A 144,179-nucleotide genomic window follows, 5' to 3' on the forward strand; every position below is an offset into this window, starting at 1 on the left:
TTGAGCTAAGTAATTTTGATAACAGTGGATCTTCGGTAAATAAAGTTGAATCTGCATTTAGTTCTTTTCATCTTGATGAATCTAATGATTTCAATGAAAGAAAGTATAAGTACTCTAAAGGAGATCACAGTGGAGCAAGTGAAAGATTTCATAAGAAAATGGAAGAAGTACACAAACTGTATGAGGAAATCATAAAGCAAGAAGAGTTTGAAGCACTACTAGCCAAAAGGTTACCGAGAGGCAAAGGTAAGTATAAAGGAAAACTACCTTTGAGATGTTTCAATTGTGATAAGATAGGACATATGGCTTCTAACTGTCCTGACAAAGATTTTACTGAAAAGAGAGATTACCGAGATGACAGATAGAAATATAATCATTACAGAGGACACCGAGACTTCAGAAGAAGAGATAGAAAGACATGTTTAATAGCTAATAAGGAATCTAATGATGATAAATCAGATGATATAGATACAAAGGAAATAGTTTATGTGGCTATCAAAGATGGATCAGATGAAGAAAGGTATGAAGAAAAAGCCCTAATATCTCACATAAACACTAATGATTCTTGGATTATAGATAGTGGATGCTCACATCATATGACAGGAGATAAACACAAGTTTGTTATATTAGAAGATTATGATGGAGGCTATGTTAGATTTGGTAATGATGCACCATGTCCGGTGAAAGGTAAAGGATCTATAACACTTCTTGACAATGCAAGATGCACTGATGTTTATTGGGTTGAAGGTTTGAAATACAATTTGTTGAGTGTAGCACAACTAAACAACACAGGTTACCGAATAGAATTTCAGAAAGGAATGATCAAAGTTCATGACAAGAATGGAAAGTTAGCTGCTACCAGGACACAAACAAAAGGTAACACATTTCACCTTGACTCAACTCGTAACAAGTGTTTGCATGCAAAGATAGATAATACCTGGTTATGGCATAAAAGGTTTTGTCATGTCAATTTTGATAATCTGATCAAAATAAGTAAGAAGCACCGAGTAAGAGGTCTACCGAGTCTTGAAAAACCTGAGAATGCTATGTGTCGAGAATGCCAGATGGGTAAGATGACAAGATCAAGCTTTACAAGTAAGTCTTATACTTCTAAGGGAATTTTAGATCTAGTGCACACTGATCTTTGTGGTCCTATGAAAGTTCAAAGTTATTATGGTGACAAATATTTCATATTATTTGTGGATGACTATTCAAGGATGATGTTAGTAATGTTTTTAAAAGAAAAATCAGAAGCTTTTCAAATGTTTAAATGGTACAAGGCAAGAGTTGAAAATGAAATAGGAAGACAACTGAAATGTCTTAGATCAGATAGAGGAGGAGAGTTTACATCTGATGAGTTCAACTTATTTTGCAATGATCATGGTATTAAAAGACAAGTCTCTGCACCGAGAACTCCACAGCAGAATGGAATAGCTGAGAGAAGAAACAGATCTATTGTGGATTGTGCTAGAACACTGATGATTGAAAAGAAGGTGCCACAAACATTTTGGAGAGAAGCAATAAGCACAACAGTTTGCACCTTGAACCGAGTACAATTGAAGAAAGGTACTTTGAAGACACCATATGAAATCTGGTATGATAAGAAACCCAATGTAAGTTATTTCAAAATCTTTGGAAGTAGATGCTATGTTCACAAAGATGATAGAAATGACAAGTTTGATCAGAAAAGTGAAGAAGGAACATTTCTAGGTTATTCTTCTAGAAGCAAAGCATTTAAATGTCTGATCAAATCATCTAACAAAATAGTAGAAAGTGCAAATGTGAAAATTGATGAATTTGCAGAAAGAAATGATGAAGGAAATTCCAAGGAACCAGAAGACTATGATGAATTTGTCTATGTTCAACCGAGAAGTCTTACCGAGAAGACTGTTGAAGAAAATGAAGAGAATATCCAGTTACCGAGTGATGAAGAAGATCATACAGAGCCTACCGAGCCTATATTAGCCAAGTATGTCAGAAGACATCATGCACCAAGTTAGATTATAGGAGATAAAGATGATCCAGTGATGACAAGGAACAAACTGAGATAGAACACATGTTTGATATCTAAATTTGAACCAAGAATAGTGAAAGAGGCATTTAACAGTGAAGATTGGATAAATGCTATGACAGAAGAGATTGATCGAATCAAGAAGAATGACACATGGACACTAATCCCAAGACCAAAGGACAAGAATGTAATCGGTACAAAGTGGATTTTCAGAAACAAGCTAAATGAAAAAGGAGAGGTCATTCGAAACAAAGCAAGACTGGTTTGCAAAGGTTATGCTCAAGAAGAAGGAATTGATTATGGTGAAACTTTTGCACCTGTTGCTAGACTAGAAGGAGTAAGAACATTGTTGGCCTATGTTGCTTTCAAAAACTTCAAGGTATATCAAATGGATGTCAAATCTGCATTTCTGAATGGAATATTAGAAGAAGAAGTTTTTATTGAACAACCTGAAGGATTTGTTGAAGACAATAATAAAGATCAGGTATGTAAATTGAACAAAGCTTTATATGGTTTGAAACAAGCACCTAGAGCATGGTATGAAAGATTGCACTCTTATTTGATTAAGATTGGTTTTATAAGGACAAGTGAGATCAACAATATGTACATGAGGAATGATGAAAATGGAATACTGATCTCAACCATATTTGTTGATGATATTATATTTTGTGGAAATGACTCTTTATGCAAGAACTTTGGAAATGAAATGAGCAAAGAATTTGAGATATCATTAATCAGTGAGATAAAGTATTTTATAGGTTTACAGATACTGCAAATGAAAAATGAGATTTTCATTACTCAATCCAAGTACATAAAGGAAATCTTCAAGAAATTTGGAATGGAGGATTCAAAACCAGTAAGTACTCCTATGACTACCAACTATAAATTATCAAAGAATGATGAATTTGCATATGTTGATGAGACACTTTACTGATCCATGATTGGAAAACTACAATATGTTGTTCACAACAGACTAGACATAGCACATGCAGTAGGTATAGTTGCAAGATTCTCTGCAGATCCTAAGGAAACACACATGACAACAATCAAAAGAATTTTTCGATACTTGAAAGGCACTGAGGATTATGGCTTAGTATATCAGAAAGGAAATGATTTTGATTTAAAAGTTTATACTGATGCTGATTGGGCAGACAACATTGATGACAGAAAAAGCACGAGTGGATGAACTTTCTTTTTAGGAGAAAGACTAGTGAGTTGGCTTAGCAAGAAACAAGGATGTGTTTCACAGTCAACAGCAAAAGCTGAATACGTTGTTGCAGCATTGAATTGTACCAACATTGCATGGATCAAAAAACTGTTGGAAGGTATAAATGAGAAAGTTACAGAGCCAGTAACTATATTCTGTGACAATACTAGTGCCATTAATATTTCAAAAAACCCTGTTATGCACTCTAAGACAAAGCACATATCTATCAAATATCATTATCTTAGAGAAGAAGCTCAAGAGAAGAAAGTGGTGTTGGAGTATGTTAGCACAAAGGAACAAATAGTAGATATCTTCACCAAGCCACTACCAAGGGACACTTTTGAATATCTCAGAAGTCAGTTAGGGGTCCTACCCCTATCTTCTACTCACTGACCGAGTTCGGTGAAAGCATCAATCCGATGACTCTATCGCATATCTTTTAGGAGTTGATGCTACATTACACACTTTAGGATGTTTTCTAAAGGTGTAAAGGGATTATTACAGGAAACAATACAGGGAACATGAATTGAAGACAAAATGCTCTGATCGAGACTCAGTTGATACACAATAGCAGGAAAATCACTTCATACAGAAAGAAATTATGTTTTAGTTCTTTACTTTTTGGCATTGTTGTCAAAGGGGGAGAAGACTAATATCAAAAGAGAAGAATATCAGGAGAGAAGACTAAGAGAAAACTGTGCAGACTACAGATTGGAAAGAAGACTGAAGAAAAGAGGAGAAGTCTAATGTATGGGGGAGAGCATGTTAGCATTTCAGAATCACAACAATCTGAATCTTTTTAAGGTCAAATCAATTGGTTTTGCCATCAATGCCAAAGGGGGAGATTGTTGGCAATATTGCATTATAACAGACAATGAAAGATTGTTGGCATTTCAATAAGGATATTGAGAAGGTTGTTGATGATTATGGATATAACTGATTAAAGATGTTTACTATCTTGATATTATTATTTTGTCATTGATGTCAAGAAATTGATTTTCTAATTCAGTATGATGTTGCCATATCTTGAGAAGTATGATTTGAAGAGTATAAAGATGTCGATAAAAGACACAGGAAAGAATATGATGAATAAGGGGATGAATTAAGGTATTCAATGGGCAACTACTACCGAGTCAGACAATGATGAGATCATGATGTTTTAGATTGTTTTAACATCATACATATGTTGTAAATTGTGAAGGTTAATACTATACTATGTTACCAAGCAAAGAACCTAGTCGGTAAACCCTAAGGAACCTAGTCGGTAAACCCTAAGGTTATCGCTATCGGTTAATGAAGACGGTATGTCTACCGAGTGAAGTTTAGTATTCATCGAGTTATAACCGAGTTATAACCGAGTTGTAACCGAGCTATAACAAAATGCATTAAATGTTTGGATGTGTTATTTAATGAAGGAAGTTGATGAGCTGGAGCTGATTAAATGATTGGTGAGCCGTGGATGAAGTTTGTTAATGAATCTAAGGCAATGAAAAGTCGACATGAATATCTAAAGCGCAAATTGAATGGCAATACCCTGGCACAAGTTCCAAGGCAGGGTAAAACATTTTCAGATTGAAAGATGCATTGAACCTTGACAAGATCAAAGATCTGATGGCCACGATTGATCATGAGAAATGTGATCAAGGAGATTAAGCGGTTACCTAATTGTTTATAAATAGGAAACTGTTGATAAACAATGTATGCGGGCAAGTGTATGCATAGGGATGCTACATAGTGATTACCGAGCACAGAAACTTGAAGACCTATTTGAATAACAGAGTATAGAAGCCCAGCAGATAGACAAGATTAGTTCTATGTCTAGATTGTATTGAACAAATAGGAATCTGCTTTAGCATTTTAGATGTGAAGTTGCAGATAGATTTTTATTATTGTTATTTTGTGAAAGTGACAGAAAATCTCTTAACCAAGTGGACTTAACAGTCTTATTTGTGAAACCCTCTAGCAAGGTGACATTCTGATTGAGTGTTTGAAATCCTTTAACAAGGTCACTTCTAACAAGGTGAAGATCCTAACAGATCTGAGGGAAATCCCTTAACCAGGTCACATCTAGCAATGTGTTTGTAATCTTTAACAGGATTTGCTTTTAACCGAGCATACTATAGAAGAGTATATTTCTTAGTGGGTCTGAAATCCCACAGTGGTTTTTCCCTATTTGGGTTTCCACGTTAAATCTGGTGTTATGAGGTTTATGATGTTTATATGCTTTTGAGTTTGCATGTTTGACAGTTTTGGTTATATTACTGATATATATGTTACCGAGGTTGAATCTGATGTTTTAATGGAAGATTAAGTTTGTATGATTCACCCCCCCCTCTCATCTTGTTGGCTATTGGATCTATACTTATATTAAGTATCAGAACTATCAACCAAAGTTGATAAAATTGAGGAGTTCCTGAAGAACATCGTTGAATAGAGCCTAAGTATCTTGAAGATCTCGGCCAAAAACACCCACACCCTCATCAACAAGATGGATGACGAAAAGGAAATCCAGGACTTAGAACTGGAAGCTGAAGGAACAGTGGAAGCTCAAGGTCCCAGAACCCGCACCAAAGGCAAGAGGAAGGAAAAGAAACCGAACAAGGATCTAGAAGACCTTAAAGCTGTCGAGGCCACCTATGACGAGCTGGTGACAAAGGCAGAGGATCTGCTAAAGAAAATCACTGTGTAGCGCCTTCCCTATTTCTTTGTTGTTTTTTTGTTAAGTTGTTCTTTCTGTTTGCTGGTCTTTTGGCCAGTCTTTATGTTTGCGGACTCTTTTGCACCGTTCTTCTTGGTGCTTTTTCTCTATCTATGCTGTAAAGGTTTCAGGTCCTGAAAACCTGTTTTTTAATTAATCAGAACAAGGCAAAGTCCAGATCCTTATGCTGGTTAAACATCCTTCTCACCACATATTTTCTATCGGGGGACTCCAACCCCCGGATATTCCAAGATAAGCACTTAATGGTAACCAGATAATTAATTACCATTCTTGTCAGCTTTAAAATTGCTAAAACACATAGGGAAGCTAGACTTCTGGTTGGACATTTTATGGAGTAGAGAGTGCTTATTATTAGAGCCTAATGACCTGCTTCTTTTCCTCCTAGTAATGGCTTCAGCCTCAGAAATCTTCTCATCTCGATTATCTTTGTCCCTATTCCCTTCACAACTAGTGACTGAAAAGTTGGATCTCAACTCAATCTCAATCTCAATCTCAGACTCTTGAATGTCTATTGAGGAAGATTCCTCAGAGGTATCACCCTCAGATAGACCTAACTCAGAAGGGGAATTAGGTTTAGTATTGTTAATCATTGGAGCAGTCAGGATAACCTCATAGAAGACATTGTCATCATCAACTAGGGAGTTAGATTTCATAGGGACAGAGCCTGAAGAGGCAATGGTTTGAGAGGGAGGGGGGAAATCTCCATCCCCCTGGGGATCCCTAGAACCAGTTTTCACTATGGCTGAGTCAGACAAATTAGACAAGACCTGGAATTGATTAGAGTTAGGAGAAGAAGGAGGATCACTGGGGGAGAGGAGGTTACATCCCTTCTTCTAAAATCATAGCTTCCTTGATCAATCCCTTCAAAAGTCTTAATAATATATTTAACATGAGAATCCTTATCAGAATCATTCATTAATAAGACCTTAGGCGGGGGCCTACTAGAATTGTCATCCATGGGGGCCTCAACAAAGCATGGCTTCTGCTACCCTCTAGCCCTAATTTTTTCCAATGCCAATTGGTGGGGATTTTCCCTCTTAGCCCTCTTATTCTTTCTAGAAAACACCTGGAAGCCAGAGCCATCGACTCCCTCCATTTGGGAGATGGCAACAGAAACAACCGAATTGGGGGGGGGGGGGTCGACATTAAAGGAGCCAAAGGTAGAGTCTTTTTCAATAACAGGGGGGTTCACAGGTTGTTCTTTCAGAAAGCTAGCCACAACACTATTAATGGCCTTTATGAGAGAATCCAATTTATCCAAAATAAGGGGGGTTCCTTTAGTCTTAGCGGCTGAATTGGGGGAGAAACATCACCCGTCTTACAAACGGTTCAGAAGGGTTTACACCATTTCTTTTCTTGGCCGAAAGGATAGGGCATAATCTTCTGATGTGGCCTTCTTGTCTACATAGAAAGCAAGAGTTTAGGGCTCCTAGGGTTTTGATAATACATGTGAATGTGTCGCCTTGGAGTTTTATCTCAATAAATCTTAGAATATCAATGCCAGGGTTAATGGAGACTAGGACTCTGACATCCAGGTGGGGGACAAGATTCGATGAGTGATCAACCCTAATCACTCTACCGATGGATTGCAGAATCTAGGGAATAAAGTTCCAAAAGATGGGAGGCAAATTCTTAATCAGGAGCCAGCGAGGGCAAGAGAGAGCCAAAATATCTTCATTAATCACATCAAAGGACCATTTAAGGGCCCTGAAAGTGGTTTTACCAACAACCCATAATTGTTTTTGGAGGACCTCTGCCTGTGACTTATTATCATTGAAAAAAATAATAAATAAACCTTTCTAAATCATTCTACAGAAGGAGAATTTAAACCCTAATATTTTATTCCAAACATTTTTCATCCAACCATCCAAAAACTTTCTATCCGGACATCTATCTAAATGAGTAACAACAAAGAAAATGGCGATATCTTGAAGCCTGAGATTTTCCAATTCAAGAGCCTTGGTCATAGAGTCATTAAGCAAAATAGAAAAGGTATAAAGAGGTGAGGAAGGGCCCTTACCTCATCCTGCATCTCTACCATCGTACCCAGAGGAAGAAGCACTTATCAGGTCGAACTTGGCTTCGAGGGGGACCTGCACAAAGTCTCCAACAATGGCATTTTTGAAAGACTTACCAATAAGACCTTCTTCCACCGACTTCGAGGTCATCGGTTGGGCCGAATTAATGCCCATCCCACTTGAGTCCTCTCCCATCGAGAATTCAATGCAGAGGCCTCCTTCACATGCCTACAATCAATCCGATCAAAGCAAAAGAGCCAAGCAGAGTAAATGCAGAAAGAAGGGGTCACAAAATCAAAAGGAGTAAGGCAAAAAAATGTTACCACTGTGTAGGAGGCCTTACCACCTCCTCCACATGCAGGAGAAGACCCCAACGCCCAACGCAGCTAGACGGTCCACATCAAACCCTAGGTTGCAGAGCCCACTCCTCTCAGGTTCTCCAATGTCCAATATCTTGATTTGTTTACTCCGTCTGTTTGCTTGTAAGTATGTAACCCAAAATGGTTTCAAATGCAACCCGATATGGAAGATTAAGGGTTTGCAACTCTAATGATGGAGATCTGAGACATATTATGACCCCAAAATGAGAGTAATGGTGCCCTCTTTGAACTTCTATGACCTACGTGTGATATTTCCAATGTAGTCGCTCAATGCCTCAATGAAAACACTGAAACCCTTTGCTAATGTAGGTCGTTTGATACAAATTGACCCAAATATGGTTAGGCTGAAGGCTGGACCAGGAGTCGTGGCTGAAACAAGACGTCTAGGGCTGTGTCCAGTTCATGGAATAGGCTGTGTGATGTACAGATTCTTTTTGCGCTCCATTTTAATGCATATCAGTGAAAATCGATCAAACTTTCCTTAAACTGAACAACAGACGATTGCCAAGCCAGAAGCCTCTAATGTCACTGTGTGGCGTTGCTTTCTCATTCTACGTGTCAAGATTCAAACTTGGAACCTGAAGCAGATCAGGGATTTCACTTCCAGAGTGAGGAATTCGTTACATCCACAACCTCCATGGGTAACAATTCAAAAAAAACATATCTGATTACTTATGCGTATGGATAACAATTAGAAAAAAACATATCTCGTTACTTATGAGGATGGGTAACAATTAGAAAAGGTGTATCTCATTACTTGGTACAATTTTTATTTCTATACAGGAACTGCAAAAGTGGATGCATGCATGACATAAATAGAAGTGGTTGGAAGTGTCTATATTAGGATATTCCCACTTATCCTCCTAACTGCACATTCTACATAAATAAATATATGTGCCTAAATTTTGTCACTTGACATATAAGTGTTGTTCTTGACATATAAGTGTATACACCTAAAAATAGTCTGAATATAGTCAATTAAATACACAGTTATTTAATTAATACCCCTTCCCAATTAATCTAATTCACAAGCAAATTTGATTAATTCCCTTATTCATCTACTAGTAAATAAATCTATATGATTTATTTATATAGTTCATTTCATATCCCCTTTTGATTAATTAATCTAAATTAATTAATCCTCCCCCCATTTAAATTCATTCTTCTAATCTCATAATTAGTTAAAACAAATCAAATCATGATTTGTTGAGATTAATTATCTTTTTCAAATATTTGAATTTCTAAATTCAAATTGAGCACATGGCTCCTAACTTTTAACCACCTAACCTAACCATCCCCTAACCTAACCCATTCTATCTAATCCTAGGGTCTAACTAACCCTATCCTCTTGCGCATCCTAACGTCTTTTATCCTAACCTCTTATCGGTTGGATATTCTCACCTTGAGACACATGGCACTTTTGCCACATGTCTCCTCCATTGGACACTTGCCCTCTCATGAGCAAGGCTCCTTGACACTTGTCACCACAGAGATGACAAGTGTCCCTTCCTCCAACCTCTTCTCCAATTTCCTCAAGCTTGACCCTTGATATCTTCAGATCAAATTTGGACCATTGATTCCTACCACCTCAACTTTGGCCTTGGAATTCCTATAAATACCCCTCATTTTGGAGCAATAAGGATCCATTGCATTCCTAGTTTTTGCATTGTTATTATAGGCATTTTACATCATATCATCTAGCATTAATTGTTAATTAGATTAATCATAGTTCATTTTCATATTAATCTAGTTTCATTTTATCAATCATGTAGCTTGAATAGATCATTATAGCTAAATCATTCATCAATCATCATGCATTGCATACAATTTACACAATCAATCATGAAGTAGCTACTCAACTCTTGAGTTGCCACTTTAGAGGTCATTGCTCCGCTTAGAGCCAACAATTCTTCAACCTTCAAGGTCCTCAAGAATAGAGGAAGATGGGACATCTCAAAGAAGTATTTGGTTTGCATTTGTTCAACTTTCTATTTGCTTCGTAATTTCATTATGTTGTCTCATCTATGTGTATGCTTGTTTCATTTAACCACATTTTTTAGCATCACAATAAGTGTTGTTCTTCTCTTGTCGTCCAACGATTCTTGTTCAATCTATAAATAGCATACAAATCAAATACACTATTCACTAGACAATTTTCTTTTGGGCAGTTGTAGAAAGAGGGGACAATGAAAGATTCCACATCCACTTTGAGGTACAAATCTTTATTTTTATGAAATAAGAATTTTTCAATGTATTTCTACTTCAAAAGACTTGACTTTGTGAAATATGGCTATATTATTTTGTAGGTAGACATCCTTAGCAAATTTCATTCTCCATACCTACATGGACTGACTTATGCATTTCTTTGTGCTATACAATTAGATTGAGAGAAACCTTTCCTACCCTTGCTACTTGAAAACATATCCTTTTTTCATTCTCATAGCTTGGTCTTTGGCATTGTGGCTTGAAGTCCACTTTAACCATACCTTTAATACTCTCTTTCAGTCCCTAAAAAAATCTTTGTTGATTATGATATACAATATTATCATTCATATTCCTCTTGATAATGCCCATTTAATGATCCCACGATCTCTATGATTGGTTACTATATTGTGCATAGATTTCATGTCATTTGATATCCAATGACACTTTTGAACTATCTTATAAAGTTGATTATATAATAAGATCTTAAGTTGTATTTTTCATATACTATTTTATGAAGTTTAGCTACAACTAATTATCACCATATTTTCTTTGGTCTTTCACTGTTATATTTTATATGATTCTCTTTTACAATTACTTTCAAATGTAGTAGACTATGTAAGGCCATTATTTCACAATCTTGCTCATTATTTCTTTTAATTATTGTTCACATGGGATAACATTAAATTTTGATTGCTCTTAATTATTGCCACTTTCATGATAATATCCTGCCCTTTTTTTATCTCAATTCTCTATCTTTGATTTGTTTCTCTTGTCATCATACCATTCCCAGAGAAATTGATGTTAGTCTCCAACTATCACGACCTTTAGAAACTTCACCTATCTCTTTTTAGATGTTTTTTCCTTTCATATTTATTTTTATCTTAGTCACCTTCTCATTGTCTATCACAGTTATCTTCTCATTGCCACATGCTAATCTCTTCTATCATGTCTAGCATCATAGTTCATCTTCTTGAAGACCATGGTTGTTTAGTTCTGCATGTCATGACTGCACTTTTTGATTCATCATGGTAGCAATACCACTTATCATCATTTCCTTTTAATTATCACAATTTCCATAGATTTCAACACACTTCTACGCATAACCTTTGAATCAACAAATGAGTTTTAAAAACATTTAAAAGGATGAAAGTGGATCTTATGGTAGGTATACAAATTTTTCATGGACTCCCAAGGTCACTTGGTGGAAAACACCTTAAGACTATGAGACCTAGATGAAACAAAAAGAAGATAAAGAATTTAGAAATGCATGATTGCATATCTATGAGGTTTGCATATCAACAAACAAATATAAATTAACATTTCATTTAGCTCCCATGGTTCTTAATTTCCCTTGGGGTATTTACCCTTTACCAAGGGTTTCAACAATGCACAAGGGTTTTCCTTTTCAAGGAAAAACATATATCAAATTTGAAAAAGGCACATTCAAAACTTGCTTAAGACTGTTAACTAACTCATGCCACTTTATTGAGATTGAAAGGAATCATACTATAAAGATCAAATGCCAAATAATGGCTTGTGAAAACATTATCATTATGGTTGTCATGTTTAAGGCTTGACTATTCATGAATGTAGTATTTATACCCACCATGTCTGTTGTCTACTCATATGACTCTTATTGTTGTCTTTTATGCTTAGATATGCATGAATTGTTCCTTCACTTTCAAATCCATTGTTTCTTCTTAACATTGTTTTTTAGTAGTTGACTATCCTTTATTTGATTGTTATGTTAACTATAGTCAGGCTTGTAGAAGTAGTCTTGTTCAATGGAACTATCCATTAATATGTAGATTGTCTCCATTCTTCTAGGAATACAAATGTTAAAGTTCTTCTTGCTACTTATTTCTACCTCAAACATTGTTTTCTCTTTCAAAAATTCATACTAATCAATAAATGTCTTATCATACTTTCAAGAGTATCACAACTTTCATATGCTCTTCACATTGTCATCTATTGGCTTCTACACGTCTATGAGATGTTAAGTTGTCATACCTTACCATGAATATGGTTGATAATATCACCTGTCACTGACCTCTCATCACTTCTAATGGTCTTACTACATATTTTCCTTATTATTTTACTTCTCACTAACTTCCTTAATAAAGGTATTCTTGCCTTCTAACATTCCATGCTATTGCATATGTATTTGATGAAATCTAATCGAAGGGATTATGGGCATTACCCTTCTTGACATTTTTTTTGATGCACAAGTTGGAAATAATTTTTGAAATACAATAATCACTAAGTGAAATCTTATACTCAATATTCTCCTAAAGATTTGGTTTTCCAAATTTAAGACTATTAAGCGACAATTGTTGATTTAGAATTTTGTTATGATCAAGACCAACTACGATGATCATGTGCAATCACTTTGATTATCATCCATTTCATATATGAAGTTGGCTCTTCCTGATCTTACAGATAGAGATAAGATTTTTGAAAGATTTTTTTTTTTTAATTTATTAATTTTTTGAATAAATTTATTTCATTTCACATTAATGGAAGTTGCAATAATTGCAACCATGTGTGTCCAAAAAAGGCAGATTATTGCCCTTTCATGAGAGATGCACAACAATCTCTCATCCCCTTGTCAAGTAGCATTGTACATTCGAAAAGCACCACCATTTTTTACTTCCTCCATTGGCATTCAACTTACACTTCTCTATTAGTCTAATTTAGTATTCAAAAGAAAGAGAGCACAAGGGGAAGAAATGAAATTAATTGAATTAATGCAATTGTTTCTATTCATCAACCATCTTTTCCAAATTTCCATTAATCCAATGTAACATAGCCTAGACTTGACATTGACGTTGTATATCTATAAAAATAGATATTTGTTTGCGCATTAGCATGGTAGTATCAACATTTAATGATTTTGTTTATATAAATCCACCAAAGAGCATGGAGAGCTTAACTGCCAGTTGTTGTCACACAAAGTTATATCTCTGTTGTCAATTTGTTTTATTTGGTAGGTAGTTACATCCTTACTTTATATAGATGCAATGAAATGATTATTAAAACCCCATGGTGTTTATTTTGGATTTTGAAAGATTGACATTGTTTTAATTTTATTTTAGAAATTCTATTAGCTTGAGTATATCTTTAATTTTTTTTAATAATATCTTGTATTCCTTGCTATTATTAGTTGTATTTAGTTAATTGATGTAGGTCCTTTTATTTTTTAAAAATACAACAATTAACAAAAAAATCAATTTATTTTAAATAAATTAAATTAATTTTATTTTGTTATTTATTTATCTGTAGTTAAATAGCATATATTATATATTTTCAATGATTGAAAGCATTTTTAAGATTAACTAATTTTTTAAATAAAGTAATTTAAAAACCCACAAAAAAATATTAAACATCACAAACAATCAAAACTTCTCTAACAACAACAATCAATAATACATTCTAAAATATGTTTTAAAATATAATAATTTCAAATCACAACATTTGAACATAACATTCAATCAAACAGACTTGTCAATAAATACTTTTTCAACTCATTTAAAACCTTTATAAGTTTCCTACCTTTGGACAACATGAAATCTATTGCACATAAATAGACATTGATAATGGTCCAAGGCAATTAGTATTTGCATCCAGCCAAATTTCACTTTTCATTATGATTAGATAAATATCTTAAACAAAAAAATTGATATTGCAAGACATTCGAAGATTCTAAGGCTGCCTTCTAAGCCTTGGGATAATGCATTGACAACCCCCTATAGGCTTTCCTCTCAATCTAGATCAAATCCATAGATTTCACCTCAACCATATTCAAATCAATTATGACATCTATCCCAACAACTATGTGCTAGCTTGGTCCAACACTATCTTTTTACTTTTGTGCACAATTGAAATGACAATAAGTACATTGGTGTGCACATACCTTGCAAACTTTAAATTAGATGTCTAATGTTATGTATGAAAAGGTTTTTTTTTTCCTATCAAACTTTAATTTATCAATAAATATCATCACACATAATAAAAAAAATGTATACAAATACATAAGATCAATCAATCATCAATTTATCAAAACTAATAATAAATAATTTCACAATCAATAATCAATAATTCTGCATTAATTGAACAATTTCACAAAGGAATCTATTAGTGATAGCATAAATCAAGCTCAACTGATATCAAACCAAATTATTGTCTCATCAACAATATTTGTGAAAGAACAAGACTTAAGTGCTCACAATTTAAACATATGAAAACATTGTCAAACTCACAATAGTAAACCGTACAAATGATGCAATGCTTTGATTATCACAACCACTCAAAATAAAAAATATAGTAATTATGTATGCATTAATGACCATTAAATTCTATTTTAAATTGCATTCAATTTGAAACTATCAAACATAACTTATATTTAAATCTTCTTATCTTAAGAACAATTGGGCTAGACTCATTTTTACTAGCATGAAGGCTTAATAGAAAATCATAATTTTGTGGAGCACAATCAAGGATCCAAGAACTTACGTATCTAAGCTGAAAGGAGCTTTAATTTTGAAAAACATAAGCAATAAACAAGATAAGTGCAAATAAATGCATTACTAATATCAATTAACTAGAAAATGCTTACAGATTTCATGTAGTTAGTTTCTTTCTAGTTGATAGATCTTGCAACAATCCATTTGAAATAGATTGCAAAGAATTCCGCTCCACCATTTACATAAACAAATCACACAACACCAACGTTACTCTTCCAACCTTTGACAACTACGTTGTTATGCGATCCTTGTTAAATATGATAGTGACACACTTGAAATCATATTTTTATTATTAAGATATGACTTTCCTACTCTATCTAAATCTATAAAGATTCTCCCAACTCTAATATAATTTGAAACATAAATTTACATTAGTACATAATAATAGTTCCATTTCTAATATATCTAAAAACAAAAGCATATAAATTATAATTAAATGTTATTATCAAAACTATAAATATTTATTTATCAATTACCAAAATTAATTAATTTTTTTATTTCTTTTCGTTCCAATATTTCAAATTCTACTGCATAAAAATAACTACAGATTAAATTAACTAAACTTTATTAATCATCATATTAAAAGAATTGAATAATAATAATTAACTAAACTTTTCGGATTACCATATTAAAAGAACCTAATCTGAATAATAATAGAACTATAAAAAAATGAAAAATAAAATCATCATTATTATACACTGAATTTGAATATAACTGTAATATAAAAAATATTAAAATCAATAAATAAATTAAAAGATCTAAAAAGATGTCAGGTTTGCCCTATTTATTAAACAACTATGTATATGTCCTTTAGACTTTTAGATGCTATCTTTGAGGATTGCAATTGTCACACCTTGATAAAAAACCAAATATTGGCGATGTAATCTTAGATATACAAAACTAAAACCAACGATAAAAGTGATTGTTCATGATGTATTCAATTCTCTTGCACATTTTTAACGCACTATTAGCCATTGATCCACACAGACAACTATTTTTTAAGAAACTGAAATTTTCACTTACTATAATTAATAATATGAAAGAAAAATTAGAATTTTTTTTTTTTTTTCTTGTCTAAATTAATTGAAAATTAAATTGAATGGATGAATAGTATCCTACCTCCCTATTCATTTTTTCTAAACCCCGTCTCGGACAAAAGGTTCATTACTTATAAATGCATAGGTATTTCAGGTGATGGAAATTTCTGATTTTGAAGCAGAGAGGAAAGGAAAGACTCAACGTTTCTGGGAAGAAGGAACGATTTTGTCTTCATCTCCGTTACTGTTAGGCATGCGATTGCAATGGATGATTGGAAACATGTTCAGGCGACCGCAGCACCATTTATTTTCGCGGTGATTTTCATTTTGAATGTTGTCAGCAACCGTTTTTTCCACATGAAAAAGGTACTTCTCTTTCCAACGGATACTTGATTCAGGTGCATGTCAAAATATAGAACTATAGAATTATTGAAATTGACATACAAAGTTGGCGGCAACAATCTGGAGTTTATTGATGCCCTGCTATACCTAATTGATTACTTAATGCGAGGAAAGTTTTCCACTTTTATGTCTAAGGATGTATGAATTTTATTTTTTAAGATGCATGTCTCCATTGAATTTGAATTTGGGTACAGATTAGGCTGAAACTAAATCGCACAATGGGATGAGTAAGTGACTAAAAGTTGCCTGCCTTTTGTTTTAATGCACGGCCCTGTTTGAGATCAGGTGATATTGCCACATACATGATGTATCAATAAGAGAGGGGCTGCCTCTTCCACGCTTAGCGATCGTAGCAAGTAATTGTTTGTTTCAATCCAATCCTTTCCATCAAGAACCGGCTCATTAAACATAATATCTATTTCTGCTTATACGGCATCTGGAAGTCCTCCTTTACTTGTTTATTTTACAAATAATATACAATAAGATAATTATCTGGAAGAAGTAAAATCCCATGAAATAAGCAAGTCCAAGAACACAGTGAGCAAAATGATAATGGGATTGCAAGCCGTGGGTTTGATTGTGGGGAAGATTCCATGTTTAGTCACACGAGCTGTTGTAGTACTGGGATGGGATGGGTGACCGCCAGTAATGTTCTGTTACTTCAGCCCTGTGAACATCACCTAGCTGCAATGAGTGCTTATGAGAAATGAGTTGGGTCAATGAAGATTGACTCAAAAATACACAGCTGAATTCATATAAATCTTCATGTACAATTTGATACACAGCAGCAATGTCACTTTAAGAAAATGAATGAGGTTGGGGGTACAACTCCCAAATGACAATTTCTTGTGCATTAGATATACCTCAAACCTGATGTCAAGTTAAAATAAAGTTTGTGCACACAAGAACGGCCTCCATTAGCTGAGGAAGTTCTCATATCCAAGTCCAAAATGCCTAGAATATTAAGATGAAGAGTTGAATAAATATCAAACACATTTAGTGTAGGCACTTTTAAGGTGTGGGGTAACATCTACCTTTTGATCACTTTCAGTGAAGGAAGACAATGGCAAGAGCTGAGCTTTTGGAGAAAACAAGAAGTTCAAAGCATTCAAACTCGTCAAACTCCATGATAAAGAAACATCAAACTCGTCAAACTCCATGATAAAGAAGAAAACAAGAAGTACAGAGCATTCAAACTTGTCAAACTCCATGGTAAAGAAACATCACAAAGTACACATTGTGGAAGCTGTTGTGTCCCAAGCACAAAGCATGGTCCTTTCTTGCTGAAGTTTTCATACCCTATAAGGGTTTTCTCCAGGCTTAGTCACATGTCTCTCATCGTGATACCTTTAACTATATTGTCGTTGACTTTTTAAACCATTTCTATCACAACATATATAATGAAAATGCTAGCTTGACATTATAACCTGATGATAAAATGTATATGTGCTGTTTAAAATAGCACAGGACATTGTTTTAACATTTTTACTGTAGTCACAAGAGTTCTGCCTTGCACACAGTTGAATTTTGTATAGAACTCGAGAAAATATCAGATTTTCATCAGTGTAGCCATGCTTGAAAGTCACGGGCCCTTTGGAATCAGCCACAAAGATGTAGACGACAGCACATAGAGTAGCAAGTAGATCATATGGGTCCTCTTTTGCTTCCTAGCTATCTCAATGAAAATTATTTGATGGGCACCAGAAGTACTCTCGTTAGTTGTTCTTTTTTCACCTTCATCTTTGTTTTTTTCAACTCCTGAATCCTTTCCAGCTGTCTCTTGTTGGAATTATGTGTTGCTGCGGTTGTCATTGATGTCAAACTTGTTGTTCCAGATTGGCATTGGTTTGAAATGTCTGTGGTACAAAGATATCTTGCTGTGTTGGTGTTGCAGGTGTTCATTGGATTGTTATGGAAGTGTTCAGGTTCGGAAAGTGTTGTTGATGTTGCTTATTATGGCTACCTTTGTTGGATATAGTTTTGGTATCATGGATATGATTGTTCTATGGTCTGGAAATATCTTTGTGCTCTCCGGATGTTGTAGCATTGTTCATTGTTGGTTGTGATATTCCATGGTTGACCTATCCTTAGGTCCGGATATGATTTGTGGGAGATTGTTTAATGTGATATTGGTCTCACCATAGCGTGTGGAGATCCGGATTCGAGTTATTTGCATTGGAGAGTATGTTTTGACCATTAATTACTTATATGGATGTGTAGCGTGTGGATATGTTGTTGGTTATGTTTTAGTGATTTCGGATCGGTGAATTGATCTTTGGAAGATGTGTTTTGGTCCTCTCTTTCTTTTGGAGTGGATCAACGTATGCATTTTTGGTCCGAAAGGTATATTTTGGTTCAGGCCGACTTAGTTCAAGCTTTTGGTAATCTATCTTGTATATAAGGATTGTGTATGATTGAGTTGAATAAGTAGAGCATGAGAAGAATGTGGTAGAGTGAATAAGTGAAGAAGTGTAGATGTGTGATGTGAAGATAATCAGTGAGGTTTGGTGAAGAGTAGAGAAGAAGAGTTGTGTTCGAATGATATGCAAGCTGTGCGGAGATTGTGACAGAGATATGAGACAGAGTGTTGGCAGTTAAGGTTTGAGTTGTGTGTGTGCTGATGTTGGTCGCTTGATGCAGAGTTCAAGGACAACTTCATGATCACAAGATCCTTCTTTTCATATCATTTTTGTATCTTGCCCTGTTGTAGTTAGCTTCAGGTTTTGCAAGTCCTCTTTTGTATCTTGCCCCATGAACAGTTAGCCTTGGTTTGGAAGTCCGGAGTAGTGAGCTCTTTTCTTTGTAATCTGATATACATAGTGGATATATTTTTGTGGGCAAGCACTAACTGTGGTTTTCCCCTGATTGGGTTTTCCATGGAGAAAATCTTGGTGTTCATGTGTTGGATGTGTGTTGATGTTTAATTGTTTGTGCTGCATTAATTTTTCTTTTGGATTGATTAAACCCCCCTCCCAATCCTGCCTTGGGTTCAACAATTGGTATCAGAGCAAGGTTCCTCTTGTGTTAGCTTAATCGCTTGAGGTAGATCCAGTATGGTGCAAGATGTACATTACAAAGTTCCGATCTTTGATGGTACAAACTTTCCATACTGGAAGGAGAGAATGGAGTTGCATTTGGAGACATTGCAAAATGGAATTTTGAGAAATCATTCAGATCGGATATACACCTACTAAGGGTGGTGCTTAGACTCCAAATGAGATAAAGTTGAAGGAGACTAATGTGAAGGCTATAGCTATAATTTTTAGTTGTATAAGTGATTCAGTGTTTGGAAGGGTAAAAGGATTGAAGGAAGCGAAAGCTGTATGGAACAAGCTGTGTTTGGCATATGAAGGAGATTCAAAGTCAAAGCAGGCTAGGCTGATGAATCTGAAGCAGAAGTATGAGTATCAGAGAATGTTGGAAGATGAAAGTGTTGAGAACTATATTCATAAAGTGACTGATCTTATTGATGGCATTAGAGCTGCTGGTGGACATTTAGAGAAATGTGATGTTGTTCACAACATCTTGCTGACTTTGCCTAAATCCTACAAGCCACAAAGATGTGCTATACAAGAGAGAAATGATTTTAGTAAGTATACCATTGATCAACCTATTGTCACTTTAGCAGCCTAAGAGATTTCAGAAATGGAGGAAGAGAAAAGAGAAAAGAAAGAAGCAGCATTTAATGTTTCAAGACATGATGATCTTGAATGCAGTGGAGATATAGATGAAGCTGAAGCAAATTTTGTGAGAAGATTGCAGCAAGGCATTGGAAAATACAAAGGTAAGTTACCTCTAAAATGTTTTTCTTATGGTAGAATTGGACATTATGCTTCTAATTGCACTTACATAGAAGACTATAAGACACCAGATGATGATGAGAAGAAAAACAAGTTTAAAAGACGCAACTTTAACAGAAGAGAGAAGGGCTTATGTTCTATTGAGGAGCATACATCTGAAGATGACATTGATGGTGATTCAAATGAAGAATCCCTGTTTCTGGCAATTGAAGATAAAAAGGATGCTTTGAAGAAACTAGAAGAAGAGAGAGTAGTTAAGACTGCATTGCATGCTAAGATAGAACCGAGTACGTGGATTATAGACTTCGGATGTTCAAATCATATGACCGGTGATAAAAACATGTTTATTAATCTCAATAAGTATGATGGAGGATCAATGAAGTTTGTCAGAGAAGATGGTGCAGCTATTCGAGGTATTGGAAGTATGTCTATTGATGACAAGTTTATGATGCTTATTATGTTGAAGGTTTAAGACATAGTTTGTTAAGTGTTAGGCAGATGTGAAGAAAAGGCTATGAAGTGTTGTTTAGTAGCACCAAATGTGTGATCAGAAAAGAGAAGACTGGTAAAAGAGTTTGCTAAAGAGATGCAGAAAGAATTTGAAATGTCAATGATTGGTGAGTTATCTTTCTTTCTTGGGTTGCAAGTTGTTCAATCAGAAAATGGAATTTTTATCTCTCAGAGCAAGTATGTGAAGGAAATGCTGAAGAAATTTGGTTTTGATGATTGCAAACTAGTTACAACTCCTTTAACCTTTGGATGCAAGATGAGCAAAGATGATGAGTCTCCAGAGGTTGAACAAAAGAAGTTATTAGAATAATTAATTCTTTTAGTCAGTTACCTTTTTAGTTGTTCTATTAATGGTCGTTTAGTTCGTCATTAAGATTTTTAGTTTGTTTAGTCTTTTAAGTGCAACTATTGCTTTTTTTATAAAAATGCATAGTTAGCTTTTTAGCGTCATGTTGAAGCTTTTTAGTTTAATGGTTCGTTCTTTTTAGAACATTGTCTTGTAATTCCTTTATATACGTCGTATATTCGTCATTAATTCATCTGATTATTTTATTCAATTATTTTTTATGGTATCAGAGCAGGTCGATGGGATTTTTTAGAGTTTGGCGAATTTTTTATGCCTCTACCTGGATATTATTTCTAGAAAATTTTTTAAGTGTATTTTTTATGAAAAAAATTCGTGGGATGTGCTGCTGTCTGAAATTTTCGAAGGTTTGTAGAAGATTTGCAGGTCTTTTTTAGGGTTTGCGTTTCAAGAATCATGGTTTTTTTTGCAAGAAAAAATCGCAGGGGTATCTAGAGCTAGCGTTTTCTGGAAGTTCGCTTTTTGGGCGCCATTTTCATGAGACAGAACGCGCTTTGTGTTTTTTGGCAATTGTGGAACTTGTTTTTAGTGGCACATTTGCTTTCGACAGATCGTTTTTTTCACGTCGAGGTGGTCGTTTTTTTTGTAGCCTTCCATTTTTCGTGCTCCTGTTCGTGGTGGCGATTTCCTTCCTTTTGCGATTTCCGGTTTTTTTGAGCATCAGGTTTTTATGATTTTTCCCTTTAAAAAAATTATTTTTGGGTTTTATTAATTTTTTCCACAAAATTTTTTTTTTGGGTTTTCTGTTTTTTTTGCCATAAAAAATCATGGGAGGGTTTTAATAATTTTTCCTCAAAAATTTTTTCTGGGGTTTACAATTTTTTGCCTTAAAAAATTATTCTAGGTTTTCATGATTTTTTCCTAAAAAATTGTTTGTGGGTTTTCATGATTTTTTCCTCAAAAATTGTTTGTGGGGTTTATAATTTTTTTCCCTTAAAAAAATATTATGTGGGTTTTCACATTTTTTCTTCGAAAATTGTTTGTTGGATTTTCATGAATTTTTCCTCAAAAATTGTCCATTGGTTTTTTCGTTTTTTTCCTCAAAAATCATTTGTAATTTGTGATGTTAGCATGGGATTTTGTTATCTGGGTTTTACTGTTTTTTCCACAAAAATGATGATTTGTAAATCCAGTTTTCAGGGTTTGACGGTTTTTTCCACAAAAATCGTGCTTTGTTGTAGTCTATTCTGGGTCGCACTTGGAGTTGCTAGGGCAAACATCGACAACCCTGGTATCTTGCAGTTTGTTTTGGGGTTGCTGGAGCAAACAATGTTCAGTGCTCTTTTGCAAAAGTTTTTGCGATTTTTGCTAAAATCGTGTTTGTTGCTCTTTGGAGGGTTTGTTGATTTTTCCTCAAAATCGTGGTCTCAAGTTTTTTCGCTTCTGTAATTTGTGTGTGACGGTTACATCAGTTGGACGGAATCAACTATTTTTGGTCATTAACACTTTGTAGATCTTGGGAGGGTCTTCGCAACAGTAGAGTGTTCTTGCATTTGTGATCAAAAGACCTGCAGTGTCTTCTGTCGGGTACTTAGTTGATACAATGACCATTAAGGGATAATTTTTTTAGTTAGTTACCTTTTTAGTTGTTCTATTAATGGTCGTTTAGTTTGTAATTTAGCTTTTTAGTTTATTTAGTCTTTTAATTGCAACTATTGCTTCTTTTATAAGAACGCATAATGAGCTTTTTAGTTTTTTAGCTTTTAGCTTTATTTAGCGTTTTAAATTTTTTAGCTTCATGTTGAAGCTTTAGTTTAACGGTTCGTTCTTTTTAGAACACCGTCTTGTAAATCCTTTATATATGTTTAATATTCGTAATTAATTCATCTGATTATTTTATTCAATTATTTTTTAGAAGTATAGGTTGATTATTGGTGGATTGGTGTATTTGATTGCGTCTAGACCAGATATCATGCAGGCTGTTTGTCTGGTAGTTAGATTTTAGGCAAATCCGAAGGTGACACATGAGCAAGCTATGAAGAGAATTTTTAGATATTTGAAAGGAACTGTGGATTATGGACTTTGGTACAAAAATGGTGAAGATTTCATGTTGAAAGCTTATATTGATACAGATTGTGTTGAAAGTGTTGATGACCGGAAGAGTACTAGTGGTGGTGCATTCTTTTTAGGGGACAAATTGGTGTCCTGGTTCAGTAAGAAACAAGATTCAGTTTCCCTATCTATTGCTGAAGCAGAATATACTGTAGTGGCATCTTGTTGTATTCAGGTAATGTGGATGAGATAGACTCTTAAGGATATCAAGGTAACATATGATGAAGCAATTCCTATTATGTGTGACAATACAAGTGCAATCAACATCTCGAAGAATCTAGTTATGCATTTAAGAACAAAGCATATTTCAATCAAATATCACTACTAAAGGGAGAAAGTTGTTGAGAAGGAAATTAGGTTGGAGTACATCTCTACAAAAGAGCAGGTTGTAGATATTTTCACAAAGGCATTGGCAAAGGATACATTTGAGTTTCTTCGGGAGAAGCTTGGGGTTATTGCCCCTCCTTCTAGCTAGGTGCATTATGGAGATGCATCTTTCCAGGGGGAGTTTTCATGCATATTTCATGTTTTGGATTGATGTTGTGGCTACTCTCAAGGGGAGCAATGGTGTGTGTAGTGTTGCTATGACTGTTGTCCTTGATGGCAAGGGGGGAGAGATTGAACAAATTTGATCTCGAGGAGAGATTGAGTAAGTTCAGGCAAAGGGGAGAGATTGAGTAGAGATTTTGAGATATTTTTGATATGGGGAGAGTTTGTGTAGATTTAGTTTGTGGAGAGATATTGAACAGTATTTGAGTTTGGTCAAGTGTTGTCAAGTGTTGCCATCAATGACAAAGGGGGAGATTGTTGGAAGTATGTGTTGCTGTGGTTGTCATTGATGTCAAACTTGTTCCAGATTGGCATTGGTCCGAAATGTCTGTAGTACAGAGATATCTTGTTGTGTTGGTGTTGCAGGTGTTCATTGGATTGTTCCAGAAGTGTTCGGGTTTGGAAAGTGTTCCATGGTCCGGAAATATCTTTGTGTTCTTCGAATGTTGTAGCATTGTTCATTGCTAGTTGTGATATTCTATGGTTAACTTATCCTTAGGTCCGACTATGATTTGTGGGAGATTGTTTTATATGTTATGGGTCTCATTGTAGCGTGTGGAGATCCGGATTTGAGTTATTTGCATTGGAGAGTATAATTTGATCGTTAATTATTTATATGGATGCATAACATGTGGATATGTTGTTGGTTATGTTCCGGTGATTGCGGATCGGTGAATTGATCTTTGGAAGATGTGTTTTGGTCCTCTCTTTCTCTTGGAGTGGATCAACATGTGCATTTTTGGTCCAGAAGGTATATATTGGTTCAGGCCGACTTGGTTCAATTTTTTGATGATCTATCTTGTATATAAGGATTGTGTATGATTGTGTTGAATAAGCAGAGCATGAGAAGAGTGTGGTAGAGTGAATAAGTGAAGAAGTGTAGATGTGTGATGTGAAGATAATCAGTGAGGTTCGGTGAAGAGCAGAGAAGAAGAGTTGTGTTCGAATGATATGCAAGTTGTGCTGAGATTGTGGCAGAGATATGAGACAGAGTGTTGGCAGTTAAGGTTTGAGTTGTGTGTGTGCTAATGCTAGTCACTTGATGCAAAGTTCAAGGACAACTTTATGATCAGGAGATCCTTCTTTTCATATCATTTTTGTATCTTGCCTTGTTGTAGTTAGTTGCCCCATGAGCAGTTAGCCTTGGTTTGGATGTCTGGAGTAGTGAGCTCTTTTCTTCGTAATCTGATATACATAGTGGATATATTTTTTGGGCAGGCGCTCACCGTGGTTTTCACCTGATTGGGTTTTGCATGTAGAAAATCTTGGTGTTCATGTGTTGGATGTGTGTTGATGTTTAATTGTTTATGTGCTGCATTAATTTTTTTTTTGGACTGATTCACCCCCCCTCTCAGTCCTGCCTTGGGTTCAACATCTCACTCTTTCTTTTATGGCTTCCCCATTTATTCTCTTCCACCTTTGCAACCTCTACTTCTTCTAGCTGCAAATTTTTGGTTTCCCCATTTTTTTGCCCATGTTCTTTCATTTTTGGCATCTTTGAATCAACAAATTGCTGCATACCTTAGTGTGAATATTCCTTATCCACACTAGCATGCTTCTCGAATGATTCTTCAGAAACCTTAGGGATTTGGCGGTCCCTCATAACTTTTCAGGACATGCACCAAGTGTTGAATAGATTGCATCTCTATTTCTTTACCAATAAATGTTGAGTTGTATTGAAAATAATTGAGATCTGCCCAAATTTGTGGCTAGGGTCATCAACCTCCTACTTTTGACATTTTCTACATCATATCAACAACTTATAAAAGTTTCTATGTATGTGTGTAGTAATTAGTGTTTTAATTTGGACCTTTCAGTGTAACAAAATGGAACAGATGTGCCTAAAATTTTGTCAAGCCCCTGCAATGGAGACTTAGACAAATTAATTGCAGCAGTATTAATAACTAAACCTGGGCATTGCTTTGCATAAATTAGGGCCGATTCAGGGCAGTAATATAAGGCAGATCGCAGCTTTAATAAGTAGGATTTAGACAATGAAATAAATGTGAAGGGCCAACCAACAACAAGTAGAATTAAAAGGTTCAGCAATTTAATAAAGGAAGCTGACCGGATAAAAATGAATTTGGTTCTATTAAGGATCTATTATTATTAATTAAAAGAATCATGGGCAGCGATTTCCAATGCATACAATTTAATTTAATGAAGACTAAAGCAGCCATTTGATTTGAAAGGTTGTAACTCTTGCAAGGGACATCATTATGAAGAAATGTGACTTCCTTACAATTAAAGATATAAAAAGGGAGTTATTTCATTGGAGAAATCATCGAATGAATGGAAATAAGCATTTGATCTATAATCAGAAAAACAGATCTGACTTGAATAATAAGGCAACAATCAGGAGACATGATCATTTAAATGGATGTCTTTTTCCAAGAGATCGGTCTCCTCAATGAGATATGAATTTATAAAGGGAATATGAAATTAACATGCAAGACATGGAATGAGAATAAGAACAGATCAGTACTTCAGATCATTAATAAATGATCAATCAAGAGGATTGTCCATTGAATCCGGAAAGTCTGAAAAGTAACCAGCAATATACATATACATGTATAATTCTAGCAAGTTTCTAAAGAATCCTTAAATAAGTTTATTCAAGGGATTGATTGCAAATCCATCAAGAAATATAGGATAAGTAATTGACTACCTAATTTCCATCAGCAATCATGTTTGGAATTAATGCCAAACGTGTGATAGGGAGATGCAAGAGTACGGTTCCCTCAATTAAGTAGTCCACCCATTGAGTTGGATTGCTTGTGGGCCAAGGAGTTGGGTTGACTTGGCTGGTTGTTCGGCACTCTTGGGCTTAGTTGTGGAGGACAGTCTCCCAGCACCCTATTGTGCTTTCCCCTCAAGTTTCTAATATGGGTGGGTTATTACTTATTAGGAATAAGCTATAGTGTGCATGTGTGCAATAGGAATATTCATTATCATTTTGTTTGATGTTAATTGATGATTTTCCTAAATTCAGTTGCTATTGTGTAATTGTGCAAGAATACACTTGTAAATAAATTGTATTATTGGATTTGTTATTTTTGGGCAAAAATCAGGTATATCCCAAATAAGGACATTACAATTGGTATCAGAGCATTAATCTTGCCAACCTGCAGGAAAAAACCTACTTTAATTGTCATTCAATTTGGGTTAAGTATTCAGACCTCTTCTTAAGTAAATCAAAAATAAAATCTTGTAGGCCAACGTAGCACTTCTGCATGTGTATGTCTTTCACATGTATGCTGCATATCTTACGCGTATTCATGTGCATGCTTTGTGTCTTATTGTATTTATGTGTATGCTTCGTGTCTTAAGTGTATTTATGTGCATGCTTCGTTTCTTATGTGTATTTATGCATACCTGATGTGTTTTTACCATGTTTACTCCCGGTGTGCTTTATTTGTATGCCTCTTACATGTATGCTTTGTGTTTTGCGTATGCTTTGTATCTTACATGTCTGATGCATTTTCAGCGTATTTACTCCATGCATGTCTCTCTCATGTATGCTTTGTGTCTTGTGTATGCTTCTCATCTTACGTGTATATGCTTTCAACATTTTTACTTCATGTACGCCTCTCTCATGTATGCTTTGGGTCTTGTGTATGCTTTGTATCCTATGTGTGTCTCTCTCATGTATGTCTTTTTCATGCTTCGTATCTTATGTGTATTTGCTTTTAGCGTGTTTATTCCATGTGTGTTTTACATGCATGCCTTTCTCATGTATGCTTGCGTCTTGTGTCTGATGCATGTTTATGAGTTTGCTTGTTTTTCAGCATGATTACACCATGTGTGTTTTATGATTACTTATGCTTAACAGTAATGAAAATGACACTTCGTGATAGCCACAATCTAGCATCTAAATTAAACTGAGGTAGATCTCACTATAATCTAGAAAGACACTCTTTAAACTTAATCATTTTCTCATCAGGGATATAAATCAAATACCCTATTTATATCCCAATAGTAGACTAAGGAAATCTCTAAAATACATTTCTCCGTTAACGGATCTCTGAACTCTTCTTTCCACTGCAGAAATTCATTTTAAATACATCTGAAGATGAATATGTTTCATTCATTTCTATACGGATGCCTGAATGCAAGTAAATTTTCACCAAATTTTTTGGGATTTAAATCCCCATCACTAATAAGAACATAAGGACGAGTAGAGCTCGTGGGACATATAGAATCCAAAAGATAGGAAAGGGCCAAGAAGTAATAAAAAGAGGATAACATGTTGTTCGCAGACCTGTTAGGATGGTGGTAGTGGGTATGCAAAGTTTAGGATGTGTTCCCTTATGAATACACCTCACAGATCCCACACATGTCAAGGAATTAGTATCAAATTACAGTGACAACCTTATGAAGGTACAAACAAATAACATATGATAAGTCTGATATTTACCATAAATGATAATGGCAAGACACTGGTAAAAATAATATAGGGATTGTTGAACATGACAATATGAAACATCTTCCACACACTCATAGTCATCATTGAAAGAAGAACCATCACAAAAGGACGGTCATGTAGCCTATAAACATTAAGCTTATAATAGTCATAATGCATAACAATACAAACTGCTGTAGTCAATAGAGGATAAGAAGATTACAATGCCATGAAAATCTATAGGGTGTATGCCAGAGGATAGGTCTACCATTCAATCAAATACCCAATGCTGGTGCAATCCAAATGAAACATTCACAATTGAACATAGCAACAATGAGCTTCAGGCTAACTTTGCACTACCATTCAATCAAATACCCAATGCTGGTGCAATCCAAATGAAACATTCACAATTGAACATAGCAACAATGAGCTTCAGGCTAACTTTGCACTGTAGCTTACAATCAGCAAACAACAAAAAATATGAACCAAGGAATTTATCATATATCATCGCGTTTCTCCATTAAGATCAATGAACTTTAACTAACTGAGAAGTAACAAGCAACCATGCAAAATGTTGAAATATCACACAAAATCCACCATATCTTCAATGAAAATAGTATGTTCATTTCATCAAGCCTTGGCAACAATCTTTGTCTTCCCTTCTACTCTACTCGTACTTAGCCAACTATTCTTCTACTACTGAACTATTAACTATTGTCTATTAACCTCTACAAATGAGGAGAGCAAGCCTTATATAGCTTCTCAATTACAAATGAATGGCTTCGATTGATTCGAGATCAATGGACGAGATTACAAGATGAAACCCTAATTAGGGTTAGTTATAACTAACTCCTCGTGACCAATGAAAAAATAGGAGTTGTTACATTGAAGTTTGTGCCTTCACATGTATAGTTGTCATCTTGGAATGAGTCAGGTTCAATGAATCTAGACGAGTTGATGTGGCATAACTTGATTGGGTTGATGATGATTGGATGCCAACTTAGCATGCACAACTTGTAGATCATCACAAAGAAGTGTCCCACCCTAAGCAATATCTCTTGATACTTAACATTATCAAGCCTGGTGTGATGATCATGGGACTTATATCCAAATTGCATCATCTTCCAGCTTTGATGAACTATTCTGAAACTATCTGCTCAAGAGATGCATTCCTTGCTATTCATCATTTGCACTTGCACTCCACTTTCATCTTTCTTGCCTTCATGATGTCAATGCTTGATCTTCGTGTGTGGTCATTGCAAGTGTAACCTCCATTTGCACGGTCTCTCCTTGTCACAAACTTGCAAACAATTCCCTCAATCCGGATTACTTCCTTGTCATACTAACCTTGATTCTTGGATTTGCGAAGGAAATTCAAGATTGTTGTGGCATCTCCCCCTTTGTAATGTTCCTCTTCACTTGCATAATTGAGATGTCGTACTTTGCACCATTTAAGTCCTTTGCATTGCTTGGGGTTTGATCAATCTTTCACATGTTGTTGTCTCTCTCTCCTCATGTTGTGATTGCAATGTTGAGTCTTCATTTGATTTTTCATGATGGTGATCTCTTTCATGTTGAAATTGTGATGCATCATCGAAGTAACCTCTATCATGATGTTGTGCAAGCCTTTCTTCCCCTTCATGTATTGATCTTGAATGCCTTGACCTTTACCTCCCTTTTGTTGTTGTTGGCGAGTCCTCTTCCATGCACCATTGCTTGTGAATCCTGAAAAAGAACACAACACTACGAATCAAGAAACTTGTGATATAAAATGAAAACAGCATTAATACTTCATCAAACAAGTCTAAAAACCCCCTTCCGAATCTGGAAATGGATATCCCTAGGTCTGGGAACGTATGTTAGGTGTGAAGATGCAAACTTTTAAGTCTGATTTTCCCCCTTTTAAGTCTGGAAATGACATTTTAAAACTTATGTAATGTCCCCTGTTTAATTTACCACTTATAATAAGAATTATAATTCTCAATCTGCTATATGAAGATATCTATTTCTCTGACTCGATGTAATTGACATCTGAAACAATATATATACTCTGCAACTTCTATTTGGTACAATGGACATGATGTTCAGAATTTGTATATACTATATATACATAATCCTTATTGAATTGATATGATGTAATATCTTTGCTTTGTTAGATACTATGATGGGAATTATGACATGACTGTATACTATGAAATACCCTTCTGCTATGACTGTATACTTATGCTGTCAGTCTTCTCCTTATCATCGATAATGATGATAATTAATTGCTGTGTCTGATCGTTCCTTTGAAGTATGCAGATAATGGTGCTGTGCCTGATTGTTACCTTCATTCTATACAGCTTGAAAGTGCCGAAGCCAGATGCTCCACTGGAGTAGATCCCAATAGGGATACCAGTAATAAACAAAACAATATTCGATGCCTTTCTGATTGATTATTATTCTTTATTAAATATCTTATAATATGGAGCAGTGGCATCTCTTCACCCAGAATAGACATGTCCTTCCTTGTTCGTGACCCTTCCTTAATGTTAATCACATCCCCTTCATATCATTAATAGATGAAGATTAGTTAAGGGATGTCGATAGGTTTTGCTTGCTGCCTTCATGATTATCGCTGCTTCACTAACCGTTGTCTTGTTACATAATCAATGTTGATTATGGTATCCGTCGATAACTTAGTTATCATGCCTTCTTATAACAAATGCTAACTAACTACCTGTAAGTCGTTGTTGATTGATTTCATACTCAGTTACATCCGATAACTATCAACGGTACATAATTGATCAGGCCCAGGTAGAATCGCACCAATTCTCAATACATAATAGATCTGGTCCTTGCGACAAATCTCTCCTCATAGAGTAACGATTAGTGGATTAATGGTATCCTTTATTGATGTTGTAATCGATAGTTTATCCTTCCTTAGTTATCGGTGTTTGCAATTGTTTAAACCATCATCTTCCCCACTAAATCGATATTGTATAATCACTAACAACCATTAATATTTAGCTGATATTTGTCCATGCTTTTGCGGATATTCATATTCGATTGTAGGCCTTGCCTGATCGATATCTTTGTCATGTATGAGAGCCATTACTCTTTTGTAGTCCATCTGTTTTCACCAATGTGTGAATGTCAACATTCTCTTGACATGAAACTAAAACATATGTAAGGTAGTTGAAGTCAGCATGCTTGAAATCATATTTGATGGAAGATCAACTGTGAATGCCTTGGATGCTTGCAAGTCTTTATGCCCCGCTGGAGGTTCATTTATCCATTCTTAATTTGTCCTCCATCCTAATAAACTTTTGGAATAGGGTGACGTTCTCCTCATAGTGATACTATGTACACTTATCATTTCTTAACTGCTTGAAAATGCTACCAAGGCTACCAGCCTTGATCCCACAATTGTTCATTGTTTGTTATCATTTTGGGTCAAAGATGGGGAACATGACAATTTATAACCCCTGCTTCAGATCTGGAAACACATGAAACTGTGAGGAAAATGCCTAATTTTTTGCTCAGATTTCCAAAATTACCTTCCTTCTGTTCTGATTTGCTGAATTGCCCGTTGTTTTGTTTAACACTTAATTCTGATTGGAATTCGCACCACCTTTTCTGCCCTTAAATTCATACTTGTATCTGCTTATTCAGTCTGCCTGAATTGTTCTTTATTGATTGACAAAAATGATTGCTTTCATCTTGCCAGGTCTATACTTTTATATGTTTTAAACTTGCTATCATGTTTTAAGTTGACCTCCTTAAATCCTCACACATTTCATCTCCTTGTTTTATTTCTCTCAATGCTTAGCTTGGCTCTATCAACCTCAAGCGCATACCTTTGCACTCTCTTACACTAGGTCGGCCCTTATGCATCTTACCCTTGCACAGCATATATATATACATGGCGGGGACTCATGATTCAAATGCAATTCAAATCCAATTCTGCTCTGCTCCTGATTTCGGGTATTTAGCATGATTGTGTATAATTGCGGGGTTTTCACTTCAGCATGTAAGATTTCGGAATTTTCACTAGGTTATGCCCAATCTCGGAATTCTAACCCTTGCATGTATAAATTTGGAATTTTCATCCCTCCATGTATAAAATCGGAAATTTAGCCTCATGTAAGATTTCAGAAATGTCACAACTTCATGTATAAAATCGGATTTTTGACCTGTTCATGTAGGAAATCAGGGTTTGCACAACTTCATGTATTGATTGTTGAATTTTGAACTTAGTCATTCCTTTGATCTGTTTTTGAAAATTTTAACCCTTCAACTCAATAATTTCTTGAAAACATAGAAGGCATTATCATAAGGGTTTTAGGGGGGTTTAGGCCACTCAAGCATGAAATCAGGTCTGGAAGCAAACTATGCAAGATTTCGGGATTTCACCATGCTTATGTAAGAAATCAGAGATGTGGCAGGCTCATGTAAGAAATCGGACTTTTGGCTTCTTCATCTAAGAAATCAGAGTTTGCAAGCTCTCATGTATGAAATCGAATTTGGAGACTCTGATGTACAAACTCAAAATTGGAAGTTCATTTCTCATGAAAGTCATTGATTCAATTGCACAAAACTTGCTTCAAGGTTAGCCAATGAATCACTTTGCAATTTGCCTCGCTTATCCATGGAAACTTGCTTCAAGGTAAACATTTGCTTGCCATAGAAAGGTTGATCTTGACGCCATCCCTCTCTCACCTTCCTTTATCCTTGCAATTTCGGAGGTGGCATCATCCCATGTAATATTTTGTGATTTCTCCTTACTCATGTAAGATTTCGAGATTTTGTAGTGCTCATGTATGGATGGCAGGCTTGTGCAATGCTCATGTGTAGATGGGGTTTTGTGCAGTGCTCATGCACACCTTTCATTACTTCACCATTTTTGACATCCGGGAGTTCAAGTTGATCTTGTATTGCAACTCAGGGATACAAAGGTTAAAGGCAATATTTGGGCTAACTAAAGCAAGATTGCAACCTCACCACTTGATACTTCACTTTCAATCCTGGGCTCACTCTTGAACTTGTCAAGATGAAACCCTCTCATTCTAAAGCTAAAGACTACAAAAAGTAGCCAGACTGAAACTTAAACAAACACTAACCTACCTAGCAGAAAAAGGGGTCCCCATATGCAGTGGGGTGATGTGTGAAAATGTCACAACACGTATTAGAAGCTAGTTACATCACAAAACTCCAAAGGTTGGTTTGGGACCCTCACATTTACAAAAGATTTTGTTAAAACCGTCTTTGTTTGAGGACAAGCAATTTTGGGAAGGGTGGACTGTCATGTCCCTACCATGGAGACTTAGACAAACTAATCATAGAAGTATTAATAACTAAACCTGGGCGATGCTTTGCATAAATTAGGGCTGACTCAGGGCAGTGATATAAGGCAGATTGCAGTTTTAATAAGTAGAATTTAGGCAATGATTAAATGCGAGGACCAACAATAAGTAAAATTAAAAGGTTCAGTGATTTAATTAAAGGAGCCGACCAGGATTAAAATGAAATTGATTCTATTAAGGATCCATTATTATTAATTAAAAGGATCATGGACAGCGATTTTCAAGGCATATAATTTAATTTAATTAGGAGGACCAAAGCAGCCATTTAATTTAGGTTGTAACTCTTGCTAGGGACATCATTATGAAGAGTTGTGACTTGCTTACAAGCTTGACCTCCTTTGCCATTCTAATATTGGAAAAGGAGGTCAAGATTGTAGAAGATTCATTGGAGCTTGTAAGGGATTTATGGGTTGTGGAGACCATAGTTTTTGATGAATAGGACACAAAATTGGGCCTTGTTCAATGTCATTGTAGTCCCTTGAAGAGGCAAAGTTGCTGAGAGTAATGAATTTTGAGGGGGAGGTGAAGGATGGTCAATTATTGCTAAAATCCTCATCACAATCATTGAGGAAGTGGGGCCTCATACTATATTGTTCAAGTCATAATCAATAATGCAAAGAATTGCAAAGTTGTTAGTTTGTTGGTTGAGGAACATTATTCACACATCTTTTGGATAGTTCCTACTTCAACTTTATACTACAAAAGATTGGTAACAAAATTGATTGGATCAAAAAGTTGTACGGTAAAGGGATCTAAATGTTTATCCCCAACCGCCACATGTCTTATGGCATATTTAGTTCATTTTCGAAATCGGAGTTGTTGAAAGTAAGTGAAGCAATATAAAATTTTATGTTTCACTTTAGTTTCTTAAGAGATTTTTTTTTTTTCAAACTTAATTTTTTTTTAAACTATTTAATTTTTATTTTTGAATGGGTTGTTGAAACCCATTTCACCTCCAACACAATCATCTTGAAATGCCTAATGAAGGTTCAAGAGGCACCTTCTAACATGGTTACCAGCCAAATTTAGTCCATATGAAGACAAGCCAATGTTGAGAGGAACCAAATATTAAGCGGATGATCCTAGATGACTTATGTGTGGAATATCTCATTAGTTTCACCAAGCCCATTTTCAGCATGATTCATTATATCAATATGGACAAGACTTGCTTTAGAGAGATATATGATGACATTGGCTCAGTGATTAGAAGAATATGACCATCATAAATGAGAGAGCAAGATCCTAAAGAAACCTTCTTCAAACGGATGCAAATATTACTAAAAAGAGATGAAACACAATAGTCACTCTACTACATCTTGCCTTCATGTTAAGTCCAAAATACTATAGTATTGAGGTTCTTTCTGTGCCAAGAAGGATTGCCCCATATGGATATTTTAAAGTCATTGAAGGGCACAAGGTAACATTTCGTAGACTCTTCCCTAATCTTGATTTGTAAGATGTAGTCACAAGTGAGTTTGTTGATTTTGTACACTTAAATTTGTCAAAATATTGGAACTCTTCGTGATAAGTTCAAGAAGGATGTTCATGTTGTCATTCATGACCCATAGATGCCCATTGATGATATCCAATTTGAGAAGCCTAGTTTGGGCCTTTCCTTAGGAATAAGCCCTGCTCATTCCTTAAACTCTAAGCTTGGATGGCAAAGTACTAAGTGATAAACCTTGAAAATCTTACGCCTTTTGCTTAAACCCTAGACCCTACCCGTTATATTTTAACGTTGACTTGGTAGTCTCGGTTGCCAATCACTTAAGTCACAACTTGAGGGGGTTGAAGTCATGTTTCACCGACCCTTCCTTGCTAGCAACCAACTCCCTCGATCATTCTTTATTTCTCTAAGTCTGGTGGCAAAATATTTCCTTGCCTTGCCTTTTGTCTTTTGTCTGCTAGATCAACAGTCATCGTGTGTCAATCTTGTGGGGCCGCGCAATATGTCCGATTAAGTTTGGGACCCGCTCATTCTTCATCCTGTCGACGCACTAAGCTTGCATTTGATCGGATTGTGTCCGCACATTGTTAGGGCTGTTAGAGTTAGGTTAGCTTTGCATTGTTGCATGATGATGACACATAGCTAGGCCCACTAGCCACCAATATAAAGAAAGGCTTATCGTGCATCCTCGCAGTGTTAGAGCTTACTCAGCCTTGTGAGGATGCGGTATGGTGACATGTGGATATAGGGGGATGTCCAACAATTGGGTCAATGCTTCTTCCGTCTGAATGTGCCAATCGTTGATGTAGATGATCAACGACCATTTTTTAAAGTTGCCTCTAAAGGGATTCCAAGCCATTCGATCATGTCCCATCTTTAGAGATTTTTTGGCTAGCATTTAAACGACAATGGCTAGGTGGTGGAGCTCAACACAGAGAACAAATTCAATGTTGCAAGCATCATATCAACTTTCTCCCTATGCCTGATGTGTAAAATGGTGCCATTACACCACCCCTTACCTTGCAGAAGCAAGATCAAGAACGTCATGCTTCTTACGACTTGCAAACGACTCATTCTTTGTGAAAGGACATCATATCAAATCTTAGAGCCACCTAGATTGTGCAGGCGTCTCTTCTCAGCCACAATTGCATTAAATTTAGCCCTATCATTCCCTTTCGAAGGATAAAATTCACATGCCAAAATTAGATCTTCAATCCTCCTAGTGGCTAACCCTAACGTAGTTAGGGTCAAAACTTAGAATGCTTATCTTAGCTATACGTGACCTATAAAGGCAGAATTTGAATTTTTTTAATGATATTAGTTTTCCACAATCCATGCTATAAATCCTTTTGATGCTTCTGGATTCTATTGTATGATGAAAAAATTTGCACACAATTGAATCCAGAAGCATCAAAAGATTGAATTTTGTTTTTTGATTAGTAATCGCTTTTGACTGGAGCTACGAACCAGTGGGGGTCACATTTGGGTACCCCCTCACCCTGGTTACATTTTTGTTCTGATGTATTAACACCTCCATAATTTGTTGCTTTTTTTGCGCTTGTTCAACCACCTACTCTATGGACAATTGAGCTCCTCCTTATCAGTAACTCCTTAACCCTCCATGGCTCCTTATCACTCCACTGCTTGTATCATCGAAGCACCTCCATAACAAGGCATCTGTCTGCTATCTTGCATCACGTGGTATCCATCGTGGAGGCCTTAACACCTCATACTTTGACCATCACAACCAACCACCACAGCATCTTTGACGGGCAAGGAACAAGTATAGTCGCCATCGCAAGGGAACGGATGAACCCTTACACCGTGGCATGTGGGGACGAGAGGGCACCGAAACCATTGGGCATCAACATCTTCGAAATGACCTGCACAAGACGCGAACACATGATACCGTATCAACACAACCTTGCAGCTTACCGCTGCATTGCAGGGTGAACTCGACAAAATTTGAAATATTATCTAGGTGGTTCTCCCTTCATTTTCTCTTGTAGAGATCTTTGTCTTGCAATTGTAAACTAGCCTTGGCTCAATATCAAATTATCAATAAAGTCACCATTTTCCCTTCTTCTCTAGTTCAGATATCTTGTGCAAATTCATCTTGCCTTTATGTTTGGATGCATTTCTGTTCTTGTTTCTAGATATGTATGTTGTTTTAATTATGTTTGTTGTTGCTGATTGTGAACATCTCTTTCCTTCAACATCTTATCAAACCCTAACCTTCATGTGTACCTCTAGGAATTAGCAGAACAAAGAGTTGTGTAAATCCTGTGGTCCTTTTCATTGATTATTTGTGCAGTTATAGGTAGGGAGAAACAAATTCTCATGTTGGTGCATTTTCTTCTCCCCTTTTTCCTTGGAAGTTAGTAGATTAAGCTTATGTAGGATTTTTAAGTGTTGGGTTGGTTCAATGCTCTGCACTTGGATCTGGAAGGAAATCGGCCTTCTCCAGAGATTCAACTCCATTACGCAAGGTCCCACACTTCGGGGTTGTTTCCATGTTTCACAAGGTTGTTGGGTTGATAGCTCAACAAGGGTGCAAACTTTTGTGACAATAGAAACTGGCATGGTCGGTGGGACTCTCTTCTTCATCAAGCTGAAGATGTGGTGTGTTTTTCAGTGTATTCAGCCTTAAAGAGGCATTCTTCAAGCACTTGGCGACTTTGTTCACAAATCTGGTCTCTCATTCAAGACCTATTGTTGATTTCATGCCCAGAATTAAAGCGATGGTATTTTCTAGAGGTATTTTCAGTATTCAGAATTCTCATTTTCAAATTCTAAAAGGAGAAGTAGGCTTTCATTATCACCAATTAGGGGAGTTGAAGCTGTAATCACTCCATCCCCTAGATCTCAATCTACTCCATTCAATAGGCCATCACAATCTAGGATTCATACTCATCTTAATAGACCATTATTTCACATGGCTGTCCCTAGAAATCAAGTTTTTGTAACTTTCAATGGAGGTAGCCTCTCATTTTGGCCTAGAGAAATGATATACTAGTGGCTGCATTGAAAAGTATACCCTATTTTACTAGTGAGACGACCACTACTCCTATTGAGCATATTCAAGATATTGCTAACATCTGCACTGTTCATAACACTGAGGATGATGATGCTGTTAGGCTCCTGGCCACATCATGAAAAGGAAAAGCTTTGTAGTGGTATAGGGGGTTATAGCCTCATTCAATCCATAATTGGGATGAGTTGGGGAAGAAGTTATGTGAGCAATTTGAAGACAAGAGTGATCATTGTCACTTGTTGAGCAATTAACAACAATCAAGAGGGCACCCCATGAATTCATGGTAGATTTCAATGTTAGATTCCAAAAGGTTTGGGATAGGATCCCTGCTCTAGTGAAGCCATCTCCCAATCATGCCTTATTGTATTAACTAAGAGCTCTCAACAACAATGCAGTTGTTATGATACAATCAATAGGTGGAGTTACTCTACCGAATGCATATGACATAAGGGCAGAAAATTGTCTAATACAGGCTGGGAAATTAGCCCCAAGGCCACCAATGCCTCTATTCCCAGAGATCCCTCAGCAGACCACTTTTGATCCTATCCTAGTTGCATCCACAAGTCAGCCACCTACATCTTATTCATCCTCAAATGAACTTCATGAGGTCAAGACCCTATTGCAGAACTTTGGCAATGAGTCGGTGACATTGAAGAGACAACAAGCTCAGAATAGTAAGTCCTATCAAACACAAAATCAGAATTATCAGCAGAACAAGTCACCTTTTCAAGGGCAAAATCAATGGAGTTATGTTAAGCCTTTGAATAGTGTGAATCCTACAACCACAAACAACTCAAAGGTACTTGTTCCAATGCAAAACAATCTTGCTTAGGAACATGATTGGTGTCATCCATGCAATCAGCCTCATAACCAGAATGCACATCAAAATAGATAGCTTGTTCAAGCTCTGGTAGTGCAAAGTGAGCCAACAATACAATCCAAACCAGACAAATGTTGGTAGTCAAAACTTACAAGGAGATTTTACTTTTGTCAATTGGTAGGAAGAATCTTGTGATATACATCAAACAAGCAATGATGTTGTGGCACAAAACACCAGATCGAAGAGAAAAGCTATGGAGAATGCCGTATCCTCTATGGTTTCCCAGGCTTCAACTTCACAAGCAGCTACATATACCACAGTCCTAGGCATAACGCACAAGGCTGCTGTCCAAAATCCAAATCAGAATCCAGTTCGGAGCAGCAAGAAGCAAGAGGAGCCTCAAGTTGCTCCATTATCAAAATCAGACCTTGTTGTTGCTAAGATTTCCTCAAAGGCAAGCGGTGTTCCTTTCAATATGGCAGACCAAATGAAGAAGGCCAACCTAGATGTTACCATGTGGGAGGCTCTTTCTATCCCATCTCAAAGGGATTTTCTTCAAGAAGCATTGAAGGACATTAACCAACCATATGATGCAGCAACAATCAACAAGAAGTTGGTCTCAACCAGCTTGGTACAACCCAAAGATGAGGAAAATTCAAGCAAAATCAGTAAGCCACCTCCTCTTTAATTATAGGAGATAACTTAGTTCACAATTGTATGATAGATTCAGCAGCTAGTAGCTTAGTCATGCCTAAAAAGGTAGCTGATCTTCTTGTTATAGAGTATGAACCCATGGCTAAGGGGGTTGTCTAACTAAATGGCATTTCTGTTAAGACTATATAAAAAATATAACAATTCACTTTATTTCCCTCACAAAGACCTTTTTGAAATAAGAATACCATCTCATGTGTAAAGGCACCTTTATCTAGGTGTCCAACTTCTAAAACACTTAATCACCTTTCTAGCAAGCTATTACACTAAGTTGCTCTTTTATTATTTCTCAAAATTAGTTAATATTAGTGAAATACTAAGTAATAACTCAATAACTTGCCCAAGTTGCAGTAAGCACTAAAACTACATTGGAAACAAACTTTGATCATACCAACATGATTCTGAAGACAGTTATGATGATTGGAGTTAAACGGTTGACTTACTAAAAATAGGCTACTCCTTCAAGAAGTTTGGAGAGCACACAAAAGGTCAGAAAACCGATTTTAAAAGCATCATTAGATTCACCAAGGCCAATTGAGCTCATTGCCATTAACCAAATTCACTGATGATCAATCCTGAGCACTCCAAGAAGTTTCAAGTTCTTCCCGACACACCAAGAAGCCTTTGGAAGAACTCAAAAATTGGCTAAAAAGTTCACAATTCAATATTACTAAAATTCAGCACATTACATATATAGGGAAACAAAAGGATTAATTGTGGTTGATGATTTATATCCACCTAGAGTTGACAATTCAAATGAATTGGCTTACTTATAAGCTGTGATGATATATGGACTATTCCACGATGAGTCAAACTTGCTGTGACATCTTGGTTTCGCTTTGCCTTATCCCATTTAAGCACATGATCACTACTCTTGAAGGTTTGTATTGTTACCCCCTTGTCAAATCATTGTTTGATAACCTTTTGATGCTTACTCATTTTATCATGGGAAATCTCTCACTATTCTTTTAATTGTAATAGCTTAGCCAATCTCACTATCATTGCATCATTTTCATCCATCTCTAGCTGGTGGATGATTTCAAGTGCTACTAGCTCAATTGAACGAGGCAACCTTGCTTCTTTGCCATATTCTATCTTCCCATAGAGCTTTCTTAACGTGCAAATGCCACTACATTGTGAAATTTTAACAAGTTCTTTTGATGATTCCTAATACATTATGATTGTTGACTCCATGAGCCCATTTCCTGGATTTTAAATATATTCCATATTTTAAGGCAAATCTAGTAATGCTTGCTCTTACAAATGCCTTAGCATTATTAGTGATTATGGTCTCCAGTATACCAAACCTGGCTATAGTTCCTTCAAAGAAATCAATGATGACTACCTCATTTGATTCTCTCAATGCTATAGTTTTAGTTAACTTGGTGAAGTAGTCAGTGGTCTTCAATTTGAACTTATGACTAGGGCTTGACTAGGGCTTGATGGTGGGCTGATTACTCTTATGACATCCAATTTCCACCGAGCAAAGGGCTGATACACAGAGATGGCCTTTAGAGGAAGCTTTGCTTTCCTCTTCTTTTTGATGTAGAATTGACAATTTTAGTAGTCCTTGCCCATTTATGGATATTTGAAAATATTGAAGGCCAAGAATGTCTAGCCGTCATGATGGTGGTTGCTGTAATTTGGGCTGAATAATGTTCAATTGAAAGACCTTGGAACTCTTTGAGAAGCAGGATTCTTTCCTCTTCTACACATCTTAGCAATATATGGGCAAAGGGCTGATCTGTGGAGATGGGCTTTAGGGGAAATGACACTTTCCTCTTCTAATTGGTGTAGAATTGGCAATATTGCTAGGTCACTACACATTTATGGGCGTTTAAAAGTATTTGAGGCCAATAATATCCAGCCATCATGATCTTGGTTGCTGTAGTTTAGGGCGAGTAATGTTCACCTACAAGACCTTGGTGTAACTCTTTGAAAAACAGTGGGATTCTTTCCTCTTCTACACATCTTAGCAGTACTCCATCAAAGTTCCTTTTGTAAAGGACACCATCAGTTATCCTAAATTGTGCTGCAAACAATCTATAAGCCCTTCTTTTGGCTGGATTTAGACTAATAGGGTATTGCTCTATCTTTATAAACCTAATTTTGTTTTCTACCCAATTTGTTTCATGCTTTGGTTCATTTATCATGCACGTTTCTTCCTCTTTTTGTCTCATTTCCTCAAATTCTTTTGGGATGAGGATATCCTCTACCAATTGTTGACATAGAGATCTTCCATTGACCAACTTTGTAGGTTTTACATCAATGTTATATTCAAGGATCTTGGTGATCCAGCTGGCTCTCTTTTCACTGATCTCACCACCTACAACGTATTCTCTTATGCTTGGGTGGATGACCATTGGTTTGTGATCCTGTTTGAAGAGACTAGATGTCTGAATTTCTCTAGTCTTTTTATGAAGCATGTGTTTGTTTTTCTACAAAATTTTATTTTACCTTTGTGCCTTTGAAGGTCTGGCTGACGAAAGCAATAGCATGTTCATTTGTGCTAATCTCTCCTTCCTTTTGAGTGATCACTGCAGCAAATCTGGTCTGCCTGCCACACACATACAGGAGAAAATCTCTAGAAAAATTAGGATTTACAACACTGAGGCATTGGAAATGACCTCTTTGATTTGCTTGAATGTTTTCCTGCCCTCCTCTGCCCTTTTGAATTATTGATCTTTCTTGAGCATGAGTGTAATAGGGCACACTATGCTTGCAAAGTCCCAGATGAATTTTCATACAAAGATAATCTTTCCAAGGAAAAATTGCAGACCTTTTTTGTGCTAGAGAAGTGAAAGCTCAAGAATAGCTCGAACCATTTTAGGATCAATAGCCATACCTTATCTAGAAACAATGTGTCCCAACAGCTAACCTTGTGGAACGCCAAAAAAAATTATTTTGGAATTTAAAAAGATCTCAAATTGTTGACATCTTTGAAACACTTTCTTCAATTGAACAAAATAATCCTCTTTGTTTCTAGAGAAAATAGTCAAATCATCAAGATAAATCAAGATGATTTTGTTGATAAGGTCCTTGAAAGTAAATAGCTATCGCTCTTTGAAATATGGTCTTTGCATTGGATGGGCCAAAAGGCATTTTCTGGTAGGCAAAAGTGCCCATTTAGTAGTGAATGCCATCTTATATTGATCTTCTTCATTTGCTAGGTAAACCTTACAACATTGAGGATCTGTCTTATTCTGCTACCATTTGCAGAGTTGATAGATAGAGAGCAAAAAATACTGATCGTAAGAGAGGATTTGCTTAAATCCCTGTTGTGACGTTTTCACACATTGCCCCATTGCAAATGGGGACCCTTGCTTTTTTTGCTTTTTACGGTTTGTTTTTGGGTCTTTTAGGGTTTTGTTAGTTGGCTTTTGCATTTTTGAGTGCTGTCGGGGAGATCAATAGGATAGCAGGTCCTGTTGGAGTGAAGTCCTGATCCTGAAAATTTGGCTAAGTCTGAAAGTCCTGATCCTGAAATTTGGCTAAGTCTGAAAGCCCTGATCCTGAAATTTGGCTAAGTCTGGAATGTCCTGATCCTGAAATTTGACTAAGTCTGGAAACTGAAAAACCTCAAAAAACTAGATTTTGCAATATAACTCCTGGAGGTCTGAAACCACTCTCAAACATCCTGAAAGTATATATGGAATATAACTTAAAGTATAAGTCACTTATACTTAAATGTTATATTCCATAAAAATTATCCTGATAGAGAGTTCAAAAAGTCAAATTTCGCTCCTGTCCTTCACTGAGGATCCAGAGCGAATTTCGCTCCTGTCCCTCTCCAAGGGACCAAGGCAAAGCGCTCCTGTCCCTCACCAAGGGTCCAGGGCGAAAAGGCTTATTTGAGTCATTCCTGGCCTTGTTTGGTCAGATTGAAACATCAAAGGCATGGTGAAGGACGAAATGAGCATGATAGAGCATCCAGACTTGATCAAAGACAATGAAATGATGAAGCTTTTGATAAATTCGCCCTTGTCCCTCCCTGAAGGACCAGAGCGATTTTCTTTATACACACCTTTTAAGACCTTTCTCGGACATTAACTTTTATTCATAGCATGAAGTAAGGTGAAATCTTCCCTAGCAAAGGAATTTCGAGATAAAAAGTGAAAAGATTTGGCCTAGAGGACAAAATTCGCTCCTGTCCCTCACTGAAGGACCGAAGCTTGAATTTCAAATTTGCACTGTTCTTGCAGGATCAAGACAATTTTATGATTTGAAGAGACCAAGGAAAACATGATTTATCCATTGAATATAATTTGGAAGGCTAACAAAGGACAGATAGGCTTGGATTTGCTAAATCGCTCCTGTCCCTCTCCAAGGGACCAAGGCAAAACGCTCCTGTCCCTCTCCAAGGGACCAGAGCGAAGTTATCAAAAATTCATTATTTTTTTGCCTTATTTTAGCAAATCGCACTAGATGCCAAGTTCGCCCAAAACTTTGAAATATTTAATTTTTTTTTTTTTTTAAATTGGCATTTAATGAAAAGCGCATAGCATTTAATAATTAATTTTGAGCCTAGGAAAATCGTTTTTTTAATTAATTGAGGCATTTCGAAATTAATTATTATTAAATTAAAATTTAAAAAGAAGAGCGCTTGAGGTATCATTTTTTATTGCTTAATTAAGTCGGCCTTCTCCTTTTATTAATCTTTGTTTATTTTTTTCCACCAAGTCGGCCTAGGGAGAGATGTAGAAGGTGAGCGCTCTATATATTGGAGGTGTTGTTTCACAATTCAAATCATTCAATCATCCTTTCAAGTGCGAAATTGGAGAGCAATTTGAGGAGCGAAATCCAGAGGAGTGGAGCGAATTTCTACTAAGTGTGGAGAAGCTAGTGGAGGGCGAAATTCATCTTGAAGGCTATTGGAGAGGCGTATTTCTTGCTAGTTTGGAGGATAATTTCCAGATTTTTGAAGACATTTGAAGGCGAATTTCCAGATTTTTGAAGAGGAAGGTGGAGTTCTTTTCCAAGCTAAAGGAGGTGCATTTTATCCAAGGGAGAGCTTTGATCTACACTTTGCCTAGCAAAATTCATCTATTTTTACATCATTTCTTAGAGTTTAAAACTCAAGAGGAGGTATGGCGAAATCATCTTGACACCCTTATTCAAGGTTTGATTTTTTAGACATTTTTGGAAAAATCTAAGTATTACATGGTTAATTAGGAAATGATAACTCAAGATTTATCATGAAGTTTCCTAATTAAAATCTTAAATCTTCCTTTTGAATCCTAATTTCTACACTTCAAGATATATTATTAATTGTGAAATGTTGTGTAGGTATCAAGATGGCGACTCCCAAGCTCGAAAGATCTACAAGTCGGAAGGCTCTCCTCAGGGAAAATCAAGCCAGATCAAGGATGGTCTCCTCCAAGAAGATCAAGCAAGATCAAGGGCGACCTCCTCCAGCCTAGCATCGACAAGGACGACCTTCTTTGGACTAACGTCACCAAGGGCGACTTCTCCAATCCAGCATTCCAAGGCGAGGTACATCATCATCCTGCAAATCAAGGACACAAGAAGTTAGAACAAGGGTTCGTTGAAGAAGCAGATAGTTCTAGATGAATTAATTAAAGCTAGCTTCTCAACAACATCAAGTTGAATATTTACCAAGTTACAAGTGTCATACGAGGTGACATCCTAGTCATCACTTCTCCAGTCAGTGTGGTCCACCTCAGCATTTCCAGATTCAATGTACCTAACTCATGGAAGGTGGCACAAACTCCGATGTACCTACCCCAGCTATCCATTGGTGGAATTTTCTAGAGAGGACATGTGTCCAAGCAATACAATTTTATCATTGGTCAGGCATTAAATGTTATGTAATGGTTGTAACAAACCCTAATTAGGGTTTTCATTGTTGAATCTTGGCCATTGATCTCGAATTGATCTAAGCCATCGAATTGTATTGAGGGCACTATATAAGCCCTGACATTTCATTTTGTAGAAGCAGTTAGAGAGTTGAAAGCAGTTAGAAAGGAGTTAGTGAATAGAGAGTAGTTAGAAGGTGATTAGAATAGCAATTAGAATAGAGTAGAGAGAGAAGGCAAAGATTGTTGCCAAGATGTTGTTGTAAAAGACTTGTAACTTCATTGAAGAAATGGTGAAATTTATGGGTCGATTCGACAATTTGCATGGTCTCTATACTTCTCGTATTTGATTTCATGTTATTAGATGAGTGGAAGAAATGTGCTTGATTGATGGTGGAATTCGTATATCCATACTACTAGCACTTTGTTGATTGCAGACTTGCCTTGTGTAGTCAACTGGAATCATTCAGCTTAAGCTTAACTTCAATTGTCGCTTCTTCATTGATATGCGTCAACCTGATGGTGTCTATGCCTGCAGTGATGATTTGAACATCATAAAGCTTTCCTTCGAAGATCGCACTAACCTTGTGGAGATGGTCCTGGGATGTCAAAACAAGACTTAGTTAGAATTCCATCAAAGATCATTCATTGCTCTTACATTCTTAGTGTTAGGATTAGATCCTTTCCTCGCCCTCATCTTTTTTCCTTTTTTCAAGTCAAAGCTAGTAAGATCCTATGTTCCAGCAATATTCAAAGCAGATCAGAAGTTCAGGCATCAAGTGTAAGTCCCCTTGTGATTCCAGCAAATCACATCATACCACAAAGAGCTTATCCACACGTAGAGACCCTACATCAAAGAACCTTGGAGTCACCCTGATTGATCCTTTTTTCGCGACATCTTCAGCAATCAGAGGCTTTACTCAAGAGAGGATAAGGTACCTTTAGGTATTTTATTCTGTGTTTGATAGTGTACAAAATACACGTCAACAATCCCTTAAATCTACACTTTGCTAGATCCTTCCATTCTTTTTTTTATAAAAAGGGACAAGGTTAGAAACCCAAGTTGAATATTTGATAGGGTAAATTATTTTTAAATTAATCAACTTGGATAATTCATGCTTCATGATTGGTTCAATTGTTGGATTGATTGGCCTTGCTTCTATTTGACAGGAGCTTGAGGCTGAAGCTCAATTGTATGTTGCATACTATAGTTGTTGTGCCCCTTCAACCTTTCATAGTCCCAGGCCATGAGCCAGTTGTATGTCGCACAAAGGTTGACAATGCATTCCTTCATTATTCTTTAGGGGGAGAGCACAACATCTCTGTGATTGTTCTTGCCTGCTGCCATTTTTCTTGTCTCTGTAATGTACCCTAATGGGACCCTCTTATATTTATTAGAATATTTAATTATATTTTAGTCACCTATATTTAGTTCCTTGTTTAATGGTCATTTAGCTTTTTAGTTAATTAGCTTTTAAGCTTTATTTAGCATTTAGCTTTTTCTTTTTAGTTAATTAGCTTTTAGCTCTTTAATCTTTTACTTTAATGTTATGTTCTAATTATAGAACATCGTCTTGTAACCTCTATATATACGTGTGTATATCGTTCAATGTAATTATCTGATTATTGAATCATTCATTCAATTTATTTTTCATGGTATCAGAGCATGGAAATTAAAAATTTCGAAAATTTTTGTTATTAAAATTTTTCGAAGTTTTTATTGAAGAGATTTTTTTAAAAACTGTTTTTTTTTTTAAAAACAGATTTTTTTCTCTTCCTGGGCAGTTTTTTTTTTGCAGGTTGAAAATTTTCCTAGGGTTTCTGCAATTTTCGACTAGGGTTTTGACCCTTCAGTTCAAGTCGAAATTTTATTTTGGTTGCAGATTCTTGGTGGGTTTTTCGAGAGCTCAACTGGGTCGTTGTCAGATTTTTCTGAGTGCATTGTTTTCCATGCCTTGAATTTTGAGCCTTCGGATCTACATTCTGTTTTCAGATTCTTGGTGAGTTTTTCGAGAGTTTTTCTGGGTTGGTCTCAGATTTTTCTGGGTGCCTCGTTTTCCATGCCTTGTTTTTTGTGCTAGCAAATCTGCCTTGGAATTTAAAAACAGTTCACAATTTCTGCTATTTTTGTGGACGTTGGGTTTTTTGCTTTTTTTTTGGCACCATTTATGCTGTTTTAAGTGTGCAGAAAATTTTAATTTTTGGGTTTCTTCCAAACCTCGAAATTCGTGCCTTGGAATTCGTGCCAGAATTCTCCTATAGGGTTTTAGTTTTTTCAGCAGCTGTTTCTATTCTGATTTTTAAAAAAATCAGATTCTTCTATCTCTTGCTTTCACTTAGTTGACCTCGATCAACCTCGATTTCCGTTATGGCATCATTAACCAACATCATGTTGGAACACAGTCAGAAGTTCAATGGCCGCAACTACAACACCTGGAAACAACGTATGCTTACCATCTTTGTTACCATCTTTGAGTATCGTTGCCTTGATCAACTTGTTTTGGGCAAGGAGTCTCGTCCTACAACAACAGGTGATGATCAAGACAAACATGATGTGAAGAATCGAGAGGCTGTCATGCTTATCAAACTCTCCGTCACAGATGATCAACTCCTACAGGTGCCCTCAGGTAAAACAACAAAAGAAATCTGGGATCTTTTGAAGGATCTTCATGAAACGTCCGACAAGAGCCAAGCTTTCTTTCTGAAGAATATGTTGTTTTCTATCATGATGGATGAGAAGTCATCTATCCAGGCACATCTTACGAAGATCAAGGACATCCGTGATCAGTTAGAAGCTATAGGCCGAACCATGGTGGAAGAGGATATGGTAGTGATCATGGTGAAAAGCCTTCCCAGATCCTACGAGCATTTCATTGATACGCTCAATATCTCCTCTACTAGTGTTGGTTTGAAGTTTCCTGATCTTTGCAACAAGCTGCTCCAACAGGATCGATGGAAGCAGCAGTTTGGAAGCAGCGCTAGTTCATCCACTGAACGGGCTTTCACAGCCTCAGCTTCGCATAAGTACAAGGGTAAAGCTCCGTCCTTCTAGCAGAAAGGACAAGGTCAAGGTCAACTTCAGCAGTCTTCCAAAAAGAAGAGCTTACAATGTTCCTACTGTCATATATATGGCCATTTGGTGAAAGATTGCCGAAAATTGATAGCATCCCAGCAATCCAAATAGGGAGGGTCCAAGCAGAAAGCCAATTCTGCCACGCATCCTGATCAGAAGGAATCTGCCTTCTATGCGTTCATGGCCCAAACCTCCTCTGATGATGTTCAATCATCAGCCTGGTACATTGACTCTGGAGCCTCTCGACATTTCACACATCGTCGGGATTGGTTTACAGAGTACACGTCTTTCATTGATTTAGTGATCTTTGGTGGAGGTGAAGAGTATACTGTTGTCGGCAAGGGCAACGTTCAGATTTCATCTGGTGGGAGGGATTTAATATTCCTCAATGTATACTTTGTACCTGGTATGAAGCTCAATCTACTGTCAGTCAGTCAGATTATGCAGCATTCACCACAGTTGGATGTCGTCTTCGGGTTGCACAAGTGCAGCGTTGTTGACAGGGAGACTCGCACTACAGTTGCAGTTGGTATTGAGGATCATGGTCTTTATAGACTTGTTGATTCTACTAGTTCTCAGGAGCTCACCATGGCAGCTAGGAGTACTTCCATCAGCACTCTTTGGCATCAACGATATGGGCATCTCAATGTCCACTATCTCTCTCAGTTGGTTCGAGAGGATCTAGTCGTAGGATTACCTGAGATTCAAACTCGGAATCATGGAGTTTGCGGAGCGTGTCAAGCTGGAAAGCAGCATAGGACTCCATTTTCAGATGGAGACGCTTGGAGAGCATCCAAGGTCTTGCAACTCGTTCATGCAGACATCTGTGGTCCCATGAACACTCCATCAGTCACTGGATGCAGGTATTTTCTATTATTTGTTGATGATTTCAGCAGACGCATGTGGGTTTATTTTCTTAAGCAGAAATCAGAGGTGTTCACCATGTTTCAAACGTTTAAGGCCTTAGTGGAAAAAGAGTCTAGCTATCAGATAGTCACTCTTCGGTCCGACAATGGAGGGGAATTTTGTTCTACAGAGTTCACTAACTTTTGTGCATCACATGGCATTAAGCATCAACTTACCACACCTTACACCCCACAGTAGAACGGTGTTGTTGAGTGCAGGAACCGTACAGTCACTGAGATGGCTCAGTTATGTTGGAGCATAGAAATGTTCCAAAACACTTTTGGGCGGAAGCGGTCTTCACTGCAGTCTACCTTCTGAACCGGTCTCCCACAAAGGCCGTTAAGAAGATGACTCCAGAGGAAGCTTGGTCTGGCAGGAAGCCCAAAATCAGTCATTTGAAAGTTTTTGGCTCTACAACTTATGTTTGGATTCCAGATGCCACGCGCACCAAACTGGATCCAAAGAGTCAGAAATTGATGTTCATCGGCTACAGTGACAACCACAAGGCATATCGGCTGGTTGATATAGACACTAATCACCTCATATTCAGTCGAGATGTAGTATTTGATGAAGAAAGAGGGCCTTTTCAGCCTTCCTCTCCTGATTTGAGCACTGAGGATCACCCTCCAAAGGCTGTAAGTATGGGTGTTCGTCTTCCCTTAGCTCCACTTGATGGGAGTGATTTAGTTGACTCTGAAGTTGTGGGGTCTCCCAGGCATGACATTGCATCCCCTGACTTTCCTCAAGATCTTCTCGATTCACATCCAGAGGAGCTTGCTCCAGATATTCCAGGCACTCTTCATCCTGCAGCAGATGTTGGTACTTCTACTCTCCGGCCTAAGTGGTGGGCCAAGACCATTGGTGATCTTCATGATGATGAGCTCATTGAGGGTAGATCCGTTAGAGGTAAGAGCCAACAACACACAGTTAATTTTTCTCTTATGGCCAACATTCACAGTATTTATGAGCCTCAAACATATACAGAGGCTAAAGGTGTACCTGAATGGGAAAAGGCTATGGCAGCGGAGCAACATAGTCTTCTGAAAAACAACACTTGGGTATTGTCTGATCTTCCTCTAGGAAAGAAGCCCATTGGCTGCAAATGGGTGTTTAAAGTCAAGTATAAAACTGATGGAAGTCTTGATAAGTTCAAGGCTTGGTTGGTGGCAAAAGGGTTTTCACAAAAGGAGGGCATCGACTATGAAGAGACATTTGCTCCCACAGCCAAGATGAGTACCATTAGGCTTGTCCTCGCTCTCTCAGCTCAATTTGGATGGAAAGTCCATCAAATGGACGTCAAGAGTGCCTTTCTCAATGGTGATTTGCAGGAAGAAGTCTACATGACGCAACCTCCAGGTTTCAAGGTTGCCGGTAAGGAACACCAGGTATGTAGACTAGTCAAAGCACTCTATGGCCTCAAACAGGCTCCTCGTGCATGGTACATCAAAATTGATAAGTACTTGATTGATCAAGGCTTTCAGAGGAGACCTTTAGATCCCAATTTGTATGTCAAACATACTAGTGATGATATTCTATTTCTAGTAGTCTATGTTGATGATCTCATCATTACTGGCAATGCAACACATCTGATCATGCAGGTCAAACATAATTTGTGTCAGCATTTTGATATGACAGATTTGGGACTTCTCCATTATTGTCTCCGTGTAGAGGTTTGGTAGATTGATAGCCACATATTCATTTCTCAGTCAAAGTATGCCAAGAGCCTACTAGATAAGTTTTGAATGCAAGATTGTAAACTTGCATCTACACCTATGGAGATAGGGCTCAAATTATCAGCCAAATCAGATTCACCTGTAGTGGATGAGTCTTCATTCAGGCAACTAGTGGGCAGCCTCATCTATCTCACCGCCACTAGATCTGACATCAGTTATGCTGTGAGCTATATTTCTCGCTTCATGTCAGCCCCAAAAGTTGATCATTGGGTTGCAGCGAAGCGTGTGCTTAGATATGTGAAGGGCACTCCTGATTTTGGCATTCTGTACAGCAGAAGCAAAGATCCTAGGCTGGTTGGTTTTACAGACTCATATTGGGCAGGTTGTGTTGATGACAGAAAGTCAACTTCTGGGTATGTTTTCAGCTTGGGTACAGGTGCAGTCACATGGACTAGCAAGAAGCAACAGGCAATAGCTCTTTCCTCGACCGAAGCTGAGTATCGGGGAACTGTTAAGGCAACATGTGAGGCAATTTGGCTACGTAGGATGCTTGCAGACATGCAAATGTCTCAACCAGGACCTACTCCCTTGTTTTGTGATAATCAAGGGGTTCTAAAATTAGCCAAAAATCCAATCTTCCATGAGCGGACAAAGCACGTGGAGCTTCATTGTCATTTCATCTGCCAGCATGTTGAAGATGGATCAGTGATACTGCAGTACATTCCTACAGAAGATCAGACTGTAGATATCCTCACCAAGTCCTTGAGCCCGGCAAAGTTTCTCAAATTTACAGGGCAGCTTGGTGTGATAGATAGCATGACCATTAAGGGAGGGTATTAGAAAGTTTAATTATATTTTAGTCACCTATATTTAGTTCCTTGTTTAATGGTCATTTAGCTTTTTAGTTAATTAGCTTTTAAGCTTTATTTAGCATTTAGCTTTTTCTTTTTAATTAATTAGCTTTTAAGCTTTATTTAGCATTTAGCTTTTTCTTTTTAGTTAATTAGCTTTTAAGCTTAATTTAGCTTTTAGCTCTTTAATCTTTTACTTTAATGTTATGTTCTAATTATAGAACATCGTCTTGTAACCTCTATATATACGTGTGTATATTGTTCAATGTAATCATCTGATTAAATCATTCATTCAATTTATTTTTCAATATTCTGACCTAGAATCACAATTTTAGTGCATAGTAAATAGAATAGAGGGACACTATTGTCAACTAAAACTTAACTGGAAGCTGCACAATAGGTTAGTCAACATTTCTATTATGTTACGATAGATCATATATTCAACATTCTTTATATATTGCCCAGTTTATATGAAGGATTCAACAATCCTTTCTCTCCCTACACCTGTCCCCATTATGGAGCTCAAGGAGAATCACACAAGGCACCTCGAGTCTATCCCTCTCCAACAAGCCCAAGAGCACCAAGGACCTCGTCAACTTGGCCTCTTGGCCCACACTCGGGGTCGGCGTACCTGCTGGAGCCTAGTGCTCTTGCTTCCTTGTATTCTCCCTCCATAATAGGATGGTGAGATTGAAAGGTATTACAGACTCCATCATATAATTTACTTAATCGTCATATGAACAGTTAGTGATAGAAAGGCATTATTACAGTGTCATACATATTGCAGTCTATATTAATATTACTATTAAATTCTGCATAAGAACATTATCAGGCATCATATATTAAGCATACAAATTAAGCACATCCCCATGTATACCACCAAGAACAAGGATGTTACTGCCTTAACTTAATAACAGTTTTGATCTGATCTGATCGATGGTGATGTCACCAGAGGCTTCTGATTCCTTTCCTTTATACCTCTCAATGTGAGGGAGAGGTCACACCTCTTCATCATGTATGCCCTTTGGCAAGAGACACACCCTTTCACCATTAGCACCCTTTGAAAGTGTGCAACTCTTTATTATTTCTGCCCTTTGAAAGGGACACAACCTTTAACAATCAGATCTGCACTTCTCATTCCCAAATTATCCCCCTTTAAATGAGGTTCTCTTCACCCTTTTATATCTCATGTTTGAGGGAGTCACAACTTTTCATTTTGTCTTTTGACCATTCATTAACTTAATTAAATTTTAATTTATTTTTAAAATTTTAATTTTATTATTATTATTTATCATTAAATTCTATTTCAAAGTGGGGACATTACAGTCTCTGTAGGAATCATTAGGACTAAACATACCTTCCATGGTTATCATTCCCCTAGGCAATTAAATTATTTTCAATTGGAAAATTTGATCCCCATGTGCCTCTTCAATTTTTGGAACTAACTCTTTCGTGAATTCATCAGATTAGTGGATTTTTATCTGCTTATCACTCTGAAATACCATTCAATGGCACTCATTATCGGTTACACTGGGCCTTATGATTATCTTGATGCTATTTTTGTTTGTTAAGAGGTCTTGAATTGAATTGAATTGTCAATCTTTTTTACTTTGTGTTTTATATCTAAGGGGATGGCCCAAACATTCAAGCATAAAAAGATTCTAACAAAACCCACATGTGGTAGTTATATGCTTTCATCAAGGAGTTGTGTACCATACATTGTGCCCTTGCTTTCTTACTAGCTTTGAATTATCATATACTTGCAGCAAATTTATGCCTTTCATTTCTGCATATAGCAAGCCATGGATTAGTGCTTCATATTCTGCTACATTTTTAGTATAATTGAACTGTAATCAAAATGAGCGTTGGTACTTTCCTCCTTATGGTGAAATTTAAAATATGTCAGCCCCAACTCCATCTTTCTTTTTAATATTGATTATAAAGAGTAAACCATTCAAAAACAAGTATCATGTCAAATGGTCCTGACCATATACTATCTTAAACTTCTAAGAACTTCAACTATCCCGCCAGTCTATATTAACAAAAAGTTTACAGACATTTGATAGTCTGGTATGATACTCTAAAAACATAGAATATACTAGGAGACTGAAGGATCAAAATGACTCAACAAGTGAGACAGCAAATCCTATATGTCACTGATCCACCCAGGCTGTCCAGTCTAGAGGGCCCTCCATCCAAATGATCTGTCCTCCTTTCCCGACTGGGACTGCGCCATGAGCAGTAACCTGGGCCATGTATTCTCTCTCCATCTTTCTACCTTCGTTAACCTCGTTCATGAATGCAGCTAATGCATTAACGAAGGGCGTCCTCTCCATGCTGGTTCTGCTCCATGTGTAGCCATGTGATAATTCTGATATGTAAACTTTTGTGTGCCCATCTTCTAGGAATCTCTCAAACTTCTTTTTAGCTAGTCTCATTACAATGGTAACCTTGGATTCAACAAGATAAAAAGTGAGTCTTCTAAAGGACTCAATAAGCACCCTAGTCTTGACTTGGTATTCATCTTCATTCCTAATTTTCCATATGTACCATAAAATCTCACAAGAAAGAATATGCCAAAAATAGATTAGTCTTTTTTAATACCACAAACAAGGCCAGTGAAATATTCATGATATTAATAGTATCATGACTAGCAATACCAAATAGGAGCCAAATTTCCTTTGCTATAATACAGTCAAAGAACAAATGATAAGCAGTTTCAGGCATTTTGCATATATTGCATATATTGACAGCATGCTGATCATTTTTGAAAGGCAGTTTGTTTAGCAAAAATAACCATTTAGAGCATTTCTTTTTAGGAGCCAAATTACTACTCCATAATCTAACAAGAGTATTATGCCATTTCTTGTCAGAGAAGTCCGAATGCCAAACAAAATTAATATGAGAAACAATAACATTACTAGAACGTAACACTTTATATACAAATTTTGCTTTTAATTTCATAAGCTGAGTGTTTGCCCTCTCGGGTAAACGGTTAAATGCAGAAAGTAAATGCACAGAACATAACGGAAATATATTAAATAACCAGCCTCCGTATTAATTCCACAGTCCATGTACAATAAGTGCTTATAACATTACATCTGACATGACTAACATGATCATACTTCGAAGAAAAGGTACACAATATATAATACCCGAAGGGGCGCGACACAACCGTCGCGACTCCAACTACCTACCCGTCGGCCAACTAACTGACCGCCGTAACTCATTATTACCGATGACAACATAAACATAATATAACAACATAACATAATGATTATTCCCGTCAACATCATCCCCCCCAAGAAAAGAAGTCGACTCCGACGACTTAATACAAAATAGAGATGAACGGCAGGAACTACTGACGCCAGTCGGGCCCGGATCTTATACACTTGCTGCGTCCTCGCCTGAAAACCCTTTTCTGCTACCATCTGATGCTCAAGTGCGGATTTCACCAATATTGCTTCCTTTGCCATCACAGTCCTCCTGTGCCTAACCCAAACTTGTCTGCAAAACATGTTTTTCAGTCTCAGCTTCCACCAAATGCTACTCAATTGATACTATCTCTCTAGCCAATTTGTCCTCGATAGCCACCCGTGCTGCTCTCCCGGCATCCAACTCCTGGGTACGCTGAACTAAGTCTCACGAGACTATTGCCTCCAACCTGGTGGTCAGCTCCTCCCGAGCCCTCTGTGCATCCACCAAGGCAACCTCACGTCCTACCGAGACATACTCCGAGTTCCTCAAAGCGTACCTATCCTGCCTAGAGGTGGCCACAACCTGCTGGCACAAATGCTAGGAGACACCTGAAATCCTCTATCACACTCCCCAAAGGCTAAAAACTGAACTGAATAACTCCCTGGTGGCATACAACTGCGCGGACCTGCAATGCCTTCCTTCGAACTCTGTTTGTTCCCAACCTCCAAATCCGTCTCCCTCTACGGCTTATGGCTTCCCTACCAATGCTTAGCTGCAGGCTTCTTCCTCACAATACGGACAACCACAACACTTCCCGTGGTCTTCTGTAGCTCAAAATAAACTGGGGGTCTGGGGACAACGCCCCCAACGGGGTCGAGGGGCAGCGCCCCTCGCGGGGTCTGGGGCAGCGCCCCAGCGGGGTCGAGGGGCAGCGCCCCTCGCGGGGTCCTGGGGCAGCGCCCCAAGTGCGCTCCCTGTCGCAGTACAGGGCGGGGTCGAGGGGCAGCGCCCCCGCCGCCAACACCAATTTACAACCCTCAGAACCATACGAAAGTCCATGGCGCGCATCATTTCTGTGATATTTTATGATGTCAAAACCCTTCTTCTACACTCCAATATTTTCAGTGTCCAGGCTCCAGATGTCATCGAATCATTTTTCAATCTGTCGTCGTTTTTTTTTTCTTTTTTTTAGGCACTGTAATGTCCCCGATGGCACCCCGGCCATACAACCTCCCTGTACGGTCAACAACAACACTAGCACCTCCAATCGTGCGGTCGACACCCTTCTTATCGTACGGACACACCTCCGGTCAACAACACCACTCCAATCATGCGGCTGCTTGGTCTACCTGTGGCGGTCGTTTTGCCCTTACGTGGCTGTGTGGATTGTGCGGGCTCCCGCTCTCCCTAAGCGGCGGATCAATCTGTAAGAACCCTCGACCCCATCCGTGCGCTTCACTCCCTGCGGTAGCTCGTGGGCTGTGTGTATTGATCGGGCCGTGCGGTGCGTCCCTTTCCTTGGCTGCGCGGTGATGTGCCTTCGGCCGTGTTCGGTGTCTTCTTCCTCCGCGGGGTTTTATTGCCAAGGTCGGCTGTGCGGTGTGGTGGCTTCTTCCTTTCCTCGGCGGTGTGCGGCGTGGTGTCTTCTTCCTCTCCTCGGTGTGTGGCGTGGTGTCTTCGTGCGGCGTTTTATATCCTTGCGCGGCCTTCGGTGGCTCCCACCGCACGGTGTGACCACCGCACGATGGTTCCACCGTCGGTGGTTCCACCGTCCGGTGGTCCCACCGCACGATGGTTCCACCGCACGGTGTGTCACCTTGTCACCTTGGTCCCACCGTACGGTGGCCATTTTCCCCTTCTTTTTTTTTTTTTTTTTCTTTTTTTTTTTGACCGTACGGTCGCTGTTGTACGACCGTGCGATTTTTTTTTTCAATTTTTTTTTTTGAAGTTGTCTAGAGAGTCTTCGGCTCGGGTCCCCTGTCTCTGGGATCGCCCTTCATCCTTCTCGGTTTTTCTCGCCCAAAAGTCTCCTGCTTTTGTCCCATGCCTCTCGAGTTGCTTGCCCGGCCTCTTAGGTCCCCTTCCATCCTCTCGGGTCCCCCTTCGGGCTCTCGGGTGTCCGTCCGGCCTCTCGGGTCCCCTGCGCGCTTCGCGTGGTAGGGTTTCAATTTGGGCCCGTTGGTGGCAAGTCTATTTTCAATGGCCATCGGAAGACCTGGAACCACAAATTCTATAGGGACCACGACCTCCTTCCTGTACATAAGAAGGAGGATAATAAAGATTTTGAAGACTGCGGTCTTCCATATAGGGTTCCAATCGTTGCCGACACTCTTCGGATTATTTATGCCGCTAGGGTTTGGGGCGTCTCCCTTCCAATATTCTCTGTATTCCGGCAGGTACACCTCTGTTGGTTGCTCTGGTTCCTCTACTTCGAGCCTGTAGCTTTGGAACATTTCGTAATCCTCCATTTGCCAGTGGAAGAGCCCGTTAGTCGAGCATACCTCATCTTCAGAACATCCCTCCAATTCAAGCACCCTTTCACTGTTCGGCTCCATCGCGTTCTTGCCCTTGCTTTCATCGAGGCCCCCTTCCCTTTTATTAGAGTCCTCTAAGTCTGAGTCGGAAGAGGCGAGCTCTTCGCCAACATCTTGGGTGTGTAGGTCAATGGTATATTTCCACCCTCCCTTCTCCATGGAAAGTGTATTTTTCTTCCAGTTGTGGTTTACCCTCGCGTTGATCAACCACGCTCTCCCCAGGATGGCGTCATAGCCTTTCTTCTTCGAGGGAATAACCACGAAATCTAACAAGAATGGTTGCGTACCAATTGTCACTTGCTGGGCCATCAACAGGCCGAGTGGCTTAATGCCGTGTTGGTCCGCTCCCACCAGGTTGAATGTGGGTGGCCATAGGGTGGGCTTCCCTAGCCGCTTCCATGTTTCTTCTGGTAGTACATTCACCCTAGATCCACCGTCCACAATGGTGTCCTTCAGAATGGTCCCACGGATACCCATTTCTACCACAGCTGGGTGTCTACCACTGCTCAAGGCTAGTAACATCGGGTCAGTCGAAGGGCTGACGGAAACGTCCACCTATGGTGTACTCTTCGAAGCGGTGGCGGGAACCCCTACCTGTGGTGCACTCGACGATGCGGTGGCGGGAACCCGTACCTGTGGTGCACTCGAAGCTGCGGTGCTTTGCACATTGGTGAGGATGGTAGTCCTCAATTGTGGCATAGAGTCTAGAAGGTCTTTTACCTTTATCGGCACCTCCATCTGCAAGATTTGCCCAATGATGTTATTTTCCGCTTCCGTACGGGATGATGTACTCGCCACCTCGTTGTCCCGTCGTTCGGTCGTCATCTCACGTTCAATATTGGCCTTTGCCTCCCGTAATCTCTCCTTCTCCGTACGGGGGTCGGGATAAGTGGCTTTTTTCATCTGGGCGCGGGTGATCGCCAGTACTTCTTTCTCACTAGTCTTCTCAGCCTTCTCAATGTTGAGGAGATTAACCCCTGCCTGCGGGCAATTTGCGTCCTCATGGTCGCCTGGCCCACACCAACGGCAGAGGTGCTGAGGGGTGGCTTCCTTCGTGCAATCACGGGCGAAGTGCCCCCACTGATTACAGGCCCTACATTGGATAATCGGGCGTCCCTTCACATCGTATTGGACCCTGTTTCTGGTGGAATTATTATTATTCCCCCGTCCGCCTCGTCGGTTTCCTCGGTAGCCTCCGAAAGATGCATTATTGTTTGAATCCGATGTGGAGGGCTGCTCCTGGGCAAAGAGCACTTGCTGGTTACGTGCCTTCAGATTGTATGGGCATTCCTTCGTAGAATGTCCCATGATCTGGCAGATGTCACAGAATGCCTTCTTGGGACAGGCACCCTTTGTGTGGCCGCTCTCCTTACAATCCGTGCACCACAGTTCGTCCTCCTTGCTTGTGGTCCCCTTCATTGTCTTAAACTCTTTTAACATCCGTTCCATATCCTTCTGAAGGGCCGTGACTTTCTTCTTCGGCTTCTCATCACTGCTACTCTCCTCTTCCGACGTATCATCTTCAGAGGATGACGAAGATCTATTCTTCTTCTTTTTGGCCGTCTTATTTTCACTTTCCAAGTCCATGGCCCGGTTGTATGCATCATCGTAGGATGTCGGAGGCACGATTTTCATCTTTCGTTGTAGCTTAGGGTTCAAACCCTCGACAAACCACCGCTTTTTTAAGCCATCAGCCGGTTGGCTTTCCATCTTTCCGACTAATTCCTTCAGCCGGCGGCCATACGCCCGTACGGTCTCCTTCTTTCCTTGCTTTGTTCCATAGATTTCGGAGACTATCTCATTATCATCTCGGAGAAGCCGAAATTCCTTCTCGAATGCTTTCTTCAGTTCATCCCACGTAGTTACCCCGGTTTTATCCAAGTCTGAATACCAGTCAATAGCCACTCCTCTCAGTGTGGCGGGGAACTGCTTCATCCATTCATCCTGGTCAGTCACCCCGTTGGCTGTCCAAATGGTTTCGCATGTACGGCAATGCCGTGCGGGTTCATCTTTGCTATCCTCTGTGAACTTTGGCAATTTTTGTTTACTCGCCATCCCACCATTGGGTCTCGCTCCTTTAATTCCTTGTGTGCTTGTACTTGGCGATCCTCCGCCTCCTGCAATTGAACCTCCACTCGTGGGTCCTCCGGAAAAAGTTGCTGACACCGAACCAAACAAATTGCCTCCCGTACGGTACCCTTGTGCTCCCTCGGCACCTTCAGTCGTACCGTCACCTTCCGTTGTCTCCCTCCGGTTGTCCTCTGAAATGGACAAATTCTTTAGCAAGTCTCTAGTAGCGTCGATCAGGTTTAGACTTCGCCTTGTTTGTTCCACCAACTCTTCGCGGCTTCTTACCCTACGGCGGTATTCTGGTGAACTGTAGAGTTCTCCTTCGGCACCCTCCGTGACTCCTTCTGGCAGCCCTACAACAGTGTAGACAGTGTAGTTCTCTCCGTCTATCTCTGCCTCCGCAACCTCCGTGACACCTCCTGGGTTCCCTTCGGGCAACCCCTCGACCGGTCGTCCCTTGGCAAGCTGCCTTAGCCTACGCCTTCGTTCTATCTGCTGTCTGAGATTCAACGCGGTTTGTGCCACTTCCCATTCGTCACTTTGTATCTTTTTATTTTTGTCCTTATTTAGTCTATTGGGCATAAGTCAAAGGTTCAATTTCCTCCTGGCCTGGTGCCATCTCATTCCGTTTCCCATCGGCTGTTCTCTTCGTAGCGTTGCAGGATTTGTTGTCGTCGCTCTTCTTGGGCAATCTCCTCCAGGCGGGCCTGTTGTGCCAGCGATGCCTCTGCAAGCAACCAGGGGAGGTGGTTCATCAACCGGTTTACTGCCGGGCTAACCTCCAGCGCTGTCCACACGGCACTTGGTGGGATTTCTACCTCCGCCGCTTCTCGTCGAACGTATGTTTGAATGGCTACCTGGAGCAAAATTGAAAATTCTCGCGTTGCCGTGTCTTCTCCTGTATAAAGTTCTGTCCGCGCGTCGTCGGCCTCCGGGTTTACTTCACCAACGGGTAGGCCCATTGTGTCTGTGCGCCATCCGTGTCTTCCGTTCCCGAGTTCGTCTAGGCAGCGGCGCCAAATGTTTGCCCTCTCGGGTAAACGGTTAAATGCAAAAAGTAAATGCACAGAACATAACGGAAATATATTAAATAACCAGCCTCCGTATTAATTCCACAGTCCATGTACAATAAGTTCTTATAACATTACATCTGACATGACTAACATGATCATACTTCGAAGAAAAGGTACACAATATATAATACCCGAAGGGGCGCGACACAACCGTCGCGACTCCAACTACCTACCCGTTGGCCAACTAACTGACCACCGTAACTCATTATTACCGACGACAACATAAACATAATATAACAACATAACATAATGATTATTCCCGTCAACACTGAGTGCCATTTGTCCAAGTGTAGGTAATATACCTGTCATTGTCTATTAGAATAATATCTTTCTCTGTGTTCTTAATGGTCATTTAAGTTGTTTCTAACTTCGCCTCTAGTTAACGATTGTTTCTTTTAGAAACATCGTCTTTGTAACTTTATTTAAAGGAGCTTTGTCTCCTTGATTAATTGAACAACATCTATTCTTTGAAATCCATATGCTTTTGCATCTGTATTATGGTATTAGAGCAGAGAATTAAATTTTTTGAAATTTCTTTGTTATTCTAAAAATTTTCGAAAGGAATTTTTTAGAAAAAATTTCAGAAGTTTTTTCGAAGTGTTTTTTGAGCGATTTTCCTGCAAATCTTATTTCGCGACTTTTTTTGCTGCAACGGATTTCCTCCTTATTGCTTCCTGAACCTTGCGACCTTATGCACACGGGTCTGCGCGAGTTTTCTCGTGCCTTTTTTTTCATTGCCTTTGCGCACGATTTTTCGCATTGTCTGTGCACATTTCGCAACCTTCCTCACCATCCGCGACCTGTGTGTTTGCCCGCAACCTGTTTCGCGTCGTCTCTGCTCTTTTCATGGTGATTTTTTGTAGACTTTGTTTTTTTCTAATGGGTTTTTGGCGAGAAAAAAAAGGATCTCCATTTTTCGTTTTCCGCGATTTGTACCTTCTGCCACGCGAATTTTTTTGTGATTTCTGGGTCTTTTTCCGACGTCGACTAGGGTTTTTCGCAACGGGTTTTTTTTGTTTGTTTGTGACAACAACTCTCTGCAATCTCTAACTTTTGCAGTTCATTCATGGCTGCCTAGGGCTTCTGTGATTTTCGACTAGGGTTTTTGACCCTTCAGTTCAAGTCGAATTTTTATTTTGATTGTAGATTCTTGGTATGTTTTTTGAGAGGTTTTTTGGGTTGGTCTCAGATTTTTTGGGTGCCTTGTTTTACATACCTCAAGTTTTGTGCTAGTGAATTTGCCTTGGAATTTGTGCCCGTGCTTGTCTTAGTGCATTGAACTTCGTACCTCAAGTTTCGTGCATTCAGCATCTACTCAGTACCTCTTTTTTGGTGCCTCGAAAAGCATGAAGATGGCTTCTGGGCATCGATGTTTGTTTCGGTTTTTAATATTTTTTTACCTGAAAAAATTCTGATGGGTTTTAATATTTTTTTTTCCCTTAAAAAAATTTGTGGGTTTTAATAATTTTGTCCTCAAAAATTATCTGTGGGTTTTTAAATATTTTTTGTCCACCATACACCTTTTGGGTAGTTGCAGAATATTATAGGCCTCTCTAAGGATAGAGTAGGTCCTCCAGTTAGAAGTAGGAATATCAAATTTCTAAGATAAATTAGACCATGGGATAAGATGCTCATTAATGATAATATCATTGAAAATTTTAATGCCTTTATTAGCCTAGCTCTTAGCTGAGCAACCTTGGATAAGCGCGAGTGGCTTACCTTTGTGGAAGAGATTCCACCAAATAGATCTCTCACCGCAAATAAACTCATTACTGTTGACTCTACAGTTAGAGATCCATGTCCTAGTGACTTCCCAGGCTTTCCAAATAGATTTAAACACACATGAGCTTGTGGTGGAGATAGGGAAATTCCCAACAACTAGGTCACTGAGGGGGAGAGATTTCCAAGCCTTGGCTTGCTTGGGGATAGCCATCCTGATATTGTTCCTGACCAGAACCTTCCAAGGTTCTTCTCCTTCCATCACATGAAAGATCCACTTGGCAGCAAGAGCAATACCTTGTAATTTGAGATCCTTCAACCCCAGGCCTCCCAAACTTTTCTCCATACAACACCATTCCCATTTAACAGAGTGCCTCTTGTTCTTACCTTTCCCATCCGACCATAGGAATTTCCTTATGCTTTTCTGAATATCATTAATTTGGTAACCACTAAACATCCACACCGAAGCATAGTATATGCTATATGATGACAAAATCTTCTGACAAACTTGAAGCCTTCTTGCGAGAGATAAATAATGTTTATTCCATTCGTTTAATTTGGTCTCAAGTTTGTTCTTAATCCAAAGCCACATATCTTTTAAGCAGGGACATATAGAGAATGGTATACCCAAATATCTGACCTGTTTAGAAGGCCCAACCCATTGGTATCCACACTTACTAAGCCATTCAGGGGGACGGTCCTTCCAGCCCAAGAGAATGGACTTGGATTGGGATATTTTAGCCCAGAGGCCTCACCAAATATCCGGAGCTTAGAAATCAAGGATTCCATGTTTCTTTCATTTAATTCCAGACAAAGTACTGTGTCATCTGCAAATTGAATATTCAACAGGTTTGTCATATTCAGGAGACTGATACCTTTAATCTTCGGTGCGTACAAATCATCTCTCAACAAATAGAAAATAGCATCAGAGGCATTGACAAATAAGGTGGAAGCCAAGGGGCAACCTTGTCCCCTGTCTAATGGATCTCCCCAGTTTAAATGCTTCAGTAATAGACCCATTGATATCCAACTGAGCAGAGGCATCCTTGAGCAATACTTGGACTAGGTGGCAGAATTCATTAGGGAAACTGAAACCATTGTGATAATAAGCCCCACTCCACTTGGTCATAAGCCTTCTCGAAGTCCAATACGAACATTGCAACATCTTGATAAGAAATTCTAGCCAATTCATGGCTTCCCAACTAGTAATAAGATTCTCAAGAATATATCTCCCTTTGATGAACCCTGTCTGGGTGGAACAAATGAATTTTGGCAGAATATCCACTAGCCTGCGGGCCAAAATTTTTGCAAGGATTTTATATGAAACATTGGGCAAGGTAATGGGCGTCTAGTTCTTGATCAAAGACTTATCCCCTTCTTTAGGGAGGAGCTTTATAGTTCCTTTATTGATGTCTAGACCAAGAGTACCTTTAATAATTGTATCTCTATAAACTAACAATAAATCTTCACTAATCTAGTCTATGTTAGCCTTGTAGAACTCAATGGGTAGTCCATCTGGCCTAGGCGCCTTATCATTATTCAATGCCCCAATGGCACCTTTAACTTCCCTAATAGATATGGGCGCCTTAAGAGCAAGAGAATCTCTGCGGATAGAAGGCTTGGAATCAAACTCTTACACTTGTCTCTAGCGGCAACAGAGGAGTGGTTGTCTTCAGAGGTGAACAAGTCCTAATAGTAGTGCAGAAATTCATTTTTAACCCCCTCAACATCTACAATCTCCCTCCCATCGACCTAGACTCTGTCAATTCTCTCTCTATGTTCCTTTTGCTTCAACATGTTGAAGAAGAATTTAGACCCCTTGTCCCCTTGCTGAGGCCAGTTCAATCTAGCCGTAGTTTTGGCTCCTGCAATCTTGACTTGCTGCAAGTTCCTTAGGGGATCCTTGGAATGGGCCATAACTTAAGCATACCTAGAATTGCTAGGCTCCTTTTGGGCCAGAGCCTCCATCCTTTGAAATTCATCAGTCAGTAATCTTTCCATATTCCTATTATCCTTGGCTTTTTTCCTACCAACCGTTTTAAGTAAGCTTTGCCAGCTACATAGCAGTGGCAACAACATTATCCTCCAAAAGACTAGTATTCAGAATGAATTCATCTTGCTTAATATTCCTAGCGGGAGTCCTATCAATTAAACAAATATGTGAAACTTTCAGGTGATGATCCGATAGTGTATGGCTAGACACTGACAGAGACACCTTTATCATCTTTTATGAATGAAAAGGAATCTTTATTGGCATAAAACCTATCAAGTCTACAATAGATCCTTTTAAGTCGTCTTTGAAAGTTGCACCATGTAAACCAGATCCCCCTATACTCTTTCTTAAGCCTTCTAGGGGATCAAAGAGCCTTAGTTCACTCTTCATCCTATTCCAGTACAACTTTTCTCCTACCTTCCAATCCATGTTCATACCGCCCACCTTATCCTCAGGATATTCAATCATATTGAAGTCACCCCCAATAATCGAAGGGATGTCAGGGAGAGTGCATAGCCACTGCCACATGTCTGACCTATCTCTGTAATCATTGGAGGCATATACCTAACAGATTCCAATTTTGGTATTACAAAGGTTCAAAGTAACCCATACTATTCTATTACATGGAGAGGAACCAGAATCCAGTATTGCATCCTTCCACTTGGCATTAATCAGTAATACAGAACCACCTTTACCTTTCTCATGCTTAGTGGTGATTTGATGGGCGTCTTTCCAAATATAATTCAGGTTCACTTTTAAGGTGAAATTAACATCTTTCACTTCTTGGAGCATAACAATGTCTGCATCCCTATGCTGATTAAGAAACCTTTTAACTACATGCTTCCTTTCCGGAGACTCAAGCCCCCTGATATTCCAAGATATGCACTTCATCATTAACAAAATACAGCCTATTTCGATGTCTTGGCAGTCCTAAAACTGCTAAAACACTTGGGAAACTCCATCTTGGCATCAATCTTTTTAGGGATGGGGAAAATTTTGCCTTTTGACCCTTTAGGTGTCCCTCTTTTCTGTCTGTCAGTCGGTGTTATCTTTGTCAGCCGATGCACTTGCATCTGCATTGCCTGGATCACCATTTTCAATAATATCAACTTCACACTCCAAATCCTCACTAGTAAACGAGATGTTGGAATTCGACTCTGCCTCCCTCTCGGACTCATAACTGGCCCCCTCAAGGGAGCCATCATAATTATTCGGATCCGAATCCTCCAAGGGAGGAAATGCAGGGTTGAGAGACACATCAGGGTTGGATGATCTAACTGACGGGTCAGCACTTGAATTGTTATTAATATCTCAAAGAGGTCTTTTTGAGTGGAAAATTGCTTTTTCAAAAGGCAGAAAAGTGCTTTTTTAAAAAAGCAATGAAAAAGCGAAACATACAGGTTGGATTCACAAAAATACTTTGTTGAGGAGAATGCACTTGAGCAAAATGTTGGTCTGAGCTTGTTCCAATTTTGATAGCTGCAATTGAAGGTAAGAATTTTGACCATTTTCTGGATTATAATCTAGTGCATGAAGGTAATCATGAGATTAAAGGATTGATGCTTTTTTCTTTGCCATTACAAAATTGTTTTCATCAAAGGATGCATCATAACAAAGGGGAAAGAAACCATTCATTTCTACACATAAGAGTATGGGATCCAGGTTGTTTGTTATCAAAATTCCATGATGAGCAGGTTAATGAAGAATCTTTGTTTGAGCATAGAGCTTTCCTATCTTCATTTCGGTAATTATGAAAGGATAATATTAAAGGGACAACTGTTTTAAATGAACTTGCCATTGAAGCCAAATCAGAAAATATGAGATTTGATGAGCATAGTTTCTTTGCAAATTCTGATCAAGGGCCTAAAGAGCTGCAAGTTTTTGAGGACAAATTATTGGTTTCAGAAGAGAAGGTTGTGAAAGCTTTGACAAAGTTTGATAACACACAGAACTCGTTGGAGGCCTCTTCTGGAAGGCTCATGCTTTGGAGAGACAGAATGACATTAAGGATGGAGCTACCCTTGCAAATTTACAAACCATCAAAGAAGCTCTACATATAGTGAAATCAGATTATTTGCAATTGCTTATTGACAGGGATAATGCCATTAAGTTTGCAAAGGAAATTTGTGATCCATGTGGATGACCTTGGTACGAGACATTATCTTCTGGATGTTTATGATTTTATAGTTAAGCATGAGATTGTTTTTGATGGAGCAAGCTACATACAAGGACATGAGGAGTGCAAAGGTTTTGATATCATGGATCACATGAATATTATGAACTTACATTGGTCACATCTTATTGAAGAGCTGATTATAGGAAACAAGAGATTGCTCCCAGGGGAAGATACTTCATTTTGTTAATGTGTGGTTTGTCATTGACATCTCACTCTTGTGGCGATTATCAAACGAGACATTGATGATTACCAATTTTAATCCTGCTGTTGACCATTCATTACTAGTCAATGAAAGAATATTTCAAACCATAAGATTGTTGATTTGGTTGAGTTTCAGAAATATGCAACAAGTTTGGGAGTAGATTTCAATTTTGGTTCAGTGGATTTCAGCTTACACATTGATGTTTAGTGGCTTCTCTATAACGCTGAACACAAAGATTTCAGACCTAGCATTTATGTTTGCAGCTGGTTGCATGGAAATGTGCACGGAATGAATATTGTAGCATTGGGAAAGAGCTTCACAAGTGTTGAATCTTGGAGCTAAAGAAAGGTTTTTATCTTGATAGTAAGTTTCTAAATTTGAATCAAAATGACATGGTAATGAGCTTTGTATATTTGAAAATTACACAAAGTTATAAACACTTTCATGTGGCTGAGAGTGGTTGTGTAGGAAGTGTTCTTCCTATGATGGATGCAGAGCTAGCATATCCTACCCCTCTTTTTGAGATGCATGCTGAAAGTGTGGGAAAATAACTTTTTTCTCATGATAGTTTGCTTCCTATGGTGTTACATGATAGAATGGATATTTTGGAATGGAGATTGATCTTGTGGATTCACCACAAGAAGAGAAGTACTCTGTTATCTAGTGGATGATGGGTTGGAGAGCCTTCATGTTGAGACTTCAAGCATTTCCAAATTTAATTTGGATGAGATTCATATGATAACTGATTAGCACAGCGGGAGCATGGTGGAGCCACTTTTAGGAAGATTTTCTATACCCAAGATCACATGCATAGTTTGTTGGGGATTAAAGATGATTGAAGAGGCATACTGTGGGAGGTTATGGATTTTAAAGGTGGAAAAAATGCTACCGTTACCACTTTTTACAGTCATCTTATGAGTTTTATTTGTGTTCATACAAGTGGATTGGAGGGAGATTTTAAGAAAATTTCAGAGTTCTTCTGTGTTGGTGACTCGTGGAAGTGGGTTCACAGGCAAGGGAATGATCAGAAATCTCATTTTGGCCAAGGATTTTCAGTATTGCAGCGATTGTTCTTTCTGGTTTTTGAATTTTGAAAAATCAGTCTTGAATAACTGCAGATTTAAGCATTTTATGACCATTCAACCTCTTAATTGGGTTAGCTTTTGGTTTCACATTTAAGGAATAAGTGTTGTAGCTAACCAGGTCCAGTGTTGGATGAGAGTTTGGGCATCAATTTGTGGTTTCTTGTTTTCAGTTTGCACTTATGGTTGGGACAATAGATTACTTTTTAGGGACAACCATTATGCTAGAGTGCAAGGTGCTGACAATGAAGAATTTAGCAATAACTTTCTCAAGTTTTTTTCTATGGTGCCTCAGATTTGTGATTATGGAGAGCAATTTGCTAAGGAGTTGGCTGAGATTTTGTGGTGTTTGAGTGGTCTTCTTATAGGAAGGTTTCAAGAGAGGACTTGTGCAGGAGCTCAATAGTACAGTTGTTCTGAGCAGATGGAGCTACAAATCTCCTAGATTTTTTTGGGATCTTACAGTCCCATTTAGTTTTATCTGAGATCAATCAGTTTATGAGCTGGCATTGCTTGGGGACAAGCAATTTTCAGGGAGGATTGTAATGGCCCCATTTTTATGCCACCTTGTTTTGTGAGCATTGGCTAGTTTCCAGGGTTTTTTGTAGATTTTATGATGCATTGGGAGGGTTATAATGTTCTTGGTGAGCTCAGTTCTGAATTTCAGTGGGTTTCGATATTAGTTGCTATTTTTAAGAAGTGCTTGCATGGCACCAATCTTTTGTGGTTTTCTTTCTTTGGTTCTCAGGGATCACTACTATTTATATTATGTGATCATTCCGGCATTGGGCATCATTCTTTAGCACCAATAATGGCTTGGCATGTTCAGTTTCAGTTTTTGATGCTTTGGTGGGCCTTTCTGCAATGTGGTTTAAATTTTTTTAATATTTGCACTAAAGCTATGAAGTTAAGTTTAAATATTTACTTTAGTGTGAAATATTATAAAGTTATGTTCCTCAAAAGTGGACACCTAGGAGAGATAAGGGGGGGGGACCATTGCACATGAATTGCTATTAATATTTCAAAGATGTCTTTTGAGTGAAAAATTGCTTTTTTTTTAAAAGGCAAAAATAGTTTTTTGAAAAAGCAACAAAAAAGTGAAAATGCACATTTCCAAATAAGTAACAAAAAAGAAAAAAAAATATTTTTGAAAAATGTAGCAAAAAAGCAAAAAGTGCTTTTCCAAAAAATATGGAAAAAGAAAAAGAGATTTTTTGAAAAAGCAATGAAAAAACAAAAATGTTTTTTCAAAAAAAAAGGAAAAGCAAAAAAGCAAAAATGCTTTTTCCTAAAATAGCTCCCAAAAGTTATAAAAGGAGGGTTGGGGCTCTCATTTGGATTATTCAGAGTTTGCACTTAAGGAGGTCTTGCTGGAATGAACAAAGAAGTTCTTCTAAGATTGATTGAGGATGGAAGCCTTCATCAAACACACTAGTTTTGGTGGTGAAAGATCCTCCCTAGCTGGTTTAGTGTTTCACATAGGAAACATATTGGTTTTCATAGATCTTCCAAAATCGGGGTTTGAAGAAAATGAAATATACAAGGTATTTTGATTGTAGATTTGTGGCTTTGCTTTTTGGTAAGTATCACAAAGATTTTTGGGTGCTTTTCGGTGGTGTTTTGAGGTGCTCTTATTGTTGACCGTGCAACTGAGGGTTTTAGACAATGGCCTAGTTGTAGAACCTTCTTTGGCATTTAAAAAAGAAGCTAGAAAGGGTTACATTTTGTGGGTATCTTGCTGGAGGTGTTTACAGATTTGTTGCATACTCCATTTGTCATTTTGGTGATGTTCCACTGAGCTGGAGGTACTCATACCTGTTGGTTATCTTTGCTAGGTGATAGCAGAGTGTTTGGGGGTTGGAATAAGGTGTTTGGGTAGGTGTTGCAGACCTGAAAATCAACTTAGTTTGACGTTACAGAGCTGACCACATATTATCAGTCCATTTCCTAGGGGTTTGAAGGCTATATTTCGTGGTACAACCTCAGAACAGTCTATTGGTGGGTATAGTTGGTGAGCTAGAAGATTGTTGGGTGGTGTTGATTGGCTCCATTGCTTGTAGAGCAGGCCTCAGAACATTTGTATCAAACCTGCAACTTTCAGATTTGTCTTCAATATAAGGTACTTTTTATGTTGGTTTCATGTAGTTCTCAACCCATATGTTGAACGTACCTTGGGGGTTGTTTATCCACCAAAGACCATGTAATAATGTGTATGTGAACTGAAATAAAATCAATATCAGACTATTTCAGCCAAGTGTTCTCTTTGCATATTTTGTATGAGTTTCATTTGCTGATAATTTCATAAAAAAATAAAAATCAGGGGTATACTTTACAAAGATGCTTGCGTTGAATAGACTTTCCTTTATAACTGGAACAAAGTTTTGCAACTCATGGTGCAATAGTCAATAGATATAAAAACAATAAGACACATATGCATTATACAATACGCATAATCAAGAGTCTAAACTTTAAGAATAACAAGCTCTTAGATTAATGCTTTTGATAGTATTGAAGAGCCGCATGCAATGTAGTGTTGCTGAATTTGGTCATAATTTGTTGATAGGACATGTGATTGCAAAGTTACAATCAAATGAAACAAGAGATAATAGCTAGGTTCCCAGATCAGTAACAGCATGCAGTAGAGGCATCGACAGTTATGACAGCAGGTGGTGGACAAGTATTTTTTGTTTGAATAGTTCAGGCTAAGAATAGTTTGGAACAAAGTTCCTAGACTCGGACTCGGCTCTGATTCGGCAAGGCTGACTCGACTCGTGACTCGGCAATGACTCGGCAACGACTCGGCAAAATAAGAAAACCTTTGAAATTTAGAGATTTTTAACGATTTAAAACTTGTTTCATACACCCATTATTGAATTAAGCTTAAAGACACTATAACATCATCAAATAGAAGCTAATTTGATCACATACATAAACATACATCCATCACATGCGTAGAAATGTAAATTGTAGCTGAAGGAATTAGAAAACATAGATATATAGAGTTATAAATGTTGTCCAATGTATAATATAAAATCCATGACTTCAAATGTTCCCAAACATATATCTAACTGTAAAGTGTAAAAAAAAACAAGTCTATGGCTCAGGCTCAGGCTCAGCCTCGTCTATCTGCCTCCTACAAAGGCGTCTAAGGTAGGTCCTGGATGACTGAGTAGCCATAGTCTCTGCTTGTGATGTGCCAGTCTGAGTAGCCATAGGTGCTGTGCCTGATCGTGCTCTATCCTCCTCCTCTGCCATAGCCACAGCCTCAGCCTCTCTGTCTACCTGGTCAACCCACTCAAGGTCCTCATCAGTGAAAACTGGATCGGTGGACTTAGTGAGCCAATCGGACTCGAGGTCGACTTCCTCTAGAGTGATCAGAGAGGAGTCATCGTCCAAAATCTGTCTGGTCCTGAGACGGAGGTTGTAATGAACAAAGACTAGATCATTCAACCTCTCCATAGACAATCTATTTCGCCTCTTCGAGTGGATGTGCTCGAACATGCTCCAGTTGCGCTCACATCCAGAAGCGCTGCACGGCTGGCTCAATATGCGGATGGCAATTTTTTGAAGGTTTGGGGTTGAAGGCCCAAACATTTGCCACCATCTATCTGAGATAAGGAAAAGAAAAAAACATTAGTCTCATTTCCAACTTTAAAGGTAGATTATAAAATGAAAAATTAAAATGCATGTCATAAACTTTAGAATTTTCTACCTGGCTGCAATTTTGTCCGACCCTCTTTGCACAATTGGCTGGCAAAGATTGCCCCTGATGCATTATTAAATGCATCCATCTCAAGAAGTGTAGCTGTGGTATCAGTGACCATCCGTTGTACTACTGAATATAGCCCGCTAAGAACCTCCTCATCCGCTTTGAAATCAGCATGGAAACGAAATGATGGATTGAGGTAATAAGCTGCTGCATGGATGGGCCTATGAAGTTGGTTATGCCATCTTCTATCAATTATGTCCCAAATGGGCCTATACTTATCCTCAACCCCAGCATATATGGATCTAATGGCCTCCTTGGCCCTATCCATGCCCTCATATATGTAGCCCACAGCGGGCTTCTCCCCATCAACAACTCGTAGGAGAACTACTAGGGGCTCAGTGACCTGCAAATAATGTTAAACAAAAATAGTTAACTCACAAGTGTGCATGAAAATAAGAAAAATTGAAAAGTTGCACAATGCAAACAAAACAAAAATATGCATATAATATTATAAATTTATAAGATTACCTGCACGATCTCTACACAAGGGATCCAAAAACCTGGCTCATCAAAAATGCAATCTACTACATCCATCCCTGCAGTGGTCGTAGCATAGGATGAGGAAGTCCACTCCTCACCAACAAACATGCGCCTCAAAGATGCCTTTGATTTTAACAAGGATTTCAATGTGAGGAAATTTGAGGCAAATCTCGTTATACCAGGACGAGCCAACTCCCTTTCCCCCGTGTATTGCCTCATAATGCTAAGGACCAATGCATGATTGTAAATAAATTTGCATATATTCTTGGCCCTTTCAACGCATTCTTTCACCCATCCAAGCTTACCTATATCCTCCAGCATGAGGTCAAGGCAATGGGCCGCACATGGAGACCAAAAGATTTTTGGGTGCCTCTCCATCAAAAGTTTTCCTGCAACAATTTTAAATTAGTTAAAGAATTAGATGTGAAATTTTACCATTAATATTTAAACGTTAAAAAGTTAAAAGTTAAAACTTAAAAAAGAAAACTTTTAAAGTTTACCTGCAGCAACATAACTTGCTGCATTATCCGTCACCACTTGCACCACATTTTCTTCCCCCACCTCATCTATAACTTCCTCAATAGCCTCACATAAGTATGCCGCATTTTTCACATGTTAGGAAGCATCGATAGACTTCAAAAACATGGTGGATCCTAAAAATAAAACAAATTAATTATCAATAAATTAGAATGTAAATTATTCAATTTCAATCACAATGCATATAGAGAAGTAAAATGATCAATCACCTCCGCTGGAAACAAGAAAATTTAGGAGTGTTCTATTCCTCCTATCAGTCCAACCATCTGTCATGATGGTGCAACCCTTCTGGCTCCAAGATTGGCGGTGGTCCTCTAGGTCAACTTTCATATCTTCCACCATTTCCAACAAGAGAGGGCCACTCAACTCAGTATCACTAGGGGCTTTAAACCCCGGCCCACAAACGGTTACTGCATCAATCATGCCTTGCCAATAAGAAGACCTGTCACAAATTGAAATAGATTAAATAAGAAAAGTTCAATTTCAATTTCAACTTTCAAATTCAAACCATAAAATTTTAAATTTTAATTTAAAACAATCAAATAAAAAAGTACCTGGCTGCAATAAATGGAATGTTGCAGAAGTACCAAAACTTGCAAATTGCTTTTCTTCCTGCATCATGGACCTCCTTGTTCCAAGACATGCTCTCAAGCGAGGGTTGTGCGCCAGGAGTAGTGCGTGGTACAAAAAAATTGTCTATCTTGGATTTTCGCACTCTAGGACCAAAAGTGTGACTAGGAGTAGGAATAGAAGTATTGGCACTAGCAGAAGCACTAGGACGAAAGGGAGGCATAGAAGAACCCTCTCCAACACAACCTATGGATGCAGCTGTGGATGTGGAGCCGGATGCGGATGTGGATGGAGGGGAACCAATATGACATAACTCCTCTCTTTGTTTTTTTTTGGTTTGCTTATGTATTTCAAAGTTTTCTAATAGGACGTAACAAAAACGGATTGCTTCGGGAGTTGCCTTGTCACAAGGCTCAGTATCATGACCACGTATGCCAGCAATATGATATTTTAATCTATTTATCCCCCCATGGTTAATTTCCTTACAAAACATACATTTGGTTTGATTTCTCTGTCTACCAGGGAATTCTTCAGTGTATTTCCATGCCTCATCTTTTTGACCATGTTTCCTAGGTGGAGGATTAGGATGAGCCATTAGGAAAAAAAGTTATTTTCAAAACGTGAGGGCTGCTGCAATAAGACAATTTTACAAATCACCATTTGAGCATTGTGTTTGACAAAGTTTTAAATTTAAAATTTTAAACTAATTAAAAAAAATCAGCAAAGACTAATTTGTGCATTGTGTTTTTTCTTGAAAATTTTCAAATTTCAAAGAAAGAAATTAACAATTCAGAAAAATCAGCAAACCCTAGATTTTTTTTAGAAAAAATTATAAATACATGTATACAATTTTTTCAAAAAAAAAGTCTAGGGTTTGCTATGCTATTGTTCTATTTATGTCATTGTGATTGAATCATTGAAGTATGCAAGCAGCAATATAGATTTGGCAATATAGATTTGGAAAGCTGAAGTTTAAAAAAAAATTAAAAAAAAATGAAAAAATCCATAATATAGAAAAAAAACCAACAAAATCAATAAAAATTAAAACTTACCTCTTTCAAATTTGTTGACAAGTGTTTGAAATGAGCTCCTTGATGCTCTCAATGCAACTGTAGTGCTGCCCCAATGTGATTTGTGCAAGTTTTTCACCTCTTCCTCTCAGCTGGTTGCAAAACTCTTCCTCTCTTTTTTCCTCTCTTCCTCTCTTTTTTCCTCTCTTCCACTCATAAAACTGAATGGCAATCCCTTTTAGGGTTATAACAAAGGCAAATGGCACAAAACATAATAAAAATGTGTTATGTTTTTTTTGTTTTGGCGTCCACTTTTTCCAGCTGCGTCGGCCGGGTCACGATCCTCGGACTCGGCGAGTCAGGGGGTGACTCGCTGACTCGGCGAGTCAGGCGAGTCACACCCTGTGACTCGTCCGGGCTCGGGTCAGGGTCGCCGTGACTCAGCGGAGGTCACTCGGCCCGTGGACTCGCGTGACTCGCGTAACTCGCCGCGAGTCACGGAACTCTGGTTTGGAAATAGGAAAAATATGTATAGAAAAAATATGTCTCAAGATGGACCATCTAGCAGAATTTACCTTGAAATAGAAAAAATATAGCTTGGAATGATATGTAGGTGGGTTTTTATTGTCTTTAGATTTTGAGAGTGCCATGAAAGTGTAGAGGCCAAAATTGATGTCCAAAGTTGCTCATCACCGGCCATGATTTTTCAAGCATGGCTAGTGATGTCAAATAGATTTGTAGGTAAAGCACAAAAGTGCTTGATTTGTTGTCATGTTATTTTTCTGGCTTATGTACAAAATGATTGATTTGCTGGTGATGTCACTTATTCTAACCAGTGAGGGTCCATGGCCAATGATGTCACATAGGTGTAATTTTTGATCATTGTTTTAGTTATTTTACTTTTCATATGGCTTTAGTTAACCTAGGCACTAATAGATACTTGTTATTTATCAAGGATACACAGTGACGCATCCCCTGCCTTTTGGACGGGTACCCATACCTGGGACATGTAGGGGATGCCTTGGAAAGGTCCTCCGTCATCTCATATCCCTCATTTTTTCACAGACCCATCCCAGAAACTTTCTCAAAATGCAGCAGTTTTTTGGGGCCAGCCTGCTGTCCTCCAGACAGCCAGGGACGTCAAATCCTTCGACTGTCCCATGGATGGCTGACTATCCCTACTTAAAAACACTGAAAAAAAATTCAAAAAATCTAGTTAGATTTAAAAAATCAAGTTTTCTCGGTATAAAAGAGCCTTACTTATTTGAATAATATCATCATACCCTTCATCACCACAGCAAGTTGGAGGAAAAAAAACTCAATAGTTATTTTTTTTTTGTTGTTTGGGAGGCAGCGGTAAGGAGTGGGCAGTACTGAGCAGAAGAAGGGCAAAGTTATCAGGTAAGTGCTGTTACCGTGTGTTCTTTTTCTGAATTGTTTTTAATAAGTTTGAAGGTTAAAATTTTTCATTTTTCTTTTCTTTCTTGCATTTTCAGTTTGGACTTGCAAGGTGCACTCCATTTTTTTACAAACACTAAATAACATGAGCAGCAGTAGTGAGAGCGAACATGAAACAATTGGCATGGAACGAATAAAAGTGGGATGCTGATCCTGAATATGTCACACAAATTGAGGAGGCACAGGAGGGATATGTGGGTATTCCATTAGATAAGGAAACCCTGATATTGACAGTGAATCGGATTCAGGGTCTGATTTTGATTTAGGCGAGGATGAGGCCGAGGCATAGCATTAGTAGATCTTAGATTGTCTACATTTTGTCATTTTGTACCTGTAGCCTTTTGGCCTTTAAATTTTGCTGGATTGTGTACACACATTGGTAATGAACACCTAAATTGAAATGATTAGATATTGAAAGTTATCTTATTTGTATGTTGACTTGTGAATTCTCAATTCAGCTCCAATATTTCATAATATTGTTCAATAATATATATGATAATGCCTTATATATGAATAATTGAAATTTCCTATATTTTAGAATTTCAGCTAGATTTATAATTTCTGTTCCATTAAAAAAGGCCTCCAGCTCCCTACTGACATGGAAACATGTCCTCACATTCTTTTTTCTATCCGTCTCTGTCCAGAAAACTTGGTTCAACATAGAACAATATAGTCTAGGAAAGAAGGTTTATTTATGAATGCACATCTTCTTATTATCTCAGAAAACAAGTAAAGGTAATGATTCTATCCAGGTGAGAATAGATGCTTTTGAATACTCTCAATATTGATTACAAGATGTCTCTAGGTCTGTTGACAGAATCGGATCAATATTTTTACAAAGGTACAAGGATAAGTAAAGTATTTATTATTCAACAGTTATTACGTTTCTGTTCACACAAATCATTGTAAATCATGAATATGGGAAGTTCATTCACTTGAGGGTTGCTAAGAAAATCTTCATGTTTTTTCTTATTATACTGCATCATCATTCTTCTCGATTGGTTTAATTGGTCTAGTTAAGTTATAATCCATTTTCTCAACCTCTGCAGGTAGTGGTTGCGTACATGCTGTGATTGAGTAATAAGTGGCCTAAACAGGCATCTCACGCTAACTTTTGTACAACTCAGTCAAGACTTCATGATTAAACATATATGCTGTATGAGACAACCAAAGTTCAATCCACATATTCTTCAAATGACCATCAATGAGAAACAAATAAGGGTAGAGTGCAACTGCACATGCTCAGCAGATTGGGATCCAGTGACACTACATACCCTAAAATCTCTTCTAAGATAGTCATACTTACTCCAAATTTCCAAAAATAAATAAGCTTGCATATGGTACTTGAAAGATCCCTGATGGATCCCCTTGCTGATCTGCTGTAATTTTTAAACTAATAAACTATATTTTCCTGTGATTTTGCTGATGGTCTTACAGAATAGAGAGAAGTTGCAGAATGTTTGGTTTCTTTTTGTATTTTTTTGAATATATAAGCAAGTAATGAATAAAGAACAGCAAATAAGGAAGGAAGCTGAAACAAGTAAGAACATTCAATTAAATCAGAATTGATACAAATCGTACCAGGCAGATTTCTGATTTATAATATCCAGATTATTCCCTATGCACTGGGGATGTGCTTACATCCAATAATGGTGCCAATTGAAGGGTAGATGATGAACACAAACCAAGAACACCAGCTATGGCTGAATGAAAGTCTTCACCACTTCCATCGTAAAGTGTACCTGCTGTAATGGTGGCATCAAGCTGAAACAATCACGCCCCAGCTGGGAAATTCAACCACCCTGCTGAAACCCTCACCAAGCAATCTGAATCTCCACAAGGAATAGTGCATACACTCTGACCAATAATGCCAATGCCAAAAGAATCCACTGCCAATCAATAGCTGAGGGCTACGTCCCAGCCAGTACCAATCATGGGGTTTGCGTCCCAGATTGAAGAATTGCTCTACCAGAGCAATATCGCACCAAACAAGTTTTCAATATGTAAAAGATAATGAGAAATTAGGTTTCCTTCTCCTTATATCTCTTTCCTTCCAAATCGAACCCTAAAGATATATGAAAAGTGCGCTTTAATATAAAGTCATATTTCCCAATATTGGGCGCCCAAGTATAGAAAAAACACCACCTTTTCAATATAAAATAACTCCAAGCGCCAAAAGGACCCTGGCAAGTGAAAATCATTTAGAAAAGTTCAAGACCTTTCCAACGAGCTATAACACATGGGCATACGAATCCAGATGAAGCCAAAAACCCCTTATTACTCCGAAATGGCCATAGACATAGCCTTATTTAAAATATTAAAATGCTAACTTAGGAAATATTTAAATATATTAAAAATATAACCCAAATAGCTACAGAAAGCTCGAAACACACCAAAAGCTTGAAATTGAACCTGTCACCTGTCTGTGACTGATGTCGGAAATCATGGATCAACTGGCAGTCTCATCCCTAAAATCTAGGGATACTCCTAGAAACTAGGAAACACACCCAAATCTCCTGAAATTGAAACCATCTGAAAGGTCATGAATAACCTCACGACTGGCAACTGTCACGACCTCCTAAAATTTAGGGATATCCCCTAAAATCTAGGAACTGCTCCAAACTGCCTGTAAAGCCAAAATCCAGTCACTATATGCACTGAATGAGTCCCAATCAACCTCTGCTAGCCTATGAGACTTCAATGATTGGCCAACTCTTGTGTCTCTGATGTCCACTCTAGAAAGGGGACATGACAGTACTACTTCCTAGTCAAGTGAATTTATCAAAAAGGGAAATAGAGAGCTATAAGATCCGTATACTGGGAGTGTCTTAGGCCTTGGCAGTCTCATTGGGAAGTCATGGCTCTAAGCCAATAAAACAATTAAAGGGGGCATTATCATTTCATAGAACTGTGAGCTCAATAGGGTGGGTTTTGGCTATTGTTCCACACTAGGACCTCTCCTCTGCTCCAGGTAGTGTTTGTTTTAAAATGGAAAAAAAAGAAATTACATATAAGCTTGGCAGGATCCCTGTTTAGGCCAAGACAGAATAGATCAGTCCCAGAAGGAGCCCCTTGCAACAACCCGAACTAATATAATTTGAGAAATTTTATTTCTAATGCAGTGACCAACATAAGTTCCCATACTACATAATTGTTGAATTCAAAACAGTCTAGTATTCAAATTTATAGACCATGCTATGGTTTATGAAATGTTTAATGCTGTTTCTAGTATCAAAAGCTGGTAAATAATTTTTATTTTGTACATGGCACTAGTGCCAAAGGATAATAACGTTGTAGTATCATGTGCAGAAAGTTGCTACAAACCTAGAAGAAGTTCAAGCGATGCAAGAGATCAAGCACCTCTTAAAAGAAGCAAATTCTTTATCAACGTAAGTATTCAATTCTTTTTGGTTGCTAAAAGTTGAAAGTTATTACAATTTACTTTAATAGATGATTTTTCAGTATTCATTTGAATTATATGTGGCCATGGAGAATTCTGCTATTGCATCATGTAGTCTATGCAGTTTAGGTTAATCTTATTTTAAGTCTTCCATTTCGATTTGATAACTAGAATATTTTTAACTAGAAAGGTCAAGTTACTTTGATGTCATGGAAAATACTCATTTCAAGAAAATGATCTCTTAACTAGATATAACTGCATATTTCTTCCAAGATCTCAAACTCTTATTGTGCATGATCGTTCAATTTCCTAGATACATCATAGTATGAATGGTCAATGGCTCAATCTAGTATTTGATCAAGAACATATTTTATTCCTTTCAGAATGTTTTTATAATCTTGGTCCTTATTGTCATTATTATGACACAAACTGGTCAAAATAGATACCTTAATGGTCCAGTCTTCGATGAGGCTAGCTAGTCAAATGTTTTGACTACAATTACCATTTATAGTCTATGCTTCCATGCCACACTCTAGGTCTAGACGTAGAAAAATCATCCCTTACCATCTTTTAATTGATTTGTCATTTGTCCAATGAGGAGTGATTTCCCAAGGGTCTTCAAGTAGAGATCTATAGAGCATATATGAAAATTACTTGGATCTAGACCATGTGTGCCTTTATCACTAAAATATCCCTCTAGTTTTTACCTATCTATCTCTAGATGGAGGTGATTACGTATATTCATCACCATTATGAGATTTTTTAGGATAGATATTATCCGCGAACTAATATTTCCTTTGGAAAAAACTCACAAGGAGGCACAAAAAAATATAGTACAGATATGTTGAGAAATAAATATCAATACATTGAGACATGTGATTTATTCATATGTTTCCTAGGTTCACCAAATTTGTTTGACAAACACACAAATATAATCTACCTTAATTCTAATGATGATTGTATTGCTTATTCAACATTAATTCTCCTACCTTATCTGGATACACATACCTACATAATGGAAACTTGATATGGACACAAAACTCTCGGATGTGATGCTGATGCCCTATTCAGATGTATCCACAACTAAGTCTATATTCGAGTTGTATCTGATACATTTGGATATGGAACCATGCATTTTGGTACCATATCTGGTTTAGGAACATTCAGAATTTGCAAAAATATGAAATAAAAAACATATATAAAATTGTAAACACATATAAATCACTAAATACGCAAACATAATATAACAAAATAATTATTGTATAACTAAATATAAAAACCAATATATATATATATATATATATATATAAATATTTGTAAAGTATATGTTCTATATCTATACCCTTGATATATAAATAATTAAATATATGTATAGTTCTATTATTGGTATATTCAGTATATCTGTATTATGGGATCATGGAAATTTTCCAGCTGTATCCAATATCGTACCAGTGTTTGACACCGTATCCATTTCCATGCAACTCTGTTCTTAATCAACAAGATTCCTAACATTGTAGTGTTAATATTCTAACACCCTATCTTAAAAAATCCTTTTAATACAAAGGCTCAAAGAATCTCACAAATAAATATTTTTTAATCCTAATGATGACATATATTGGCATTTTTCCATTCACTCGAGGCATTTGCTAAACAGTTGCCATGCTTGCTGGGTGTCTAGGAAAGCTAGCTGCAGTACATGTTGTGTCTTCAATTTTATCATGCAACAAACAAAATCTATATGGTTGACTTTCTCCTCCAATGGATTTGGAACCAACCATTGGTGCTCAATAAGGTTGCTTACAATCATCTATTTTGAGTAAGTCCATCTAAAGTCTATTCTGCTTGGAATTTGCATCTATGAGACAATGTCTTTAGCTGCCAGTGAAAATAAGTTGTCATGACTAGTTGACCGCCATCCATGTCATCTTAATTATCATTTTAAATCACAAGATTGTTCCTCATATAGGCTATCATGTACTTGTCAATTCTGGGTAATGTGACTTAGGTTACCACAATATGATACACTTTATTGTAATTTGTGCCTGCATTGCTCTTACCTGTACTACCTTACTGGAAAATGCATGTTCTGTTTTAATCTTCATAATTGCTCATTTGTGATAATACACTCCCTTTAGGAAAGACAAGAAAGTATTGAACCAAGGAAGATAGTCTCAGAACAAGAATCTAGTAAAGGTATTGAATCCAATGTCCTTGGATCTAAGAAGAAAATCAATAATCAGCAGCCAGTGAACTCCTTGTAATATTCCCTTCTTAAACGGGATTTAATAATAAAATAATAAAAAAATTAAAAAACATATACAATATAATTATAAAATATAAATGAATGATCAAAGGGCATGAAATAGAGATTTCTGAATTTTAGTCAGTCATTGTATGAATGAACTTGTAGAGTTAAGTCTTAAGGACATTCAGATATATTTATTTATAAGAGTTGCTTCTGCAAATAATATATTATCCAGTAAATAATATATATTATTCCAATGATTCATTTGAAGACATTATATCCTAATATATTAAGTCATCGCTGCAGTATAATATTAATACAGTGGTATCAATTGGTGCATTATTTCTTTATGTTGCCAACCGTACACTTCTCTAAGGGAACCCACATGTTTAAAGGGGACAACTTCTGACAATTTGTGACACAAATCTATTTGTCTGGCTTTTCCTCTAACTACTGTACATGTTCTAAAGAGAAAATATCACTATGTCATGCCTTGCCAAGTTAGTCACAACCTTATTGGGATCGCTAAAATAGTTAAGGAATTTAAATAAAGTTGAATTAAGAAAACATTGGCAGCAATAATTAAAGACATGAAATTAAATTTAAAAAGGGGCTCAAGATGAACGATCAAGGGTGGAGGGTTACACCCTTTCAAAAGGTAACATTGGTGAAAGGTTGTGACTTCCTCAATGATAAGGTATAAAAGGAAAATCAACTCATTTGAAATGGGGCATCAATTGAGCAATAAAATGGGAAATAAGCATCTGATCTATAATCAGAAAATAAGACAAAAATAAGAGCAGAATCTGAGTTTAGTAAGTTTATGGAATGTGATATGAGTATATGAATGCAACATTTGTTTTTTTTCTGAGAGATATAGGGGTAATTGAACAAGGACAGATCTGATATAAGTGAATCAGATCCAGGCATACAGCCATTGTGCATTACATCAGTGATTTGGTATGAAGTCTAAGTATCTCATAGACTTATACAATCAATCTTCCTATATGCATTGATAGATATCGATTATAGTAAGCTCAATACTTATATTATATTTCCACATATATACATGTGTTTATCCCATAATCATCAAATGTAAAGTTGGAGGAAACAAGCTAGGGAGATGCGGTTTACTAGCTCCCCCAAACTAAGTAGACCATCCCACAGGATGGAAGTGGTCATAGTTGGATGTTCCTGCCGCTTGTGAGCCGAGAGGCAAATAGATTACCCCAAGGGATGGAATTGGTCATAGTTGGACATTCCTGCCAAGGTGAGTTGCCATGATTGAATGTTGAGTGCTCTTGGGCTTAGTTGGGTTGGGTAGTTTACTGTTGCCCTTTCGAGTTTTCCTACCAAACTAAGCTATGATTGGTTATAGGATAGTTAGCTAGTTAGCTAGTTACAATGCTTATCATAATATACCTGTTCACTAATCTATGTATTTGTTCTTATCTCTTGAATTATTAATGATTAAATGAATTTACTTTAGTATGTTATTGTTAAAGGATAAATTATATTATTGGAATTGCAAATTTTGGGCACAAATAGGTTAATCCCAATTTGGGGACATTACACTCCTGATGCAAATTCTTTTGCAATTTTGGATTGATGGAAGACATCAAACACATAAAAGACACTTATTTAGGAAAAAATGCTTTGGGGAAGGACAAAACAACACCTTTCAAGATGAATACATCAAAATCATTTGAAGCTTAGAAGGTAACATCATTCAAAGGCCAATCAGTTCTGCTTTGTCCCAAATTGAGGGAAAAAAACCTGAACAATGAAACCAACTGCGATAGATCCCATTCCACTTAATGTCCAAAACTAAGAGAATGGGCAATCCATGGGGAGAAAGTAGTGAAATCCATCCGACAATCCGCCCCAATTCAGAATCAAAAGTCAAGGTTCTGCAAAATATTATTTTTACAAGCCTGGGCATCAAAGGACATTTATGAAGGAAATGAAGATCTGGGCCTAACCAACCAAAATCCAGATCAATAATGCAGACTCTTATGGGATATGCACATATATGGTGCAGATTTAGTCAAAGAGCACAAAATAAATATGATCCTTGTGAAGGAAACTATCAAACCGGACAATATCAAAAAGGCAAAATTTATGGACAATGGTAAGCAATAAAAAATCATTTTTGTGCTTTATCCAAACTCAAAATTCTGCTGAATGCACAGATGTAATGCCAATTTCCCATACTACTCACATATGGGGGATCGCAAGCTTTCTTTTTGTATGAAAAAGCTTCTCAATTTTAAATTGTAAATGTCTATATCTCCCGAAAGGGAAACCAAAGAATGCCCCATCTCCAAGACTTGAAAATGGGACCATCCTCCACACTTTGAGGGCTCTCTTATTCTAATGGGGGTTTTAAACACCATCGAACATCCAGAGGAACCAAATGGCAGTCAAACATTCAACAAGTGAATAGTAGACAGTCTCATAGGTCTCATTTCAGTCACATGTACGATCAATGTAGACCTTTCTAGGTGGAAATTTCACACGGACAAACATGAGGAAATGACAAGGCCACATTGCCGAGAAATTAGAAAGAATGCTCGTATCAAGTCAATATATCTCTTCACAAATGATAGTTCATGGGTATGCCCAGAATACAAGTTAGATCACTGACCGATCATGCTTTCTATCCAGTAGGTACACAAAAAGACCAAAAAGCCTTTTTATGTTTAAAAAAAGGTGGCTAACTGACCCAGATTTTAAGGAAAAGATTCACGAGTGGTGGAATCATACCCCCCCTAAAACTCAAGGCCTGCCATGTTCAAAATCACAAAAAATTATAACACATGAGAAATGGGTTGATGGACTGGAATAAAAAGGATTGTGGTAACATCTTTGAAATAGGTAAAGAAACTGTGGCCAGATTAAGGAATTAAGGGGAAAGAAATTTAGGAGGATAAGAAGACTGATACTGACTACTCTTGTTCTCAATGTGTCCATAAGATTAATCTTCTTAATTCCATGCAGCAAAGGATGGACACTTTGGAAGTGAAGGTTAACAATGTTCTCAATTTGAGCACTAAGGTTATGCATAGGTCAGTTTCAACTCTCACTATGCTTTAGTCAGCTATACAGGACATTCATAAAAGGAGTGAGCACAATTCATACAATCCTACTCAGAAGGAGGCTAAGAAGGACCTAAAATGAAGTTCTTTTTAAATTCCTTTCTGAAGACTTGGAAAATGTCTCTTGTCCTCAAGACATGCTGTAACTAGATGTAACTTTCAGCTGTTCGTTGGCTGTTTGTTACTGCTTTTTTGCTGTTCATATTTTTTTGTTTAGTCATGTTTTGGATTTTTTTCTTCTTAGCCTACAAGCTTTCTTTGTAAAAGGTTTGGGACCCCAGTTCCCATTTTATCTTATCAAAAACAATGGCCACATTAGAAGCCATAAAAAATAGACTAAGAGAACAAGAGGAAATTTTTCGGTGACAACTCTCTTGAGAACATTGAATATGGCACATAGATCCCAATATGATGTGTCCAAAATATATAATAAATAATGGCACAAAACTAACTTCAGCACATGCATGGGCATATGATAAGATGCACAAAGGAGATTGTCTCCTTTGAAATCGACCATTTAAGTCATATTCTTAGTGAAGATTGCCACTCCCCTTCTTAGGCTTGAGCTTAGATGGAAACTATCAAACGTTGAGGACAATGACAGAATCAATGATCCCATTATTGAATCATACTTGCAATAGATCCTTTTGTCTATAAGACTCTGTCTTCTTAGCTGTTGTTTTCCAAAAAAATTGGGAGTTAAAAGATGTTATGTTGGAAGTGGTAAAAGAATCCAAGACAAAAAAAATAAAATGGCTCAAACAACTATATACCATAAAAATGACTTAGTCCCAAAAAACACAAGGCCACCTCTCTTGAGCAACTCCAAACCATAGATGTATCATCCTTAGTCTATTGGATGTATTAGATTATGGATTGTGCTGGGACTTGATTTAGTGGTGCAAAATTTCATAAGTCATGTGCCTTATTTTTCCAAAAGTTCATATTTGATTAGAGAAATCCTTCAATGGGCCGCTTGTTCAATTCTTGTGCTTGGTGTTATTCTTTGCATCACTTATACTTTGTCATGTGGCTAAGCTGCAAAATTCAAATTTTTTCTAAGTGTCGAGGTGTTCAAGTCAATTTCTATTTGAAACTTTCTCTACTCCAATATCGTTTCCCTATTTCTTTTCCTTGATCCCCACTCCTTGTCTCACATTCCTTTTTGGATCTCCATATTCTTAATACAATTGTTATGAAACTTTTTCTCCAAAGCAAAAATAAAGTTATGAAATCATTGAAAGGAGATGGAAAAATAAAGGATATATGACCCTTTGGTTAAAATGGAGTTTAATGGAGAAAATTTATAAAATCTCTTTTAAAAGAGAGAAATTATATTTATTAAATAAAAAGGAAAGTTAACCTTTGTGAAAGGGTGTGATGGTTTGAAAACCAACCCTTGGAAATCACTGAAGGAATTTGGTGGGCTATGGGGAAGGAGAGACACAAGTGTGTCCAACTTGGAGTACAAAGTACATTTTGAGATTGTCTTGACTAAAGCTTTAAAGCTTTGATGCGTAATAGTGGTGTGTGTAGGAACATTCTATGTTTTTACATAGGTTCTTCGAAGTGTGTTATAGTTATGGGAGCCAGTACCACTCAAATCATCCCAGGGTGAGAGTGACCTTTCCAAGTGCTATGGTTTAGATAAGCATTAGACTTATTTATTTTAATGATATTCATAATTAAGTATAAAAAATGATTTATTCTAATTCTCTAAAGGATGTTATTTCTTCCATTGAGTTCTTGTTCATATTGTTAAATGCTAATTAACATATTAATATTGTTTATTTAATGTTCTTAAGTCTTAAGCTAGTTAATGATGATAAATAACAGTTTTGTTGCATTTATAGTTGAATTAGGGATATACTTTATTATCTTTAAATAAATCTATTGTCGTATAAAATAAACTTTGATATATCAAATCTACCTAATTTTATACGCTGGAGTAGCATTACAAAGCTACCTAAAGCAAATTGTCAAATGGAACCCCAAATCCTTGAATCCCACTATCCTTTCATTGTATTTCCCTAGGCCCTTAAGGCTTTTCTCTACCATTCACCTTGCATGTCTTTGCTTTGTTCCTTGATCTTTGATCCTCCTTGGCATCCCTACACCCTAGCACATGATTTCTCAAGCTCTCAATTGTTGAGCTTGAAAAGTAATTTTTACCTCTATGCCTTATTCAAGCATGTGTTTTAGTGGGATCTTGCTACTTGAACATGAGACTCCACCAACCCTTATGCATGGCCTTAAGATATCATTTATGACAAGAAATGAATGTAGAGAGTAGGTACAACTATCCAAATCCCGCAAAACTTCATTTAGCCTGTAAATGCTGCAAGTCTATGAATAAGTGCCAAGCTACTCTTTTGAATGTGGGAAGAATGTTTTACTTCATTGCTATCCTAGGTCAATGACAGATTCAATGAATGGTTTGTTGTAGAGGGATGTGTTGCTATGTTCAAGGCCTTAACTAGTAGAGAAATTCTCTGACCTCCAACAAGGCAAGAAAATACATTATAATTGAAATACTATAAATACAAGAGTGAAAGATGTAAGAAGGGTTGATCATTTTACAACTCCTAGGGGTTCTAGGTGTCTAAGAGTGATATAGGTTTCAACTTTTGTAAGTCCAGTTTGTAAGGTTGGAAAATACATGTTTTTAAGTCATAAAAAGGGTTCTTAATAGAAAATGCGAGTATAACTGAATGTCTCCATGACAGTTTGTAATTGTTTAGAGGAATCTTTTAACCTAGTTGTAGACCCCTAATGCCACATTTGTTGGTATGCATGTAATAGGGGTTTGATAAATGTGACAACATTTTAAGTCATTGCAAAGATTTTGTGGTGGTCATTCCTTTGTCTCATGAATTTTTGTACCATTGATATGGACTATCAAGTATGTTGCGTGAAACATCATTTCTAATTTGTGTTAATACAAGAGTCTAGTTTCAATTGTGACTTGCGAGTGCCCCTTTTCTTCCTTGCAAGCGAGGCTTTGTTACCCATTGGAGTAGGCATTGGTCTTGGAGGTCAATGATCAAGCACATTTCTATTCAGAAAATACATTACTTCCAATAGTTTAGAAGTGGGTTAGGATTTTACATACTGTCATGACTCAAGAATACAACCCAGGGAGTATCCTCACTGACCTTTAAAAGCAATTAGTTTGGAGAATCATGTCATTTATGCACACGTCTTGGACATGTGTAATGATGTTATCAGCTTAATGAGAGTTTTTAGTGGCAGCTAGTAAGCCATAGACTTAGTGTTAAATCTTGGGGTCTATCTTACATTGGGTACAAATGCTGGTTGTAGGATTTTATTGTATTATTTCTTTCAACTATCCTAGTAGGATTACCTCTAGGAACACCCTCCTAGGTCTAGCTAAGCCCAAAGTGAAGGAGAAGATATCTCACTTAGGTGTTGGCCTTTAATCATCCATAGTCTTTTTTGATGAGTACTTGTTCTATCTTCATGAAGACAAATCCTTGACCTTGAAGATATGTTGATACTATAGGATTGTGGAATTGTGATTTTGGGACCCAATAGAACGACATAGTTGCCATGGAACCATTGAAAGTAATCTACCGTTTGACCGATCATAAGAGCACTTGGTTGATTTGTTGTTCATTTGAAGGAATACTTTCTCTTTTGAATTGAAGAGTGGCGACTCTCTTGAATCAAATCCAGGAAAAAGCCATAGTAGAGAATTTGAAGATGAAGAGAAGAAGATAGTCCAAAAACCCACAAGGACAAGAAGACACATCTGCTCATGCAAGAAACAATAAGCTACATGGAGTGCTAAGAATGCTGGTTAATCTGCTAGTCTTTCTGCTCAAGAATGAGAAGTAGGTACATCTAGGAGATGTTGGAAAATGTGTGTTGTTTAGCTTAAATAGTGTTATTATGTAAAATTGATATTATTTGTGGTGCATCTAGAGGATCTAGGGATGCATGCATCACATGGGCTAGACGTTCTTGAGGCCACTTTATGTGTTGTAACATTGTGATAAATATTTAATATTGGGTCACCTTAGTAGCAAAAAGTAAATGAGAGGGAAATGGTTTTGTAAGCTCGTTGTATTAGTCACATGGTTTATTAATACCAATTGGTGGTTTTGTGCAAGCTTATTTCTATAAAAGCAATCTCATGAGTACTTGTTGTGGTTGGCTAGTTTGAGCATCTCTCATAAGTTGCACATGTGAGGAGAGGAAGCACAACTTGGGATGTGTGGTTATGTGATTCTCGTTTGCTTGTTCACATGGAGTGCATGTAGGGAGCTTGATGCTTTAGGGGTATTCATTGAGACTCTGCAAATGTATTGTAAATTTGTAATCTTCTATAAATGAGATAATACATTGAGTGTGGATGATTTTGGAGGTTGAGTTTTTCCCTCTTGAGGGTTTTCCTAGGGCATATCTTGTGTCATTTTGATGGTACGTTTGTCTAGGATTTTGAATACTTGTTTAAATGATTTTCTCTCTTGAGGCTATGTGGAAATAGTTTATACGACTGCAAACTTCCTTTTAGGAGAAATAATGCATTTGCTGATCTAAGAGATCAATAGCTATATATATCAAGTGATTCAACAGATAACATTATTGGAACTCATAGGAGAGCTCGTAGGCATCCACATGATTATGATAGTAGGAGAAATGATATGCCTCTAAGTAGTGTTGATGTGTTTTTTAGGCACATGCGAACACTGAATAAACTACCCAAAATTATCTTATCCTCTCTTGATCAAAGTCTCTCAAATGCTGAAGATTCGCATAAGGATCATTTGAGATAACTCCAAGTTTCTTAATATGTCGGGTCACGACGTGTGGATTGTGTGTGTGAAAAAGTGAAATAAGTCTGTAAATTGCAAGACACGACACTTCAATTAAGTCATTACATGTATGGTTAGACTGATATAAGCATGAATATGAAAACCATAACAAATCGACTAATTGCCTTCTAAAAGATGCGAGTATAAGATTGCTCTCAGATTTGTATAAGCAATACCAGTGACTAGACTACACCAAGACGAAGGATTTAATGTATATGAGCATGAGATTAAGTTAAATGGATGCAAGATTATGCTAGATTGAAGCAATATGGATTCAAGCAAAAAAGAAATTAAACTAAGATGCAATAATCTCAAAAAGCAAGCAAAATATCTTCAATGACTCCAGAGCAAAAACTGTATAATAATAAATCTCCAGGGTGTTTTGAATGAGAGCCGAAGGCTGAATTTATAGAAAATCACGAGAGAGATCAAGAAAAAGCACAATTTAGGATTGATTGAAATAATTGAGAAATCAGATTCAGTTAACCTTGAGATAGATTCCAATTATAGTTTAATTGAAATGCATTCAAATTATAAGTTCGAGTTGCATTGGTGATGGAATTAAATTAATTCCATGCACTTGAGATAAAAATAGGTAATTCTTTGATTTATTCAAGAAAAGAGTCTTTTCAATGCAACTGAAACTTCTTTTTCTCAAAAGCTTTGAGTTCCAATTTTAGAGAATGATTAATAATTCAATTTAATTGTTTTTCTGATTTCAAGTTAATCTCAATTTAGAAGAAGAAATAATATCTCAAATTTGATTTCTCTTTCAATTCAATTCTTTTATTCTATTTCCAATTTAACTCTTGCTTTGTGATTAATTCCTCTTTTGTAATAAATTAATTCCTTTTTTTATGATTAAATGGCAAATTTATTAATTAATTAAATATGCTAGGATATTTAATAAATTAAAATAGGATTATTGATCAAAATGATATTCTTGGAATGATTCAATTAATTAAATAAATATTTAATTAATAGAGTATTGATTTGCCATATGACATTTGATGAATAAAGAATTAATAATGTGCTCAAGATTGATTTAATTGCCTTTGGTTAGGATCTTGGTGATTTTGTCGAGATTAGGGGCCCATGGTTTAGATGACCATTTTTAGGGTATTACATGGATAAGCACAATGCTTTGATGTGATTATGCTGGAATCACAAGGGGTCTTACATTATACATGAATGCTTGAATTGCTGGAACTTAGATTCTATCTACTCACTTGGAGAATAAAAAAGGGCAAAAGATATAAGGTTTAGGAAATTTAGTCTAATACTAAGAATGCAACATACAATGAATGATTGAGTGAAATTCAACTAAGCTCTACTTCGCCATCAAAGAACAAATCCACAAAGCTAGTGTGATCTTCTAAGGAGAGCAAAATGATGTTCAAACCACTACCAATGACATAAACACCATCAAGACGATGCATATCCATGAAGCAAGTAGCAATTGAACTTAAGCTCATATAATTCCAGTTGACCACGCAAGGCATCGTTACAGTTAGCAAGAGGCTAGTGGTGTGGACAAACGAATTTCATCATTAATCATTCACAACTTCTTTCATCCATCTAATTATCATTAGCTATCATTAAGATCCAATAGGAAACCACACACTTTGTAAAGAAACAACACATTCCACCATAACTTAATGAAAAGGAAGTTTTGATTAAGGTAAAAACAATGAAAAGGAAGTTTATTTACAACTTTGGCAACATTTTCTGCCTTCTCCTACTCTACTCTAGCTACTATCTGCTATCAAACTACTAACTAATTCCTATGGACTCTTAACTATTTTTCTATTAACCTTTACAAATGAAGAGCTTGAGCTTTATATAGAGAGCTCATTTTACAATGAATGGCCTGGATTGATTTGAGATCAATGGCCGAGATTTTACAATGAAACCCTAATTAGGGTTTGTTACAAAAAACTTCATTCTGGCCAATGAAATAATTACAATGCTTGGACACATGTCATTTCTGGAACGTTTGACCAATAGATAGTGGGGGTAGGTGCATTAGAGTTTGTGCTCCCATGGGTGAGCTTGGTTCATTGAATCAAGACATGTTGATGTAGGACTTCCTTGATTGGTGAATGGTGACTGGGATGCCACTTCAATTTGCACTTGTACTTGGTAGATCATCCTGAATGAGTATTGAGCAATATCTCTTGATACTCAACATTATCCAGCTTCAGCAGCGATGATGATGATTTTCTAACTTTGATTAACTCTTTTGAAACTATCCTCTTGAATGTCTCAATCATGGAGGTGCAAGGTGTAGATGTTGACTTCCTCTTAGTTTTGGATCTTGTGACTGCCTTGGGATGAACCCTTGATGTCATAACTGCCTTGAGGTGATTGTATGACTTCTCCTTTTTACGAAATCTCTTGAATATCTTGAAGTCCTTCTTGCACGGTCACCTTCCTGGTATCATTGTGCTTGCCAGTGAAATCCTTCCTCTTGAATGTCATGCTTGTGTTGTGTTGTGTTGTGTTTTGGATGTTGCTTTCAGTCCGCATCTCCATCTTTTTCATTAGTTATTCCTGCAAAATAAACAAAGATGGTATTAAGCATACATGATATAAAATCTTTATACAACCTCTTAGTTTGATATAGTCTCTGATATTCTGTGTTGCAGGTTTGATGAGTGCATTTAGAGAAAAGGTCGCTCCTTGGTTTGAGCAAATTCGTTGTCTTCTTGATGAATTCACTTCTTCCTTTATGAATTTCGCTGTTACTATTGATTAAAGTCACTGCTTTTGGATCAGATTTGCTGTTGATGCTGATTGGATTCCTTGCCTTGCTGATGAAATTCGCTGTTGAAGGAAGAACTTGCTGTGAATTGGTGATTAAATGATGATTTTAAGTCTCCTTATATAGGTGCTCTAGGTTAAAAGACATGTTTCTTAAGATGAAGGCCGACTCACAACTTATTAAAATATTTTCCCTTTTTTGAATTTAAATCGTAGTTTTGGCACCAAAAATGTGTTTGAATTGTTGAATTTGTTACAATACTAGGATCACAAGAAGATAACCATGCACAATAATCATAGGGTGTGCTCGATTAACTATTCTTCTATTAACCTTTACAAATGAAGAGCTTGAGCTTTATATAGAGAGCTCATTTTACAATGAATGGCATGGAGTGATTTGAGATCAATGGCCAAGATTTTACAGTAAAACCCTAATTAGGGTTTGTTACAAAAAACTTCATTTTGGCCAATGAAATAATTGCAATGCTTAGACACATCATTTTTGGAATGTTTGACCAATAGATAGTGGGTGTAGGTGCATTAGAGTTTGTGCTCCCATGGGTGAGCTTGGTTCATTGAATCAAGACATGCTGATGTAGGACTTCCTTGATTGGTGAATGGTGACTGGGATGCCACTTCAATTTGCAGTTGTACTTGGTAGATCATCTGAATGAGTATTGAGCAATATCTCTTGATACTCAACATTATGTAGCTTCAGCAGCGATGATGATGATTTCCTAACTTTGATTAACTCTTTTGAAACTATCCTCTTGAATGTCTCAATCATGGAGGTGGAAGGTGTAGATGTTGACTTCCTCTTAGTTTTGGATCTTGTGACTGCCTTGGAATGAATCCGTGATGTCATAACTGCCTTGAGGCAATTGTATGACTTCTCCTTTTTACGAAATCTCTTGAATATCTTGAAGTCCTTCTTGCACAGTCACCTTCCTGGTATCATTGTGCTTGCCAGTGAAATCCTTCCTCTTGAATGTGATGCTTGTCTTGTGTTGTGTTCTGGATGTTGCTTTCAGTCCGCATCTCCATCTTTTTTATTAGTTATTCCTGCAAAATAAACAAAGATGGTATTAAGCATACATGATATAAAATCTTTATACAACCTCTTAGTTTGATATAGTCTCTGATTTTCTGTGTTGCAGGTTTGATGAGTGCATTTAGAGAGAAGGTCGCTCCTTGGTTTGAGCAAATTTGTTGTCTTCTTGATGAATTCACTTCTTCCTTTATGAATTTTGCTGTTACTATTGATTAAAGTCACTGCTTTTGGATCAGATTTGCTGTTGATGCTGATTGGATTCCTTGCCTTGCTGATGAAATTCGCTGTTGAAGGAAGAACTTGCTGTGAATTGGTGATTAAATGATGATTTCAAGTCTCCTTATATAGGTGCTCTAGGTTAAAAGACATGTTTCTTAAGATGAAGGCCGACTCACAACTTATTAAAATATTTTCCCTTTTATGAATTTAAATTGTAGTTTTGGTACCAAAAATGTGTTTGAATTGTTGAATTTGTTACAATACTAGGATCACAAGAAGATAACCATGCACAATAATCATAGGGTGTGCTCAATTAACTATTCTTCTATTAACCTTTACAAATGAAGAGATTGAGCTTTTTATATAGAGAGCTCATTTTACAATGAATGGCATGGAGTGATTTGAGATCAATGGCCGAGATTTTACAGTGAAACCCTAATTAGGGTTTGTTACAAAAAACTTCATTCTGGCCAATGAAATAATTACAATGCTTGGACACGTCATTTTTGGAACGTTTGACCAATAGATAGTGGGGGTAGGTGCATTAGAGTTTGTGCTCCCATGGGTGAGCTTGGTTCATTGAATCAAGACATGCTGATGTAGGACTTCCTTGATTGGTGAATGGTGACTGGGATGCCACTTCAATTTGCACTTGTACTTGGTAGATCATTTGAATGAGTATTGAGCAATATTGCTTGATACTCAACATTATCCAGATTCAGCAGCGATGATGATGATGATTTTCTAACTTTGATTAACTCTTTTGAAACTATCCTCTTGAATGTCTCAATCATGGAGGTGGAAGGTGTAGATGTTGACTTCCTCTTAATTTTGGATCTTGTGACTGCCTTGGAATGAACCCTTGATGTCATAACTGCCTTTAGGTGATTGTATGACTTCTTTTTATGAAATCTCTTGAATATCTTGAAGTCCTTGCGTGGTCACCTTCCTGGTATCATTGTGCTTGCCAGTGAAATCCTTCCTCTCGAATGTCATGCTTGCCTTGTGTTTTGTTTTGGATGTTGCTTTCAGTTCGCATCTCCATCTTTTTCATTAGTTATTCTTGCAAAATAAACAAAGATGGTATTAAGCATACATGACATAAAATCTTTATACAACCTCTTAATTTGATATAGTCTCTGATTTTCTGTGTTGCAGGTTTGATGAGTGCATTTAGAGAGGTCACTCCTTGGTTTGAGCAAATTCATTGTCTTCTTGATGAATTCACTTCTTCCTTTATGAATTTCGCTGTTACTATTGATTAAAGTCACTGCTTTTGGATCAGATTTGCTGTTGATGCTGATTGGATTCCTTGCCTTGCTGATGAAATTCGCTGTTGAAGGAAGAACTTGCTGTGAATTGGTGATTAAATGATGATTTTAAGTCTCCTTATATAGGCGCTCTAGGATAAAAGACATGTTTCTTAAGATGAAGGCCGACTCACAACTTATTAAAATATTTTCCCTTTTTTGAATTTAAATTGTAGTTTTGGCACCAAAAATGTGTTTGAATTGTTGAATTTGTTACAATACTAGGATCACAAGAAGATGACCATGCACAGTAATCATAGGGTGTGCTCGATTAACCACGGGCAATGATTCACATCATTGTTGCCCTCCCAACCATAAACGATATACTATTATTGTCTCCCCCGAGCACGGAAATTATATCTCTAATATATATATATTAAATATGAACAACAAGATATTGTTACAATGATCAAGTACAAAGACCAATGTGAATTGCTTCACTCCTTGAAGCTTATAGATGGATCCAGTCACTTTAGACTGGAGGAGATGCAAACTGAACTGCTGTAGGATGTACCACCAATGCTTTCCTCTGCAAATCAAATCTACTATGTGTTAAGGACAATCCACTGTAGACAAATCACAAATTGAGATGAATGTGCACGGCTGAAGATGAATACACACGAGTTGTTGCATTCAGCACAATAGTGGTGAAGAATTCACAACATTTTGAAGAATGACAGTGCATACAGCACAATATTGCTGTAGATGATATTAGATCGCTGGAGTAATTTGCTGTAGATGTAGTTTGATCTGCATGTATGTTATATGTATTTCGATCTGCTACAATTTGATCCGCACTGGCCACACATTCCAGATTGCAGTGTATATAATTTGATCTGCCCACACATATCTAGATCGCAGTGTATATAATTTGATCTGCCCACACATATCTAGATCGCAGTGTATATAATTCGATCTGCCTACACATATGTTGCTTCTTGCTTAGAGAGAAAAAAACGTTCTTATGTAACGATCCGTGGGTCATCTAAACAACATGACTCCTTGACCAAGTTGGTTGTGCCTCTCCAAACGTGCCTTTCCCAAAGGTGGCGGGTCAAGGGATAACCGATACTCTTTAACCGATTATACAATGTTATTATTGTTAATCAATTACATTTAGTTAGGAACAAATTCGTATAACATAAATACGCCTTTTAATAGGCAAGATAATTTATAAATCGTTATATATAAATGTGCAAGGCCAAAGGCCAATCACACATTTGTAATTTTCTAAGTCGGCCTGAAGGATCTGACCATAGCTATTATTTCAACACTCCCTCTTAGCTAGGGAGGAATCCTTATTGAAAACAAAGTCACATTTCCTCATCGTGATGACTATACTCATGCGAGTAAAGGAAGCTAATCACCTCATTATGATAGCATAGCACCTCATCATGATGTTTGACCACAATGGCTACATCCACATGTGGAAGGGAAAGATATCACCTCTCTATGATATCAACCATCATGGCTTCTCCATGGATGGTGTAAGAATAGATATCACCTCACCGTGATATCAACCATCATGGCTTCTCCATGGATGGTGTAAGAATAGATATCACCTCACCGTGATATCAACCATCATGGCTTATCCATAGATATCACCTCACATGATATCCACCATTATGGCTTAAATAAAGATATCTCCTCACTTAATATCCACCATTATGGCTTATGCATAGATATCACCTCACGTGATATCCACCATTATGGCTTATCCATAGATATTACTACATGGCATGTCCACGGATTTCACGTCACATGAAATCCACCATGAATATCTCTTTATGTAATATCCACCATTATGGCTTATCCATAGATATTACTACTAGAGATATAAACCATTATGACATATTCATAGATATCACGTCTCATGATATCCATCATAATGGTATGATCAATCAATATCGTAAGATCGTCACCTTACGATAATGATCAGATGTACAAGTGCTCACTATTGAGAGATCGTCACCTCACAATAATGTTCACAGGGGCTCATCAAGCACTGAACCAATGTTGTCATGGAGTCACACACATGATACTAATCATGAACCATATCGGATTAATAAGATTGCATAATAATAAGAGTTTACACTTTAAACATCCTAGAGAATACGTTAGTACTATTAAAACAAATCAATGTTGTTGAGACTCAATCTCAGCTAGGGCTACATATTCTACCATACCAAGCTTACCTCGAAAGTACACAAACTCTATTCTAGAGAGAGGCTTGGTGAGAATGTCTGCCGTTTGCTCATTAGTACTAATGTATCTTAACTGAATAGCATTCCTTTCCACCACGTCTCTAACATAGTGATACTTGATCTTCACATGCTTCGTTCTGTCATGAAACACAAGATTGACATAAAGCTTTTACACAACTTTGGTTATTACAATGAATAACTGTAGGCTCCAATGATTGTACAAACAATCCTGCAAGGAGCTTCTGAAGCCACACTGCTTCACGAGTTGCCACACATGCTACAACCCAATGAATCTATCTTGGTTCACACATGAACTGACTGAGAGTACTCACTGCAAAGCAAATATGTGGTATGGTGTTGACCAAATACATCAATGATCTAATCAACTGACAATACATAGAGGAATCTACCAGATCTGAATTGTAAGCTAACTCGCTCAACTTCTCCAGAATAATATCAATCAGTGTAGACATGGACTTACAGTCCATCATGCCAATCTCTTCAGGATGTCTATAGTGTACTTCCCTTGACTCAAGAAGATCTCATGCGGTCTTCTGCCAAACTTCCAGTCCAGGAAGTGGTGCATAAGACCAAGTTCCTTCATCTCAAATTCAGAGGCTAACTCCCTATGACACTGAATGATGAGCTTCTCTGTCCCAGTGAGAAATAATTCATCAACACAAAGGATCAAAATCACTGCCTCACCATCAACAACCTTTATGTAAAGGTTGGACTTTGCATCACTCTTGGTGAATCCCAAGTTTACCAAGTATTCATCTATCCAGGAATATCACGACCTAGGTGACAACATAAAACCTTCCAGCCTACACACATGGGACTCCATCCATGAATCATAGAGTCCTCCAACTGCTGATCACTAGAGAAACCATCTTGACATGGTCCACTCCCTCTGAAAAAATATGACCAAGATCCTCGGAAGTCAATTGAAGCAGATCCTCTAGCTGCTCCCTCTGTCACAGAAGCATACCCTTCGAAGTCCGCTCCCTCTTACTAGGAGAGCCCTCTTGTCTCGACTTTGCTTTGTAATCCTCGATGCTGCCATTACCTGCACAAATGCCTCAGTAGCATTCCTGATGTATCGTTCTTCTTTTTCTACAAAACCCATCCTTGAGGGCCAAGGAAAAGAACAAGAGCATAACTTTTATAGTACATATAGGAATACGGATAAGAGGCTGACTACGACAAGCAAATAAAAGTAATACTCAAGAGATAATAACCAAGAAAAAATACTTATCTCATTATCCAAGCTCCATCTGGCTTTGGATAAACTTGCAACCCTTGCAAGCAATATAACAACAGTCAAGCCTTAACTACTAAGGTTTTCAAGTGTCCCCTGCAATCACATATGCACTTGCACACACACTTGTAATTATCTACTATTAAACATAGCTCATTATGATGATAAATTAGATGTCTTGAATTGTATGTAATCATAGCTAAGGGCTACAGGACTCAATCTTACACATGGGCAGTTCTAGTCTCATGAACATGAAGGCAACCATTAGTCCAAAGTATGCAATAGACAAATAACATTAGCATAAGCAATGCACCATATACTATCAGATAAATGTGGTAGTAGGGAGAAGACTTATCTAATTAGTTTGGTTCTTTCATCCAATGAAGGTCCTGATCTCGTATTTCAGTTGCCATCGACAGATGCAAATCTATAGAGTTTCCAAGGCTGAAGATAGAAATGTCACTTCTATGAAGAGAGTCATCAAAGTCTAGCTGGAAAGAAGTGGCCCCAACTTCCTTCTCATTATTCTTGGCATCGTCCTCAATTATAACCTAATTCAAGAATCTCTCTCAACTCAAACTAAAGATGATCTCTATCCCCTGTCATATCTTTCCACTCTTAAGCTCAAGCTCCTCCTCAAGGCAGAGGGGATGCACTAACTGTGGGAATGGCTCTTCAAGAACCTGGCTCTGATACCATGTTGAATTTGTTACAATACTAGGATCACAAGAAGATGACCATGCACAGTAATCATAGAGTGTGCTCGATTAACCACAGGCAATGATTCACATCATTGTTGCCCTCCCAACCATAAACGATATACTGTTATCGTCTCCCTTGAGCATGGAAATTATATCTCTGATATATATATATATATATATTAAATATGAACAACAAGATACTATTACAATGATCAAGTACAAAGACCAATGTGAATTGCTTCACTCCTTGAAGCTTATAGATGGATCCAGTCACTTTAGACTGAAGGAGATGCAAACTGAACTGCTGTAGGATGTAGCACCAATGCTTTCCTCTGCAAATCAAATCTACTATGTGTTAAGGACAATCCACTGTAGACAAATCACGGACTGAGATGAATGTGCATAGCTGAAGATGAATACACACGAGTCGCTTGCATACAACACGATAGTGCTGAAGAATTCACAACATTTTGAAGAATGACAGTGCATATAGCACGATAGTGCTGTAGATGATATTAGATTGCTGGAGTAATTCGTTGTAGATATAGTTTGATTTGCAAGTATGTTATATGTATTTCGATTTGCTACAATTTGATCCGCACTGCCCACACATTCCAGATTGCAGTGTATATAGTTCGATCTGCCCATACATATCTAGATCGTAGTGTATATAATTCGATTTGCCCACACATATCTAGATCGCACTGTATATAATTTGATCTGCCTACACGTGTTGCTTCTTGCTTAGAGAGAAAAAGACGTTCTTATGTATCCATCCGTGGGTCATCTAAACAACACGACTCCTTGACCAAGTCGGCTGTGCCTCTCCAAACGTGCCTTTCCCAAAGGTGGCGGGTCAAGGGATAACCGATACTCTTTAACCGATTATACAATGTTATTATTGTTAATCAATTACATTTAGTTAGGAACAAATTTGTATAACATAAATACGATTCTTTTTAATAGGCAAGATAACTTATAAATCGTTATATATAAATGTGGAAGGCCAAAGGCCAATCACACATTTGTAATTTGCTAAGTCGGCTAAAGGATCCAACCATAGCTATAATTTCAACATGAATTGCTAGCCGTGGTATCTTGGGCAAATTCTCTCCTAAACTAGGTCAATGGAAGTAATTTTCACTTCCAAGGTGGAGCAATGGGACAAAATTTCGCTCCAACTCCAATGCAAAGGAAATTTACTCTCAAACACAAGCAATGGAAGTAGGTTTCGCTTCAATATCTAGGCAATGGAAGTTCATCAATTTCAATCATTAAGTTAGATTTTCACCTTTCATGCCTCAAAAATCACCATCTCTTTAATTTGAAATGCTTGTAATTGTCATCAAAATTGCCTTGGGATGATTTTCGCTCTCAAAGAAGGGCAATGGAAGGCAATTTCGCTCCACTCCAAGGGCAATGGAAGTAACCATTTAGTCAAAATTTCAATCAATATCTCCAATTCTCAAATTCTAGGTTCTAATCATCCATGGGTGAAAATAGGTTAAAATAACCTTAAGAAGAACCTTGGAATCAACTTCGCTCCTATCTAAGGGCAAAGGAAGAGCTTTTCGTTCTCAAAGGGAGGCAATGAAACAAGAATTCTATTCTAAAGAGGAGCAAAGGAAATTTTTTGATACTTAGTGTAGCGTCCTAAAATTGCGACACTTGCAATTTCGACTGCATTTGGGTCTTCACGATGGCGGCGCAATGTTGAACCTGAATGGAGACTTCGAAACCTGCTTACGACATCAAAAACTGCATTTCTCTGCACCTTGGCCTGATCCTTCCTTGCACCCTGCTGTCCCGGGAGGTGGGACCATGGCGCCTAGCGCCCTGGTCCCTGGCCCTATTTTGGGCCCGGTCTCTTGTTGGGCATCGGGTCTTTAAGTTTGCAATTCGGAAAACAATGCTTCTAGGTCGGCCTAAGGTCGGAAAAATCAGTCTCCTAACCCTAATTGACAAGTATATAAACTACATTTCCCCTCTCAAAAGGGAGGAGGACATATGTGTGCAAAAGGCGGAAACGATATTCAAACATTCATACATTCAAGCATTCAAGCATTCCTTCAAGCAATTGAGTATTCTAAGTCTCCATTCAAGGCTAGGTGTTGCATTCAAGACAAGGATTCAACCATTGAAGAGGAGATCACTTACAACATACAAAATACAACATTCATTACACCTTCGCATGTAAGAATACAAACATTCTTACAACAAGGTATCAGTACTTGTTTACATTACAAACATTTACATTTACAGCATTCTCATTTCTTGGTTAATTCCAAAACCGGGGTTTGACCTAAAGGCAAACCCCTAATCCCTAACCCCCCAATCGTCCTCTCTTTTCTGTGTGTACGTTGCAGGTACGCGGCTGTAATTGAAGATCTGGAATCCTTGTGCAGAGACGAACAGATCCCCCTTCGTTTCGCGGATTTTTCGGAAGACTGTGTGCACTCCGGGCGCCATCGTCCCGTCAACTTTCGCTCAAATTTGCAGGACAGCTTCGTCTCGACATTTTACTGCTAATTTCAGGTTCGTAGCTTCATCCTATGTCCCTATCTCCGTCTACAGGCGAATCTTTCTTACTTTACATGCATTCCTAGTTCAATCATTCTATCTACATTCTTTACAAAAGAGGGTATCCTTGATGTCTCCCCCCTTGAAACTCATTTAAAATCCAGTCTTGCATTGTGTGAGATTAGATCTTGTGGGTTTCAACCCCTCTTTTGAATGTAAAGTCTCTCCCAAGTGAAAACCGTCAACCCTAGTGACCTCCCTTCTCTCTCCATGGAGTGGGGGAACACCTGGGGTTCGATTTTCCGCTTTACATTTTGGTGAACCCGACGTGAATATCCTAATTCTGATTATTCATGGTTAGATCTGAAAAATTGGCTTCCTTAATTACATTTCCATGTTTTGATCTTTTGCAAATTTTAGAGGTTAATTGCATAAAAAAAAAAACCCCTAAATTTTCTTTTTAGTAATTGAGCTTGTGAAATGTTTAATTGTTAATGCTTGTTTCAGATCTACCCTTTCTATTGCAAATTGTCAATTCATATTTGTGCTTTAATTCTGAAAATTAAGTGGTTAAGTGTCAAAACCCTAATTTTTAAAACCCTCTTGATTCAACCTTTGACCGATGATTTCACTGATCAAAACACCTCCAAATCGGTTGTAACTTTGGATTCCGCAACAAAATCATAATATCTCTCATCCCTGAAAATTTTGAAAAAAGTTGCGAGGACCGTGTGCACCCCGAGCGCCATTGTCCCCGACATTTTTTCCGAAATTTCGGGAGCTAGATCTTACTGTATTTTTCTGCTAAAATCCAGAATCTTGGCTGATTTCATCAATTCTAACACTTTCAAAATTAAAGTCAAAATTGGTCTAGTGATTGCTTGGATAAAGGCTTATAATCATTCAAAAATTGTTGAAATTGAAATTTTTGTTAAAATTGTGTTTCTTACTGTCCTAAATCTGAAAAGTGTGTTGGCATTCATTCGAAGTTTCAGTGCTTTATTCAAATTTCTGCAATTTGTGACTTTTGAAATTAAGTGTTTAATTGCAACAACTTTGATTTCCACTTTCAAATTTGAATTTTGCATGAAATTGAGTCAACTTTTAAATTTCAAAGCCTGCATTGCTTTTAGTATTCCCTCTAAAATCATAAAATTCAAAATTTCAGTTTCCCTCTCTTTTTCAAAATTCAAATTTTGCATTTTTCAACAATCTTGGTAGGGTTCAATTTTGAGATTGCAACTTTAATTTGGCTTATCTACAGATTGTAAAATCACTCAATTTTTTCAGATTAACTTTAAAATCATCATAACTTTCATCTCTGAAAATTTCGAAAAAAGTTGCGAGGACCGTGTGCACTTCGTTCGCCACGGTCCTCGACATTTTTTCTGAAATTTCGGGAGATTGTTGTGATTGCATTTAACAGCTTAAATCTAGAAGATTGGCTGATTTTATTGAAATTTGCTACCTCTAAAATTCAAAATCTTCTCTCTCTTTAGTGCATGAGTTTTACAACAATAAGCCCTACTTACACTATTCCCGTTAGACGAAGCTTTAGAATTAAGTCTTTCCAAGGTTTAATTACTAAGGAGATGGAACCTAATTTGAATGGCCTTTTTAACGAGGACACGGGTAATTCCTCTAATCCTTCTAATGATGAAGAAGCTCTCCATGAGGTTTCTGTAGAACAACTTTCGAAATTGGATAACCAATTTGATGATTTTCAACAATGGATGTCTCAAGAATACCCCGATAGTCAAGCTCTTTCATTAATTGAGGGTCTAAAACGTATGGTTCAAAGTGATAAGAATGGAATTGATATTTTGCGTGGTATTGCACACATTGTGGATTCGAATGTGATGCCGATGAAGAGTTGTGCCGAAACTTTAGGTTATACACAACCTCCTACTCAAGTCAATCATTCTATTCCTTTGACAACTTCTATTGCTAGTATACCTACTTTTACATCAAACATAATGACTACTTCAATACAAGACATTCCACCTATGATCACCAATCATGGGGGCAATCCTTCTTCTTCAATCAACCCTCTTCCTTCATTCAATCCGACTTCCTCATTCATTCCTTCAATGAGTGTTCCTATTACATCTCCACAAATGAACCTGGCGCAAAGGGGCAATTCATTTAACCATTCCATTCCTCCTTGTAGCGTTCCTTTTTCCCAATCATCTCCTATGACTAACCATCATAGTGTCGCACCACCTTACTCTCAATCATTACCTTCTTTCAACAACATAATACCTCCATCACAATCTAACATGTCTAATATGAACTCTTCGACTGAAGCCACCATTAACAATCTTGCACAAACTGTCTCTTCTTTACAGCAACAAATTGCCTCTATGAACCAATCTAAGTTTAGTGTGCCCACATTTGATGTTGCGAGCCCACTTTCTCTTGACATTGTTCGAGCTATCCCCCCTAAGCATGTTGAAATCCCGCAATTGGAGCTTTATAATGGTAAAGGTGATCCTCTAACACATGTTAAGACCTTTCAAACAATATGTACTGATTTTGCTCATGACCAAAGGTTGCTTGCAAAACTGTTTACTAGAACATTAAGAGATAAGGCTCTACAATGGTATTGCTCGTTGCCTTCTTATTCTATTACTTCTTTCCAACAACTTGCAAATGCTTTTATTCAACAATTTCAAAACAATATAGGTCCTAAAGTTACTTTGATTGATTTAATGCATTGTAAACAAGGTGTTAAAGAAAAAGTGACTGACTTCATTGGTAGATATAAGCATTTGTATGCTCAAATTTCTTTTCCAGTACCTGACAATGATATTCAAAGAATCTTTATTTCTAATTTACAAAAAGATATTAGAGAAAAACTTCTGTTTTCTGAGTTTACTTCTTTCCAACAGTTGTGCGCAGCTCTTCACAATTATCAACTGACTGTGAGCCAAATGGAACAAGCAAATCCTATGGCTCCGAGTGATAAGGGTGATAGTAGTCAACAACTATTTGGGAAGTTTAAACCGAACAGAGAGGTCATTAAGTTCAATGAAAACATCATCAACAACAATGTGAATGCAACATTAGGTGTGCTTCCTATTTCTAAGTTTTTCAAGAAAGAAAGAAAGTTTACTCCTTTGAATGAATCATTGCATAGTATTATGAATAAGTTATTGGAACAAAATTTGCTTACTCTCCCTCCTATAAAGCAAATAGATCCTGCAAAGATTAATTCACCCTATTTTGATAACAAATCTTTTTGTCAATTTCATCGTCAACCTGGGCATGATACTGAAAAATGTTTTGCTTTAAAGGGTAAAATTCAAGATTTGATTGATAATAATACTATCTCTGTTTCTGGTGTGAATGATAAAGGCAACACATCTGTAGCTCCTCCTAACCAAAATCTTAAGATTTTTACTGATCCATTACCTTCTCATACCTCTAATGTGATTGATACTAATGATTCCTCTGTCTCACCTGATGATCTTGTGTCTATGACTCCGAATGTGATTAACTTTGTAGAGCAGCAGAAAATCCCTAAAGAACCTTTCATCACATTTGATTCCAGTGAAACTATCAGGGCACCTGATGGTCCTTTATATATAGTTGCAAAAGTCAAGAATACACCTTGCCGTGGAGTGCTTATTGATCCTTCTTGCATGGTTAATGTCATTACTGAAGAATTTCTTTTTACTTTGCAATTGAATCAAGTGATCTATGATAAAACAAATGTGGTTGTGAAATTATTTGATGCATTTTCTTCTCCTGCAATTGGTTCTATTACATTACCTATTGAGGTCCATAACAAATCCCTTGATGTAAGCTTTGCTATTATTCCGTCATCCGAACAATTTCGTGTGAAGCTAGGCTATCCTTGGCTATCTTCCATGAAAGCTATTGCTTCTCCTATTCACAAGTGTTTGAAATTTCCCCATAATGGTGAAGTTGTTACTGTCAATCATAGTCTCTTTAAACCAGCTGAAAGAACTTCTAGCGTTCCTATTGATTATTTTTGGCCTAAACAATTCCAATCTCTTCCACCGCGAAGTGATCATCTTTTCAAATCTTATCAAAAGTGGAAAACAGATATGATCTTATCTCTAAGTGAACCTAGAACACCCAAACTTGATATTCCCATCATTCTTGAGAAGGAAGTTCTTCCTTCGAAAGATAAAACTAATGTCTTTCCTCAAGAAGATTCCCAACCCATCCCTATGGATGTGACTATGTCTATATCTAATAAACTTTCTAAAGGTAGACCTATACCTCCTCGTCATGATGGACTTGGTTTCCTTCCTAAACCAGATATCCCTCCTTTATATGGAGCAGTTCCTCCTCCTTCTTCTTATAGAGAGAAGAGACCTTCCTCTTCTCCTATTGTTCAACCTAAGAGACCACAACCTAAACACCCAAGTGATAAGGATGAGAACATTCCTCCTCCTCAATCTTCTCAACTTCCTACTAAGACTAGACGAAATCATTTTGCACGTGAACGTCGATGAAAGCGTCGTCTTAGAGCTCAGGCAGCTGCTTCTCAAACTTTGCAATCCCCAAAAACATCTTCAGCTAGTATTAATCCATTTTCTCCTCAGCCGAAAATTGAGCCAAAATCTCCTAAACATAAGATCCATGATGGTCTTGATCCTGTGCGAGTTAAAGATCCTATTTTTATAAATCTTGATGATGATATAGATGAAAATGTTATTCAGGATGAAAATGTTACTCTTCATTCTGATAGTGAATATGAATATGTTGATGTTGATAACCATTTATCTAACGAGTTTTCTAAAGCACTTATCCTAGCTCCTAGACAAGAACAACGTGGCTTGGAACATGAACATAGCCCTTGTTTGGATCTCGTTATAGCTCCATCTGCTGTGTTGGATGTTCCTCCTCTAGCGTGTTTCCTGCCTTCCCGAAATATTGATCAGCAAGATCGGGGGGTAGATGACGTGCTAGACTAGTTTCATTAGCATAGCAGACTCTTTCCTCCTCTCTTGATCTCTTTTGTTACTTCTTCTATGTGTTATTCTCGTTCTTCTATTTGTTGTCCTTAGTGTTGTCTACTTGAGGACGATGCAAAGCATTGAGACCTCTTTTGGTCTCTCTCATGTTGACTCAAAAGACACATGTGTTCCCTTCTTCTAGGTGACCTTCCTTGATTGGGGAATGAAGAACAATTATGCATACATACATATGATATACATGAATTATCATACAGCATACTGACCCCGAGGAGAGCGAAGTCACCTCGTGCTTTGTGTTTTGTATCCTTGGGTTTATCTCACACTTGGGGGCTAAATCTTTGTGATAACATGCTCCTTTCCCTTCTCATTTCTTATACGTATCACTACCTTAAAGCAATCACCCCCGATGAGGCGTGTGCGATCGCTTTAACGTAGGGGGCATACACCCCATTCATATCTCTTCAAGATACTTGAAAATCTCTTGGCGAACTTAGCTTTGCCTTGAAAATTTTTGGTATTTTTCTTACATGACCCATAGTGAGGGAACCTTACTACTGACAGTCATGGTTCTCCCTCGTGATCTTCCCTTTTACTTTGTCAATCGAAGTCGTAAGATCCTTAGTCCACTGGGGGCTTGGTGTATCTTGCCTCCTTGACGTGATGAAAGTCTTTCAATGTTGTTTCCTTGTACTTTACCGGAAGTATGGGCGTACGCTTATACTCCCGCTAAAGTGGGGGCTAAATGTAGCGTCCTAAAATTGCGACACTTGCAATTTCGACTGCATTTGGGTCTTCACGATGGTGACGCAACGTTGAACCTGAATGGAGACCCCGAAACCTGCTTACGACATCAAAAACTGCATATTTCTGCACCTTGGCCTGATCCTTCCTTGCACCCTGCTGTCCCGGGAGGTGGGACTATGGCGCCCAGCGCCCTGGTCCCTGGCCCTATTTTGGGCCCGGTCTCTTGTTGGGCATCGGGTCTTTAAGTTTGCAATTCGGAAAACAATGCTTCTAGGTCGGCCTAAGGTTGGAAAAATCAGTCTCCTAACCCTAATTGACAAGTATATAAACTACATTTCCCCTCTCAAAAGGGAGGAGGACATATGTGTGCAAAAGGCGGAAACGATATTCAAACATTCATACATTCAAGCATTCAAGCATTTCTTCAAGCAATTGAGTATTCTAAGTCTCCATTCAAGGCTAGGTGTTGCATTCAAGACAAGGATTCAACCATTGAAGAGGAGATCACTTACAACATACAAAATACAATATTCATTACACCTTCGCATGTAAGAATACAAACATTCTTACAACAAGGTATCAGTACTTGTTTACATTACAAACATTTACATTTACAGCATTCTCATTTCTTGGTTAATTCCAAAACCGGGGTTTGACCTAAAGGCAAACCCCTGATCCCTAACCCCCCAATCGTCCTCTCTTTTCTGTGTGTAGGTTGCAAGTACGCGGCTGTAATTGAAGATCTGGAATCCTTGTGCAGAGACGAACAAATCCCCCTTCGTTTCGCGGATTTTTCGGAGGACCGTGTGCACTCCGGGCGCCATCGTCCCGTCAACTTTCGCTCAAATTTGCAGGACAGCTTCGTCTCGACATTTTACTGCTAATTTCAGGTCCGTAGCTTCATCCTGTGTCCCTATCTCCGTCTACAGACGAATCTTTCTTACTTTACATGCATTCCTAGTTCAATCATTCTATCTACATTCTTTACAAAAGAGGGTATCCTTGATGTCTCCCCCCTTGAAACTCATTTAAAATCCAGTCTTGCATTGTGTGAGATTAGATCTTGTGGGTTTCAACCCCTCTTTTGAATGTAAAGTCTCTCCCAAGTGAAAACCGTCAACCCTAGTGACCTCCCTTCTCTCTCCATGGAGTGGGGGAACACCTAGGGTTCGATTTTCCGCTTTACACTTAGCCAAATTCTTGTTCTTCACTCATCAACTCATCTCTTGAAAGTCCTCATATGCAAGAGTTGTCAAATTTCTTTCACCAAATGTCTTGAAGATGATTTCGCTCCGAGATAGAGGCAATAGAAATGAAATTCGCTCCTAATGAGGAGCAATGGAAGGACATTTCGCTCCTAGAGAGGAGCAATGGAAATTCTCTCACACTTGATCAGATTTTGTCCTTCATCGACTCAAGCTTGGGTGTTTTGTTATCTTTGCAAGTGAAGGAGGCATCAATTAAACCTTAAGTTAGGCTCAAGATCAACTTCATTGCCAATCTCAACAAAGGAAGGCATTTTCGCTCCCAATGAGGAGCATTGGAAGTGAATTTCGCTCCCAAAGAGGAGCAATGGAAGTGAAAATCGCTCCAAAAGAGGAGCAAAGTAGTCTCGATTTTGCCACTTAACTCACTTTTGCTCACTTACATTCATTCTCTCAACTCAAATGCATCAAACCATGCTCATGTGAGGCCTTAAAGGTGAATTCGCTCTCATAAATGAGCAATGGAAGTAAATTTTGCTCCCAAAGAGGAGCAATGGAAGTCCATTTCGCTCTGAGACTTGGGCAATGGAAATGACCTCAAGTTTGCCCCTTTATCAACTCATACCTTAAGTTCTTGGTTTTATGCACAAAAGGAGTATCAAAAGCCTTCAATGAATGTTTTAGGGAGGATTTCGCTCCTAAAGAGGAGCAATGGAAATGATTTTTGCCCTCAATCCTGAGCAATGGAAGTGACTTCAAAATACATCCTTTAGCTTAGTCTTACTAGCTCACACCTTAGGGTTAGCTTTCATGCCTCAAAAGACCTCAATACTTGCTTTGAATGTAATTTCGCTCTCAACCCAAGGCAATGGAAGGGAAATTCACTTTGAAAGGAGGGCAATGGAAGTGTTTTTCGCTCCTAGAATGGAGCAATGGAAGTGACCCTAAGTTGCAATCTCCCTTCATTCCTTGGTTAAAAATCGTGATTAACTTCACTTTTGCCATAATCAAAATGATGCTAGAGGCTTCAAAACTCACTTATCTCCATCAAATATGCTCAAGAAATGCACATCGCTCTCAAGTAAGGGCAATGGAAGAGGATTTCACTCCAACTAGGGAGCAAAGGAAATGATCTTTAAATTCATCCTCTAGCTTGGTCTTATCACATCATGCCTTAGGTTTCAGTCTCTATGCACCAAAGAACCTCAATGCCTACCTTGAATGGGATTTCGCTCCACTCCAATGGCAATGGAAGGGAAATTCGCTCTCAAAGGAGAGAAATGGAAGTAAGTTTCGCTCCTGGAGAGGAGCAATGGAAATGACTCAAATCTACCTTCTTCCCTTCATTACTTAGTCAAAATCCTGATGCATTTGGTGAATTCGCTTGATCAAAGTGATTGTGGAGGCACTAGACTAGCTCAACATCCTCCAATATGCTCAAGAAGATCAAGTTGCTCCAAAATAGAGGCAATGGGAGAGGATTTCGCTCCTGAGAAAGAGCAAAGGAAGTCCATTTCGCTCCAACTAGGGAGCAAAGGAAGTTACCCCCAAAACTTAACCTAATTCAAGGCCTTTGATCAAAGATCGAATCCTTTACTCAAACCAAGACATCTCATGATAGCTAGGGGCAATTCTAGGTGATTTGGAAGGCTTGGAGAGGGATTTTGCTCCTGAAAGAGGGCAATGGAAGCAAAATTCACTCCAACTACGGAGCAATTTGAAATTTTAGCTTACTTAGTCAAATTTTGCTCCTGGATCTCACCTCTCACTGAAATATATTTGAGTCACCCGGATGATGAGGGAAACACCCGCATTGTTGATTATGCTTGATCTTAAGGGTTCCTCCATCAAACCTCTTTCTCTCTATGCTCAATTTGACCTCTCCAATGCAATGGTTAATAGCGAAAGACCCAAACTACTACCCTAGAAAGCAGAAAAAAGTGGGGGTCCCCATTTGCAATGGGGCAATGTGTGAATACATGTACATGCACAGAATTTTGGCAGGCAAAATCCTAGTGTGGAAACCCAGCTGCTTAGCTTACATTCTGCATCCCTTACCCTTTCACATGGAAATGAACTTGAGCATGATACCACATTCCATGATGCTAGTGGACCTACACATTTAGAGAATGATCATTGTGAGAGATTCATTAACCAGGAGTTGCATTTACATGATTGCCTCAGACAAAGGCAGCATGAACTTCAAGAATAGATAGAACAACTACAAGTTCAGTTAGTCCTGCTAGCAGCTTACTCAAAATTATGGTCAAAATGTCCCAAATCAACCATTACCACATCACCAGCATCACCAGCAGTTTGCAAACATTCAATGAGCAGCCAAAGGGACCTGTTGTTGTTGATTCCATAGATGTTTAGGATGAGATGAAGGGATTGAATCCTTTTCAATCTGTTGTTACAGTTTTGATATGTGATTTTGGGCACCTTGCATGAGCCCCTATAATTTGTTTTGTCATGTCAGCTCTCTTCAAACTTTTGTGATAATTTTGTAATTGCTAGTTTGCCAAAATACTTTGCAAACTTTATTTTCTCAATACTGCAAAAACTCTCAGTTTACATATGATTAATTGAAAAGCATAATAGTTGTTTAATTACCACAGGTTTGATTGATTAATTCACAGATTTGGACCGCCATGCTGTGCAGCAGGCAGAATGGCATAACTTAGACCAATTAACTGCGATTACATGAGAGTTTTGAAACATAAAAGAACTTTCCTAAAACTACTATATCGACAAACAAAATAGAGATAGATTCAGAAATATAGCCCTAGAAGATAATGCTAGACAATAAGAATGGTTTTCACTTTTCAGTCAACTCTTCACCATTGTTAAAGCTGATCTCCACCTTTTTGAAACCCAAAGAATCCACTAACATTATGTGTGGAGATAGTTTTCCAAAATATACATACTGAAAGTATTCATCTAAACTTGGTCCAAGAGAACCCCCTTTTTAGGCACAAAAGACAGACTACTCCTATGCTTAAGTGGTACACTCGTCATACTTTATGATGCTTAAGTATGTGGTTTAAGCAAATATCCTCCATTCCTGGTAGTGTTGGCGTGGCAAAGGAATGGTGAGGGAAGGGGGTGAAGATCAAATTTAAGTTGTCCTTCGAAGTCCTAAGGTTAGTGTTGTGTTAATATAACCTACTTTTTCTTGTCTATATTGTTGACATGGTTGCCTTATTAGCAAAAGTTAAAATAAGTTTTAAAGATATAAGTTAGGAAGAGAATGTACACAGAATTTTAAATGCACATTAGGAAATTTTGAAACATATGAAGAAATTTCCTAGATCTACTATATTGACAAACAAAATGGAGGTAGACTCACAAATATAGCCCTCGATGATAATATTAGACAATAAGAATGGCTTCCAGTCATCTCTTCACCACTATTAAAATTGATCTCCTCGAGAAACCCAAAGAATGCATTAACATTATATGTGGAGACTAGTTTTCCAAATTATACATGCTAAATGTATTCATTTAATCTTGGTCCAAGAGAACCCCCTTTTTATGTATGAAAGGCTAAGAGGTTTTATGATTTTTAGGGGTGTAGTCTGAGCAATTGGGAAAGGGGAGATTTATATGAAGTTTTTTCCCAAGCATCCTACAAGTTGTTGATGTTAGAGTTGTTTTCACTTGAGCTGTTTGTTAAATATTTCCCATTCTTAGAAGCGTGTGCTGGGGCGGAAATGGAACAGGGAGGGAATGGGGTCAAGATCAAATTTTAGTTATCCTTCTAATGTTTTTCCCTCTCTAATAAATTAACTGTGATCTCAGAAATTATCAGCCAAAGGAAACATTATTCATTGAAGATCGTGACATTTAACCCAATTTAGTAATGTCAACTTGCTATTTTAGTATTTAATAAACATCATAATTGTGCCAGGTCAATTCCACATTCACATAATAAGGCTTGGGGAAGGCATTATGGATTATTTTAGACTGTGCCATGAAGTTGATAAATCCTTTGAGTAACATTGCAATCCAAGCTTTAGCTTTAGAGACTAACGATGTGGCAGTCTGCCATTAATGAAAGCTGGTCTTTGATTGGATGATATGGTGGGCAACCGCCACTGCTCCGGTCCCATAAGCCTAAGGACCACAAAAAATCAAGGCATGAAATCCAAATTATGTCCATATTCTTTAATCTGAAGGTAAAGTTAAAATGTGAATGCTTAGGGTCACAGCCTAAAAAAATTGCAACTTGGTATGTGGAAACTTTTTTTATGAAACTGTTCAAATTTTGTACTACTTGGGTTTCAATCTCATTTGGTACTGTATTTTCAACGATTGAAACACAGTTCATTCAATCCCAGCAGTTTGCTGTTTGAGTGTCTTTTACTTTCATTTTTTATTACCTAAGGTATTGAACGATGAAAGTGAAATTAATATTGGATATGGTTGAAATCAAAACTGGATTGCCGTTCTTAAACAGACAATGACTCTGATTCTTGTTGTCTTGAGATATAGTGTTTCTGTATGTTCTTGAAAACCTTGATTTCAAGGTAATTAGAATCCTTTTTTTGTTAAATTTTTTCTGTATCTAACAAGACAATTTTTGCAACTGAGCATGGTTACAGGCCTTCCACATTTGCACAAGCTACTCTGCTCAGGCGGGCAGCTGCAGCCAAGGAGAAAGAACTTCTTGAAAGTATGATACTTTTTGATTTTATTTTTTAAGTTTAAAGTATGCATCTTGAGATCTTTCACAGATTATATTTATTCTATCAAAAAGCATTATTTATTTTTTATAATATGTATCACTGCTCATCTAGAGTTGATATCACACGTCCTGTGAAAAACAAAAAATTGTTTATTAAGCGTTATTTTGCCGTAAGTGTAATTTTTTGCTAAGAGTAAGACAGTAGCTGATTGATACTCAAGGAATTTTTGGTAGTCTATGTCTTATGTTAGTTACTATACATTTCTCATGTCTTGATTTAGTGCTATTTTATAATCTATTAAACAGATTGTGTTCTTTTCCAGTTAGACAGAAGTTCTCAAAAGATACATGCTTGTCATATAATCTGCAGACCATGGCCCTGAGCGTTTTAAAGGCAAGCTTTACATAGATATAATAAGAAAACAAATATATGGCATATTGATTACATTTTCTTTTTGCTTGTTTGTTCAATCTTCTATTCCTCTCACAATCGTAATTTGCATTCTTTAACACAGGTCTGCATTTACTTGGGATTTGCATGGTGGTTTTGGGGTGTCCCTGTTGCAGGAATTTCCATTGATTTGTTACAGCCTTTTGGTATGTTTTCTTTCCTGTATTCTGGCCTTTTTTCTTGATTTTGTGTGCACTCTAGAGAATAAACTAGGAAACGGAAGCAGATAGGTGCAACATCTACTGCTTTTTTTCCATTTTCTCGCAGTACTGAAAAATAAATATAGTATTGCTGCCCAAAACTTTTTAATAATATGCTGAGTTAAGATTGTAGCATTTCCACAAATTAACACTTCTAAATAAGAATTGTAACATTTCCACAAGCTAACAATTTAAAATAATGTCACAACCTGCAAAACATATCTTAGTTTAAAGTTATGGATCAGTTGACTAATCAATCATTATATAGAATACTTGTCTACAAGAATGTTCCTTCCTCAAGAACTGAACAGATGTGCAAATTGGCACACTAAAAACAAATTAGAAGTGATATCAAGTGCAATTTATTGATTTTTTTTTTGTATCGACAAAGCAACATTTGCTTCTATGTAAGGAAAATTTATTTCATATATATATTTATGTAAACATATCATGTGAAGATTTCTTAGTTTTTATTCTGTTATTGGATCCTCTCAAAGAGTCTAGAAAGAATAGTGGGAAGTTAGGGAAGGTGACATGTAAGTATCTATTGGAAACTATTAAAACATTCCTTGGCTGGAGGATGAGCCTTGAATTATGTTGTGGTAACAGGGCCACAAAATACTGTCAGAGAAGTTCCCTTTTTGCCTCTGATATTCTGATGGACGTGATCTTGATTTATAAAAAGAGGTAAGTATCTACTGGAAACTATTACAAGATTCGTTGGCTGGAGGATGAGCCTTGAGTTATGTTGTGGTAAAGAAGGCCGCAAAATACTGTCAGAGAAAAAGTTCCCTTTTTGCCTCCAATATTCTGATGGACGCGATCTTGGTTTATAAAAAAAAGAAGTATCTATTAGAAACTATTACAACATTCATTGGCTGGATGATGAGCCTTGAGTTATGTTGTGGTAACAAGGCCACAAAATACTGTTAGAGAAAAGTTCCCTTTTGCCTCCAGTATTCTAATGGACGCGATCTTGGTTTATAAAAAATTGGTTATTAAGTGGGCTGTGTCCAGATTTTATTTAAGCCCAAAAGCCCTTGATATTCTCACACAGACTTGATTCCAACACATAATATCTAGGTAATAAAGTATTGAATCTGCCAGAAAGTTAAAGATACTTGCGGTCTTAAAGTCATAGGTGGTCATAAATTATTTAAAAAAACCTATGAAATACAACTAAACATTATCCAACAAATAAGGAAAACTGTGGAAACGATATCTTATACAACATGGTCTAAAAGGAAATCACATCCTATCCTTGATGAGAGGAGACAAGGTGTTCAATTTGCAAATTAAAGCCTGATCCAAGGATTGCACCCAATATCAAATTTTAGGCCGGGATGAAATTTTTGAAAGTCTTGTCTTTTACTGGTAGTTCTACAGGGATAACTATAATGAATGACCGGATAAATCAAATAATGCCACCTCCATAGGTATTGAGTTAAAAGAAGTGGGCTGAGCTGGCAAATAAAACAAAATAAAACTTTGTATATAATGGACTTAAAAATACTACGAAAAATTGTTAATATTAGAGAGAAAGTAAAATTGGAGGAACAAAAGAGATGTTTCAAAGGGGGCTCTGATATGCTCTCGGACCTGATATTGACATATCATCCGGTTTATTGGCAAGGTGACATCTGGAAGAGAAAATTTGTAAGTTAAGGTCAAATGGATCAAGGTTGAAAGTAGTATTATTTTAAAGTCAAAAATAAAGTTGTGGACATGATAGATTTTATATTTGATAATTTCTTTGGAGATCAAATCCTATTTATCCGTGGGAGAGAAAAGATGTCCAATATAAAATGGATCTGGTATATTCATAAAATCCAGTTTGAAAGTCTTAGGCATTTGGGGATACACATGGTATTCTCAGGTGAATCCTTGGTAAAAGGTTTATTAAATGGATTGAGTTGAATCTATTATTCTAGTTTATGCATGTGCTTTCCCAAGCCACGAGTGGGTGCTTGAGTTTCTCCTATATCCCTTGGCCCAAAGATTTTTGTCCAATGCCTAATATTTTGTGTTGTACACCTTTCTGTATTTTGAGAAGAGTTAGAAGATGGACTGGCTTTAACTATAGGACAGACCTGATAAGCTATGCTTTCTCTGCTAGTGAGCCATTTTATTTGCCATTCTAGGGTTTTCTGGAGAATCCAAGAAAAGTCAATGGAGGCATGCCCCCTGCCGTCTTAGAGTCGAACAAATTAGCTTCTGTTTCCTCAATGGGACATTGGCAAATTTGATGCGAGTTCTTTGATTGGTTGCTTGCTGATATTGTTGCATGATTTTATCAGTTGCTTTGATTTCAGTTAGACTGCTAGTTGAGCAAATAAATTCGTTTATCCATAAAATTGGTAGCCTGCATATCTCTAGCCTCTACTTGTGACTGTGAGCCCATGTATGTCTTTTTGCTGGATTTGTGAGTAAAGATAGGAGACAGGTTTATCTCGGAGTGATAAAGAGCTAAGGAAGTGTAATGCCCCATCCTAGTCAGGGACAGTGGTTTGAGGAGTTAGCCTATTTTTGGACCCTTGTAGGCTAACAAGGTATGGATAAGGGGGTTAGTGATGCAGTATCTTGAGGAGTGGTCTGTCTATTTGTTCTAGTTCAATGTTGAGTTCAGTTCTGGTCTTCGTTTCATTGGCAGAGCGAACTGTGGCCCCAGCTTTTGACAGATTCAGTTTCTGAGCAATAACGAGGGAGATATGAATTTTGAAGTGATTCCCATAGGCAATTAATGTTTTAATGAAATATTAAAATAAAACCACAAAGTGCATCACTTAAATTTATTTAAGTGAAAATTTAATATCTCCTTAGTTGGGCGTTGCTTTTAGGGTTAAATTGGGAACCCTAAAAATAAGTTATGATTTTTAAAAACCTAATTGCCAAAAATCGTACTTTTTGGGTATTTAGGCAGCCAAGATGAAATTAAACCTCATTCATTGATATTGAGCATTTGACATTTCTTCTTCGCACTTGGCTATGGCGGCTAGGGTGGACCTGTTTTGGAGAGCGTGCATTCTTCAAAATTCAGTAGCTTTGAGATTGTGAAAGATCAATCAAATTGTTGCAGCTTGATTGGCTTCATTCAGAAGTCAAATTGAATTAAATTGGGGCAGATTTGGCTTCTTACAAGGCAGATTTGTTGTAGGTTTCCTATTTAATGTTAATTTTTTTGTGGTTTGGAGGTTTCTTTTCCCAAACACACAGCTTGCTCATTTATTGGTGCCATCTTCCACTGTTTGAGTGCCTTAATATTAAATAAGAGCAGATCTGAATTGTTTCAGAATAAAAAATCAGAACTTTGTAAGTTGCTGATTGAATTCGTTTAATTCAATAAATTGGCTAAGGACTTACGGGTATGCTTCTAAATTCTCCAGTTTATTGCTTCAGTTGATTAATTTCATGTATTCTTTCAATATGTGTTGAGAATTAAAGAAATCCTTCTCCAACTTCTGTCTATTTCTGAAAGACCATCTCTAATATTTAAAACACAAAGAAAAAGAATAATAATTTACAGCAGGTTGAAGGATTGAACCAGCAAGGGTTCATTCATCATAGGAAGGGCTCAAGCGGTCTTCTTGTCTCAATCCTCTAGTGGCTTGAATCATGCGCCATGATGTACACACGTTAATCACATGCTTATTTGAGATACAAAATGCTTGCATTATATCTGGTTAGGCCTCACTCAAGTTATGTGGCATGGACACAAATGAATATCGGTGGAAGGCCACTAGCTTGTTCTAGATTCATGATGTTGCAGTTATATTTGTTATGCCTTACACAAGCTAAGAAGATGGAATTGATCCTAATACGTCATGAATACTGATACCATAAATTTCACGATATAAACTATACTTGAAAGCCATCAAACACAAAGCATTTTGTTTGTTCCCATATTAGATGAATTCCGCTAGGTTATGCAAGACATGATCATTATATCTTGTTAGGCCTCCCATAAGAATTGATGCGAGCCCTCTACTATGCTGCCACAGATAAATAGCTTAAAAAGTTTCTAAACATTTATTCAAATGTCTAATTTTTTATGCCTTGTTGATGTCTGAAACAATTATCTTCATTAGTTTTTTGAATGTGCTAGGTACAAATGACTAATTAACAATATAAATTTGTTTCTACTTTTATACATTTCTATGTTTTATACATTTATTGGAGCCATTTTGCTTAATTGGCTGCAGGAAATGCATTATCATGGAGACTTGCAAGCAATGAGAATCGCCTTGTAATGGTATATACTATATATTCTCACGTGTATGCCATTTCTACTTATTTTATATCTTCATTAAGGTGGAACATTTCTCACATAAGAAAGTATAGCTAAATCTTTATTTCATTTAACAACATGCAGATTGGGATCATACCATGGTTATTACTGACAACACGTGTTAGTGCTTTCGTCTCTCATAAACTAATTTCCAAGTGAGAGAACATGATCAAGAGGAGGGGCACTCTTTCATGAGGAGTTTGTGATGCAAATTCGATTGGAGAGTCTGTTCTAGAAAATGAGTGTCTAAGTGCAATGATTCTACATTCTCTCAATTTTTACACAAACGCTTGATTAGAATATTGATTGTATGAACTCCTATACGATTTTCAGTATTTTATAACACAATATCTCATCGCTCTGTGTGACTTTTCTCTTGAAAATATTTTATATTCTTGTTTCTTACAGAAGGGATTTCTTATCTAATATTGATTTCTCAGAAGCAGAATAGTTTAAAATGCAATGCATACATAATTGCTCTTTTTTTGAATAGAACAAATTCATGCACTTGTCATATATTTCTGCGAAATAAATAGCATTTTAATATGTTAAAAGATACTCCACTTGAATGGTTATACACTTCTAAATATTGTTTGCGTGGTTGTTTTCCAATTTTTGTAGTAAACAAATGATTCATTGATTTTTCAGAAATGGCTTTCATATGTATGTTTTGTAAGCAAGCAATGTTTTATTATCCTTAACAATTTAAAAGGTATCCCAATTAAATTATTATACACTAATAATCTTGTTTGCATGGGGAAAGAAAGAAAGCTAGCACATTTGGCAACATAGAGCACTGTCCATACTTTTGATATGAATAATTATGTTATAGTTTGAAAACAGGTGGGGTATTAAATGATGTGGAAAATGCTTACTTCAGAAACCTTTGTACACAAAATTAATCGTTATCCTTTTTTTTTTTAATGTAAAGGGATTGTTGCTTGATGCAATCACGCAGCCGTTGATATGGCCTTATATTCTACCAAGCTTTTGGGACAGGTGTTGTAAGGGATGTTTGAGGATGAATTTTTTTGAGGTCATTTAATGGGGTGGTAGGGGATGACAAAGAGATGATTATATAAAAAATATTTTTTTGAGTAAAATATAGGGAAATTTTAAATAATAATATTATAGGGAAAGTATTACATATGGGAAATTTCATATGTAAGGAATTGATAGAACATTTATCATATATGTTATGGATTCTTAATATACAACATTAGAATGAGTCAAAAAAATTAATAAAGGTCAATATTTAATTGCTTCCATGATTCATTATCAATGTGCATATTGCATTAATATATTATATAAAATTAAAAAATATACAAAATGTCTTAAGATTACTAGTTTCAACTACAAAATCACAAAAATAGAGAAAATATGTTGCCCTAATTGACATATGCCAACACTACATCAATATTAAAGTCTAACTCTAAGTTATTGTTATTATAAGGGGTTGTCTTATCTAGTGGAACTCTAAAAACTATCTCATGTGCCTCATCAATTTGGCTAACGTCTTTGGGATCAATATTCTACCATAAAGATTAAATTTGTTAACACTCCACGTTTGAAACTAGTAAATATGAATACTTATTTCTTTGCTCATATGATAGTAAGTTTATTCCTTTTAATATTGTGGATAAAGATGTATGTGAATCAATTCCTCTTTGTAGTTGAGAAATTGACAATTTTGTAAAAGGAGGTGAATTATGAGCATCTTCAACTTTGGTGTATCACTATCATGGGATGTCCACTATCATGGGATGTCCACTATCCAATAGATTTAGTTTGAGTTCATGTATATCTATCTATTTTGACCTTTGGCTTGTTAAATGTTAGATCATGAAAATTAATGAAGGCAAGGCATTGTATGTGAAGTATAATTAACTCTTCACTTGAATACATCTTTCAAAGGCCCTTCATTAACCTTTCTTTCATGTCTTCATCATCATAAGGAGCAATCTTCTAGCCTTTGGTGCATACCATTTGCGATAGAAAGAAAATATTGTCATATGAAGTTGGGTGTTCATAGTGTTCCATCGTCACACCACGATGGGTTTAATATGTTGTTTATAAAATTTCAAATTAAGATTCTTATTATAAATTGCTTGTTTCATTTGTCCAAACATGTTGTCAAATGTCTCATAGATATCTTCAAAACTAGGAGAGTTTGTATCAACATATTTAATGACACCTACAACATGTGAGGTGCATATCACTGGCAACCAATTTTTTTAAAAAAGAATGACCCAAGTCAAAATCAAATGACAAGTTAAAAAATTAGAAATAATAAAATCAACAATTTTTTATCATGTAGTAGTCCACAATTTTCATCAAGGATCATTTGTTTGATGTTTTTTCCTTCAATAGTGTTTGTAGTGGGCCATCTACTTCACTTTGAATTAATCATCATCAATTATAAAGCCTCTTGCACCTCAAGCATTCTTTAGCAAAATGAAATAATTGATGTACCTAGTCCTCCACAAGTTTGAGGAATTTCTTTTTAAAAAATGCCCTAAAGAGAGCAGATGAGATGTGATGGTTGCAAATAAACATATGAAAATCTCTACCTTCTACCACCACTTCTTGCACTTAATCTATCTTTCCTATGCTTTTCAATGCAAAAACACAACATAGGGTTGAAAAGATGTGTTGGTAAGCACTCTCCACCATCATGTTAGTTAATTTGCACATTTGTGTTAGTGACCACAAATACAACATTTGAGGCCCCCGACCTCCTCTATAGCCTCTCAAAATGTGAAATTGGAAGTCCACATCCTTGCACTTCCTTAACTAATCACCATCTTCATGGAAATAAGAGAACTACACATACGAGTATGATATTGATGAGTGGTTGATGTTTAATATCAATCCATCCATCCATGAAGATAATGTTCCACATGAAATGGGATGGAATGGAATTAGAACATTTTGGGAATAGAAGATTCTATCACATCTTGTGTTTGCATATTGAATATACTTGCAATTGTCTTTGAATTCTCAATAGCACTAGTCTTTCTCTTTCCTCTTCATGAAAATATCATCACTAACAATATTAACCATGGATGAAATAGGCATAATTGACTGTGAAGATTATGTTTGCATTGGCATACCCTTAAACCTTATTCTTTTACCTTCATATCCAATCCATTAACCTCTACAATCTCATCCTCCTTTATATTTGGACACACTTCAAGCCCATGCCTTGTAGAGATCGAGAGATAAGAATCTATCCTGGTATAGCTTCCTCCAAAATCCATCTTGAAAATATGACAACCACATTCTACTACCCCTCAAATTTTTCTTGTCTTTATTTAGGACTATCACAAATTGGAGACGTGGTTTAATTGAATTAAAATGGCACTTTGCATAAATTTTTATAATGGTGGAAGGGAACTCAAATAAGTTTAGTGGTTTGTCTCCTTCACTCACAACACTTCCACACCTTAATAATTCCTTACTTGAAGCTAAAAAGTTAACATTTCTCTCCAATTTATTTTTGTTTTTGATTAAGATAAAACAAGTTTTGAAAGGGCCCAAAATCCTTTACATAAAAAAACTACCAAAAATCATAAGATAAAAAATACCTGACAACCACTTATCAACAAAACAACAATGATCAAACAGAAACATAGATCCATACCAACTTATGGTAATTCCTTTAGGATCCTAACAGATTCCAAATCCTTCTGAATAAGATGTTCATGTAATTCCATAACTTCTTGGATGACATGGAAAGGGTCACCCATTAGTTTAGCCTAACTCCGAGTCCTGGTCCAAGGCCCCTCCGCCTTAGCAACAACCTGTTTACCTTGTTCAAGAACATTACCAATAGCATATGCAATAGCCTTGACAACATCCGCACCACCTCCAGAAAGCTTACTTTTCTTCTCTTTCGCCCCCTAACTTCAATTCTCGAGCCTTGTTATTAAGAATATAGAGACTGGCAACACTGTTCTGAAGGGTAGACTGGAAACATTCAATTCCATTTTATTTGTGTTACTCTCATTACTGCCCATGTTTTGCGAAAAATAAAGCAAGTGCATTTATTTCCTAAAACTTGGAAAAAATTATAGAACAAATAAGAATCACTTACCTTTTCTACTTCTTTTGCTATCTCATTGATCACTGTTCACAAATGTTGATTTTTCTAGTTGTGCCTTTGAACCTACTCAAAATGATTTTTTTCCATCAAACTTAGTTGCAATACTTTTGGTATGTAAAAATGAATTAGAAGGAAAGAGGGAGGCTTCATTTTACTCATTTAGGCTGTGTGTGGTGTGGGGGGCATAAAAAAGTATTATAATATTTTTTATTGATATGAGTTTTTAAAAAATGTGTTTAACATGGATCCTTGGGATATTTGGGGGACATCTCTAATGTTCCTACCATCTCAAGGATGTTCAATTGTTCTTATGTTTCTAGAATTTTTTCGGGATGGTAGTGAGATGTTTCATTGGCATTCTTACAAACCAACCCATGTCCACAAACCATTTGTAGTATGGGAATGGGCCAAAATAATATTTGGGACATGTCTTCGAGAAACATAGGGGTGGGATTAGCTAGATAAACCACGTTGACATAATCATGAGTAGGTGCTCTTATGTACAATGGGTCCCTTCTTTTGACACTAAGACACTTTGTGGCTATCTCTCCTTTATGCCTCACCTAGCTAGAATTAAATTTCTTTCATTATTTTTAAAGCTTTTGGTATACAATCATTTCCAATTTCCAAGAATTTGCAAGAATCTAGATCACATTGGATATGCAATGATCACCTTTATTTAATGAGAGTACTTGGTTAACATCAATTTTTTTGCTATAAAGAGGGATAGAGAGTTTGACTGAAATCATTCTTACGTTCATAAAATAGTTTTGAGTATAATGTTTTTAGTTTTGATAAGTGTTTTCTTAGGTTGATAAGGATGAAACTATCGTATTATTAGGGATATTATAAATTCTTCTGCTACCAATTATGTATTTTCAAAGGAAAAGAGTAACTAACTTCACGAGTTAGAATGGGTGAAATTGAAAATAATTTGATGGGTGGACTATGGTTGGAGAGAGGCTCTTGCAAGTTCCACCTTCGTGGATTATCATGGTCTCTGATCATTGCTGGTGTGAATGGGTTGTATGATGGCCCTCAAATAGGAACTGTGGAGTTTTTATGCCATCTTTCTTGGTGGCTTGGACTTGCTTGAAGACAGTGACAACAAATTTGTTATCATTAAAACCGCTTCTCAGGACCAAAACTAGTATTTCGGGGTTGTTGATGGATCCTTGCAATCACCTAGGCTAACTGTCCAAACCTCAAGGTAGTATGTGGGTGTTGTTCATGGGATCATGGATCCTTGCAAGTGCTTAGGTTGACTCTTCTTCCCACATCCACACAAGGTTTTTTCATAACTCAAAGTCTCTGTTGCTCCACTTCGTCACCTTTGTAATGAGCTAAACAAAATCCATAACACCATTATTAGATTGGTACCAATTACACAAAGTTTAAAAGTGACATGTCATCTATACATGACTGACTTGCATGCCCCTACTCATCCTTTAAAAAATATGTATCACGTGACATCATAATTCATTAGTAATACAATAAATGGTTGTGCTATTCTTTCTTATTCATTTGTAGTAAATATTATTTAGTGTTAATGTTTATTCATGTTACAAGTAACAATATAATATATTTCATGAAGATTAATTGGAATATTTACTCTATACATGTGAAATATGATATAATAATTTATAATTTATTGTCACATTATTACAAATTTATCCCCACGTTATGCTTAATTGGATAACAATACACCATAGTAATTTGCCCTCAAAAAGTTAGAAACAACGTATTAAAATAACAACAATATTTTACCATTTGATGTGTGTTTGATGGATGGTTGTAGACTTGCAAAGTCAAACCATCAATATCATTAAATTTAATTCAAACTGGTAGTATAATATTGTCATATAATAAATGTGGTCTCATCAGGGAACACATTTCATTTACTCTAGTAATTCTACGAATGTAGAATAGGAGAAATAAGAAGATAAGTCTCGTTCCAACTAATAATTGATATAGTGATATTATTTTGAAGTGAGAGGGGGGACTATGGGCAACGAGATTATAGTGCATCAGAGAGATTACAGGATGCAACGTAATCAATCTTTCCATTCATCTTTTCAAAAACCGGATAAGTGAAATAGTGTAAGTCATAAATCGTACATTCCATCGAATTCTATATTATTATATGCCTCCAGTTTAAATTTTTTAAGGTTTAGGGTTGTATGTTTATAAGCATGTCTACCACCACTACTAAACTAAAAATTGGGAAAGACGAAGCAAGTAAAAAAAAAAGACTATGTTAGGTTGTTTAAAACCTTAGGTTTCATTGACGAATACCATGATATTTATGATTTTTTAATCTATGGTTGGGTTACTTCAAAACTTAGATAACATATGTGAGAATAAGGGATACAAAACTTATATAACATATGTGAGAATAAGGGATAGAGTGGAATGCAAACTCAAACTAGCAAAACTAAAACAAGACCAAATAATAATATCATTACAATGTGGGTAGCCATATTGGGTCACATGATGTTGCTTGAAGTTTTCCATTGCCCATGTTTTATAATGGTTTGCATCCAAAATTATGATTATAATAAAAAATCAATTGTTCAAAAAGATATCCAAGAAGTAATGTAGATGAATTTAGAAAACTATTAGGGTTTGTAGTCGAAGATTTTGGAGACATTCATATTGACCTAGAAAAACTAGCTAGTGATTATGAAGTAGTCCCTCAACAAGTCAAAAATTCTTTTCTCACTAAAATAAAATTAGATGGTAGTGTACTCCAAGGGAATCTTAAGCCTCCATATAAAATTAAAACTTTTCAGTCATGGGCTCAAGAACCTTTTTCCATGTTAGTATTTTGCCTTGGATTGGATAGCAATAGGGAAGTAGTTGTAAACCTCCTTGAAATATATATAATATCCATTATAATACTCCACCTACTAAATATAGCTTTATTGAGTACATTGCAGAATCCATGCAAAAACAATTTTCAATTGTTAAAAGAGGTTCCATTTTTCAGTTAGAACACTAAGACATTTAAGTTCATAACCTATTTGTGCCATTTATTTCTATTACTTTTTAGTCAAATATAATTTGTCGAAATGGATAACAATTTTTAGATTTGGTTCAATAAGAATGATAAGGCTTAGGAAAAACACTGGTTCTAGTATATGAGTGAATCCTTAAGATAAGGATGCATGATAATTGAAGGAACTACAATGATTTTGTAAATTGTTTTTTGGCTCCATCATATCAAGCAATTACAAATACTCCAATGCCTAGATCATCTAATTCTAGAAATTGCATTCAATTGGGATAAAAAATACAGTTGATTGATTAGTACTTAATGGAAGAATATATTGTGCTAAGATTTTATGAATAAAGAGAACAACACTACAAAAGTTTAATGCATGTGTGAGAGGGTTTTTGTATTGGAATATATATGACATTTGGACAATACAAATCAATTATACTTGTTCTAATTAGGTATATTAGGAGAGGGCCCGAATCCTTATACATAACAACCATCAAGGCGAAAGAGAGGGATCTTATGAGTAGCAAGACAACCAAAAGAGAACAAAATCTCCAAATGAAAACCGACAAAGTATCTTTCGAGAATTGAGAAAAAGAAAACAAAAGCTATTGGAGAGCTAAGATAAGAACTTCTCTTTCACAAAAATGAAAGAGGAGGAGAAGAGGTACTAGGACCTCCTTTCCTTCATATGCTAACAACAGTCCAAGCTATACTATCCTTCGAACTCCCACAAGGAGGGAGAAAAGGTCTCTCCTCAGGGAGACAAATAATCGAAGGGGGAACAATAGAAGGAGAGGGAAAGAGGTGTCCAGAAACCACTAAAGAAGGAAGAATTAGTGGAGAGATAGGAAGAGAGCTCTTAGAGGAAGGAACCATAGTAGGGGTAACAAGAGAAGACAAGGTTTTTCCAGCTAAACACTCCTCAAAATATTGGGAGGAGACATCCTTTGAATAGGTAGGATCCTCAATAATCAAGTGATCATCATAAGTATTCTTCCACCAAGTAGCAAACCTCTTTTGATGACCTTAAGAAGAATCCAAAGCCAAATGATGAGTAGCGAAGCAATGATGATAACAAATCAATTATACTTTGTTAGTTAGGAAAATAAGAGCATATTTCTTTTGTTATTGAGAGAAAATGATTCAGTATTGTAAATAAATATTTTAAAATGTTCAATTTTGCATTTGTCTATCATTGGTAGTATGACCCATGTGATGTGATTAAATCAAGACTTGTAGGCCAGTAAGAACGTTGAAGTAGAATTCAACATCAAAGCAAACCCTTGGAAGAAATATTAAAAAAACAAGAATTATTGGGACGAGGTCAAAAAATAATAGAAGAAATGGTTGTTGAGAAAGGTATTACTGTTGAACAATTATCAACAAAAACAGTGGAATTGCACCAATATAAAGCACCAAAGGCCATTCAAGAGCTACAACAATTTTTACAAAAGAGATGACAATCTGTCTAGTATAAAAAATACCAAACCATGTAAGATTAGCTTGTTCAAACAAATAATGGAAACAATAAAAAATAAATGACTTTTGGTCTAGGAGAAAGGATCTAGGTGAACCAAAAACGATTACAACTTTTCAAGATATCGCAGAGGATGAAAAATTTAATAGAAATTTGTGGAATACATCCCAATGAAGATGAAGGTAAATAAACTAATAATGAATTTGATGATGATGGGAAAAACCAATCCTTAGATCTCAATCCTAAGGTAGAATATTTGTACAAACCTTTTTTTGAGTGAGCTACAAAAGAAAAATAACTATAGGAGCAACCTTAGTGGAAAAAACAGGTTATGACAATGGTGCTTTGGGATCCATAGGACAAGGTAATATTTATATTAGAAGTAAACCCTAGAAAATGTGTTGATTTTGGAGGCATTGGAGTTGATAGAAACACCAAAGGGAAAAAATTGATAGAAGGTCTAGTTCAATTTGTTCTTGTTAAATCTTCAATTTCAAATCTTCACATTCATAGTTAGATACAATCTTCTACAACAACAAACTCCTCAGAAGAAACCAACACTAGAAGAGACTAAAAAGTTATAGGAACTTAGTGATCAAATCATTCTAAAAAAGAAAAATATTATGGCAACTTAAAGTACATCTGCCTTGATTTACACATCAAATGAATTATTTTCACAAGTTACCTCTCCAGTTTTTAGTGTGATTAAGATGGCAATGACTAATCCTTAGCTTGTAATAATTATAGATGCCCTGAACATTGCAAGCATTCTTTTTTCATTCAAGCATTCAATTGTGTCAACAACCTAAGGTTTTGATTACAAGCAATGCAAAGTCAAGTTTAAAAAAAATAAATGTATAAACACGAGAAGAAGGTGCTAGAGGGTATTGTTGTACCTTTAGAGCATGCAACAATGGAGGTAATTCCCACATATGGCCCAAATACAAAAACCATGGAGTACACGATTATTGTGCCCAAAGTTAACGATGAACTAGACAATCAAATGAATCACTCTGAATATGAGGTTAGCATTGTCCAAATGGATTTTTCTAGATTTTTTTTTGTTTGACAAAATAAGTGTATCAAAAAGGAAGAACAAAGTTGTGTACACATCATTGCTAAAGAAAGAGAGATAGAATTAACTTGTAGTCAATTTATAGGTAGGCCTAGCAAATTAGAAAGCATATAGGAAAGAAACAAATAGAAAGAAGAAGGATTTAGAGAATAGGATAGAAAATTATAGCTCCAAACTTGCAAGCCAAAAGAATGAATAGGCATAGGTGGAACTGTATGTACTAAATAAAAAGTTAGATGAAAGCATTAAAAATATAAAAATGAAAGAACCAAATTACAAAAATACAACAAAATCTTGTGCAACCAATGCCTTAGAAAATAAATATAAAGTCACACTAGACGAAGTGGAGCAAAAACCATATTAGTTGAAAATTGAAAAAGTGGAAATTAAATACTCCAATCAAGAGGTGAGCGTAGACTTGAAGATAGTACGTGATGTAAATGAGTCTTTCAAAAATAGAGTATTTGAATTTTGTAGAAAAACAATAAGGCATATAAAAGAAGATTTAGGAGGAGATAATGAAAATTAATGATCAATTATTTCAAGTTTTTGAAATGATTTAATATCTAATAATACATAATAGGAAGCTCAATCAATCTATTAATGGAAAATCAAATTTTGCAAACACTCTACAAAGTCGTTGATAGTAAATTGACATCCAAAGGAATTCATGACCACATTGATGCCTCAATAAAGGTATCAATTATCATTCAAAATGTTACAATCTAGTTGAAATATATGAATTTATAGATCAAGTTGCCAAAAAGTTGTGGAAGTTGCATTAAAATTTTGAATACTTGACACATATTAGTTTGACGTGAGATTTTGATAGAAGAGAGTAACACCTCGAGAATGTTGTTTTCAAAAAGATGATGGATGAGAGAATGGAGATTGATTTGCACTAGTTTCCTTTGAATCTGGATGAAGCAAACTTTTTTTATTCTATCAAACCATTGACATCCTTGAACGCAACTTTAATTGGTACATTCAAGCCAAGTTTTGTAATTCACTAGCATAAGGAACTTAGTTTATTGCCCCCATCCCACTTAGAGATTTTGGACATTTTTCAGCTAATAACTTTGTACCCATCATAAGAAAAACTCACAATGGTTTGTTACTCACCATGCCAAATCTTTCCAACACCAAGTTCACATACTCTAGCATAAACACAATTTTATGTTAGCTTATCTCTTTTGATCCCCATCCCCAATATGTATTTGGTTGTTTGTAAATGTTTCATCTCAAACAATGCTAAAAGTTGAAACTTAAAATCACAAATCAAACTCTCCCTTTACCAAAATATAATAAATTATCAACATACAATTCAATAATGAGATACAATCATCATGCACCATATAATAGATGCTAAGATTTGATTTGATCTTAATTTTTTTAAATTTATCACAAAGGAATCAAATTTCTAGTACCACATCCTAGCAGATTTATTTAAACCATACAACATTTCAACTTACAAACCAAATGATTTAAACCTTTGTCACAATAGTGCTTTGATTGTGATATATAAATTTCTTCCTTTCAGTCACGATGAAAGAAAGTGATTTTTACATTCATATTCTCAACCTCATATCATACACTATTCAAATGATAAAATAAATCAAATGGATGTCAATTTTGTATCTAGAAGAAAATCTCACTAGAATCGATTTCCTCAACTTGGGAATAACCTTTCGCAATAAATGTTCCCTTGTACTTCTCAACACTGCCATCTAAACTATTTTTTTAAGACCCGTTTACATCCATTAGGTTTATGTCCATCGGGAAAGTTTATTGGATCCCATGTGTTAATTTTTAACACTATCATTTCTTCTTCCATGTCTTCTTTCCAACAATCTACATCTATACCCATAACCTCCTTCATAGTCCTAGGCTCAAAAAAAAAAAAATACATCTCCAATAAGAGAGAATAATTTTCTCATTGGTGTCTATGCCAAGCAGATCTATGAAAGAGATAAGGTGGAGGTTCCACCTCCTCTTTTGAACTATCTAACTATATAAGCTCTCCTTCTCTTTAGGGATTTAGGCCCAACTTTCTTGGTATCTAGGTTTAACTAAGTTACATATTTTTCATTACCCTTTTTAGTTGCAATATAGTGGAAGAAGACTTAGCTTCTTTGAAGATAAGACTTTTTCTATAAAAACTATTTTAACCATAGGATCCCAAAGCTTGTACCCTTTAACACTTATACCACAATTGATAATGATATACTTAACAACCTTTTTCTCTAACTTTGATCTCTTCTCCCTAAGCACAAAACATATTTATCACAACAAAAAATTTCAAATATATCAATGAGGGATTTTTTTTTCAACTACACCTCCATAGGTGTCTTATTAACAAAGCTAATGTAGGATACATATTAATCAAGTAACAAGTCATGACAACTAATTTTTCCTATAAAATATTATTCTAGGTTATCCCTACTAAGGATACTCCTAGTCCTCTCCATCAACATCTTGTTCATGCTTTCTAAAAATCCATTATGTTGAGGGCTATGCAAAGTTGTCTTGTGTCTTTCTATTCCACGATCTTCACACAAACTGTAGAGATTTGTTGAAGCCCACCACCGTTGTTAGTCCTCAAACTCATTTTTTTAATTACGCTTTTACAAGAGTCTAAAATTATTTGAACTAACTAAAAACATTATGTTTTCATTTATGAAAATAAACCCAATTCGTTGTATAATCATCAATGAAATACACACACACACACACACACACACACACACACACACACACACACACACACACACACACACACACACACACACACACACACACACACACACACACACACACACACACACACACACACACACACACACACACACACACACACACACACACACACACACACACACACACACACACACACATTGAGATAAAAAGTCCAAAAACATAAAATGTATCGATTACAATATCCTAGAATTATTTTGAGAATTAGAATAAAAACCAAACATTTTTTTTTTCTTTTTTTTTTTTTTATAAATGCAATATTTGTAAAAATCAATATCAAGGTTATAATAATTTAACCCATCAAAAAGCTTTTTATTTTTCACAATCCAAAACTCTTCTCACTTGTATGGACACATTTGGTGTTAGAATATTATTTTCTTTGCAAGAAATTTTGTTTCCAAAAAATGAGAACCATTAGGTACTAAGAAGGCATTACAATAGAAAATGGATGCAACCTCTTTCTACTGGTTTCAATAGTAAATGTGAAGAATTAGTATATCTGTTTAGTCTGGAGGAAGAACTATTGCATATAATCATGCATGCAACAAGCTAAAATAGAGTACCGATTTGAACACCCTTATCAAGCACCATAACTTCTCTAACCATTTTGCATCATCCACTCAAGAAAATAACTTGCACACCCAGCCCACATCATCCAATTTACTTATAGATAAAAGGTTTCATGCAAAATCGAGGATATGTAGCACACAGTTGATCACATTCATTCATCCATCATGGAATCTAATGAGAATTCATTCACAACCAATAATCTTCAAATGAGAATCATCACTCAAATACACTTACCCACCATCCTATTCTTCATATTTTGTAAACCAACCCATATTCTTTATAATTGAACCCATCAAAAAGTTTTTTTTTTCACAATCCAAAAAATATTCTCTCTTGAATGGCCATATTTGGTGCTAGAATATTATTTTCTTTTCAAGACACTTTGTTTCAAAAAAATGAGCACCATTAGGTACCAAGAAGGTGTGACAAAAGAAAGTGGATGCAACCTCTTTCTATTGGTTTTAATGGTAAGTGTGAAGAATTAGTAGATCCGTTTAGTGTAGCAGAAGAACTATTGCATATAATCATGCATGGATCAAGCTAAAATAGTGATAAAATTATAAGGCACTGAGAGGGGGGGAGGTGAATAAGTACAAGAAAAAACTTAATAAATTTGATAACAACTTTCACCAACTTGAAAATCAATAAGCATGCAAGAAATATAACCACATAAGCAAACATCCAACAAAGCATGCAAACCATAACACAATGATTTTTCACGTGGAAACCCAACTGGGAAAAACCATGGTGGGAATTAGCACCCAAAAAATATTTGTACTCTTTTGGAATGCACCCGATTAAAGGCCTATCCCGGTTAAGAGCTTACAATATGCTTGGTTAAGAGAAGACCCTGTTAAGAGTCACTCGGTTAAGGGATTTTTCTTCAGACTTGTTAGGAGCCCTACCCTATTAAGAGTAACCTTGTTAGAGGATTTCAAACTCAAGTTAATGAGCCACCCGGTGAAGGGATTTACAATATCAGACCTGTTAGGATCTACCCGGTTAAGGGATTTCAATCTGTTGTAACTGTTAGGGAACAACAGGGTAAATGATCTGATTACAACACTTCCTTGCTTTTTAGTATAGATCCTTTTCAACACAACTCTACTACACACATGCAGACACTTCAATCTTGTTCAACAACACCTTCTTCTCAAACTACCGACACATAATCTCTTCTCCATCTAGCCCTAAATACACTTTTCAGTTAGGGCGGCTACAAACCCTAATTACATCAACAAGATACAATGAATTTACATTTCATGCGGCAAAAAACTTTGCCAAAATACATTACAGATCATTACAACAAATTTCTAGATGATTTCTGTCATTGAATGATCACCACACATCGATTTGATAAGCAATCAAACCCTTGTTTCATTCTACTAAGCACTTTGCTGTTTCTCAATAAATTCAATCCTTGTACGCGCTCAAATACCATCTTATCATTATACACGGATTATGACATGTCATCACTAAGTTATGATCATGATAAGATCCACCACCAAACCTTAAATCATTATTGGTTAAAGATCTGACACTGCTATTCATTCTTCTTCACAGAATTCATAACATTCAATTATAAATGTGCTTTTCTGTTCACCAAACTTGATGCAATTTCAATCACAGACTCATTCCAATGTTATGAACATATATTCTGAACTACAATACCTGCATCTTCTCCAATTGATTGTAACAGTCACTTGATCATTGCTCTGTTCCCGTTTACCAGTTGACAAAAACTTAGCAGTTTTGTTGTCTAATTGATTCAACTACCGGTTAGGCTATACCGGTTGGTCTAGATGACCTAGATGGCCTAGATGGCTAAACAAGTATGGTTGCAATCAATGACAACACAAATAAATTCCTCAAACATCCTATTGCAATTATATCATCATCATCATCATCATCAAGCCAACAATCTCCCTTTGACATCATATACCTGATCATATCAACTTTACCGGTCATCCTAATCATATCAACTTTTACCAGTCATCTTCTCATCTTCGTCATCTCCATCAGTTATGCCAACAGTTTCAATGGTAAGTGTGAAGAATTAGTAGATCCGTTTAGTGTAGTAGAAGAACTATTGCATATAATCATGCATGAATCAAGCTAAAGTAGAGTACCGATTTGAACACCCTTATCAATCTCCATAGCTTCTCTAACTGTTTCACATCCTCGACCCAATAAAATAACTTGCACACCCACATCATTCAATTTACTTATAGATAAAAAGTTTCATATTAAATTGAGGATATGAGTCACACGATTGATCACATGCATTATCCATAAAGGCATCTAATGAAAATTCATTCACAACTAATAATATTCAAATGAAAATCATCACCTATATACACTTACTGACCATCATATTCTTCATAGTTTGTAAACCAACCCTAGTGAGAGGCCATGTAAAAATGCACTAGGATCAACAAGCCACATTCTTTTCAATGCATGTATAGCCAAGGCTATGACAAAGACATCACTATCATCTTGGGAGGATATATTAGATTCATCATCATAATCATTCTTTTTTCCTTCTTTTTGTTCTCTTTACAATCCTTTAAATATTGACTAGGTAAGTTATAATTATAATTTCATTCCTTGTATCTACTAAGGAGAATTAGATCTCCCATGGATATGAATGACATGACTTGTCTTTCGTTTCATCCTTGTTTTTTCCTTTTTCTTTCGATCTACCATGAATTGCAAGGGCCTTATCCATTTCAAAAGTCTTACTTCACATCTCTTCAAAAAGTTATGATACAACCACCAAATCCATATTGATGTTGGTAGTAGTGCTCCGTATAGCCATTACAAGGTGGTATAATGACTATGGAAAAAAAAAACATAATAGTGACATGCAATGGTCCTCCTTCATTTTAAGTCCAATAGATGTCAATTAGACAACTATCATGTTGAAGGCATTCAAATGATCAATTACATGTCCACCATAACCCATTATAAGGGAATACAAATTATTTATTAGGAATATAATATTTACTAGGGATTTAGCCTAATAAATTTCACTTAACTTTTCCCATAGATTTTCTATGATAGTCTTTTTATGACCATTTAGTAAAATCAAATTCACCAAATAGAGTCTCATGGGACCGTTAGCCCTTTTTTTCATCGTCTTTGTTTTCTTGTTTCATACTCGATGGATTGGTACTAGATATTAAAAATCATTGATCTCCATCTATGAGAATATCCTCCATTTTAAGTTTTCTCACATCAAAATTATTGGAATTAAACTTCTCCATTTCAATTCTTGATGTGCTTGCCATCTTTTCCTAGAACAAGATAAAATATATTTTTTGTAAGGTCCCACTCAATTGAAGAATAGTACAAAAATCCCTCTAACCAAAACTAAGATAAGAGGTGATCAATATTTGAGTACTATAGTAAAAAGTAAAGTTAAATTCTATAACAAAAATATTCCTTGAGAGTTAACTTCATCCAATACACTAGGAAGGAGTAGTAGTTTTAAACTTATTTAAAACAATACTGATTTCTTAAATAAAATAAATTGACCTGAAAATTACTAAAAATAGAAAAATAAAATAACCTTTTGATACTAAAAATGAAAAATATAGGCGATAGAGAACAACCCTCATCACGGTTAAAATCTATTATTTTTAGCCAAGGACACCAACATGTCACATAGACATTCACATGACAGCTCCTTTTGCGGCCTCATCTCCTGAGGTCCCCTCTTCTGCTTCTCCAATTTTGCAGCCACAATCCCCTACTGGATTTGGTTCTGCTGTTGTTGTTTTGTCACAACCTGCTCCCGCTTTACAACAACTTCCTGTTGTTCTGTTGTAGCACTTTGTTGACACCTCTGTTTGTAACCCTACGGGGACCCTTCCGGTTGATCTCTCTTTTGAGGGACCTATTGACAACATTGCCTGGACTGTGGTTGCCTACAGGTGGAAGGGGAAGTTTTCACCCCTTCCCCTAACCCCACCTTGAGTGGGGTCTTTTTATCCTCTGGTTGGATAGGTTTCCTTGTCGATTTGACTGTGTTTGTTTGTCACCGCCTTTGGGCTATTGTTCTTTTTGCCAACATCATCTCTCTTGATGTTTCTTGTTTTATTTTGATTCTTTTTTACTTGTTAAGGTTTAGTGCCCTAGATTACACTGCTTTACTAATAAAAAACATTGTCATCCATATAAACATCATAATATGAAAAGATACCCAATAAATATAAAATACCAAATTTGCGATTCAACTAAATTGTAAAACTAGTGAAAAATCATACCAACAAATACTAGATAATAGAAATATAAAGAGATACACTAATAAAAAGATTCTAATCACTTCAAATAAAAAATAAAAAATAAATCGACGAATTAGAAAGCACTTGTAAGCCTTTATGTGGTTGAATTTTCTCAAGCTACTTTTAACGATAGTGAAACAAATAAAATGTTTAGGGTTATTTAGAGGTTTTCCTTAATGCAACCCTTGTTTTGGTCTTTCTACTCGCATAGAAAATCAAGATAGATACAAAATATTGTGTGTTCTTATTTTAAATTCATCTAGAAAAAATGACAGTGATAAAATGAAAGAGAAGGGATGTTATAGTACCAAGGTGCTCTAGGGCACAAGAATGCTTATAATAAAAACAATAAACAAGAACAATATTGCTTGTAAGACTTGAGTAAGACAAAGAGAACAAGAAATCTAAAAATAGAATGATGTGAGAGCATTTTAGAGCTATGTGTAAGATATATATAGAGAGAGAGAGAGAGAGAGAGAGAGAGAGAGAGAGAGAGAGAGAGAGAGAGAGAGAGAGAGAGAGAGAGAGAGAGAGAGAGAGAGAGAGAGAGAGAGAGAGAGAGAGAGAGAGATTGATTTCATTTAAAAAAAGAGAATAGGAGGAAAAAGGAAGGGGATGATGAGTCATTTGTAATCATTTTAAGCCATTTCTATTGACTTGGCAAGGTGACAAGTGGAAAAATGTTTGAAAATTCTTGTGAAATGAAAACTATCATGGGATGCTAGTACAACATGTGGATGTTTGTATGTAGCACTAACGTCTAGAAAATCTATGCTAAAAATTAACGAGACAAGAAAAGCATAGGGCTAAAAGAACAATGACATGAAAAAGTAACCATGTGAAAGGAGTCTTCAACACATTGAGAAGTAAAAAGGTTGATGCAAGGGTTGAAATGAGCCTACAAAATCACAAAAGCAATGGACACCTAAGTGGACACAAAAACAGAGGTGATATTGCAAGGGTATGCAATTCACGACAATAGAAACACCAATTGAAAGGAAGAAAGGCATGCAAAAATTCTTCTTATACCCAATTTAATTAGAAACACATATGAACAATAAACAATATATCATAACATAGGTGTATGAAGAGAAAATTATTTAATATTTACAACTGCATAAATTAGAAACACATATGAACAATAAACAATATATCATAACATAGGTGTATGAAGAGAAAATAATTTCAAAGAAAAACCCACACTTCAAAGAAACTCATTGTATTATTCAGTAAACTAAAGGAATATAATACATTGCAAAGAAAGACTTTATAGGAGTATCACCAATATACACATTTAAAGTGGTTTTAATACTAGCTTACATATATTTGATTTTAATCAAATATATATATAATACGCCGAGAGATATCCTTCTCGATATCTCGAGGCGCCTATTAGAGTTTGGGGTACATGATAAAAATAGGAGCCTCAAGAAGGATATCTCTCGGTGTGTTATATATATATATATATATATATATATATATATATATATATATATATATATATATATATATATATATATATATATATATATATATATATATATTTGATTAAAATCAAATATATGTAAGCTAGTAGCAGTCGCAGCACAACATGGGAAACATTAAAAAAACTCAAAATAAAACTATAGAATATTATATAGTATGTTTTTATTAAAATAAATTTTATTATAATATTATTATATTATTACGCAAAGATATATGAAATTTTATATATCTATTTAGACTATTTTTTAGAATATATGTGTTGCAAGATCAAAGAAAATACTAAAATCTAAGATATATTAAACTTTATTTAATGATAATATAAAACTCTATTTAATCGTGAGAATTATGGTTATGGTTAGCGTTAGGGTTAAGGTTAGTGTTATGGTTAGGGTTAAGATTTACATCATGGTTCAAGTTAGGTTTATGATTAGGGTTAGGGATAGTGTTTAAATTATGGTTAGATTAGGGTTCAAGTTGTAGTTAGGGCTTAATTCGAGTGTTATTTTTAAGCTTAGGGTTACATTATGGTTAGGTTTCAATTATGGTAAGATTAGGTTATTGGTAGGGTTCAATTAGGTATAGATTAGGGGTATTGACAAGGTCAATGTTTGATTATGATATGGGTTTAATTATAGTTAGGGTTAGTATTATATTTCAATTTGAGTATAATTAGGGTTATTATTCAATTACATTAGGGTTAGGGTTAAATTATGATTAGAGGTAAATTAGGTTATGGTTTTGGGGTAAAATTGAATTAGGATTAGGTTTCAAACTGATATATGTATATTATCTCGTTTGCTAATGGAGTTCTAGATTACGTTTTTGGTTAGAGATATAGTTAGATTTAGGGTTATTATTAGGTTAGGCTTAAGGTTAGGGTTAGGGTTAAGATTGCAGTCAGAGATATTAATAGAGATAGAATAAGATTTGGAATAGAATAGGATAAAAGTTCAATTTGGGTTAGGGTAAAGTTTAGTGTTAGGGTTAGGGTTTAGGATTATGGTTAGTTAGAGTTAGGATTAGGGTTAGGGTTAGGATTATGATTAGAGTTATACTTAAGTATATTGTTTACATCATGGTTGATGTTAAGGCTAGGTTTAGGATTATGGTTAGGCTTAGGGTTACGGTCATAGTTAGGATTATGGTTAGGGTTAGGGTTTATATCAAGCTACAGTCAGAGTTAAGGTTAGGATTAGGGTTAGGGTTAAGGTTAGGGTTTTTATTCAAGTTAGGGTCATTATTAACATCATGGTTAGAGTTAAGTTTAGGATTAGGGTTAGTGTGAGGATTATGGTTAGGGTTAGGGTTTAAGATTAGGGATAGGGTCAGAGTTATGTTTGGGTTAGGGTTTAGAGTTAGGACTAGGATTATGGATAAGATTTACTCTTAAGATTAGGTATGGGTTTTGGGTTAGGGTTAGGGTTAGGGTTAGGTTTAGAGTTTATTTTTTAGATTTAGATGATTGGTGCATCCTAAGGGTTGTAAAGCCATTCCATATTTTTAGGGTTAGGGTTTAGGATTATGATTAAGTTAGGTTAAGTTAGGGTAAGGGTTATGATAAGGGTAATGGTTTAGAGTTGTGGTTAGGACTATGGTAAAGGATATAGTTTACATCATGGTTCGGGTTAGGGTTAGGGTTAATGTATTAGTATTATAGCTAGGGTTATGGTTTACATCATGGTTAGGGTTAGGGTTTAGGGTAAGTGTTAGGATTAAAGATAGTGTTTACATCATGGTTAGGGTTAGGTTTAGGGTTACCGTTATGGTTAGAATTTATACCAAGATTAGGGTTATTGTTAGGATTATGGATAGGGTTAGGGCCTAGGATTATGGTTAGGTTTAGGGTTCAAATCATGGTTAAGGTTAGGGTTATGGTTTGGAATAGGGTTTAGGATTAGGATTAGGATGATAGTTAGGGTTTATATCATTGTTAGGATTAGGGTTAGTCTTAGGGTTTGGGTTATAGTTAGGTTTAAGGTTATAATTATGGTTATTGTTAGGGTTAGGATTTACATCTTGATTAGGGTTAGGGTTAGGATTGGTATTACAATTTATTTAGGGTTTAATTACAGTTAGAGTTAGTAATAGAATAAGTATCGAAGCACCTATTTGACTTTAGGATTTACATCATTGTTGAGTTAGGCTTAGGGTTATTCTTAAGATTATTTCTAGGGTTAGGATAATGGTTAGGGTTAGTTTTATGGCTAGGATTATAATTTACATCATGGTTAGTGTTAGGGTTAGGTTTAGGATTTGGGTTACAATCAAGTCTAGGGTTAGAATTATGGTTATAGTTGGGGTTTAGGGTATGGATTAGGATTAAAGTTTAGTGTTATGGTTAGGGATTGCATAGTGGGTAGGGTTAAGATTTACATTAGGGTTAGTGTTAAGGGTTAGGGTTAGGATTATGGTAAGGGTTTACATTATGGTTAGGATCAAGGTTAGTTTTAGGGTTATTGTTATGGTTAGGATTAGGTTTTAATTTATGGTTGAGGTTAGGGTTAGGAATATGATTAGGGTTGGGGTTTAGGATTATGAATAGAGAAATGGTTAGGGGTAGGTTTACATCATGTTTAGGGTTAGGGTTTACAAATAGGATTTAGGGTTAGGCTTAGAATCATGGTTAGTTTAGGGTTAGGTTTTGGGTTATGATTAGTGTAACAAGGTTTAGGGTTAGGGTTACATTTTAGGGTTATGATAGATGATTATCGTTAGGGTTTGGGTTCTTGGTTATGGTTAGGTTATCATTAGGATTAGGGTTAGGGATATGATTAGGATTAGGTTTAGATCATGCTTAGGATTAGGTTTATAAAGCAATTTAGGGTTAATTTATGGTTAGAGTTCAAATAGGGTTAGATTTATAGTTCAATATGGGTTATGGTTCATGCATAATGATGGTTAGGGTTGAAGTTTAATTAGGGGGAATATTTGAGTTAGGGTTATAATTAGAGTTAATTAGGGTTTAATTAGGATTAGGTTCAATATTATAGTTAGATTTAGTGTTAGGATTCAAATAGGGTTAGGGTTGTAGAATAAAGTTTGATTTTAAGGTTAGGGTTAAGGTTTAATTAGAGTTATGGTTTATGTTACCATAAAGATTCAAATAGTGTTGGGGTTCAGTTTAGTTTAGATTAGAGATAGGGTCAAGGTAAGTTTAAGTTTATGGTTGAGGTTACTTTAGGGTTGAGGTTTAAGTTTAAGATAGGGTTTAATTATGGTTTGGATTAATTTTAGGGTTAGGTTATCGTAAAGGTTCAAATACATTTATATTAGGGTTAAGGTTAAGGTTAGGTTATATTAGGGTTATGGTTAATGTTATATTACAACTAAGGTTACTATTGTAGGATAAATCTGGGGGTTATGGTTAGGGTTCAAATAAAGTTTGAGTTATTGTTTAATTAACATTATGGTTCAAGCACAATTAGGGTTAGGGTTAATATTAGCTTAGGGTTGGGGTTCAAATAGAGCCAAATATTAGAGTTAGGGTTTAAAGGGTTATAGTTAATTATAGTTAGGGTTAAATTGTAGTAGGGATTGATTGTGATAAGGGTTTAATTATAGTTAGGCTTAGGATTTGAGTTTAATTAGGGTTAGAATTTGGATTATTATTCAATTAAATTAGGGTTAGGGATTAATTTGGTGTAGTATTAGAGTTAAGACTTGATTAAATTTTTTTTGTACATGTTATAAAATATTTTCTATATTTTCAAATTTAAACCTATTTTCACTTCTTAAAAATTCTTTTTAGATTCTTTATTGAAAAGATTATGTATTTTCTTATGTAAAATAATATAATATTTTAGAATATAAATAAATTATTATATATCTATAAAAAAAGAAGAAGTAAGGTTTAAGAAAAATTATATTAATTTTAAATTTAATAATTTTAGTTAAAATAAAATAACTCTATTATACATATTAATTTTTTTTTATTAGTATAGATATCTAAAATACTTCTATGTAATATATATGAGAATCCTTCAAATGGATGTGTTTGATAAATTTATACTAATTTTATTATCTTTTATGTGCTACTTTCATCTTTTTTAATTTGATGAAATAATAAAAATCATTTGTAATATGATTACAATATAATCCTTTGTATGTCACTTGTGCACTGTGATATATTATTGTTTTGGTGTTTATGGTCGTTTAAGAGAATGACTCTTTGAAAGCATGGTTAGGATTATGTCTAGAGTTTAGGGTATATATCATAAGGTTAGGGTAAGGGTTAAGGGTTAAGGTTAGGACTATAGTTAGGGTTTTTAGGATTTAATTATGGTTAGATTAGGGTTAAAATTGTAGTTAGGGCTTAATTCTAGGGTTATATTCAACTTTAGGGTTAGGTTATAGTTAGGTTTCATTTATGATAAGATTAGGCTATGATTAGGGTTAAATTAGGTCTAGATTAGGGTTAAATAGTATATACTATAATTTATATAAATTTTATGAAATATTCAAAATAACTTACATATGCATATCCATGAATAAGATGGTGGTAATTGCATAGATTAAGCTCAAACCTTCTAAGAAATTTGTAAGTTCTTATCAATCAAACTTTTCACAAAAATAAACTTAAAGTCCTAAAATCATGAAATAATCTTAATCAACCTTTCTATCTATCCTTGGTACTACACAAGCGGTAAAATTTATAAGCATTGTATAATTCATTTTGATCTCTTATGATAGAAAATTTTGATTGCATTGTAAAAATATTAATTGACATTGATTTTCTATTGTTAATCTATATGAGATAGACATATTTATTGACAAGAATATTGACCACCAAGAAAATGTCCAACTTTACAATACTCAAATTAGCAAATTGTATTCATAGATTCAATTGGAACCATTATTAATATGATTTACAATTAATTTATATTAAATATAGGAAATAAAATCTTGATAACATAAAATAGATAATAATCTACTTAAAACACCATCATTGATTTGATTTCTACGCTTATCAAAAGAATAATATTATTTTGGTACCATTTATTTTGTGCATTATTAATATCTATTCAATCCTTCCTTTTCTATAACTCCATCTTTGATGGTCTTTTATTTGAATTCATATAATATACTTAAAACACATATGTAAAATTGAGATAACTATAAATTTAAAAAACATTTAATGCACTTAAATCTCAATTTTTTTATATGCAAGCTATAATAGTATTCAAATAGGGTTAGGGTTTAAGGATAAAGCATGGTGTGAAGGTTATGATTATATAATAAAGCTTGATTTTAAGGTCAAAGTTAAGGTTTAATTAGGTTAATCTATATAAGGATTATCGTTAGGGTTATGGTTCAATTAATGTTAGGATTAGGGTTAGGATTATGATTATTTTTGTGATTAAGGTTTATGTTTTTGGTTAGGATTATGGTTAGGATTAGGACTATGGTTATGGTTAGGGTTAGGTTTACTTCAGGTTTAGTATTAGTGTTAAGGTTAGGGCTAGGGCTAGGGTTTAGGGTTAGAATTTAAAGTTAGGGTTAGGATTATGTTTAGGGCTAGGGTATACATCATTGTTAGGGATAGAGTTAGGGTTAGCAATATGTTTTGCATTATATTTAGGGTTAAATTTTTAGGGTTATGGTTAGGTTTTATTGTCAAGGATAATGAATATTCAGAGTTATGGCTATGTTACAGTTGCTATTATAGGAATGCATTCATAAAATTTATTATCATTTTATTATAAAATATTAAAAAAATCCTTCATTGTTATGCATTTTTCTTATGAATTGGTTTTCATTATTTAAATATTTTTATGAGATTAATAACTTTTAATTTTGTTGTAATAAAATAAAGGCTTTATAAAATAGATTAAACTTAGTTTTAATTAAAATAATCTTATTCATACAAATATTAAAATAGTTTAAACTTTCTTTTGATTAAGATTAATTGTTTTATTCTAACTCTACTCTTATAAAAATTAAATGCTAACCCAATACAACCTTAATGCTATCCCTAATACAACCCTAACCCTAACCGTAATTAAACCAAAATCTTATTTAAGGGTTTAACATTTGAGAAATAGTTATGAACATTTAATAATATAATTTTTTTTATTTGAATAATAATTAATTTTTTTTATTAAGTGTATATTATACATTATAATTATTTTAGACTTTTATATTTTTAAAACTATTTTAATGGATCTAATTTTTATGATTAAAATTTAAAAACACTTTTTTTTTTAATCTTTATAACACAATAAAGAGATAAATAGAAAAATTACATGTATGTATAAATTTGATTTTTTCAATATAGAAACATGATATTTTGATGACTAAAATTATTTGTTTAAATATGTGATTTTGATTTTTTAAATTTTTTAAATTTAAATTTTATGCTTACAATTTAGAAACATACAAGTTTGTTTTTATCTTTCTAAATTGATAACTAAGATTCTTATAACATTATCTTAACAAAAAAGAGAAAAACGGTATGTTCTATCACTCCATGCAAATATAATTTAGAAACATTATATTTTTATTACTACAATTTAGAAACATAAAAATTCTTTTTGATCTTTCTAAAAAATATATATAAATTTTGAAGTATTTGTTTAAGCATGATTTATATTTTTATATTTAAGATTTAAAAACATACAAATTATTTTTGATCTTTCTAAATTGATGATTAAGATTCTTTCTTTCATTTTTTATCAAAATTTCTTCTATATACTAATATACTATGTAGGCAACAATATCTTAACAAAAAAAAATCATATGCAAATAAAAATTTGTTGATATTAAATTGATACTAACCACTATAATGTACTAATTTTTACAATATTATATTTGAAATCATAAAACATGATTTTTTTTCTTTCAGATTATATTGTGAGGTGAAATCATATAAAGCAGGAATTTTTTCTTTCCCATACATACCTTATAAAAAGATAGACATAAATCTTGAACAAATTTGACTAAAAGCTCAGACACTATCAAAAGATAAATGTAAAACATATTGTTTCATTCCAACAAATTGTTTATCATTCATTACTGAATGAAGATACTATTCCAGCCAAATTTCTGTGGAACCAATTGCACTGGAAGTAAACAAGGCATCAAAAATGTAGAGGGCAAGGCTTCGATTATTCACCATCATACTCTCAATAATGTGGGTTTAGCTTTACCTTTGTACTGATGATCACCACAATTTAATGGCAACCCCTCAACTATCTGTATCACAACCTTACCTTACCTGTACTGCCTGTCACTTGACCTGCAATCAACGACCATCTTGCACAAATTTAATTCAAATGTAGAGACTCCAATAGATAGAAAGAACCATATGAACTTTTCAAATTAGGAAAACAAAATGAAACACATTAAATTATTTGTGCCCAAAATCAAATATGACAGGGCGATACTAAAAAATGTTTTTGATGCAAGATTTCAATAAAACAACAATGATAGTAGGCAACAACAATAGCATGGAGCAGAATGGAGCAGAGGGAAAAGGAGCGGGAATCCCAAATTTCAAATTGGGAAATGGTAGAATTTCTAGGAACGGTGGATTTCCTGGAAACTGTTGTTCCCCTGGGATCGAATCTG

At 36.4% G+C, this 144,179-nt stretch overlaps 1 protein-coding gene across 1 annotated transcript; it reads left to right on the forward strand.

The window, feature by feature from the left end:
* Positions 1-16,224: 16,224 nt before the first annotated feature.
* On the forward strand, positions 16,225-118,305 carry LOC131036816 (protein GET1). Its single transcript, XM_057968802.2, has 7 exons — positions 16,225-16,466; positions 79,036-79,115; positions 112,839-112,909; positions 113,245-113,315; positions 113,437-113,518; positions 117,772-117,821; positions 117,942-118,305. The coding sequence occupies exons 1-7, from the start codon at positions 16,365-16,367 to the stop codon at positions 118,014-118,016; spliced, it is 531 nt and encodes a 176-aa protein (XP_057824785.1). The 5' UTR covers positions 16,225-16,364; the 3' UTR covers positions 118,017-118,305.
* Positions 118,306-144,179: the final 25,874 nt, after the last annotated feature.

The sequence above is a fragment of the Cryptomeria japonica genome, chromosome 5 (assembly GCF_030272615.1).
Source record: "Cryptomeria japonica chromosome 5, Sugi_1.0, whole genome shotgun sequence".
NCBI classification, from domain to species: domain Eukaryota; kingdom Viridiplantae; phylum Streptophyta; class Pinopsida; order Cupressales; family Cupressaceae; genus Cryptomeria; species Cryptomeria japonica.

Coding starts and splice junctions, on each gene's coding strand:
- LOC131036816 (XM_057968802.2), top strand. CDS start 16,365: ATGGATGATTGGAAACATGTTCAGGCGACCGCAGCACCATTTATTTTC. Junction 79,116..112,838: donor GAAGCAAATTCTTTATCAAC/GTAAGTATTCAA, acceptor GCATGGTTACAG/GCCTTCCACATTTGCACAAG. Junction 113,316..113,436: donor TGGCCCTGAGCGTTTTAAAG/GCAAGCTTTACA, acceptor TCTTTAACACAG/GTCTGCATTTACTTGGGATT.